At 36.5% G+C, this 144,179-nt stretch overlaps 1 protein-coding gene across 1 annotated transcript; it reads left to right on the plus strand.

Annotated features, from left to right (window-relative positions):
* The first annotated feature begins 5,196 nt into the window (after positions 1–5,196).
* Positions 5,197–119,736, plus strand: LOC148954140 (uncharacterized). The gene is made up of 2 exons (XM_089086933.1): positions 5,197–5,338; positions 116,310–119,736. Exons 1-2 carry the CDS (start codon positions 5,282–5,284, stop codon positions 117,519–117,521), a joined length of 1,269 nt encoding a protein of 422 aa, XP_088943059.1. The 5' UTR covers positions 5,197–5,281; the 3' UTR covers positions 117,522–119,736.
* The last annotated feature ends 24,443 nt before the right edge of the window (positions 119,737–144,179 follow it).

The following is a 144,179-nucleotide window of genomic DNA, read 5'->3' on the forward strand; positions in this document are numbered from 1 at the left end:
TAGTTGCCCTCCAATTTTTTGGTCACTTGAAAAGGGCACTAGAACTTTTAATTGCCATTCGAATGAACCCTCTCGTTACAGTCTAGGACCACTGGGTTGATACGATCACCCCTGGAAAAAAATGAACACGCATCCGTTATCTTTCTTCTGGCGAAAACTAGAAAATTCCACATTTTTGCAGATAGGAGCTTGAAACCTCTACAGTATGGTTCTCCAATACGCTGAATCTGATGGTGTGATATTCATTAGGATTCTATGACTTTTGGGGGATGTTTCCACATTTTTTTTGAAAATGAGGCACATTTTCTCAGGCTCGTAGCTTTTGATGGGTAAGACCAAACCTGATGAAACCTACATATTTAAAATCAGCAGAAAACTCCAATTCTTTTGATGTATCTATTGGTATCAAAATTCCTTTTTTTAGAGTTTCGGTCACTATTGAGCTGGATCGCTCCTTACTTACAGTTTGTTACCACAAACTGTTGGAAAAGTTCAATTGTCATTGTTTCGGATATCGTATGTCACAAAAGAAAAAGGAAAAAGTGGAAAATTGTTTTTAAGACGCATATTTATTGCTTTACTAAAATTGCCTTTTGACATACCAAAGGCGCAGGGGGCTAAGTCTCTCTCCCAAAAGGTCTTGTGTTGAAAGTTGTATCCTACATAACACGGAAAGCCTCGTATTTTGATCGTTTTATATGTTTATTTTGAATTTTTTAAAATGATAAAAAAACACATTTGAGGAGCTACTACGACTCAAAAGACTTTTATTTTATAGATTTGTTTAAAATTAGTAGGTCTCTCTTCCAAAAGAAATACTGAAATTCAAGATTAATATTTTTAAGAGATCTAGAAATCTATGCTAGAAATCTATTCTGTCTATCTCGTGAGAAAAAAAAACAAATGTTTCGTTAATTGAAAATTACCATCATTACCATCATCATCATAATTGAAGATCACCATTTCGATGACTATACTTTAGAGCCTTAATTAAAAAAAAAAAAAATCATGTGAATGACGTAGGAGATGGGCGCATCTACTAATAGTATTGCAATAACGTAATGAATCGTATAAAAGATATTTTATAAAGACAATGTTTTTGATTAGCATAAAAGGTACTTATGCATTATAGCGACCCCTCTCAAGATTTGAAGTTAGGTTAATCTTAATGAAATATACCTAAATATGATGAAAATATAATACTTTAGTAAAAAAATAATAACAAACTTCAAAAAAAATTAATTAAATACCTAACCAAAATATCAACTCTATATATTTAATATTTAATGAAAATATACCTATATAGTAGTTTATCTCACTGCGTCTAAGCTAATTGTCTCCTCGAGTAGGAGATGTGCCTGGACCCCTTCGAGAACTACCAGATACCAAGGACAAAAATATATCAAGTTAATGAAATTTAAGCTCCCTTCAGGTGAACGCAAGTATAGTTTTGAATAACAAAATTTAAATATCACGAAGGGGCATCAGAATTTTAGAACTGCCTAAGTTGGGCATAGCCCGACATTGGTTGGGAAACACTGATCTATGCCTACGAATGAAATTCAAGGCACAGTTTTCTGTCAAATCTTAAAGGGAGATAACCAGAATGTATTCTTCTTTCTAATGAAAATTTGTGAGGTAGACTAGATATCCTTAATCAATTTGAACTTCATAGTGTGCTTTGAAAGTTGAACTATCATAAAAAGTTAATGAATCGTGTTTTAGTTTCTAAACTGTATTTTTGAAGGCAAGAGAGATTTTCTGGCTTAACCCATTGCCAGAGTCGTAACTCAGAGGGGGGGAAAGGGGGTCACCTCCCTTTGCAGCAAATTTTCCATGTTTTTCCATTTCCTAATAGCTGTAAAAAAAATACTATGAATTAGAGTACGTGTTCAATATGGATACAACTTGATAAACTAAAATAAGACTCCATTATTCGTCAACGCTGCGTGGAATTTTCAACTTTATACTGTTAGCTTTTCCTGAGGTACTGCAGATCCACCTTTTTGACAACATGCATGCACATTGTGTCTTTTGATCTGATTGAATTTACCGTCCTCCTCAACATTCCCTGAAAGTATCAACTTAATACCTTTAGCCGTTCTTGCAATTTCGTAGATGTGCCCTTTTAGCAACGTAGATGCATATAATGTTTCCTGATTAGTCCAACTTCCTCCTCAACATGCCCCGAAAGTTTCACCCTAACATCCTCAGCTGCTCTTGAGCAAGTGCAGATACGCCCGTTTGACAGCCTGGATGCAAATACTGTCTTTTGACTGATAGTTCAACATCCCTCTCAGCATTTCTTGAAAGTTTACCGCTATTATTAACTTTTTTGAACACCCAGGATCAAACATATCCCAACTTCCCAAGAACAAAACCTATACCTAAACAACGGTCAACGTGTATAATTTGCAGTCTTTGCTTAAGAGGTTGTGAGGACTTAGGGCATCCCAGGAAGCTTTCTGAAACTTTAGTTATTGAAACTTTCAATAATTTCAACCAAAATGGCCATCAAAAGATTTTGATTGGATGTCTGCGAGGGTTGAGGAGGAGACCAGGCAGCGATAAGGGTAAATGAGTTGGCTGGTCACCCTTCAAACGCTCTCGACTCTTATAAGGGACACTAGAACTTCCAACTTTCAATTAAATGACCCACTATCAAAGGCTTTATGATGATAACTCCTTTCATATGAAATGGCATGTGGAAAGGTAAAAATACGGCATTGGACTTTACAGTCCCTACCGATGGTGCTGATCTCCGTTTCTTGGCCCTTCAGCCAGGAAGTGCAACGGGGAGTTGGGGGCCAACCATACTGTGCTTTCGCACCCTTCCTGTTTACCTTCCCGCAGATTTCTCCAGGTACCCACTTAAAGCTGGGTCGACTCTGGCTGAGCTTACACAGTCACGCCAGTGACCCCCGTTCCTGTCCAATGTGGAAAATACTATAATATCACAAATAACATGCGTAAACAATGAATTCTATAGCTTTAAGACCTTCCCCTAGGGCTGGGGGGGGGTAAATTTATATCCAAAGGCATAGTTATTGGGCCTTTCAACTATGATGAACAAAATGGCTGTTTCGAAATTTTGATTGGACGATTTTGGGAAAAAAGGGCCGGGCGAGGGGCCTAGTTGTTTCCAGTGTTTTTGATCACTTAAAAAATGCACTAGAAATTTTAATTTCCGTTCGAATGAGCCCTCTCACGATGTTCTAGGACCAATGGGTCGATACGATCACCCCTGGGAAAAATAAAATAATAAACACGCATCCGTGATCTTTCTTCTGGCAAAAAAAGGACGAAATTCCACATTTTGTTCAGATATTAGCCTTACACCTCTACAATAGGGTCTTCTGATATGCTGAATCTGACGGTGTGATTTTCATTAATATTTATTAATTTTAGGGGGTGTTTCCATCTTTTTCCGAAAATCAGGAAAATTTCCTCAGGCTTGTAGTCTTTAATTGGTAAGGCTAAACTTAATAAAACTTATATATTTTAGATCAGTATAATAAGCCAATCCTTTTTTTGTATCTATTGGTATCAAAATACCGTTTTTTAGAGTTTCGGTTAGTATTGAGTCGGGTCGCTCCTTAGTTACAATTCGTTACCACGAACTGTTTGACAGTGCTCTTGTTCTGTCAATGATTTTGTCATTGAGTTTACTATTAATTTTATTAAATATTGACGTTATTATTACTGTTAAATGTTATTATAATTGTTATTGTTATGCTTTTGAGTAGTATTTATTACTGGTTATTATTAATTAATGAGTATTTATTTATTAGTGTATTGAAGTAATAACCTATTCAATTGTTGATACATTTGAATCAAAATTCTCCTCTCCAGTAATAAGCTGCACTGAAAAATTAATTTCCGACATCTTCGGCAGATCCCACTAGATATTACTCTTAATCGTTTACTTAAATAGCCAGGGAGTATCCAGAGGGAGTAACTCGGTTTGACCCACCAAATTTTCCAAATTTTCGGTTTGACCCCAAAAATTTTCGCCCGACTCGTACAAAAGTAACAAAAATATATGTGATCGAATTTTTGCTGTACGAACAACAAAAATGTTGTTGTTTGTTGTGTGTTTTTGTGTACGAATTATGTGATCGAAAATATTAGTGCTTCTAACTGGTTAATATCGATATCCTCCAAAGGTTTTACACCTCTGCTTATCATTTGCACTTTTGAGTCGTACCTCAGCAGATGTGATCCCTCAAATGTTGTATGTCTCGTTAACATTACTCTCTGTTTGCAATTAACACATTTGGTTTACCTGTATGTGGGATAAAATAATACGTCATCCATTTTACAACAGACAATATTCTTTTTTTTCTTCTGTACATAAACTGCTTTCATCCAGGTTCAAACAAATATCTGGTTCATCAAACTTAAATCTGATGAAGGAAGCACATTTGCTTCGGTTCAAGTTTCCAAGTTCAATATGGGTTTTAATTTCAAAAACAAAGATGTAAAAATACATTTTCTTATGCATTGATGCAAATTTGGGCCCTTAGATAATATATACACTAAACACAGCATGGTCTTCTTTCTTCTCAAACTTCCATCCAGAACCCCCATCAAATATCAATAAATTTAATCTGACCCTTCCTCCACTCGTACCCCCTTGAAGCATCAAACAAAATATAAATAATAAGAATATTATCAAAAATACTCCAAGCAAAATAATAAAATAAATAGATCTAAAAAACAAAAATTTTATCCTCTAGAAACTTTTAACTCTCTTTTTAAAGGAGCTGAGAAACCCAAAGGATTTCTGCTCTTTCGGAAGTGCATGCCACTCCCTAGCATAGGCAGTTCTGTGATGAAAATCTGACCTAGCTGTCAAACCTATCTGCTGAGGCATTAATAGCTTATAGCATTAGTGTTTTTGTATGAGTCACTATACCAGTGGACTTAATTTTTTTTATTGATTTTACTTTCTGGATGCTGCCAAATTAAGGTTCAGACGGTTCCTAATAAATGCTTGCTGCAATTGGTCTGTGTCCTCCTGCCCAGGAAAGAAGCGAGTTTACCAAAGGTCTTTGCCATAAAATCTGCTTTGTTTTTCGTTAATTAGTGGCTGAAAATATCCTCATTTTTCATATTTTTTCCAATGTTTTTGTTCTTCATTTCCTTTTTTTAATTAATTCCTGTATTGAATCTAATGACTTAGTTAACTTTCAGTGGTGAAGATACTCCCATTGACATAGAAGAACTAAAGCGAAACAGATCCAGATCCAAAACTAACATTCATCCTGTAGACTATGTTATGGAAACAACGTATGTGCCCCCTAGTGCCTATGCCAAAGAAGCGCAAAATTTGACGGTTAGCTTTCTATTTATTTCTTTTATTTTTCTACTCTCGAACGTTTCATAATTGTCTTTTGTTTAGTATTGAATACTTCCTGAAATACAAGCCTAGAATTGGGCTGTTGAGAAGGAAACATGTTAAGAAAGGAATTCCTACTTCATAATATGCACACCAATTGTAGTTATAGCATTTTGACTGTGATTCCACAATATTTACCCCCCTCCCCTTCGTAATGCGCAAATACGAGCACATACGAGCAAATACTCGTATATAGCACAAACTATATATTTTCCACTTGTTTTCCATTTGTTTATCCTGTCAGCATTTATTCAATTTAGAGGTACACCCGTGTAGTCAAAACGTGAGTGACGCATTGCAAAATACGTGGGAAATATATAATTTGGGCAATAGATTTGAACATTAGAGGGGATATATGGGTAAAGTGCCATGGGACTGCAGTCAAAAAGTGTTAACTACAATTTTCCTGCATATTATGAAGTAAGAATAGCTTTCTTAACATGTTTCCTTCTCAACAACCCCAATTCTAGGCTTATACCCTTTATATAGTTAACTAACTATATGGTATCCCTATAGGCTACTTATGATAACTCCTTAGTCCTGCTTAGAGACTTATATATTGTGATTTTAACCTCAATTAGGAAGCAATAGCTTCAGAAATCCCTAATTACTAGCTTAACTGGAAATTAATACAATAAATACAATAAAACCCTGTGTGTTTTGATTTGGGTTTAAATATTGCAAAATTAGCTTCAGATTTTCCATCAACAAGCTCAGCCCTTGAATGTAACTTTAATGAAAATCAAACACCACTTGTAAATCAGCAGATTTTGGATTTACATACTGCAGCGTTAGCTTTGGATTTGTCAAGCTCGACATTTGTCAATCAACAAGCTCATAAATCATTGAATCTAACTTTTGTGGAAATCAAACAGCATTTGTGAATCAACAACCTGAAACTTAAAATGTATTCCACATGTTTGCTATAAGAGGTTCATGCGGAAAAAATTAGTATTTTCTAATGATTAATATTTAATCGGTCAGAACCATTTCCTAGATAGTCCCTGAATAATCATGAGTCGAGTTATGGAATTAAGATGACTATATTGAAACTCAGGTAATATTAAAAGTTTCTAATATGCCTGTAGTTGATGTGTTATAAGCCTCTTGATCCTTCAGGCATAGCCTTAGGCATTTTGCCAAATCTGGAAACGAATTCTTTTTTTCAGTGCTTGTTTTTGGGAGTTAATAATGTTATTGGGAAATACTGTCATGAAGCATATTAACCCGCTTAAGATTCTTAAGGGTAATTGCGGAAAACACAGCAGTAGTTGTATAGTATTTAGACACTATGTAAACACACTTCCATCTGAGCATACCAGATTAGATTTTAGTTTTTGTGTTCACCTGAAACCAATTGTTTTACTGCCTGTCCAATACCAAATGAGCTTGAAGTTTTTTTGATAACCACTTTGACCTGTTGGCTATTGCTGCTTCGGCAATCTTTAGCGAGTCTTTCTCCTACATCTGACCTTGTCCTCAAAACCCTCCATATGGCTCAGATTCCTCCTTCCAGATATTTTTCTTTTGTTTTCCTTGTTTTTAGCTTCAGGAGGCAACGGATTTATGGACCGGGAAATCAAGAAGCTTAAGTCGACGCCTTCTTCCCTTGCTTACACAAATTTATATAACCAATGTGTGCAACATCAGAGGCAACGCTATAGCGTTGCCTATAGTAGCTGCAATGTTTTATTATTTTTTCAGAGGTACTTCGTATGGAAGGGTTGGTTATATAAATTTCGGAGGGGCCTCATTCGATTAAGAATTTCAAGTTCTAGAGCCTTTTTAAGAGTCAAAGGGTATTGGAGGGCAACTCGCCTGCACACCTTTTCCTCCAAATGCATCTAATCAAATTTTTGAGATAGCCATTTTGTTATAAATTATTCAAAGATCAGATATCGAAAACTCTAAGGTCAACACAACCCCCCTCCCCATACCTGGGGGCAGGCATTGTAAATTATACCCTGGGGGCATATATTGTTGTTAAGGAAGGGGTATTCGTATAGACTTTAAAGGGAACTCATTTGATTGAAAATGGAAAGTTCTAGTTCACTTTTAAGAGTCAAAAGAGATCGAAGGGCAACAAGACCACCCCCCCCCCATGCATTTTCCCCCCAAGCGCATCCGATCAAAATTTTGAGATCTTTATTTTGTAAAAAATAGTTCATTTATTGCATAACGAAAACTCTGGGGTTGACGCAACCCCCCAGAGCCCGGGGGTAGGTGATATATTTTATGCCCCGAGGGCATATGAGGTTTCTATGGAAAGGGGCTGTCGTAAAAACTTCAAAGGAGCTCACCGTATTGGAAATTGAAAGTTCTAGTTCCTTTTTTAGAAGTCAAAAGTGATAATAGGATGTCTATCCTACCCCCACCCACCCTCTTTTCCCCAAATACAACAGATCCAAATTTTGAGATAACCTTTTTGTTTGAAGTAGTCCAACAACCAGATAAAAACAATTTCGGGATCAACATAACCCTAAGAGTCCAGGGGAGGGGCTGAGACTTATTCCCCTGGGGTATATGATATTTTTACGGAAGAGGTGGTCGTATAAGCTTCGGAGGGAACTCAATGATTAGAAACTAAAAGTTCTAGTTCCCTTTTTAAGAGTCAAAAGAAAATGGGGGACAACTAGCCCCCTCGCCCTTTTTTCCTCAAATCCATCCGATTAAATTTCTTAGATAGCTATTTTGTTAAAATAAGTTTTTAAAAATCCGGCTTTGACACAACCCCCAAAAGCCCGGGCAAAAGTGTTGTAAATTATGCCCTAGGGGCATATAAGTTTTATATGCGAGAGTTTTTTTTTTAAAATAGTTCAAAGATCAAATAAGCCCAACCCCACCCCTACTAAAACAAAACTTATTAACGATATCTAATTCTAAAAATTGTGGAAGCGGACCCCTGTCCCTTCATGGCCCGATCCACCTCCCTCCTCTGAAAAGCTTATCAATGGTAAATTATGGGAGCTGACCCCAGGTCCTCCCTCCATGGCCTGACCCCCCCCCCCCCAAAAAAAAAAACAACTTATTAACGAGATTTTATTCCAAAAAATCATGGTAGCTGACCCCTGGTCCTCTCTCCATGGCCCAACGCCCTCCAAAAAACAGTTTATCAACGATATTTTATTTCCGAAATCATGGGAGCTGACCCCTGAACTTCCATCCATGTCCTCACCCCCCCCCCCAAAAAAAAAAGAAACAACTTATTAACGAAATTCTATTCGAAAAGTTGTGGGAACTCACCCCTGACCCTCCATGGCCCGACACTACCCCCTCCCCCCCAAAAAAAAACTAAAAATCTTATTAACGATATTTTATTCCAAAAATTATGGAAGCTGAACCCTTGCCCCCCAAGGCCTGCCCCCTCCCCGCTGAACGATAAATCATGTGAACTCCAACCATTTGTCCTACCTCCATTCCCCCCCCCCCCAACTTAAAAAAATATGAATGATATTTTGTTCCAAAAATCATGGGAATTCACTTTAATTTTATTAGCTCTTTCCAAGATTTCAAGACACTTATAGGTTGTTCTATTTTACTACAAACAAGAGTTTGGCTACTGTCCGTTTCCCTAACGGTAAAAGCATAAAGTCTATTGCGTATTCGGCGTATTACTAAAACGAATTATATTGCAAATATTTCCTTTTGTACTTGTTACAAAATTCAATGAAAATTGTAGTGAAATAACATCTTCAGCTGATGAGCTTTAAGTATGATTGCTTGTTTGTTTGCTATGATTGTTTATTTGATTTATGTTCGTATTGGGATTGATTTATGCTTCAATAGCAAAATATTTTTCTTTGTTTTAAGCTTGATTTGCATATTCAATTTAAGCTTTACTCGTTTTTTATTTAATTATTTATATTATTACCTGTTGTATATTTTTTTGCTATGAGTTTTTATTTAATTTCTGTTCGTTTTGGGTTTCATTTAGTCTTTAATAGTATGTTCTGGTCGTTTTAAGCTTGAGTTATTGGGGGTTTCTATTTCTTCTGATGTTAAGTTTAATTTAGATTTCTTTGAAAAACTTCTCTATCGAAAGTTTTTTTTTTAATTAATGCACGTAAGTAACACTTTTGGTGAAGAATTTTGTGCGTGCAGTTATAGATTTTTGTTACAAGTCCATGAGATTTTTATTATAGGTTTATAACCTGTCTGCGCTTATAGATTGGGTGAATCAGCTGAGGCTCTAGGTGGACGGTCCCTATTAGGCTTAGGTCACTTGTTCGCCTGCAAGTCCAGGCGACTTAACGTTGATGCGTCAATCCTAAGACTTGGTCAACCTGCCTCAGACTCTAAGTGGGAGTACCTCTCTAAAAGCTAACAGAAAAGTAATTGTCCAATAAGAGAGTCATAGTTACTCTTGCTTTTACCCAAACAGTAGGAAAGCTATAGGTCTCCCCGTTCGCCTGCAAGTCCAGGGGACTTGTCGGTCATGTGTTAATTCTAAAACTCGGTGACCCGGCTGAAACTTTAAGCGGGCGGGCCTATTAGGCGTAGGTTACATATTCAACTGTCAGTCCAGGCAAATTCAGTTCTCCCTTTTGCATGCAAGTCCAGTGGACATTGTCCGTCATGTGTAAACCGAAAAATCTCGGTCATTCTCATTGCAATTCCAGTGGAGTTTCCCAGTAGGCAAAGCTTATGTAATAAGAACAATCTCAGTTGCCCAATCGCCTTCAAATTCAGGTGGCCATGGTCAATCATAAATCTTTGAAAAAGTTTTATTTGCGGTTTTCAGTTGATAGTCTGAGTGAGAGGCAAAGCTGGCATAATCCTTTTTCAGAATTATATAAGGATGACGTCATTTCACTTGTTGATTGATAGCCTATCGTCCATCTATCTTAGAGCAAAACTAAAGTAGATAGGCGTGTTATGAGGGTAATTCAAATAGTCTATGAGTTCTAAGAGCCATTTGAAGGCATTTTGAGACATCAAATAAAATTTTTTTTAAAGATTTATGACTGACCATATCCACAATAAGGTTCGGCCCTGTTTCTGTTTTCATTTCTGTTTCTGTTTTTTCTAACCTGTTTCTGTTTCTGCTTTTGAAAAAAATAGAACAGAACAGAAAACAGATACAGGTCATATGTTTTTGTCGGATGTGTTTCTGATTCTGTCCTGTTTTCTTCTTAACCTTTTTTTCCGTTTCTGTTTTTTTTTTTGCCTGTTTTCTATTTTTATCATTTTACAGAGCGCTTGCGTTTTCACTATTGTCTATCGGATAATGGCTTTTGCACTAATATCTGGCGGCGAAAAGTCTGAGTGTCTGTATAACAGAAGAAGAAAATGAAAAGAAAAGAAACATTCAAGGGTGGTCTTGAATAACAAGGAACAAGCGATCCAGAGAGGCAAAAGGTTGAGCGTAAGCTCGAATTTGTAGTATTGTGAATAAGTTCGTCTGGTCAGAAAATGTTAGCCATCCCAGGTCTGAAGTGAGCTGAACCTTAAACAGTTCTTTGTATATTCATAAAACAAACATTCATAGTAAGCTGCTAGACCACTCTCCCCCAAAAATATGTGTTCTTCTGAGTGATTGATGCTGGAGCACGTATCTATGTGACGACAAAAGATCGATGTATTTAGGTGCTTTATATTTTTTTGCAATTTTAGCACTCTTTTTTGCATTTTTCTACCAAAAAGTCTTGATTAAAACACAAAATCAACTTCTACTAAACATAAAAGCCGTTCCAAAAATAGACCTTCTATCTTCCCTTTTCACCTGCTCCTTCATCAATGGCTCAGAAACACTTCGGTAATGTTGATAAAATAAAGGTGAAAGTATCTTGTTTCTCCATTGCCAACACAAGGAGAAAAAAAATATAGTGAGGTATCCCGAAGTTGCTGTTTGTCATACAGAAAAGGATTCGCTTTCTGAAAATGAGAAGTTGGAAGAGCAGCACAAGATCCAAAGAAGTTCCGGTAATATTTCAAGTAAAGGGACTTGCGATATTTACTCTATGATGCTGCGCAACCATTCTAATCAAGTGAAGTTGACAAAGCAGTGTGTAAGAGCAGTACTTTTACACAAAATTCTTCTGTCTGTGTTTGACAACGGTGGTATGAGTGGACTTGTTAAAACTTTCACTGGTGGTCTTCACTCTCCATCTGCTCGTACAACCAAGAGACAGATCTTTCAAGCAAAGAAAAAGAAACCTATGTATATGAAAGCAGATATGAGAGAGGCCAAAAAGTCTCATTGACCTTTACAGGAGAAGACTACATGTCAGTAACTCAAGAAAATAAGTGGATAATGAGCCTTTCAAAGTTGCATAATACACTTCAAGCGCTTGAAAGTTAGACAAAAAGCTGAAAATATACTCGCAGCTATCAAAGTAGCCCTGAAAAAACGTTCAATCGAAGATGACATATTTCCTGTAGTATCCGACTCTGGTTCAAATATTGTTAAAGCCCACTACCATGAGGGGGATTCAAAGGTCTTCATGCTTTGGTCATTGCCTTCACCTTTGTGTAACAAATGCTCTTAAGGTCTGGGGAGAAATTACCGCAGAGAAAGAAGTTGAATACGAATCTGATGACAATGATGACTCTAGTAGAGAACAAAAGATTGATGCAGCAGAATATGAACTAGCCCATGTCATTGATGAAGCTATTGATAACACCGAATCTGAAATGAATGATCCTGACGAGTCGAATGAAGAAAATGTGTCTGACGATTGGGCAGAAATTACGTCTGATTCTGGAGGCCGAAGTAGAGACATAGGGCCGTGTCAATAAATGCTGCACTGCAGAAGTTGCGTGAAACCATGAATTTACTAAAAATCAAATGTCCATCATGACATATTTGAAAGTTCGCTGGGACAAAACACAAACATTGACTAGTACCTCCTTCCAAAGAAAGTTCACCTTCAGCAATTTTATGACCTTAATGTTCGAGATATTAAGATCAGAGAACTGGAACTGTCCGAGCAGGAATTGTTTATTCTTCAGAGCCCATATAGTTGTTTGTACTCTTCTGAAGAGGCAACTAAAAATTCCAGTAGATCCACAAAAACGACATCGATCAAAGCGTACATGCTGGTGAAGAGGCTGGTAAGATTCAGCGATGTGAGATCAATGAACCAGCTCGATAATTCTCTTAAGGATAAGCTCTTATTCCACTCAAATAAGTACGTCGTTCACAACCCTAAATTCAAATTGGAGCTTTACCAGCATATAGCGTTTTTGGATCCATTTGCCTATGAATAACTTTGGTGGAAAGATTGGTGGCCAGACAGTCACTCACTAGCTTATTTAGTAGTTCATATGAGCTCGCTCCCTTAGGTGAGAATTGAAATATGAAAGAACCAGAGAATCTGAGTGAAGTTGATTACTACTTTTCTCTGTTTTAAATAAACAAGGCTAAACCCCTCTATCCAAAGACAAGATACTACAGCAGGTTGGAATACAGAATCCCTTAGTTTTGAGAAAAAGCCCGAAGCATCTCTAAAATGGCGTTCGATCGAAATAAAAATACACCATTGAAATCGCCATGGTCAAACACACCTAACCGGAGGATTACAGTCCCCCACCCTAAAAATTTCGGTCACATCTGCAATGACCGACTTAGTAGCAGCAGTGTAAGAAATTTTGCTTACAATGGAACCATTTTGGGAGAATTTGATGTGAAACATTCAAAATTCTATTATCTGCTAATAGCTTACTACTACTACTACTACTACTGAAAACTCACTGTACCATCAAGCCATTTGAATTCAACGCAGCTAAGTTTTTTAATGAAAATATTTAAAGTGTTTAAGGTATTGTATGAATGGCTTGCAAAAAAAAAACACGAAGATACAATTACTACTAACAACTCACTGCACCATCAAGCAGCGTGAGACCTAATCTGCTACGTTTTATCAAGAAAATATCTGAGATTGTTTCAAGTATTGTATGAGTGGTTTACAAAAACAAAAACACGAAAATACTATTAATACAATGTAAGAGATTTTATAAGAGCTAGCAATGTAAGAGCTAGCAATGTAAGAGATTGTTGCTGATAATGGAACTCTTATTGGAGAATTTGATATGCAAATTTCAAAAACCCTATAATTTTCTAATACTACTACTACTACTAACGACTCATTGTACCATCAAGCCATCTGAGGTCAACATAGCTACGTTTTATCATGATAATATCTAGAATGCTTAAGGTATTGTATGAATTGTTTGCAACAACAACAAAAAAAAAAAAAATGAAAATACAGCTACTGCTAGAAAGTCACTGCACCAGGGCTGCGGTTTTTATGCACTATTATGTTTTATTTTCTGATGTCGTGAGTTTACTTACAGTGAATTTGTCAGCATTTATGTAGGCAATCCTTGAATGAATGACTTCACAGTGGAAGATACCCTTTCCTGCCCGTATAATATTTATATCAGTGCCCTAAGGATAAATTGTTTTAATAATGTTTGTAAATTTGTTTCTTAATAAACCTATATGTACAATAAAAGTCTTTGACTTCATCTTTTAGATCTCTTATTCTACGTGTAGGTGGCCATCGACAACGACTAGTGACGATAGGTCATTGGGGCATCCAACATTAAAAAAAAATTATACGTGGTATGATCTAAGAATAAAATTCGGTTCATCTCTAACAGACTTTGCTTAAAACCCTTTTTACCTATTTCAGACTCTAGTTTATCCCCTTTGTTAACCCGTAAGTAGTGTCTATGTCTCTAAAAATTCCTGTTTACATGTCTCAGACGATTAGAAACAGTCAGTTTCAATTCCAAGGGACAAATCTCTGACTTTTGGGAATAAAATTAGTTCGCTCGTTCAAGACTTTGGAAGAAAAAGGTCCTGTTCACCTATTTCAGACTAAAGTACAAGCCACCTGTGAGCTCGGTAGTAGGGACTTATGTCTCTGAAAATTCCTGTTCATGCCTCTCTGACCATTAAAAAAAAGTCTGTTTCAATTCAAATTGACATGTTTGTGGCTTTTGGAAACAAGCTCAGTTCGCTCGTTTATAACTTTAGAGATAAAGACCTGTTCACCTTCTGAAACTCTAGTACATCCCACCACCCCTGTGTGCTTGGTAGTAGTGCTTATGTCACTGAAACTTCTTGATCTTACATCTCTGACCATTAGAAAAGGCTGTTTCAATTTGGCTAATTTCAATTTGTTTAACTCCTTAACGAATCTAAAATGTGAATCTAAGACGTAATAAGGAACAAATATTTATTCCTATAAAACAAAAACATTCTTACAAGAGCCATCAGTAAGGATATTTGACGATAAATTGATAAATTGGGGTTCTTCCAGAACGATAGTGAAGCTTTCTATACTCTATTTCTTTTATACGAGTCTTCTCTGCCGTATCTCAAACAATGTGAAGAATTCCTACAAGGGGACTCGGCTTTTCTTGATCTTTTATTTTGCTCTTTGTGAACTTTTTCTAGTAAAATGTAGCTTCTTTTCCAAGAGCTTCGTTGAGTTTTTGAGCTTTCTTTGGGTGGTAAGGATGTCCTTTATTTCATTAGTTTCTTACTTGGCCAATCTAAAGATGTGTTTCTCTTTATTCTTGTTAATATCATTTTGTTTACGTTTTGCTGTGTCGTATGTACTTGATCACGATCGGGCATGTCACTTGGCATCCACTGCGTGAAGAACCTAACCTTTTCTTCGGGAGGGTGATAAGCCCCTTCAAATCTGGGGCATTTAAACTCTTCTAAACTGAAAAGTGGAATTCTGGGATCACCCTTTTGAATTAAAAGTTTATCCGTAGACACATTATCCTTTACATATAGCTCTTCAACTCCGATGAGATTGCATATTTCTATGAATTCTTTCCTGAACAGTACTCAGTTTCTTACCACTTTTATTATATGGCGTAATCACTCGGTCATAAAATTCCAGTCGGTTCGTATGTCGTAATGTATTACTTTACAAGCTTTTATCATTGTAAAAAATATTATACTTCACTTTCCAGTGATAACTGTCAATTTCTTCATGTTCCACAGTCAATAATAAAAGTATACATTCAAATATAATTCCACAAGACGATGATTTCAAGCCAAAATATTCAGCCTCGTATAGTTCAATCATCTTGAAAGCTATCGATGTAGCATCTACAATAAAAAATAAAATATAACGTAACCGAATTGTTCAGCAATGTATGGCACCACGGGCCTAGAAAGAACATATTATTTTATAATATTACTCAAAAATATAATCAGATACTATCTAAAACCATGCTTTGGTAGTCTTATTTTAAATTTATGGCGAAAGGAACGTGTGCCGCTAGAGGCCTAGAAAGAAAATATGAGGAAATCTCAGCATAGGTTTCTTCGTAAGGTTCCATGGCCAAAAAGAAGCCAACGAAAAAGAAATAATACCAACGAATAAATGAAAAAATTACGGAATTAAGTCACATGTATTGTGCCCAAATGAAATTGAATTGAATAACTCATCTCCGTTACTCCACTCCCCTTCCTGTCTAATGATGTGTAACCCCTTTGCTCTAAGAGTGATTTAAACTTTAAGAGGGTAGGCCCTCCTTAGGTGGGGAGGGATGGGGCTTACATGATATTAAAAATCATGATTATAATAAAAAAGACGCCTGTTTAACAATCTGTATTTACCATTAAAAAAACACTCTCCACCCCAGTCATTTAACGTATATATAGGACATTTTTTTTTTTATTCATTATCGCGTGAACTAAAATACTTGAAATCTATCAAAGCTGAATTTTATTTCGCCAAAAACCATCGTTTTACTAATACAGGAAGTATGAAAGAAACCCTTTTCTTCAATTATAAGGTTTTGACAGTTCGCGCTATTCACGGTAATTTAGGCTTAACCCAAATGCCTCTTGATTCATTTGGTGGACCTGACAATGCAGCAATGTAATTTCTATGGTAAGATGTATTTGACATGTTGAAATGTAATTATTTTACTCCCCATGTAAATGTGAAATGAAACGGGCGGAAGGGGTTTTTGCTGTTGTTTTCCTATACGAAATTCTATCGGCTTCAATTTAAGTATACTCACCTTTTTGGGGGGAAGGGAAACCCCCATTCCTTAATGTACTTAGAAATTAAATTCTTACCTAATGGTATGCTCGGACCACTTTTTTTAAATTCTTCTTTCATTTTTCAGCTTTATAACTCTCTATGCTTCTATGCACATTTTATACCCTGAGTAACAAAGGAACTACTCGGTCCACTATCCGGTAAGAGAATCAGCAAACTCTTGGGTAAGGCATGTAACGGGAAAACCTTTGTTGCTGGGTTAAAAAGGCTTCTTGAACTAAAATATGTCTTGCGTATGCCCTAGCAAAGCAAGTCTTGCGTAAGTCCTACTAAGACAAATGACGTTGACTCAAAACTCAAAACTCATTGTTGTCGGATTATAAAGGCTCTTGTCAAAACACGCTGAAAATTTCCTCCGGATAAATCTCCCGGAACATCTCCACCTGCAAAATTGAGTTGAGAAAGAGAAAGTAAGACAAAGAAAAAATTCGTAAAGGAACTCTGTCAAATCCTTTTAGTGAAATTTTTTCCCTTGAAAGATCACCACCGGAAAATTCTGTCCACACGTAAAATTAACCCCATGAATACACTCCAAGTACACCTCCTCCCCCAAAACAATATCTGTGAACCTCCCAATAATGAGTACTATACGTACACAATGGGCAAATTTTATAACTTAAAGACCCATCCCAAGGAGCTTGGCGGGTCATGTTTCTCCAAAGGTATAGTTTTTGAACATTCCAGCTATTCTGAGAAAAATGGCTATCCCAAACTTTTATTTGGACGATTTTGGGAAAAAGGAGCGTGGAAGGAGGGCTAGTTACCCTCCAATCTTTTTGGTCACTTAAAAAGACACTAGAGATTTTAATTTCTGTCCAAATGAGCCCTCACCTGATGTTAGAGAACCAGGGGTTCGATGTGATTACGCCTAGGGGAAAAATAATTCAAAGGCAAGGCTAATGGCGATCCCTATAGTAAAGGCCATACGGCTCCTATGTTTTATTATTTATTTATCTGTTTATTTATTATGGTTTTCCCCAGGGGCACTTCATATGGAAGGGGTGGTCGTATAAACTTCAAAAGAAGGCTCAAGGGGGATTGCAAATAGAGAGTTCTAGTGCCCTTTTTAAGAGTCAAAATGATCGGAGGGAAACTAGCCATCCACGCCCTTTTCCCCCAAAATACATCCAATAAAAATTTTTGAGGTAGCCATTTTGTTAAAAGTAGTTCAAAGATCATATAACAAACACTCCGGTATCGACACAACCCTCCAGGCCGCAAGGGCGGGCGTTGCAAGTTATGCCCTGGGGGAAAATATGGTTCTTACAGAAGGGATGCTTGTATAAACTTCAGAGAGGACTCATTTGATTGGAAATTAAAAGTTTTAGTTCACTATTTCACAGTAAAAAAAGATCGAAGGGCAAATAACCCCCCCCTCCCAAGCCCTTTTATCTCCAAATCCATTAGCTAAAAATTTTGAGATAGACATTTTGTTAAAATTACTTCAAAGGTCAGATAACAAATCTCCGATGTCGACGCAACCGCCCAGGGCCAGGGAGCAGGCGTTGTAAGTTATGCCCTGGGGGCATATATGGTTCTTATGAAAGGGATACTCGTATAAACTTCAGAGAGGGCTCATGTGATTGGACATTGACAGTTCTAGCTCACTTTTTAAGGGTCAAAAGTGATTGGAGGGCAGCTAGAATTCCCCACGTCTTTTTTTCCCCAAATACATTTGATAAAATTCTAAGGTAGCCATTTTGTTAAAAATAGTTTAAAGATCAAATAACTGAAATTCCTGGGTTGACACAACCCCCCAGGGCCAAGGGGCAGGCTTTTTAAGTTATACCCTCGGGGTAAATATGGTTCTTATAGTGGGAGATGCTCATATAAACCTCAGAGAGGGCTGATTTAATTGGAAATAAAAAGTTCTAGTTCACTTTTCAGAGTTTTATTTTTTTTCTCATTGGCACTTCATATGGAAGGGGTCGTCGTATAAACTTCAAAGGAGGTTCAAGGGGGATTGCAAATAGAAAGTTCTAATGCCCTCTTTAAGGGTCAAAAGAGATCGGAGGGCAACAAGCCCCCCTCCCCTAGGGCCCAACCCCTTAGGGCCCAGGGGAAGGCATTGTAAGTTATGCCCTTGGGTATATAAGGTTCCTATGAAAAGAATGCTCGTATAAACTTAAGAGAGGGCTCATTTGATCGGAAATTGAAAGTTCTAGTTCACTTTTTAAGAGTCAAAAGTGATCAGAGGGTAGTTATCCCCCCGCCCTTTTTTCCTCAAATACATCAAATAAAAATTTTAAGATAGACATTTTTATAAAATAGGCCAAGTCAGAAAACAAAACTCCGATGTCGACACAGCCTTCAGGACCCGGGGGCAGGTGTTGTAAGTTATGCCCTTGGGGCATATATGGCTCTTATGGAAGGGAGGCTCGTATAAACGTCAGAGACGTCTCATTTGATTGGAAATTGAAAGTTGTAGTTCACTTCTTAAGAATCAAAAATGATCGGAGGGCAGCTAGCCCCCTCCTCCCAACGCCCTTTTTCCACCAAGTTTTGTTAAAAATAGTTCAAGAGTCATATAACAAAATTCCCAGTGTCAACCCAACTCCCCAGCGCCCGGGAGCAGGCGTTGTAAGTTATGCCCTGGGACATGAATGGTTCTTATGGAACCAATGCTTGTATATACTTCAGAGAAAGCTAATTTGTTTGGAAAGTTAAAGTTCTTGTTCACTTTTAAGAGTCAAAAGAAATCGGAGGGCAACTAGCCCCCCCCCCCCCGTTTTTCACCAAACGCATCAGATAAAATTTTTGATATAGCTATTTTGTTAAAAATTGTTTAAAGGTCAGATAACAAAACTCTGGTGTCGAAATCCCCCCAGGGCCCGAGGGCAGTCGCTGTAAGCTATGTCCGGGGGCCCATATGGCTCTTATGGAAGGGGTACTCGTATAAACTTCAGAGAGGGCTTATTTGATTGAAAATTGAAATTTCTAGCTCATCTTTTGAAGAATCAAAAGGAAAAAAGGTTAACAGCCCTCCTCACGTAAAAAAAACAAAACGCCAAAAACACCGGTGTCGAACCACACCCCCCCCTCAGGGCCCTGGGCAGGCCTTGTCAGTTATGACCTGGGGGTATATATGGTTTTTATGGAAGGGATACTCGTATAAACTTCAGAGAGGGCTTAAGGAGTGGAAACTTAAAGCTCTAGTTCACTTTTTAAGATTTAAAGTGATCAGAACTTAACTAGCTCCACCCCTTCCACTCCTTTCTTACTCTAGGCCCATCCAATGAAAATTTTGAGATGACCATTTTGTGAAAATCGTTCAAACGTCAGATAACAAAAAATCCAGTATCGACACAGCCCCCCAGGGCCTTGGGGTTGGCCTTGTGAATTACGTCCTGGGGGCAATTATGGTTCTTATAGAAGGGATGCGCGTATAAACTTCAGAGAGGGCTCATTTGATTGGAAACTGAAAGTTCTAGTTCACTTTTTCATAGTCAAAAGAAATTAGAGGTGAACTAGCCCCATCTCCCTCCACGCCTCCTCCCCCCTCCCAAACCCATCCGATAAAAATGTTGAGATGACTATTTTGCTACAAATAGTTATGATTACGGTAAGATGTATCATCAGATATTAAAACTCCGGGGTCGACACAACCCCCCAGGGCCCAAATACAGGCGTTGTAAGTAGTGGCCTGGGGGCATATAGGGCTCTTATAGAAGGGATACTCGTATAAACTTCAGAGAGGGCTATTTTGATTGAAAATTGAAAGTTCTAGTTTACTTTTAAAAGGTCAAAAGAGATCGGATGGCAATTAGCCACCCCCCCATCCCCTACGCTCTTTCCCCCCAAATTCTTCCGATAAACATTTTGAGATAGCCATTTTGTTAAAAATAGTTCAAACATCAGAAAATAAAAGAAAAATGAATGAAAGTTCTAGTTCACTTTTAAAGAGTCAAAAGAGATCGGATGGCAATTAGCCCCGCCCCCCCACCGCCTACGCCCTTTTCTCCCAAACTTTTTCGATACAAATTTTGAAATAGCCATTTTGTTAAAAATAGTTCTAACATCAGATAATAAAAACTTCAAGGTTGACAAAAACCCCCAGAGCCCAGGGGCAAGTGTTTTAAGTTATGCCACGGAACATATAAGGTTCTTATATAAGGAGAGGTCGTATAAACTTCAGAAGTGGCTCATTTGATTTGAAATTGAAAGTTCTAGTTACCTTTTTATGAGTCAAAAGGTATCAGAGGGTATCTATCCCTCCCCCCAACACGCATACACATCCTTTTTTCCCAAATGCATCCGATTAAAATTTTGAAGATTGCTAGTTTGTTAGAAGTAGTGCAACGATCAGATAACAAAATCTTTGGGGTCAACATACCCCACCTAGAGCCTGGAGGAAGGGCTGCAGCTTATGCTGTCAACTCAACTCCCTAGGGCCCAAGGGGAGTCGTTGTAAGCAATGCCCTGGGGGCACATATGGTTTTTATGGAAGGGATACTTGTATAAACTTCAGAGAGGGCTCATTTAATTGGAAATTGAAATTTTCTAGTTAACATTTTTAAGAATCAAAAGAAATCCAAGGGCAACAGGAGTTCTGTTGCCCCCATGCCTTTTTCCCCAAACCCATCCGATAAAAATTCTGAGATAGTCAATTTTTAAAAAAATAGTTCATGTATCAGAAACCAAAACTCCGGTGTCAAACACCCCCCCCCCCAAGGCCCTGGGCAGGCGTTCTAAGTTATGTCCTGGGGGCGTACATGGTTTTTATGCAAGAGATGCTCGTATAAACTTCAGAGAGGGCTTTATTGATTGGAAATTTAAAATTCTAGTTCACTTTTTAAGATTCAAAACTGATTGGAGGACAACTAGCTCCACACCCTCCGCTCCTTTTTTCCTCCAGACCCATCCAATAAATATTTTGAGATGACCATTTTGTAAAAAATCGTTCAAAGATCAGATAACAAAAAATCTGGTGTCGACACAACCCCTCAGGGCCCGGGGGTAGGCGTTGTAAATTATGTCCTGGGGGCATATAAAGTTCTTATAGAAGGGATGAGCGTATAAACTTCAGAGAGGATTCATTTGATTGGAAATTGAAAGTTCTAGTTCACTTTTTCATAGTCAAAAGAGATCAGAGGCAAACTAGCCCTCCTCCCTCCACGAGCCCGGAGGAAGGGCTGTAACTTATGCTGCGGGGCATATAAGGTTTTAATGGCAGAGGTGGTCGTGTAAACTTTGGATGGGACTCAAATGACACACCCCATAGCATAAAATCCGACCCCCACATATCCTCACTTTTGCAGCGCAAATGGGAGGATAGCTCTATACAGCCTACTGCTTGTGACTGGTTATTTCTTATGTAAAGTTAATAATGTAATTAATTTTTACTCTGTCACCAAGTTGTAGACAAAAGAAAACTTAAGGTCATAAAGGCAATAAGGTTTTGGTGTTTTATTGTTTTTTCTTAGTTGTTCCGTAAGATTAGTGAAACAGCGCCACCACGGGAAGTTTGTGCACAGCCAGTATCGTCCACCCCTTAGTATTACCCCCGCCCCCCCCTCCTGTGCCTTTTTCCTCAAATGCATCATCAAAAATTTTATCAAAATTTTGAAATAGGGATTTTGTTCAAAATTCAAATTACTATAGCTTAGGGGCTGAGAAGTCCTCCATAGCCCCCTGGGCAAGGATTGTAACTTATCTAAGTTGCCTATTATTAGAATATAAGATTTTTTTGGAAGGGGTGGTCGTATAAACTTTGGAGGGGGCTCATTTGATCGGAAATTGAAACTTATAGTTTTTTTAAGAGTCAAAAGTGATCAATGGCCAATTAGCCCACGCCCCACTTTTTCATTGGGCATCCTTTCAAAATTACGAGATTGCCATTTTGTTCAAAAAACTTCAAAAGTCTAACAACTATGCTTCCGGGGTTGAACCCCCCGCCCCAACCTGGGGGAAATGGCTTTGAGTTACGGAACTTGCTTATTGTTACTTTGACCCTTTGTATACTTCAGTGGTTGGTTTTAGTGATTTATGTGGCAACTTTGATTTACGTTGCAAAGGCTGTAAGTTATGCAAGCTGCTTATTGTTACTTTGATACCTTGTTTACTTTCATGCTTTCTTTATTTTGTTATTTTTCACTTTAATATTGTTACTTTGATACTAGTTTTGATACTTTGATGAACGTTTGATGTTGAAAAATGCTTGATTTTGAAATAAGGAATTTTTGAAAACTTGAAACTTTTTGCAATCAAAAACGAACAAAAATTAATTAAAAAAACTTACCAAAAAAGAAGTTTTTTAAGAAAGAGTAATGGTCATTTTAAACTTAATACCTGTTAAAATTCAAATTCGAAACGAGCAGAAATATTATCAAAGAATAAATGAAACTCAAAACGAACAGAAATTAAATAAAAAATCATAGCAAAGAAAAACATACAACAAACAACAATATAAATGAATAAATAAATCATAAAGCGAGTAATTCTTAAAATGAATATGCAAATCAATCTTAAAACTAAACAAAATATTTTGATATTGAAGTATATATGAAACCCAAAAACGAACAGAAATTAAATAAACAATCAATGCAAACAAACATACAATAGATACTAATACAAATAAATAAATGAATCTAAAAACGAGTGAAAATTAAACTGAATGTGCAAAATTAAGCTTGAAACAAACAAAAATTACTACAAACAAGAGCTTGGGTATCGCTTCCTTCTCTCACTGTAAAAGTCTAAAGCCTACTGCGTCATTGGCGCGTTACTGAAAACGATTTATATTACAAACATTTTCTTTTGTACATAATATTGAAAATAAACATTAAAATTCCAGTAAAATTTTGAACTGATGAGCTTTCAGCAATTAATATCATTAAACATCAAATACCCAGTTTAATTTATTAGTTCCTTCTAAGATTGTTCAAGAAGAAGATAGTTTCACTACAACCATGAGTTTGAATACTGCCATCTTCATTAATTTTAAAAACCTAAAGCCTACTGTGTCAATGGCGCTTCACTGAAAACTAGTTATATTACAAATATTTTCTTTTCCAGTTCTTACAGCATTGAAAATCAACATAAAATTACAGGGAAATAAAATCTTGAACTGATGGATGTTTCAGCAATTAATATCATTATATATCAAATATTCAATTTGATTTTGTCTATACTTTTCAAAACTCTTCAAGACACATATAGCTTTCAGTAAAGCGCCAATGACGCAGCAGGTTTTATATTTTCACAGTGAGAGAAGGAGGAGATACCCAAGCTCTTGTTTGTCGGGATTTTTGTTCGTTTCAAGCTTGATTTGCATATTAAATTTAACTTTCAATCGTTTTAAGATTTATTTATTAATTTATTTTAGTATCTATTGTATGTTGTTTGCATTAATTGTTTATTTTTTTTTGTTTTAAGCTTGATTTGCATATTCAACTTAAGCATTACTCGCTTTAAGGTTTATTTAGAATCAGCATAATTAGTGAATTCTTTGACAAATGAAACTCAGAGAGGAAAGAAAATAACAAAATGAAAAATAAAATAAAAAAAGGTGAAAAAACGAGTGAATTCTTTGATATATTGATTGACTTCAAAATTCCGTTTTTTTTATAATCTAGGTTACTATTGAGCCATCTCACTTCTTACAGCTCAAACTTATAGTTCGTTACCACGAAGTGTTTGAAATAGAACTTGAAGAACAGTAAAACATAGGCCTATACCTTATTCATCAATGCTCCACAGTGGATACAATCATATGCACACATCCTCCACATCTTAAATAACTACTAACTTAAGTTTAAATTTCTCGATCTAGTAGTTGGTAAAACTACTGCTAGTATCCACAGTTTTCACAGGTTTTTCCCATAAATTTCTATGTTCTTCACTAACTTCCTTTTTTATGTGTTTTTCTGACTTTCACCTCTCCCTGAAGTATATTCCTGCACATATGGGGAAAGAAGGGCTCCGAAACATTCTTTGATCAACCTCTCTTTTCAATAATCCAACTAAGGGGCACTTAAACGCCAGTCTATTGCATTCATAGGTTGTTTTAATTGAATTCGAATGTAAAACTTCTAATAATCATATTTAAATCTAATTTATTGTTAATTATTAGTATATTATTACCAAACAATAATTCAGTTGATTAGCTAATAAGTCGTTGGTGGGATCTTTTTTGTGATATCAATTCTATGCTCAAAAATATTGAGTATTTCAAATTGCAATGTAAACTTTATATACATCAAGATGGTTAAGGTAGTCTGATGTAGTCTGGCCTACAGAACTAACACGGTATGGAGATCCAAATTAAAGACGTAGCTGGGTTTTCAGCGCCCAGTGATAATTTCTTGAATCGTAGTATTTTTTAGCGTTGTGAATTTTTAGATTTCAAACAAAATGTAACCTTTGACAACATTCTGGCATTGATTAGGCTGTACCCAAATTCTTCAATCCCAAAGTGTATACTACTACTACTACAATACTGCCAATAACGCACCACAGCATCAAGCCGTCTGAGGCTAACACAGCTGTGCAAGCTCCTCCTCCATCCCAATCTCTTCAAAGCCTCCATCTTTACAACCCTCCAAGGAAGTCTTCATTTCCCTTATTTCTTTCCTTACAACATCCTCCCATCACAAATTAGGACGAGAGACTTTTCGTCTGGTCCTAGACGGTTGGCCAAAACGGACAATACTTAGAAATCTGTCATCCTTCATCCTCAGAACGTGTCCTTGCCATCTTAACTTTTCTCTCATTATAACCCTAGAAAGAAGATTGAACCATACGTTTTGTACTGCTTACTGTTTGAAATATGGTAAGACAATTGGGTATCCAAATCGATCGGTAGGCAATTTCTTTGAAAAAATCTAGTAAATCTTCCTCCATTCTTCGGAACGTCCATGCTCCAGGACCATATTTATGACCCCCTGTACCATGGCCCTGTACCTTTTCTCATACCTGGCTATTGGCCACGCTCTATCCATTACAAATGTGTATAACATCACTAAATGTCTCTTTTATATGACCCCCATGACCCCCTGTACCATGGCCCTGTACCTTTTCTCATACATAGCTATTGGCCACGCTCTATCCATTACAAATGTGTATAACATCACTAAATGTCTCTTTTATATGACCCCCTGTACCATGGCCCTGTACCTTTTCTCATACATGGCTATTGGCCACGCTCTATCCATTACAAATTTGTATAACATCACTAAATGTCTCTTTTATATTTTTTTATTTTGTGTTCAAACAGTTCGTGGTGTAAACGAACTGTAAGTAAGGAGCGACCCGGCTCAATGGTAACCGAAACTCTAAAAAACGGAATTTTGATAACAATAGATACATCAAAAGAATCATATTTTTATGCTGATTTCAAATATATAAGTTTCATCAAGTTTAATCTTATTCATCAATAGTTACGCACCTGAGAAAATTTGCCTGATCTTCAAAAAAAGGAGGAAAGACCCCCTAAAAGCTATAGAACCTTAATGAAAATCACACCATCAGATTCAGCGTATCAGAGAACCCTAATGTAGAAGTTTCTAGCTCCTATCTGCAAAAATGTGAAATTTTCCATTTTTGCCAGAAGAAAGATCACGGATGCGTGTTTATTTGTTTTTTTCTTTTACCCAGGGGTGATCGTATTGACCCAGTGGTCCTAGAATATCGTGGGGGGGCTCATTGGAACGGAAATTAAAATTTCTAGTGCCCTTTTTAAGTGACAAAAAAATGGGGGGCAACTAGGCCCCTTCCCACGCTCATTTTTTTCTCAAAGTCACCTAATTAAAATTTTGAGATAGCCATTTTGTTCAGCATAGTCAAAAATCTAATAAATATGTCTTTTAGGATGACTTAATCCCCCACAGTTCCCAGGGGAAGGGCTGCAAGTTATGAACTTTGCCCATTGCATACACATTGTATTGGTTATTGGGAAGTATACAGACGTTTTCAGGAATGATTTGTTTCTGGTAGGAGGGGGATGGAGGAGCGGGCTACTCGGGAGAATCTTTCCGTGGAGGATGTTTCTTTGGGGTAAGGGATATTTCTATGAAGGGGCGCCGGATTTCCAAGCATTATATAAAACACGATCAGAAATTAAATTTTAAAAAAACAAGTTTTTTCAACTGAAAGTAAGAATCAACATTAGAACTTAAAAGAACAGAAATTATTACGTATGTGAGGGGGTTCGCCCCCAAGTCAATACCTCGCTCTTTAAGCTACAGTTTTTTTTTTAATGCTTTCAAAAGAGCTATCTATTATAATTAAACGGGCTTTGTGATTCAGGGGTTTGTGAATTTTTAACTTTTAACGTAAAGAGCGTGGTATTGACTAAGGGGAGAACCCCATCATATACGTAATAACATATACGTAATAAAAAAAGAATAATAAAAAAAACAAGCAATACGGCTCAATAGTAATCGAAACTTTTAAAAACGGAATTTTGATGTCAATAAATGTATCAAAGGAATGGGCTTATAATGCTGATTCTAAATATATAAATTTTATTAAGTTTTAGTATTACTCATCAAAGGCTATGAGCCTGAGAAAATTTTACCTGATTTTTTAAAGAGGGGGGAAACATCCCCTACAAGTGAAAGAATTTTAATGAAAATCACACCGTCAGATTCAGCGTATCAGAAAACCCTATTACATAGGTTTCAAGCTCATATCTGCAAATATCTACAACTTTGTATTTTTTGCCAGAAGAAAAATATACGAATATAGAAGTTCGCTACGTAAGTTAATTTGTAAATTACGTCAGAACCAAATTTAGAGACAGCCATTTAGCAAAAGAAAAGTAAAATTTTTATGCAAATTTTGTTTACTTAGTCAATGACGGTGAGCCAAAATACTAGCTGCATTAACTAAAAAACGATCAGAAATTAAATAAAAACAACAAGTTTTTTAAACTGAAAGTAAGGAGCGACACCGTCAGTAAGGAGTTTTTTATTGTTTTAAAAAATAAAGTTGTGAGACAGAGTCAAACTTTAGCGTAAAGAGCGAGGCGTTGAGGAGGCGACAGCCCCTTTCATATACGGAATAATTTTTGTTCGTTTTAAGATTTAATGTCGCTCCTTACTTTCAGTTTAAAAAACTTGTTTTTTTTATTTAATTTACAATAAAAGCGGTAGTCAGTTTCTATGCAGCTTCGTAGCTTCAAACTGCATTGCTCGATCCTCGTTTTTCGTAAATGACCGTGCTTTCATTTTGAATTGTGTGATATGTATGATTCTCCAAATCTCAATTTTACTTGGAAAATTTCTTTCATAAATGGGGTCACATTTATAATGAAAATCCAATTTCTACTGTCGGAGTAACAAAACGGATATTTATGTCTTAGAATCAAGAGAAATGAACAATACTGTAACAAAAATATTTTATCAGGAGGTTTCCGAGGTAATATTATTGGAGTTTGAAACTAATGGTATTCAGAAGACAGAAAAAGTGTATCCTAAAGAGGAATTACTCCCTTGGAAACAAGGAGCAGCTTATTTAATTATGGGTAGATCAATTTTGGTAAATTTTTAGTTTGTTTTTATTACTTCGCAAAGTTTAATTTTGAACAAATTACTCAATGCACCTTTTCATACTATTACAAAGTTTTATAATAATCACCGTCGAAAATATTATTTTGCGACTATAAGGGGACCGATGAAGCGAAGCCTTTTTTTCTTTTTTTGGCTGGAAGAGCAAAGATAAAAATAAATTTGCAAATTCTGAATCCATAACATTACATAGTCATATATTTTACAGTCTTACATTTATTTACACATATTTAACTGAATATATTTTATACGATTTGCTTCAGTATTATTTCTACATCGGAAGGATAAACATCTACATCTTATTTTAACAAAAAAGTCAAGATGAAATATTCCAAGAAGACATGTGTTCATGAAAAAGTTGTAGTTCCAAGGAATGTAGAAAAAGAGAAATATTTCAATTATTAAACAAGTGCTAAATGAGGATCGTATTGGAAAAGTATGCTCACGCTGTCATGACAGTAAGGAATTAAATTTTTTTGGATTACCAAGAAAACTCAAATGCTATAAAGGTGGAGGTGCGAGAGTAACATCCCCAGAGAAGTTGGTGTTGAAAGAGAACGCAAACATAAAACTTTTATTTGATGACGAAGTCCAATTTCTAGCTGATGGTAACACACTACCCATTGATATATCTTATCACCATAAAAATAAGAGGTAAAAAAAGACATGTGAATCCCCGCAACGTCATGTTATCTTGTCTAGGTGACGAAACTGTTACCTATGTAAAATAATATAGAGACAGAGATTTGCGAGTAAAATAAAATGGGCACTAACAGGCATTATAGGCAAGGGAATTAAAGATGAAATGATGAAAAACAGGCCCAATGCAGACGTTACCAGCACCAATGAAATTTTACCCACGGACACATCCATGAACCATGAATCAATCTATGAAAAAGGATTAAGTTTGTTACTAGCAAAGAAAAATTCGTGTTAGTCTATAAACGGTAGTGACACTGTCACGATTAAAAATGAATAAAGTCGAGAGACAGAAAATTATAGAAAATCTTGTTACTTTGGAAAATTGGTTATTTTTAGATGATAATTTTCAAAGATTGTCAGTGCAGAAGAGAATCGTCACTAAGAGAATGATTGACGATATAATGAAAAATGTGTTTTCGTCTTTGGATTATTGTCTGAGACTTATGTGTCTTGGCCCCAAGGCATTGTGGGCCACGACACATTGTGGCCCCGTGGCCACAAAACAAAATGACATTGCGTATCTTTTTTGAGTTTACCCAGAGTTTCAGTTACTTCTATCATTTCTCTAGTGATCCAATAAGTGATCAGCATAAGCAACTAGTCATAGCAAAGAACATTCATTTTATTGATCGTGATTCAGTTTCTTTTTGGAAGCGAGACAATCAACATCGAAAGAATGTTTAAACATGTCATTTATATTTGTATATCTTAAGCAGCTGGCCATCCTGTGAGAATTGTACTATTGTTGATGACTATAATGAAAAGTATAGATTATGCAATCCATGTAATTTGCATAGAGGATAAGCTGTGCAAAATAAAGACCGTAATTCCAGCTTTGAATATATTTCTTACTCTCGCATTACAGGTTTCCTATGATCCAATTGTCACTATGGTAAATGCGATCAATGTGAATACACTTACCCTGGCATGATTCCAAAAAAAAACTAAACGTGATTTCAGCTTATTTTTAAGAGACTGGTACCGTCATGGTTTTAAATTGCTTTGGAAAGAAGAACCCTGTATACGCTTCAATTACTGGAATATTAAAAGAATCTGGCCACTTCGATTATAAACCTACTGACTTTTTTGGCTGTTGCAAAAAATGATTCTTCATATGAGAATTTGTTCGTGCGACATTGCTTCCAATAAGCAAATTGAAACATGTGAACTTTATAACATGAATCCAAATAGTATTATTGACTTTACAAGGAGACAGAATAACATTGAAGTAACATTTTATTGTAGAAAATGTGACCCTGACTTTGTTTCTAAAGATGAGCACAAGTTGAATCCTGACGAGCTACCGCCACTTATCTTTAACGAGGGTTTCCTATATGCGGAAGAAGAAATCTAAAGGACACTGAGTTTTGTACATACAAGTTTTATTAACAAACAAATTCATAAACATTTTTTCAACATTTCACTCTTATGGCACTAAAATTTATATTATATAGGTAGGAAACTAGATTTTCAACCAGAAAGTCATCCAATTAAGTATTGTCACCATAAATGCTGGGAAATTCACTGTAATTATATCCGCGACATCGAAAAATAAAATATAATAGAGCATGAAAATCAAAGCTTTTGGTTAATAAATCTTGTACTCGCTTCCGATTTTGAAAAATAAAATATTTTCCACTTTGCTCAAGAAAGTTTTTAAAAAGAGGCGTGTAGAATGAACACGTTAGGCCAGAAGCATGACTAAATTCAAAATATTCTTCGCTGTTTGAAAGATGCATAGCAAATACCCCATCTTTACAGTTGATGGGCTACTATTAACAATGATAAGGGTATTGTCAACACTTTGAATATGATCCAGGGAATCCGAGATTATGCTATAGGATTTGTATTTGGACATGTAGGGATCCAAATTGAATACACTGATTATTTGATTTGTCTTCATTGTACTCAAGTCTAATAGAACACTGCCATCAAGGGTAATTTCCTACTAAGTTTCAAATTGATTTATTGAGATTAAAGCTACACTATCTTCTAATGGTTCGGCAAAGGTACACTCTAAACACACTGTGCCCGTTTGGACAATAGTCATATATTGAGTGAGTACCGGACAAATCAGACTTTCAGTTTTTGAATTGCATATAACTTGCATAATTTGAAAAAATGTTGCTTGTGCTAACCAGTGTTCCATTTATGTAGACACTGATTTGTCTAAACAAATGGTATAATGCAAAATTTTCATAGGATAACACCTCGGCTGCAATTGGCTTTTCATTGTCAGATCTTTATATAATTAATAATAAAAAAGCTTTTTACACAAAATAAGTTTCAAAAAAATTAAAGAACTCCATCAAACCAAAAATGAACAAAAATAGAATCAAATAATCTACCAAGCATACAACTACCACAAATCAGTATCAATTAATAAATGGAACCCAAAACAAACAGAAATTAAAATAATTCAAACTCAAAACGAGCAGAAATTAATCTGAGTGGGATTCTGAACCCTATGCTTTCTAAAAGCCAGTATATAATTTGTACCTTACTGAAAAAACTTAAATGAATTTACTGAAAAAAATGTGCATTGTCAGTTTATTATACATATGCTGATATTTATTCCTTAAAAGCTTAATTAATTTTTGATTTCTTAAAGTTTTAAGAGTGAAAACCTTTAAAAGAAGTAGAAATTATATTCTGGCTTTTAGAAAGCATAGGGTTTAGAATCCCACTCAGAGTAATTTCTGCTCGTTTAATTTCTGTTTGTTTTGGTTTCGTTTGTTTATTGATACTGATTTGCGGTAATTGTATGCTTGTTAGATTATTTGATTCTATTTTTGTTCATTTTTGGTTTTATTGAGTTTTTTACTTTTTTTTATATCCTTATTTTGTACAAAAATTTTCTTGATTAATTTCTGTTGGTTTTATATTGACATAGTATTTTTCAGGGAGAAAGACTGGGCCTCTTCTGAAGTCAAACAATCATGCCTTCCATAAAAACCTTAAATACCCCCTGAACATAACTTACAACCCTTTCCCCTAATCTCTCGGGTTTGTTTCAACCCCAAAAGCCTTAATATATGATATTTAGACAATTTTGAATAGAAGGGCTATCTCCAAATTTCTATTAGACGCATTTCGGGACAATACGCTGTGTTTGTAGAGGGGAGAGGGTAGCTGCCCTCTGATCACTTTGACTCTTAAAAAGAGCACTAGAGCGTCTGATTACCAATCCAATGAGCCCCTTCGAAGTTTATATAACCACACTTTCTATAAGAAACCCTATATGTCTCCAGGGCAAAACTTATAACTCTTGCCCTAAGGGCTGGGTGGAATATGTTATCCTCAAAGACATAATTTCCAGACATTTCTAATAGGCTTAACAAAATGGCTGTGTCAAATTTTGATTGGAAGTATTTGCGAAATTGATAGGCGCGGAGGGGGATATTTGCCCTCTGATCACTTTCGACTAATAAAAAAGGTACTAGTCCTCTCAGTTTCCAATCGAATGAGCCCTTTTCTAAGCTTCTACAAAAAAAACTTTCTATAAAAACATTATATGCCCCAAGGGCATAACTTACAACCCTTGTCCTGAGCGCTATGGGGGGAGGGTTATCATCCTTAAATAAATAATTTCCAGACCTTTTAACTACATTGAACAAAATGGCCGTATCAAAATGTTGATCAGAAATGTTTGGGGTAATGATGGGTGTGGGGGGGGGGATTCTCCCTCCCATAAATTTCGACTATTAAAAATGGCAATAGCCCTTTCAATTTCCAATAGAAAGAGCCTTTTTGAAGTTTTTACAACAACACTTTCTATAAGACATTATGTCCCCCAAGGTAAAACTTCCAACCTTAGCCCTTAGGGCTGTGGGTGGTTGTCATACCCAAACGCATAGGTTCTGGACCCTTCAACTACGTTTAACAAAATGACTATACAAAAATGTTGATCGGAAGTGTTTGGGGAAATGATCAGCATGGGGGTAATTTGCCCTCTGGTCGCTTTTGACTATCAATAAGGGCACTAACCCTCTCAATTCACAATTGAATGAGTACTTTTGAAGTTTCTACGACAACGCTGGCAAATACCTAATTTTCAGAACTTTCAACTACAATGAACAAAATGTCTATGTCAAAATTTTGATTGGATGTGTTTGGGGAAATGGTGGGTTTGAGAGGGGCACTAGTTGACCTCCAATCACTTTAGACTATTAACTAGGGCATTGGCCCTTTCAATTTCCAATCGAATGAGCCCTTCTTGAAGTTTCTACGACAACGCTTTCTACAAAACCTTGTATGCCCCCAGGGCATAACTTACAACCCTTGCGCTGAGGGCTGAGGGGGGAGTGTCATCTGCAAACACATATTTTCAAGGCTTTTCAACTACGTTGACCAAAATGGTTATCTCAAAATATTTATTGAATATTTTTGGGGAAATGGTGGGCGTGGGAGGGGTGTAGTTTTCCCCCAACCACTTTTGACTATTAAAAAGGACACTATCTCTTTGAAGTTTCAAAGTTTTCGAATTTTCTATTAAAACGCTCCCTATGAAAACCTTATGTGCCCCAAGGGCATAACTTATAACCCTTGCCCTGAGGGGTGTGGGGGAAGGGGGGGGGGGTTATCATCCTCAAAGACATAATATCCAGAACCTTCAACTATGTTGAAACAAATGGCTATCTCAAAATTGAGAGGGGGTTAATTGCCCTTCAATCAGTTTCGAATAGCCTATTAAAAACGGCACTAGTCCTTTCAATTTACAATTATGTGAGCCTTTTTTGAAGTTTCTACAACAATATTATCCATAAAAAAAAACCATATATGCCCCCAGGACATAACTTACAACCCTTGCCTTGAGGGTTCTGAGAGGGTTATCATCCTCAAAGACCTAATGTCCAGAACTTTTAACTACGTTGAACAAATAGATTTCTCAAAATTCTGATTGCTTTTGTTTGGGGAAATGGTGGGCGTAAGAGGGGGTTTAGTTGCCCTCCTATTACTTTCAACTATTAAAAAGGGCACTAGCCCGTTTTTACGACAAGGATTTCTACAAAAACCTTATATGCCCACAGGACATAACTTACAACCCTTGCCCTGAGGGGTTTGGGGGGTTTGTCATCCTCAAGGACATAATTTCCAGAACTTTCAACTACACTGTACAAAATACCTGTCTCAAAGTTTTGATTGGATGTGTTTGGGGAAAAGGTGGGTGTGAGAGGGGGGTTAGTTGCCCTGCAATCATTTTCGACAATTAAAAAGGGCACTAACCCATTTAATTTCCAATAAAATGATCTCTTTTTGAAGTTTATACGGCAAATCTTTCTATAAAAACTTTATATGCCCCCAGGACATAACTTATAAACGTTGCCTTGAGGGCTATGGGGGAGTGTCCTCCTCAAAAACATAAATTTTATCTGAAAATCAACTACGCTTAGTTTCTTAGTTAGTTTCTCTCCAACCACTTTCGACTATTAAAAAGAGCACTAGCCTTTTCAATTTCCAGTCAAATGAGCTTTTGTTGAAGTTTCTACAACAACGGTTTCTATAAAACCATATATGCCCCCAGGTCATAACTTACAACCCTTGCCCTGAGGGCTCTAAGGGAGTTATCATCCTCGAAGCCCTAATTTCCAAAACTTTCAACTACGTTGAACAAAATGAACATTTCAAAATTTGGATTGCATGTGTCTGGGGAATGGTGGATTTAGAAGGGGTTTTAGTTGCCCACCAATCACCTTTGACTATTAAAAAGGGCACTAGCAATTTCAATTTCCAAACAAATGAGCCCTTTTTGAAGTTTCTACGATAACGCCTTCTATAAAAAATTTATATGCTCCATGGGCATAACTTACAACCCTTGACCCGAGGGCTGTGGGGAGGGGATTTCATCCTCAAAAATCTAGTTTCCAGAGCTTTCAACTGCGTGAACAAAATGGCTATCTCAAAATTTTGATTGGATTTATTCGGGGGAAAGGTGGGCGTGAAAGGGGTTTTGTTTCCCTTGAATCGCTTTCGACTATTAAAAAGGGCACAAGCCCTTTGAATTTCTAATCGAATGAGCCGTTTTTGCAGTTTCTACGACAACGCTTTCTACAAAAATGTTATATGCCCCCAAGGTAAAACTTATAACCCTTTCCCTGAGGTCAGTGGGGGAGTTTCCTCCTCAAAAACATAAGTTCTATGTGGAAATAAGCTACGCTGAACAAAATGGTGCTCTCAAAATTTTGATTGGATGTGTTTAGGGAAAGGTGGGCGTGGAAGGGGTGTTAGTTGCCTTCCAATCACTTTCGACTATAAGAAAGGGCATTAGCCATTCTAATCTCCAATCAAATGAGTCCTTTTCGAAGTTTCTATGACAACTCCTTCGATACGACGTGCCCTGGTCTGGAAAAAAATAAATAAATAATACATTAGACCAACATCGTTCTTTACTTAGGTGCGGTTGCTCTGCCTATGATGACATGTGAATCTATAAATGTGGAAGTAAAATCTACGAAATAATCTTCACTGGAATAAATTTGAAAATGTACGGTTTAAGAGAGCGGTTGTTTCGGATAAAACTGGTCATAGTACCCATGTTTTACACTCACATCAACTTTTTCCGCATGGAAAATAATTAGAGATAAGTAGACTGAAGGTCGATATTCTTTATATGCTAGATATGCCATTTCTAGTATTAGAAATCCATTTTCGATCTAACAAGCTTTACTTCTGGTTTCTTTTTCTTCTTTGACAAGAGCGATGTTTTACGCTTCCAGACTAAGTTGAGACTGATTAGTGATGATATGTTTCTCGCCCTTTTTAAACCTCTTCTGCTTTGTCGTGATTTCGATCACTCACCGAGGAATCACGCACTGGACCTTAGATTTTGTTAAACACTTTCTTTAAAATCCTTCCTAGACCCCCGATCATATAGTATAGAGGACGCAAAATGTGCGACAACCGATGCAATATGTTTTTTGGCCAGGGGTAGTGCAGAACGAATGAATTTAGCCAACCAATTGCCAATACCGAAGCCGGATAGTGACGAAGACCGCTATAATAGTCCATTCCATCACCCGATTTTTGTTGTCCAAGAGTACCAACCTAGCAATCCATATCAGGACAAACAAAATTATTTTTTTATTAGTCATCTCACTGAATTAATAGAAAATGACATGTAATCACAGCCAAATTTTTTTTATTGCTAGAGGAATGCCCAAGTCACTTCTTAATGTTAACTTATAGAGCTCCAAATACGGAGTGTTGACTGGAATATATTGAATATAATTTATATTGTAGTGATGAATCAGTTCGTGATTGGTTATTTTTTCAAGATTACGTAGAAGGAGGTCATTGGTGTTATCCACTCTCCATGTCTCAACAAAACGTGCGTAAAGAAATAAAAAATTGTCATATGAGAAGCCAGGTGCATATTCTGCATAGATAACATGATCGTTGCCACTGAAAATGTTTGCTTTAATAATATGATATTTAAACCGAGCAACTTATGTAAATCCTCATTGAGGAAATTATGTAATTCGCTAATGAATTGGTAATATAAATTCTACTCTGTTCTGTTGAATAGTTGAATGTGAAACCCCCACTTTTTTCTTTCGCAATTTTTGTTGATAACTCAGCTCGTGCATATTGTTTTAATCATCATAGGGGTATGATGGTAAAGGGATAACCAGCAGAGTCATAATTTTCCACCAAACCCTCGTCAGAGAAGTCAAAAGGTCTTACTTTAATCTCAAATGTACGATCCGTTTTCAGGATATCATATGTATTTTAAAGAATACAATCAACAAGAGCAATTTCACACCTTCCCTCAAATTTGACGGTGAGGGAGATTTTTATCCAAAAATAGCTTTTATTCAAGTCATTATAGAATGGGTCAGAGACTACGGTCATGAATGTAACATAAAAATCTTTAGACATTGTCAATGTATTCAGTGGTGATCCAGGAGTTAAAATTAGAGTTATATCCTAGCCAATGAACAAGCAATTGTCTCTTACCCTTGCAAGTACGAGTATATAATATCTTTAAAATTTGATTCATTCCATTGATTTTGAATATTTGTAAGTCATACTCGTAAAAACCAACAGGAATCTTGTCATCTTTCATATCACTTAGACGATACGTTACAGGGTTTAGTGTCTAAGACTTTTAGACTTTTTAAAAAGTTCAGGGGACCACAAGTAATTCCCCTTTAAAAAAATTATTTGTCTATTTGATTAAAATTCTATTTAAATTTTCTTTAAATTGATTTTTAAAGAAAAAATAAATTAAAAATTCAAATTTAAATTTTCTCTTCACAATCTTTTCATTGAAACATTATATAAGAAAAATGTCAAGTGTATGTGCAGAACTTCAAGAGATCTATGATCGGACAGCAATAAATGAGGACGTTAATTATAAATCAGCATGATTTTATTTAAATCTTGAGTAAAAGCAGCAGTATTTTCCAATGTGCAATATCTCGAGATTAAAAGTCGAGTTGTACTTCTCAATCGTTTAGCCAATACCGCTTTAATTGGACTATGACTATGATAGAGTATTCTATTATATTTCAATAAAACTTTTTTTTACTTGTGGATTAACAAATTCACTACCCTGATCCGTTTGAATTTTTCTATAAGATTCTTGTTCAAAGATAGATTCGAGGGCTCTACAAACCTTATCGCCTCGCTTTAAATGCAATGGAACGCCATATGCATAGCGACTAAAAGCATGGATTGCAAGTAAAATATACTTGTATGGACTATTGTAACGTCTTTGATTCTCATCTAGAGTTGAAATATCTGCTTGTAATATATGCTATGGGAAAAATGCTTAGTTTTCTATAATGATTACCGCGAACTCTATGTTTTTGATGAAGAGTGTAGCTGGTTCATTCTTTAAACACTCTGTCGTGAACTTCTATTCAACTCCGGCGACTCAGGTAAGTTTTGTGGGGGAGCCTAAACTTCCCGCTTCACCAGTATTTTCATAAACATGTTTAAAAAATTGATCCATTTTAAGCCTAAACGTGGTGCAAAGCGTCCGCTTCTCTTTTGCATTCTAACTGTGGTGGAAAGACGCCATCATTTGATACTCTTTAGATCATCCCCCTTACATTGCGTGCTTTCCAAAAACGATTTAAATATATCTTTTGATATTTCTCCATATTATCATAATCGTCTTAAAATGGGTTTATTCCCAATAAGACTTTTGGGAAAATTTGATGACTTTAAAAGTTTATAAAACTGACTATCAAATGATTCAAGTCTTTTACGATTCGTAACTATATCATATATCAAATCATTTAAATTGTAACTTTTGCCATGTATTATAATTGCATTCGTTTTGTCATCAATTTGTACATGCTCGTTTTCTTCTAGATACGTCTAGAGTCTTTTACTTTGCTCACGATACAATTGAGGCATTCGGTTGACAAAATTTGTTGAAACTTTATTTAAATCTTCGTCTTTCTGTTTGGGCGGTGGTGGTGCTGAGGCTGATGAATCTTGAGGTTGATCAATGACATTTACTTTGAGTGGTGTTTCATGGTAGGGCTTAAGTTTGTCAACATGTCAAAGGGCATTTTGAAGCAAAGTTTATTTTTCATCATCGGCGATTGTCTCATTGTTAATAAATTTGTCAAGGTTATCTACAAAGTGCTATTTTGGTTAAGGAGTGAGTTCTATTGGCGTCAATTTGTAAGGTTTAGCCAACTAGAGAATAGTGTTTACATGTCCCGGGATCATCAGCAGTAACAATGAAAAGAAACTACCACCCGCTTGAACAAGCCGTTTCCTTTTAAAATCTTTTCCTTTCTTTTTGCATGCTAGGGCAAGTACATGTGAACGATGTTGCTTTGTCTGTTGCCCAACTACTTCTGGCAGTTGAACGTTGCTTTAAGTTAAATTTAAACAAAGCTCAGATAGGGGATTAATGAATTCATTGTTGATGCCATTTTCGAATATACCTTTCCTATGTCGCGGTTTTAAATTACTTAGGACAGAAAATAAATGTCTTTTTTTATGTAAATTCTTCAGCGTCATGATGGCAACTAATGACCTTTTAACTATTCACGAGTATATATACGGTAACATTGTCAAAAATATCCGTGACTAAATCACTCTTCAGGCGTGTTTTGATTGAGATCCAATAGAATTTAATCATAATGTTTATTAGTAGTTTGATTGTAATCCAAAAATAAAATTTTCGGTTCAACGTGATATATTTGCTTGTTTAAAGTTATAAGAGAACTTGAATCACGAACAACCCTATAGATGGTACAGTAAGTATAATTCAAAGCAAGTCTTCTCATGCAATTACTCTGATGAAAGAGATTATGGAGAACAATGGTTACTCAAATTTTTTCATTATGTCGATGGGCCGTGAATAATTGTAACATCTCCTTCAATAAATTCTGCTAAATCATCAATAATCAACCACAAGTTTGATTCAATAACATGAGATATGTCAAGTCCCCGTATGAAGTTTATGTTTTGAGCAATAGTCTTTATTTTATCATAGGACTGTTGCTACACACTATGGGTCTAATAGATATTCTTAAGGTTTTTTAAAAACATTTGATCACGATTTTGAATTATTTTTGTTAAAACGGTTTTTTTGCCAGACATTGAAGGTCCTCAAAGAAATGATCTGAATGTTTTTTTAATTGAATCATACTTCTCTCGCTGTCACAATACAACTAACCGAAACTAACCTCGATCTGTTGAATAAATACTCCAAATAGAATGCACGGTTTCTTTCATACATAGATAAATCCACTATAAATTTCCTAAGAAATATTTGGAAAAAAATAACATAAAATAGACAATGAAATATATTTACTTGGACATTAAGACACTAGGACAATTAAAATGTACTTAGGAAATGATCTCTTTCGGAGGGACGGATGCGACCGGATCCCCCGGAGGACGCGGCAGAAACTGTTGTGACCATAAGGTGCGGTGACCGCCGCAGGGTTGATGGTAAATTCACAGTTTAATATTAAGATTTTTTAAAACATCGATTCCTCTTTGCGCAAAAAAAATAAACAAAAAAGACTATAAAAATACACTGCTGAGCTGGAGACTGATCAAACTCTCTCCCACCAACTAATGAGCCTCCTATAGACCGAGACGCCTTCTTTACTCTACATATACGTCTCGATCTGAAGTAAGGTAATGGCCGTGTGGTAGTACTCTCGCACAGATTTTGTCCGATATGGCCGACATGGCATTTTTTTCGACTCGAATTGTATAGTTTTCAAATTTTTAAGAGCGAATGGTCACGAAACTTGCTTTTGGAACTAAATTATTTTCTACACAGTTCCTATAAACACTCATATCGAATTTTCATTTACATAGTGTGATGGCACCCAATTGCAGTTTTTTTATATCCTTTAGTGTGTTTGCACACAGTACACCTTCGGACCTGCAAGCACACCTTTGGATATCATGTCGTTCCCTGTGTCGGATACTAAAAATAACAACTTATTTGGGGCCTGGAACTTTCAGGCAAATTAGCTCGTCCCATTTGGTTTACTCCATTCAACAGCTAATGTTTGTACCATTTTCAAAATGGTCTAATAGATCACCTGTTTTAACTTTTAAAAATAATGAATCCGTGTCCCTATAAAACACTAGAACTTGTCCCTCTCTTGAAATAATCCTTTTATTGGCCTTATATTTTGCAACAGAATAATTATAGTAATTTCCAGTTTTTTTATTTTTCCTCAGTTACTCTGGTATTCTCACTGAAGTAACTCTATAATAGTATCTTTTCCCTACGTGGATCAGTTTGCACCAAATTGTACATATATATATATATTTTTTTGTGGTGGTTTTATTGTTTTTTTTAGTTTTAGCTGTTTTTTTTATCTTGTTCCTCTTCTGTTTCTTTCGTGCTGAAGACGCCTTATTTAGATACAGGCGAAATATCCTCGTTGTTTTGCATTGGTCGTTTCTTTTCTCTCCACTGGCCACAATCTCGTTTGTTATTTTTTTTTTCACTGAGATTTTTCTCTTTGTTGGTTTTTTGCCCTCTATAATAGTAAAAAGTGATTGAAGGGAAACCAACCCCCCCCCCATGCCCATCATTTCCGCAAACACTTCCAGTCAAAATTTTACGATAATTACTTTGTTTGTCGTAGTCTAAAAGTCCAGAAATTATGTCTTCGAGGATGAGAACCCTCAACACAGTTTTCAGGGCAAAGGTTTTAAGGTATGCCCCGAGGGCATTTAAGGTGTTTATGGAAACAATGGTCATATAAACTTCGGAGTAGATAATAAAAATTCGGAGGGGAATCACTGGATTGAAAATCGGAATTTGAAGATCCATTTTTAAGAGTAAAATTTATTGGAGGGCAGCTATACCTTAACCCCACGTCATATTTTCCCCAAATGTATCCGATAGAAATTTTAATATAGCCATTTATTCAAAAATAGTCCAAAGATCTTATAACACGGCCTTTGGGGTTGACAGAACTTTCCAGAATATGGGGGTGAGGGTTTTAAGTTATGCCCTGGGGGGATGTAAGGTTATCATGAAGATTTGGTCTTGTGAATTAAAGAGGAGGCTCGTTTGATTGGAAACGCATTGCTCTAGTTTCATTTTAAGAGTCAAGCGTGATGGAGAGCAAATAGCCCCCCTCCCTGATATCCTCTTTTCCCCAAACACATTCAATCGAAATTGTGAGATAGCAATTTGGTAGCCAATAGTCCAAAGAGCATAAAACAATGTCTTCAGTAATCAAATATAAAGAATTATTTAGGTGGACGTTGAACTAAATCAAAACAAAATATGAGCATGTGGACTTTCAGAAAGGTGACTAAGCAATATATTAAGAACAACTTATATTATTAAGTTAGATCTTTAACAGTAGGTTGTGCGGGATTTTGAACTAGCCAGAAGGAACTATGTGTATGCTTTTAGTGCTACAACTACAGTTAATGCAACTAATGACGCTAAGAGTATTAAGGTGAAACTTCTAGGAAGTGTTAAGGCGTTCCAATTAAACGAAAAAACCGTATACATGCAGGTTTCCAAAAAAGGATATAAGCAATATCAAAGGCAGCACCACTCTATAACAGCTAGAAATATCATTGAAACATTTAAAGAAGCTAATTCGATTCAAAAATAAAATTTCTACGGTCCATTCTAAGAGTCCATTCTTGAAGAGCTGTATGCCATCTATAGCATATTCAATGCTATTGTGTCTGAGTTTGCATCTTTGCTGGTAACTTGAATAAGTTTCTGTATTATTTTGAGATCTTTCCCTATTATAGTTTACCCTCTAAAGATAGATATTTTTGTCAAGTAGTGTTTGTATAACCTTCTCCAATTATTAGAATAAGCCCTTTTCCCTGGGTATTTTCACTAGCGTTATCTTTTTTCTCTGGTAGATTGGCTCGCCATCTAAAGAATCAATAGCGCCTAAATTCTATAGCGCCATTTTTGATTCCTTATTGTTAAGAAGCGTACTGGGAACTAGCAGAAGAGGGGAAGGAACCTTTCGCAAGCGACGTATTGTACCCGCCGGTATTAAGTTACCCGTAAATTACGGGGGCCAGTTGAGGGGGTCCTTACACTTCCTTTGTTCCTAGGTTCCTTCATTCAGCATTTATTCACCATTCGGTGCTGATGGCGTGGACCGCTGGAATGCTCGTCTATTGTCCTGTTCTGAATTTTGTCCAAAACAGTATCGAAAAAGGCTTTTCTGCAGATATTATGAAGAAATATATGTCTGAATTTTTCACGCTTGCCCAGGTTTCTGAAGCAAGGAGGCAAATCTTCCAGTTTTGCCATCCTGGTGAAATTCAGCCTAAGAGAGTGGGTACAAATGCGTTTATTAATAGTGTCTGGGCGCCCATGCCTATGGTAGTTATTTATGATATGCGTTAATTGAGGGTTTAATTTATCCGAAAACGGGATACTCCCCCCTATGTAATTATCGCAATATCGGATGTTCGGTAGAAAATAAGCCTTTACTTAATGGAAGCTATCATTAACGGTTTAACCCATCGTACCTATTTATGTCTTTTTTTTACCATCCTGCTAGTATACGCTTGAAAGTGGTTTAATAGGAGACGTGAATTTTGCGAGAAAACAAGATTAATGTATCATTGTGTGAACCGTGCAATAGCAGCAGGGGAGGGGGTTGTTAGGTGTTTATCCAATATAAAGAGTTATAATAGCTCAAATTTGGTTATGCGCACCTTATTTTTGGCGGGGATAGGGGGTAGAGAAAAAGCTTACCTGTAGGTATGTTTGAGATTAGAAAATCTTGATTTGTCACGTTCTAAATCTTATGCAAGACTGATGACTCAGGGTTGCCACCACAACCAAATAAAAATCACCAGTTTTCACCAAGAGAATCACCAGAAATCATCAGATTTTCACCGAAAAAATCACCTATGCCTTCCCAAGGCCAAAACATAATTTGCACTTTACTGAAAAATATAAATGTTTTTACTTTTATAACTTTAATAAATCAAATAATATTAACATTTCGATTAATAAATATCAGTATACGATATTAAAATGACAATGCACATTCATTTGCATTTATTCAGTAAAGCGCAAATTATGTTCTGGCCTTGGGAAGGCATTGGGGTCTTGGCCAGACTTGTGTTAATTTCTGCTCGTTTTGAGTGTGACTCGGTTATTTATTGTAATTTTTGTTCGTTTTGGGTTTCATTTATTTATCGATGCTGATTAGTAGTAGTTTCACGCTTGGTAGATTATTTGATTTTATTTTTGCTCATTTTTTGTTTAATGGAGTTCTTTACTTTTCTTTGAAAAACTTATTTTTTGGAAAAAGTTTTTTTAATTAATTTCTGTTAGTTTTATATTGACATAGTCTTTTCCGGGAAAAAGAAAGTACCACTTTTAATCTTTTCGTTTCTTAAGACTTTATAGTTTGGCCTTCTATTTGTATGCTGGAGAAAAATTTTCCACAATTTTTAACAAAAAACACCCTTTTAAAAATCTGGACATAAATAGTAGTGTTTAGTTTAGTTTCATACCTCCTCTAGTTGGCCTGAAATGGAAAACTTGATACCATTCGCAAAAAAACATCTGTTTACTTTCTTTGATAGCTTGGATACACTTAGGATATTTTGATTTGGTTAAATTTTAAGAGCAAAAGTAGCCCCGAAAGTTTGAGCATAATACCCTCAGTAATTCTTGGGATACTGCTGTGATGCCTTATTGGGAATTAGCATTATCACAGTGCATTTTTCTTTAATCTTAAGGCAACGTTTAGTCATCATGAGCAAATGGGAGGGCGGACGTGGGAAGGTGGGAGTGGAAGCGGGATTTGTTGCTCTCCAATCACTTTCGACTATTAAAAAGGGCATCAGCCCTTTCCATTTTCAATCGAATGAGCCCTTTTCGAAGTTCTCACGACAACTCCTTCGATACGAAGTGCCCTGGTCTAAACAACAACAACAACAAAAAAATATCACTAATCACTTTCGTCTATTAAAAAGGATACTAGCCCTTTGAATTTCAAATTGAATGAGCCTTTTTTCAAGTTTCTACGACAAAGATTTCAATAAAAACCTTATACGCCCCCAGGGCATAACTTATAACCCTTGCCCTGAGGATTGAGGGGGAATGTCCTCCTCAAAAACATATTTTTTTTTGTCTGGAAATCAAATACGCTGAACAAAATGGCTATCTCAAAATTTTATTGGATGTGTTTGGGGGAATGATGGGCGTGGGGGGGCTAGTTGCCCTCCAATCATTTTCGACTATTAGAAAGGGCACTAGCCCTTTGAATTTCCAATCGATTGAGCCCCTTTTGAAGTTTATACGAGAACGACATCTATAAAAAACTTATATGCCCCCAGAGCATAACTTAAAACCCTTGCCCTGAGGGCTGTGTCCTCCTCAAAAACATATTTTCTATCTGGAAATCAACTACGCCAAACAAAATTGTTATCTTAAAATTTTGATCAGATGTGTTACGGGGAATGATGGGCGTGGGGGGGGCTTAGCTGCCCTCCAATCACTTTCGACTATTAAAAAGGGCACTAGCCCTTTGAATATCTAATCGATTGAGCCCCTTTTGAAGTTTCTACGACAACGTCTTCTATAAAAACCTTATATACCCCCAGGGCATAACTTAAAACTATTGCCCTGAGGGTTGTGGGGGAGTGTCCTCCTCAAAGATATAATTTCTATCTGGAAATCAACTATGCTAAACAAAATTGTTATCTCAAAATTTTTATTGGATGTACTAGGAGGAATGATGGGCGTGGGGGGCCTAATTGCCGTCCAATCACTTTCGACTTTAAAAAGGGCACTAGCCCTTTGAATTTCCAATCGAATGAGCCTGTTTTTGAGTTTCTACGACAATGCCTTCTATAAAACCTTATATGCCCCCAGGGCATAACTTAAAACCCTTGCCCTGACGGTTGTGGGGGAGTGTCCTCCCCAAAAACATATTTTCTATCTGGAAATCAACTAGCCTACACTGAACAAAATGGCTATCTCAAAATGTTGATTGGATGTGTTTGGGGGAATGATGGGCGTGGGGGTGGGGCTAGATGCCCTCCAATCACTTTCGCCTATTAAAAAGGGCACTAGCAACTCCAATTTTCAATTGAATGAGCTCTTTTCGAAGTTTCGACGACAGCTCATTCGATACGAAGTGCCCGGGTATGGAGAAAAAAAAACACATTGTGCCCACAACGTTCTATACTTAGGCAGCGCTAACGCGCTGCCTATGATTTGCAGGTACAGGGTTGTCGCAAAATATTTTTTCAAAGGGAATATACACTTTAAACGGGCTTGCCTTGGCAATGTGAAAGAAAGTAAAGCTAGTATTGCTCTTCATTGCTACAGATCAAGCAGTCATAACAAGTGTTCTCGCAATAGGCACACGCTAGGGGAAAGGTCTTAGGAACCCTAACTGCCCCATATTACTTTCAGTGGAAAAACATTTCAACAAATACAAATTTTCTTTAAATGTGTTAAAGAAACTAAATATATTTGTCTCTTATTTACTGGAATCATATAGGGAAGAGGAGAGGGAAGGGGGTTGAACCCCTTCCTCCCCAGTCCACGAAAATTTTTCCGATCCCATAAAAACGCAACAAAAACGTATACAAGCAAATTGCTGATGCGTCTTAAGTTTTTTTCGTACCCTCCAACCCCCCCCCCCCAAAAAAAAAAATATATTCTGGGTATAGCCTTAAATGGAATCTAATAAAATTAGATGACGAGTTCATCTCCCTTTCAAAATAAGAAAACTGTTTGACGGTACTTCTGGCCTCTCGGATTTCCCAAACCAAATTATATCTAGTGCCAGGAATAGAATCCTAGCTTGTATTTGGAACCATAGGCAACAGTCTCAAATTTCCCAGAAGCCAACCGTAGTTTCAAATGTTATTAAACCTCCCCAAAATTTCCATAATTGCTGCGCAATGGTCTAAAACACGAAAACCTCCAACTTCTTCCTACTATCCCTACATGTCCTTGAGCTGTTAAGCATCTCTCCAGTTCCTTGATATTTACCCTAGTTCGATTAAAAGAAAACTAATGTACAAGTCAATGAAAAACTCTTAAATATCTAGAGCCAGGTTCCATTATATAAAGTGTATTCTGACAGTTTCCCTATTTGAATAGAAGAAAATTGTCTTTAGAAGTTAATTAAATAGAGAGTCTTTTTCTTGGCTCCTTTGAATATTGGCAAACAGCCAAAGAAAGCAATTCAATTTATTCTTTGATAACGACATTTCTTGAGATTAAAGGTTATTCTAAAGCTTTTATTGAGCTCTTGATACTTTGTAGTGTAAAGAAATTTGTTTACTTAAAGACTGAATACGAATCAGTAAGATATATATTCAAGATTATTTGGGAGCTTTAGAATTTTGTGATTAGCGATCAGGGTGCCAATGGCATAAAAATCAGACAAAAAATTAAAATAAAAACTAAACCAATGAACCAAATCCGCCTTATTTCCGTAATAGGGGCATATTTCCTAAGTTTGGAATGAACAGTGTTTTTAGTAAAGTTACCATAGTGAGCAGTAGAATGTCAGAAATTAACAATATAGGTCAATTGCCACCTTTCCATGATCTTGAATCTGTGCTTTTTTCGTAAATTTCCATTTCTCTCTCTCTTTGTGCTCCACTGTTTGCACTATTGTATTAGTGGGTTAGAAATAAATTGTTATTAAAATGCATGGGAATAGACGGAAACCTAAAATAGCAGTCTTCATTTTCTTACATTTTGCGGAAATCAGTAAATTTTCAAAAGAGCTCCAGTTTTTTCTTTTGGGAAAAGCAACTATTAAATCCGTCTCTTATTTGATTTTAAAATAGAAAGTAACTTTGATACTTGTGCATTGTAACTAAACCAGTGCTATAGACTGTACAAGGTAACCAGACACAAAAGTAGACAAACGGGTATTTGCTAGATAAATTGATGGCAAAGCGTGTTTTTTGATTTATTTTACAATATTTAAACGATTGTTTTTTGGGGTTGGAGGGGAGGAAGGTACCTAGGTTAGGTTAAGTTACGTATTTAATATATGATATGCTTACACACACACCCTCCCTAATATGCAAAAATATAGCTCAAATTTGTTTCTAAACTATTATGTATTATCCTATTTTATTTTGTATCATTAGCATTAACCAAACTTGACTTCTTTCGTGCATAGCGCTGGTTTAGTTATAATGTACAAGTACCGTAACTTTAAAAACTGATATATTTTACATAGAAAAAGAATATTCTGCTACTACTATTACTACTACTACTAATTTGCTGCATCACCAAGCCGCCTGAGGCAAACATAGCTACGCCCGCTTCTCATCTATCTAAATCTATTCAAAGTCTCCTTCTTTACACTGCCCCAAGGAGTTCCTATTTACCCTAAATCTTTTCTTATGACATCCTCCCAAGCAATTTGGGGGCAACCTGCTTTTCGTTTGGTGATAGACGGCTGCCTGACAAAAACAATCTTGGGTAATCTATACTTCTTCATCCACAGAACGTGTCCTAGCCATCTCAAACTTTCTCTTATTATAGCTCTGGAAAGCGTGTTCTTCTTACAGGTTACTGTTTGAGATGCGGTTAGTCAATCGGGTACCCAGAACAATTCGTAGGCAAATTCTCTGAAACACTTCTAGAAAATTCTCTTCCGTTTTTCGGAGCGCCAACGCGTCAGAACTTTACCTGACCATTGTCATCACTGTAGCTTCAAATATTCTAATCTTGCTAATCTTCACTAACTGATCTCTCACTTCATAATCACAATGTTTAAAAAACTCATTGACCGCATTATCAGCACCTTATGCCTTATTATTTTCTAATCCTGTTAGAACTCTCACTAATTTTTCATCACAATATAAGTCTTCCTTAAATTATATCCTGGTTTAATATTTTCTTAAAATGTCCTGCCCATCTCTTTTTAACTCTTTCCTTATCACTAATTGTAGTCCTAACAAAGCAAGAGAGATTCTTGTTGAAACAACACTAGAATTAAGTACAGAAAGGAATTACTAAGAAGAAAAATTAATTTCTGGTTATAGTGACAAATCATTGGGCGTGGTAACAATGAATTTAAATTACTTAATAATTTTTCTTTGAAGTTAGATGCCCTATAATTGACAACCTTAGAAATTTTAGTCTGGTTTAGCTGCTTGTGTGTTTCTTGTTTCTATCTGATACTATTTTCCAAAATAAATGTTCATTTTATTTTAACTAATTAAAAAAAAAATTCCAAACATGTTCTTTTCAAAAATAAGTAAAGTACTATTCTGATACAAAATGAACAAAAACAGTTCAAGTCAATATAGCCGACCCTCGACTATAACACATCGGTATAAATAAATGGACTGTAATCCAATATGAACAGCAGTACAAATAAATAACTAATCCAAGGTCAAAAAGGGGAAAAACCGTAATGAGTAGGGTTCTAAACCCCATGCTTTCTAAAAGCCAAAATATAACTTTTCCTTTACTGAAAAAAATTTAAATGAATTTACAGAAAAAAATGTGCATTGTCAGTTAAATTTAACATATGCTGATATTTATTCCTTAAAATCATAATTAATTTTTGATTTCTTAAAGTTATAAAAGTGAAAACATTTAAAATATATTTTTTCAGTAAAGTAAAAATTATTTGCCCTCTGATCACTTTCGACTAATAAAAAAGGCACTAGTCCTCTCAATTTCCAATCGAATGAACCCTTTTTGAAGCTTCTACAACAAAACTTTCTATAAAAACCTTACATGCCCTAAGGGCATAACTTACGATCCTTGTCCTGAGGGCTATGGAGGTACGGTTGTCATCCTCAAAGACATAATTTCCAGATCTTTCAACTACGTTGAACAAAATGGCCATATCAAAATGATGACCGAAAATGCTTGGGGAAATGATGGAAATGGGGCGTGGGTAATTCTCCCTTCGATTACTTTCGACTATTAGAAAGGACAATAGCCCTCTCTATTTCCAATCCAATGACCCTTTTTGAAGCTTTTACCACACTGCTTTGTATAAAAACATCACATGCCCACAGGGCATAACTTACAATCTTATACCTGAGGCCTGTGGGGGGGGGGGCGTTGTTATACTCAAAACATACTTTCTGGGCCCTTAAACTACGTTCAACAAAGTGGCTATATCAAAATGTTGATCGGAAATGTTTTGAGAAATGATGGGTGGGGAAGCAATCGCCCTCCGGTCGCTTTTGACTATTAATAAAGGCACTAGCCATCTCAATTCCCAATTGAATGAGCCGTTTTTGAAGTTTCTGAAGTTCTCACGGCCCTTTTTGAAGGGTTGTGGGGGGTTGTTGATGTAATACTCAAAAACATAATTTCCGGACCCTTCAACTACGTTCAACAAAATGGCTATTTCAAAATGTTGATAGGAAGTATTTGGGGAAATGATGGGCATGGGGGGGGTATTCGGCATCCAATCCCTTTTGATTTAATAAGGGCACTAGACCTCTCAATTCCCAATTGAATGAGCCCTTTTTGAAGTTTCAACACTTTCTATAAAAACCTTATATGCCCCCAGGGCACAACCCTTGCCCTGGGGGGTGTGGGGGGTTTTTTCATCCTCAAAGAAATATTTTCTGGACCTTTGAACCACGTTGAACAAAATGGATATCTCAAAAATTTTGATCGAATGCGTTCGGGAAAATGGTGGGTGTGAGAGGGGGCTAGTTGTCCTCCAATCACTTTCGACAAATAAAAAGGGAACTAGCCCTTTTAATTTCCAACCGAATGAGCCCTTTTTGAAGTCTCTACGAAAACACTTTCTGTAAAAACCTAATATGCCCCCTGGGCATAACTTACAGCCCTTGCCCTGAGGGTCATGGTGGGAGGGGGGGGGGGGTTATCCTCAAAGACCTAATTTCCAGAATCTTTAACTACGTTGAACAAAATAGTTATCTCAAAATTTTTATTGGATGTTTTTGGGGAAATGGTGGGCGTGAGATGGGGTTTGTTGCCCTTCAATCACTTTCGACTATTTAAAAGAGCACTAGCTCTCTCAATTTCCAGTCAAATGAGCCTTTTTTTAAGTTTCTACAACACCCCTCTCTGTAAAAATCTTATATGCTCCCAGGGCATAATTGACAACCCTTAACCTGAGGGCTGTGGGGGGGGGTCGTCAACCTTAAAGACCTAATATCTTTAACTCTCAACTACGTTGAAAAAATGGCTATCTAAAAATTTTGATTGGATGTGTTTGGAAAGTGGTGGGTGCGAGAGGGGGGTTTGTTGCCGTTCAATCACTTTCGACTATTAAAAAGGGCACTAGCCCTTTCAATTTCCAATCGAATGAGCCCTTTTTGAAGTTTCTACAACAACGCTTTCTACCTTATATGCTCCCAGGGCATAATTTACAACCCTTACCCTGAGGGTTTTGGGGGGAGCTCGTCATCCTTAAAGACCTAATTTCTTTAACTCTCAACTAATTGGAAAAAATAACTCTCTAAAACTTTGATTGGATGTATTTGGGAAATGGTGGGTTCGAGAGGGGGGTTAGTTACCCTCCAATCACTTTCTACTATTAAAAAGGGCACTAGCCCTTTCAATTTCCAATCGAATGAGCCCTTTTTGAAGTTTCTACGACAACGCTTTCTATAAAAATCTTATATGCGCCAAGGTCATAACTTACAATCCTTGCCCTGAAGGGTTTGTGTGTGTGGGGGGGGGGGGGGGTTATCATCCTCAAAGACTTAATTTCCAAAACTTCCATCTGCATTCAACAAAATGGATATCTCAAAATTTTGATTGCATGTGTTTGGGGAAATGGTGGGTTTAAGAGGGGGGTTAGTTGCCCTCCAATTACTTTCGACTCTTAAAAGGGCACTAGCCCTTTCAGTTTCCAATTGAACAAGCCCTTTTTGAAGTTTCTACAACAACGCTTTCTATAAAAACCTTATACGCCCCAAGGGCATAACTTACAACCCTTGCCCTGAGGGGTGTGGGGGTTTTGTCATCCTCAAAGACATAATTTCCAGAACTTTCCACTATGTTGAACAAAATGTTTGTCTCAAAATTATGATCGGATATTTTTGATAAAATAGTGGGTGTGAGAGGGGGGCTAGCTGGCCTCCAATCCCTTTTGACTATTAAAAAGGGCATTAGTCCTTTCAATTTCGGATTTAATGAGCCCTTTTTGAAGTTTCTACGACAACGCTTTCTTTAAAGGCCTTTCCCCCAGGGCGTAACTTACAACCCTTTCCCTTAGAGCTATGGGGGGAGTGTCCTCCTCGAAAACATAATATCCAGATATTTAAACTACGTTGAACAAAATGGACAGAACTTTATTTCTGGATATAATTTCCAGAACTTTCCACTATGTTGAACAAAATGGCTGTCTCAAAATTATGATCGGATGTGTTTGATAAAATAGTGGGTGTGAGAGGGGGGTTAGCTGCCCTCCAATCACTTTCGAGCATTAAAAAGGGCACTAGCCGTTTCAATTTCCAATTGAATGAGCCCTTTTTGAAATTTATGCGATAACGCTCTCTATAAAAATACTTTATATGCCCCCAGGGCATAACTTACAGCCCTTGTCCAGAGGGCTCTGAGTTCGGGTTATCATCCTTAAAGACGTAATTTCCAAAACTTCCATCTGCATTGAACAAAATGGATATTTCAAAATTTTGATTGCATGTGTTTCGGGAAATGGTGGGCGTGACAGGGGGTTAGTTGCCCTCCAATCCCCTTGTACTATTAAAAAGGGCACTAGCTATTTCAATTTCCAATTGAATGAGTCCTTTTTGAAGTTTCTACGACAACGCTTTCTATAAAAAGCTTATATACCCCAAGGCCATAACTTACAACTGTTGCCCTTTGGGGTGTGTGTGGGGCGGGGGGGGGCATCATCCTCAAAGACTTAATTTCCAAAACTTTCAACTGCTTTGAACAAAAAGAATACCTCAAAATTTTGATTGCATGTATTTGGGGAAATGATGGGCGTAAGAGGGGGTTAGTTGCCCTCCAATCACTTTCGACTATTAAAAAGGGCACTAGCTATTTGAATTACCAATTGAATGAGCCCTTTTTCAAGCTTTTATGACAACGCTTTCTATAAAAACCTTATATGCCCCAGGGCATAATTATTTGCCCCATATGCACCAGGTTAAGTTTTACCCCATGGCATAACTTAAAACCCTCGCCCTGAGGGATGTGGGGGGTTTGTCATCATCAATGCCCTATTTTCCAGAACTTACAACTACGTTGAACAAAATGGATATCTCAAAATTTTGATTGGATATGTTTTTGGGAAATGGTGGGCGTGAGAAAGGGTTTAGTTGCCTTCCAATCACTTTCGATTACTAAAAAGGGCACTTACTTACTTACTTACTTAGGTCCCGGCCATCCTCGTGGGACGTTTTGGGGCCACTCCTCTTGCTAGCTCATGCGTAAGGGCTCGGTACATTGCTCTATCTGGTGCGATACGTGATAACTGGGCTATCTTTACGTTGTCGAAGTGGAAGTTCTCCATCCATCGTTTTCGTGGTCTGCCTCGTGGGCGAAGGCCATGGAGGGATCCTTCAAGGGCAATTTTCGGAAGGTGGCTCGGATCCATTCGCTTGACGTGGCCGAACCAGCGCAATTGTTGCTTCTTAATTTTATTGAGAATGATTTCAGTAGACTGGAGCCTTTGACGTACTTCCACATTTGTGATTCGGTCAGTGTATTTGATTCTAGAAATGCGACGGAGGCATCTCACCTCAAAAGCTAGAAGTTTTATTTCGTCTTCGGTTTTCAGAGTCCATGTTTCACATCCATAAATAACTATGGGGATTACTAAACTGTTGAATAGGCGCATTTTGAGTTTGTTGGATAGGTGGTTACTATTCCAGAGGTTGGCTAGTCTTCGGAAGCTAGAGCTAGCAAGTGCAAGTCGACTTTTCACGTCAGAGCTATGGCAATTATCTGAGGAGAGTAGGCTACCAAGGTACAGGAAGTGATCAACCTTTTCAACCTGTCTCCCGCCTATGGTGATAATGGGCGGGTTGTCTAGTTCACGTCTCGTAGTTACCATGCCTTTGGTCTTGCTGGCATTGATCTCCATCCCAAACGGCTTTGTGGTATCGTAGAGTTTATCAGCTTGTGCCTGCAGTTCTTGTGTAGAGTTGCCTAGCTCATCAATATCATCAGCGTAGGCAAGATTCTCTATCAACACCCCTCCTATAGTTGCGCCAAATTCAGACTGCATCATCGACAGAACGGCATTCAGAAAAAGGTTGAAGAGATGTGGTGATAAGATGCAACCCTGGAGTACTCCTGACGAAGTTGTAAACTCTTCTGACAACCCATCAACGGTTATTACTTAGCCTCGGAACTGGTCGTACAGACTCTTGATTATTTGGACTATCTCATAAGGGATGCCGCAGTGAAGGAGGATATGCCATAGTCCTTCGCGTCATATCAGGTCAAATGCCTGACGGAAATCAACGAATAGTTGGTAGAGTTCTTGGTTGAATTCGATGTGTCGTTCCATGAGTTGCCGAACGACAAATATCTGATCAATTGTTGATCTTCCAGGGCGGAAGCCGGCCTGATATTCTCCAATGGCAAAGGCAGTTGTTGCTTGAATGTGACGGAGTAGAACTTTTGTCAGGACACGTGACTGATGGCTCGTGAGGCTGATCGGACGGTAGTTTCCGCACTCTTTCTTTGACCCCTTTTTGTGAATGGGTACAATGGCAGCCTTGCACCACTGACGGGGTACGTGGCCGGTTTCCCACACCACAGACACAATGGCATGGTACAGATCAGTTACATCATCTGATCCGACGTTAATGAGTTCAGCGGTGACTCCGTCTGGGCCAGGGGCTTTTCCTTGTTTGAGCGTCTTGATTGCTTACTCGGTTTCTGACTTAAGTGGGGGTGGTGGTCTGAGTTCTTGGTCGGGTATGGGGAAGCGGGTTAGTATTTTAGGATCCGCAGCTACTGGGGAATTCAGTTTATCGTTAAAGTATTCTTTCCATCTTTCAAGTTTCATCTTTGAATCGTAGATCTCATTTCGGTCTTTGTCCAGGATCACTGATGTCTGCGGCTCTTTTTTCCGGCTTAACTCGCGTACCATTCTGAAAACTGCTCCGCTATTCCCCTTCTTGGACAGTACTTCGCAGTCTTCGCATTTCTTCCGCAGGTGGTTGAATAGTGCTTTTCTGATCCCTCACTCTACTCGTCTCTCAAGAAGCTTGTAAGTACCTCAACTGTGACGGTCAGATTTTTTGCGAAGAATTCGTTTGTCCCCACATAGCGCAATGATCTCATCTGTGAACCATTGTTGTTCATTTGGAGTTTTTATTCCAAGTATGTCATTCACTGTCTCCATAAGAGCTGATGTAGCCTGTTCGGTTAGGGAGTCTATCTCAGTAGCAGTTGTACAGGGCGACTGAATGCTCTGGATCTCTCTGAATATTTCAGATAGAGTGGAAGTGTAAGTCTGATTTTTTGCGGGACCCCGCAGCAGATCCAGCCGGAATCGTGGGATTTTTGTTGCTTTTTGCAATTTTCTCATTCTTAGCTTGAACTTTGACATCAGGAGAGTGTGGTCAGAGTCGAAGTCTGCTCCAGATAATGCTACTGTGTCTAGTACGGAAGACTTCCAGCACTTCAATATCAGGATATAATCAATCATGTTCTCGGTTTTACCGTCTAGGGATCTCCAGGTCACTTTACGTCGATGGCGGTGTTTGAACATTGTGTTCGTTAAGAATAATTCGTTTTCTCGGCAGAAGTCGAGCAATCGCTCCCCTCTCGCATTGAGTTTTCCGTGACCAAAAGTCCCCATTATATCGGATCGACCGGTATTATCCAGTCGATTAAAGGGCACTAGCCCTTTGAAATTCCAATTTAATTAGCCCTTTTTGAAGTTTCTACGACAACGCTTTCAATAAAAACCTTATATACCCCCAGGGCAAAAATTACAATCTTTGCCCTGAGGACTGTGGGGGGAATGCCTCCTCAAAGACATAATTTCTAGATCTCTCAATTACGTTGAACAAAATGGTTAGCTCAAATTTTTTTTTGTATGTGTTTGGGGAAATGGTGGGTGTGGAAGGGATGTTAGTTGCCTTCCAATCACTTTCGACTGTTAAAAAGGGCACAAGCCATTCCAATTTCCAATCGAATGAGCCCTTTTCGAAGTTTCTACGACAACTCCTTCGATACGAAGAGCCCTGGTCTAAGACCAAAAAAAATGAAATATATATATATATATATTGTGCCACCATCTTTCTTTACTCAGGCAGCGGTATTACGCTGCCTATGATAGTATTATACTTAATGATAACTTATTAGAAACTCACTAGATAGAAGTCCACGGGAGTAAGCAAGAGACGCTTTTATGTTATTAGATTGGCCCAAGGGCACCAAGAAAAATAAAACAGGCAGTCTTACTCGAAAATGTGAGCCAAAAAAGGGTCAAAAACTTTTTCTGACGAAAAGGCTTGAAACTTACATCTGTAAGCTCATGGACCAAGGGGACTGCAATCTAGTAAAGTCATATCGCGTTTCTAGTTAGCTTTATGATGTAATTCTTTCCTTTCAACACAATTTTTTAAGAAAGGAAGTTAAAACAGAAAAAAAACACTACCGTATTTTTCAGAGATTCAATTGTTATTACTACTATTGCTACTTCTACTACTACTACTGCTTCTGCAACAGCTACTACAACTAATAACAGCTCACTGGAACACCAAGTTGCCCGAGGCCATTGTATCTGCACGTGCTCCTCCCAATCTATTTAAAGCTTCCCTTAATTAGAGGTATTCCATTTTAGTCCTAAACAGGTCGGAAAGGGTGTTATTTTTTGCCAGTAATTTGGTTTCAGGAGGATGAGCGATGCTACAAATTTGAACTGCTAATAGTAGCTCTTGGGTTCAACTCCCACCAACGGATCATGTTTTCTAGCAATCTCCTTTAGTCTGCTATGGTAGTATATAGCTTAAGCATTCATTCATTTGAAGTTCCTGGAAGCCAACACGTGAATCAGTCACAGCACAACGAACCTAAATTAAAATTAAATAAAAAAACAAGTTTTTTTTAACTGAAAGTAAGGAGCAACATTTAAACTTAAAACGGACAGAAATTATTACGTATATGAGTGGATCCACCCCCTTGTCAATACCTCGCTCTTTAAGCTAAAGTTCAAATTTTGCTCCTATTATTTAAGAATGACCTCTGAATCACAAAGGCCGTTTAATTAGAATAAAAAGTTCTTTTGAAATTACTAAAAATACTTTAGCGTAAAGAGGGAGGTATTGACGAGGGGGCGAACTTCCTCATATTTCGTAATCATTTCTGTTCGTTTTCAGTTTTAATGGTGCTCCTTATTTTCATTTGAATTTTTTTTTTGTTTAATTTCTGATCGCTTTTTAAAATAATGCTGGGAAAACTGGTACCCCTTTCATGGAAATTTCTCCTCTCCCATGGAAATATCCTCCTGCGTAACCCCCTCCCTACTAACCCTCCCACCCCCACCAGAAGAAATCCCCCTGAAAACGTCTGTAAACTTCCTAACAACCAATACTACATGTAAATAATGAGTAAATTTCATAACTTGCGGCCCTTCCCCCGGGGATTGCGGGGGATTAAGTCGCCCTAAGAGACATAGTTATAAGATTTTTTATTATACTGAACAAAATGGCTATCTCAAAATTTTGATCCCGTGACTTTCGAAAACAATGAGCGTGGGAGGGGACCTAGTTGCCCTCCAATTTTTTGGTCACTTAAAAAGGGCACTAGAACTTTTAATTTCCGTTTGAATGAGCCCTCTCGCGCTATTCTAGGACCACTGGATCGATACAATCACCTCTGGAAAAAAAAATTAAATAAACACGCATCCGTGACCTATCTTCTGGCAAAAAAATACAAAATTCCAGATTTTTGCAGATAGGAGCTTGAAACCTCTGCAGTAGGGTTTTCTGATACGTTGAATTTGACGGTGAGATTTTTATTAAAATTCTATTACTTTTAGTTTCGGTGTCTTCCCTTTTTTGAAAATAAGGCAAATTTTCTCAGGCTCGTAACTTTTGATGGGTAAGACCAAACTTGATGAAACTTACATTTTAAAATCAGTATAAAAATCCGATTCTTTTCATATATCTACTGGTATCAAGATTGTTGTCCGTTTTTTAGAGTTTCGGTTACTTTTGAGCCGGGTTGCTCCTTACTTACAGTTTGTTACCACGAACTGTTTGATAGTTGATTTTGATATTGCGACAAGCCTGTGGCTTTCTCCTGTATTGCATAAAAATGAAATAAATAAGTCGACTCATAGTAGTTTTTTTTCCTTTTTTAAATGAGTAGTATTTAGAACATTTTGGAGTACCAATTAATCCATGCAGCTTATAATGAAACCCTGAGGCATAACCATTGCTGTCAAATGTTTATGTGACGACAATTTTAATCTGCGACCAAATATTTTGGTCTTATGTAAGTTAATAATCGGATGAAATAAATTCATTCTGTATCTACTCTTTGTAAGAAGTCAGAAAATGTAATTTAAAGTTGGACCTCATTCTCCCCCCCCCCTTCTCCTATTTATAATCAGCTGTTATGGTTGCAGCGGCAGCTGCAACCTAGTAAAGAGCGAACCACAGCCCATAGTAATCAAAAGTTGAAAAACGTGTTTTTTTTTAAACTGTCGAGCGAGAAAAAATTGCCATTTGACACTAAATCAGGAATGGTAACTCTTGTTTCGATTATTCTTAGAAATAAAAAATTGTTGCGAAAAGAAATTTATAATGATTTCGAAAAAGAGTCCGGAACCCCTTGTAAATCCCGTCAAATGGAAATAAAAAGTTTACTAGTGTAATCAGCTTGGTCCAAAACCTTTTTAAGGATAATTACAGTCCCCCACCTTGAACACGAAGGAAAATGACTTTTTTGCATGGGTAGCACTGATCTGTCTCCCTTTTTTCTTTTTCTTTTTTCTAGAAGGGCTAGGGGGTGGCCAGAGCATCATAGAGAGGTATTTAATAGCTCATTCAAAAGGGAATTAAATTTTTAAGTGCCCTTTTTAAGTGACCAAAAATATTAGAGGGCCAATAGCCCCCCCGCCCTACAGGCCCCCTCCCCCCCAACATACAAAAATTTTGAGATAGCCATTTTGTTTAACATAGTTCAAAGGTCCAATATATATGGTTTTTATGATGATATGGCCCTCCATAGTCCCTGGGGAAGGGCTGTATGGGGTATCGGGTGTATCGATATCGCGCGTATCGGGATCGTGCGTATTGGTATCGCATGTATCGTATCGGGAATATCGTTATCCGCTGTTCTTTTTGTAGTCATTTTCTAGGCTCATTTTTTAGAGCATGTCCCGTCAAGGTATTATGGTTGCAGCGGTAGCTGCAACCTAGCAAAGAGCGAACCACAGCCCATAGTAGCCAAAAGTTAAAAAGCACGTTTTGAAAAAAACTGCCTCGTGAAAAAAAATTCCCATTTGACACTGACTCAGGAGCATTAACTATTATTTCGGTTCGTCTTAAAAGTAAAAGTTTATTGCGAAAAGAAATTTATGGTGATTTTGAAAAAAAGCCTCAAACCCCTCAAAAATGGCGTCAGATCAAAATGACAAGCGTACCATTGGAATCAACATGGTGAAAACCTTGTACAGGGAAGTTACAGCCCCCCTCCCTGAACAACAAGGAAAATCACTTTTTAGCATCGGTAGCGCTGATCTGTCTCCCGTTTTTTTGTTGTTGTTGTTTTTAATTTTTTTTTCAACAGGTCTAGTGGGCTACCAGAAGATCATAAAGAGATTCTTGATGGCTCATTCAAAATCTATTTTTCATATCTACGTGCTTTAAAGTATAAAGAAATATATTTTTACTTTGAAATAAGTTGAGCTTTCTTGTCTGCAAAATGAACACCCAGAAATTTATGTACAAAAATTATCTTTTAACTTTTAAAATTGTTTTTTTAAATACATTTTTTGTTAGTTTCTGTAAAGTAAAAGTTTATTGAAAAAAGAAATTTATGGCAAGTAAGCCCCTCAAAAATGGCGTCAAATAAAAATAAAAAGTGTAACATTGGAATCAGCAAGGTCGAAAACCTTGTAAGGGGAAATTACAGTCTCCCTCCTTGAACAAAAAGGACACTTTTTTCATCAGTCCCACTGATCTATCTCCCGTTTTTTTTCTATTTTTTCAACAGGCCTATCGTGCTACCAAAACATCATCGAGAGATGCTTAATCGCTCATTTTAAACCTATTACTCATATCTACGTGCTTTTTATCAAGTTTACAGTTCAAAAGTGCCATATAGCACTAAAAACAGCACTTTTGGTATCACTTCTTAATTGGAAGAGTTTGGAAGCATAAAACGGTACCATTGCAATAATCATGGTCCAAAGCCCCTAACTGGAGGTTTATTATACCCCTCACGGGTACACCCCCTCCAGACCCTCTTAATAAGTTTCATGGATTGCCTACTCATCTTAAAAGTAAAAGATTATTGCGAAAAAAAACTAACTAAAACTTTTCAACTAAAAATCCACCAAAAACTAAGCTTGAATGATCAACAGTTTTGAATTGAACCTTTAAACTTCACTCTGCGATGAAACCCGTGTGCTAGTTCTAACGGCGGTAATTGAGGGGAAAGGACGTTCTTGCCCCCTTAGTTTTTTGCTTCTGCCTAGGTTTAAAAAACAACTTTTTGGGTCATTTCATTGGAAAAGATACTTTTGTCATTAAAAAAAATGGGGGAAATAACCGAAAGTGTACTTTCTGGGAATGTGCTATCAAATCAAATTTATAAAAAGCGATTAGGTATAAATATGAGCTGTTAAATGATCCCTTAAACAGCTCTCTTTTGTTACAGTAGCCTTCTAGCTTCTGCTAGTCAGTAGGTGATTTACAAAGCCCTGTCTCTGTCTTCATTATGGGTTTTTGAGGGGAAGTTAGCTAAGCAAAAACTGGTTTTTGTTCATTGAAAAACAAACATTCCTGAAAAACATGTATTGTTTTGTGAAGTATGGATGATGATCGTCATGTTATAGACTGAAAATTTTTTGTAGCTGTCAAGGTTGTTTTCAGTATTCTCAATAGGTGTCTTATCTCCCCTAGATAGGTGATAATTAAAAACTACATTAAAATATGTTTTTAACTGAAACTTAGGAGTGCCATTAAAACTTAAAACGAACATACATTATTCCGTATAAATAAAAAAGATCATGGCAACGTTGTTTCTACATAAGATTTAAATCAAAAAACGAACAAAGATTAATTTAAAAAAACATAGTTTTTCCGAGGGAAGTAAAGAGCGAAGTTGAAACTTAAAACGAACAAAAATTATTACTTCACAGCCTATCTAACATATATCAATAAAACTAGTACAAATAAACCAACTAATTATGTTTCCCTATGCTTTTAGGATTATACAAAACTAGCACTTTACTGAAAACACAAAAGTCAAGTATAAAAAACAGGATTATTTATTTAAGAGTCAAAAGTGAGTATGTAGCTTGACAACACTAAGCGAATCTATAAAGCTTTCCATAGTCTTACACCAGTTGTGACATTGGTAACTTTCAGTATACAATTAAATTATCTTAAAAACATAAGCGTAAAACTAAATATTTTTTAATAACCGTAAAGTAATTGAACAGCACACATGAATATTGGATTGACTCATCAAGCAGCATTTTGCTCTCACCAGCTATAATACCAATAGTGGGTAATACACAGTCTTAAATTGTAAGAGATATGCTTTACTATCACTTGAAATGGAGATCAAATAAGACATAATATGAACTCTGGAAATCCGATTATTTCTCTCTATACAAGAGTGAATTTCAAGCTATGATACAAATTCTAAAGCTAGTCTATAGTCCTAATACTATCAAGATGGTATTGTACAAACTAATCCATGACAGTCTGTCTTTTTCAGAACCAAAACGAGAGCCAGTCATTGAACTGAGCCATTGTGCAGAAGTGATACCAAATTAAACGTAAGAAAAATAAAGTTTAATCCTAAAATGGATTGTTGCTTTATCTTAAAAGGAATTGATCCTAAAATGAATTGAAAATATTTTGATTTTATAAAAAGTGACCATAATTGGTTTGCCTATACTGTACCAAAACTCCTATATTATTTTGCGTTTTCAGTAAAGCGCTAGTTTTGTATAATCCTAAAATCATAGGGATGCATATTTCGTTGGTTTATTTGTACTATTTTTATTAATATATGTTAAATAGACTGTGAAGTACTAATTTTTTCATTTTAAGTTTCAACTTCGTTCTTTACTTCCCTCGCAAAAACTTTGTTTTTTAAAATGAATTAGAAAAAAAAGACAAAGAACTTATCCCAGGTTAATGTACTCACTTCAATAGGCTTGTGTTTGCGTGCTCCATCTACTACGATCTGAACTGTCTTATCTAAGGCCTTTTTTTCTGATTTTTCTTCTTTTTTTCTTAATTAGTGCTGAGTTCCCAGGGATTAAAAAGAGGTCATGTGAGAATAAAAATAAAAAAAATACTCCGCAATAATGCTGATTGCTTACATATCATCAAAATTCAGTTACAAAGAAATAAGGCGACGATTCCTTGCACTAATTAAATTAAGAAGCTAAGTTTTTTTTGAATAAAATAGGAGTGACATTAAAACTCAAAACCAACAGAAATAATCTTATATGTAAAAGGGTTGTGCCTTCGTCATAAACATGGGAACTTTAAATTTCATTCAAATAAAGTTCGTCTCAAACTCTTAGAACAGCTGGCTTAATATAGTAACCTTTGATAAAAAAAAAAAAAAAAATATTAAACCACAAACCTGTGATACCAAATTCAAAATTTCAGATTTTCGTAACTAGGGGCTTGAAAACCCCGGAATGGAATTCTTGGGCCTCACCGATACAATTTTTATCAAGATTGGATCATGTTGGGGAAGCAGGGATTATCTCCCTTTTCCCAAAGCATTCAAATTTACTTTAGTTGATAAGCTTTCATACATACGCTTAAACAAAATAGATTTTAAGCGTTTAAAATCAGCATAGCTGAATAATCTTTCGCTCTAAATAATGTTTCCAAAATTCAGTCTTTTAGGGTTTTGATTAGTATTTACATGGTTCACTCTTTACAAAAAGTAATTTTACTACTAAAAGTCTGATAGAAGATATTAATATTATTATCAAAGTCATTGCTTTTCCGATCAGAGAAAAAGAAGTGTTTTTAGGGTTTTGGTTAGTACTTACATAGGTCGCTCTATACTTAAAGTTTTTTTTTACCACTAAATATTCGATAGAAGATATAAATATTGTTATAAAAGTCATCACTTTTCTGATCAGAGAAAAAGCAGTGTAATGATAGCTAAAAGCGTCTGAAAAGTAAGCTCTTAATTTTCTGACGAGCTTAACAACCCGTTTTTTTTGTAAAGAAAATATGATCTCAAAAATTACATTTTAAAAACTAGCCTTAATGTTTTGATTAGATAAGCTCTTTCTGGAGACATCCTAGATTTTAAGAGTCTAGCACTCCTTTAAAGCCATAATCCGGCTTTATTTGCAGCCTCTGTATTCAAGTAAATGTTTCCGGATCGAAACCAGATCAAGTGACCAGCACTGCTGAGTATTTACGCTTCTGATACTGTGTTGTGCATCGTCCAATACTTGTCAAGTATTGTTAAAATAAAATCGATTTATGTTGCTAATTTTGCTATTTTGTTAAAGTCGTTGGTGATGAAGATGGTACCTTACAATTAAGATCCTATAAGATTAAGGGGTTAGTGATTGCGTTTCCTATTCCTTTTTTGTAACTTGCTACAATGTTTGATTAAACACTAAAGAAAGTAATGTCCAAGAAGGCATTGTTTATTCTAGCATATCACATTTACTTAATTTGATGTTTCTATGACTTTCAGTGTCAACTAATCTTTTAGTTGATAATTTTACATGCTATACGGTAATTTTTTCATGCTTAACGTCATAATGATAAGATTGAGTTTTTGTCAGGTATTGCACTCGGTAACAGGCCCTTAGATGAAGTTAAAGAAATAAATGAAGTATTGCCTTAGAAACTGTCCAAGGGCATTCATAAAATTTTAAAGGAGAGATAATATATCAAGTAGTCCATTACATGAAAAGTTTTTCAAATCCTCTCACTAAAACCAGCGTATTTGATCAAGCAAAGCATTAATAAATTAAATGAGGGTGAACCGAGAAAGACTAAATAAGACAGAGAACTGACCTTGGTAACAAATATTAATATTTTGTTAAAATGCTTATATTTTTAGATATTTGTATTTATCTTAATATATTCACGAAAATTTAATATGTGAAGATTCAAATTCAGTTTGGCGTTTAATTAAAAAAAAAAAACAAAAAAAAAAAAAAAAAAAAAAAAAAAACTCACAAATAACGAAATACTTAAAGTAGCAAGGACATTGAAATGAAAACATTTTTCACCTCCTGGACCTATCTTAGGTCAATTCAAACCTTAAAATCGTAATTTTCTAAGATTTTCTTTTGATGGTTTCAAAAATATGAAGTATGTCTGGCAGTACTACAATTTGGTCGTTTTAGCCACACTTTGTGAAAATAACTAAACTAAATTAATAAGTTAAATTTAACAACGATTTTCGTCTGTAGAATTCAAACGTTCATTATTTACACCCTTTTAAGCTGTTTGGTGGCACATGGTTTTAGCTCATTTTTGTCTTGATCTTTCACACAGTATTTTGTTTATTTTCGCTCGATGTTGACCAAAACTGCATATAAGAAGGTACTTTTAGTACTTATTTGAGGTTGTGTGAGATTCTGCTTAACCAATTCCAACAATTCGATTTGGTTTCACTGTCCTTGGTCGTTGACAAATTTCGTTGTGCATTAGTCCAGGTTTGGGCCTATGATAATAACATATTCTAAATACATCGCAGTCTTCTCTGTTCTCCAGCCTCCGGTTCAAAGTACCGTTTAATAACCGCCTAAATTTAATAAAAAAACCTCTCCTCCTCACGTCCCTTAACAAAAAATAATACTGATGCTAATAGCTACAAAAGTATAAATAATAATATAAAAAACCACAAAGAAATATTGATTAACATCCTTTGGATACTGCTTAACTTTCTTATTGAAGGGCCTTGAGACCAATATGGTTAGCCATATTTTTAGGGGTAAATTCTGACCTTGGAATTTTACCCTAAATAATAGCTAACTACTTAACTTAAGAAACGCTTAATGGAAAGAAATATAGAAATATAGAAGTAAATCCAAGATTATAATATTTATGAGCCAAGATGATAATAAATGGATCTAGGGAAAATTAGCCTACAGGGGCTTATTCCAGCTTCGATCGCATCCCTTGAAAACAAGTGAATGTTTTTATTGATTATTGCAATTTTTTTACTTTGATCGTTTAGGTTTTAATGGAAATTTTGTTTGATATGCCATTATTCCTACTATTTGCAGTGTTGTCAAAAAGGTGCTAAGAGACACGTTCTTAAAAAAAAAATAGAATATTGACTGAATATTTACCATAAAATTATAGGAAGATGTATTACAAATCAAAAAGTTGGTGGTAACAAACTGTAAGTATGGAGCAACCCGGCTCAATAGTAACGGACACTCTAAAAACAATAATTTTGGTACCAATAGATATATCAAAAGAATTGGATTTTTAAGCAGATTTCAAATAAATGGTTTTTATTAAGTTTATTATTACCCAAAGGTTACGAGCCTGAGGAAATTTTCCTGATTTTCGAAAAAGGGGGGAAACAGCCCCCAAAAGCCAAGTGATCTCAATGAAAATCACACAATCAGATTCAGCCTATCAGAGGACCCTACTTTATAGGTTTCAAGCTCCTCTCTGTAAAAATGTGGAATTTTGTATTTTTTTGCCAGAAGAAAGATCACGGATGCGTTTTTATTTGTTGTTTTCTTTTCCTAGGGACGGTACTATTGACCCGGTGGTCCTAGAATATCGAGAGAGGGTTCAGTCGTACCGGAATTAAAAGCTCGAGTGTCCTTCTTAAGTGACCAAAAAATTGGACGGCAGCTAGATCCCCTCTCCCGCCCTTTTTTTCCTCAAAATCATCCGATCAAAATTTTGAGATAGCTATTTCGTTCATCATAGTTGAAAGGCCGAATAACTATGCCTTTGGGTATAAAATGAGACCACCACAGCCCCAGGGGAAAGGTCTTTAAGTTATAAAAATTTGCCCATTGTTTGCGCATAGTATTTGTTATTGGGATGTAGGCATATATTTTTTGCTGGGGGGCATATTTTCAGCTGGGGTTTTTCCACGGGGGAACTTTCCATGGTGAGGGAAGTTTCTAGGGAGTGAACTTGTCATGGGAAATTATACTCTAGGGGAATGTGCCAGAATTCTTATACAAAATTCGTTTTATATGTCTTGCTTTCTCTTTTCCGTCCCAATTTTACGTTTGGAGTGGTTAAGAGTAATTATTTAGGGTAAATTTTCGAATTTTCAAAAGGATGATTTCATGAGGAAGGGGTTTCTCGGTGGAGGTGGGGCCAGATTTTCTGGCATTAGTTAAAAATTGGTCAGAAATTAAATTAAAAAAAACAAGTTTTTCAACTTAAAGTAAGGAGCAACATTAAAACTGAAAACGAACAGAAATTATTACGTATATGAAGGGGACTGCCCTCATCAACACCTCGCTCTTTACTCTAAGGTTTCTATTTTGTCCCAATTTTTTAATAATGGCTCCTGAAACACAAGGGCCAATAATTAGTTAAAACAATAACAATTAATTAGAACAATTAGACGCTCGTTGTAAGTTTTAATTTTGCTCCTTACTTTCAGTTCAAATATTTTTATTTTATTTAATCTACTCAAGGAGACAGTGGACAAATAAACATTTAAGGTAAGTTCAAACCGGCTAGTATAACAGTCACCAGGAGTTGAGAACAGCCAGGGAGTAACAATACAGTATATAATGATGGGTAGTTTAAACCATTATATATATATATATATATATATATATATATATATATATATATATATATATATATATATATATATATATATATATATATATATATATATATATATATATATATATATATATATATATATATATATATATATATGTATATGTATATATATATATATATATATATATATATATATATATATATATATATATATATATATATATATATATATATATATATATATATATATATATATATATATATATATATATATATATATATATATATATATATATATATATATATATATATATATATATATATATATATATATATATATATATATATATATATATATATATATATATATATATATATATATATATATATATATATATATATATATATATATATATATATATATATATATATATATATATATATATATATATATATATATATATATATATATATATATATATATATATATATATATATATATATATATATATATATATATATGTATATATGAAATGTCAATGTATAAGTTTTAATAAAAAAAACCAAAAAAACTATGAAGCCAATTTCGAAGCCAGGCCCCAGCCTGGCTAAGCGGCAGGCTTATATCTATTCATTCTCATTATTACTTATCTTCTAACCGCGTGTCAATATGCCAGTTAAGAAAAATAAAACTATGTACCCGATTTGAAGTCGAGCCCCGGCATTCGGCATGTGGCAATTGAATGAATTCCTGGATAGCTAGCTTTGAAACGCGTGATTTAGCGGCGATGGTTGCAGCTACCCATTTCACTTATCCTGCATTAATACAAGGAAGGTCACATATCCTAAAAGGAAAATGGTAAGATTAGAAACACCGATAAAAATGGTCTCCCACTCTTTAACAACAGTTGTTTGGCCCAGAAAAACATTATAGTTACTTTTTCTTAAGGCTGTATTTTAATACTTGTGTTTTCCGCAGTGATTCCAGGCTCATTTAAAATGTATTCTTAGAAAAAAACCTGACAAAGTGCCAATAGCAAAAGATACAGGGCTCTCCTCAACTATCCTAAAGTATTCTAAATTCCTTTCTCAAGTGGTGGGTTGTGATCCTGGCCTGCAGAGGTTGGTGGAGCATGACGGTCCCAAGTCCGTAAAACGAGGAGGGTTGGGCGATGGGCTTGCTACCATCCCCGTAAAATTCCAAATTGCAGAAGAAACATCGATGATAGCCTCGGATACCTAACTACACACACCCTTTGGCGAAATCCTCAGCCCACCCATGGACACGATTTATGATATCAAAAACTAGTATAAAATTTGAATTTTGGAATCTAAGGACACTAAACCAGCTGACAAAACCTAAAAAATCTCTCAGAGAAATAAAAAAGTACCAGTTATATCCCCTTGCTCCAAGTGAAGTCAGGTGAATTGGATCTCGAAATGAACAACAAGGAGAGGGTTACTCTCCTATTTACAACGGAAATGGATCCTGACACCAGGCTCGAGTTGGTATAATGCTGTAAGACCAGGCCGGTAAAGCACTAATTGAATGGAAGCCAGTCAGTGACTGATACTTACTCGAACGATTTGTAACCATTCATTCGAAAATCCCCGTTATGTGCATACTATGCTTCTACGACTGATGCTGACGATACTGAGGAGGAGTTATTCTACCAAGTTCTTTAGTCATTGACATCAGAATTCCCGTCACATAACCTTCTCTGTGTGGTTGGGGACTTCCATACAAAGATCACAGTACAACGTGACTGCTATCCGCGAGTATAAAGGAAACAGGGCCTTAGTAAAATGAACGAAAACGGAGTTCTTCTGGTATATTATACTCTGAGTAATGATCTTAGTGCTTGGAAAAGCTCAGTTCGAACATAAAACCATCCACAAACAGTCACGGATCTCACCATACGAGCAGGACGAAGAATCAAATAGATTATTTCTTAATTTCAAAGATATTGTGGGAAAGTCTTCTTGATGTACTGGACTTCAAAGAGGCAAATTCCCATTCAAATCAAATTCTAATGTTAGAACTACTGAAAGTCGGACTGAAGGTGCCCAAAAACACGAAGTCGATTTTGCGAATTTTTATGGCGCGGACGTATTAAATGACCAAGGTACCGGTCTAAAATTTTGTATAGAGTGGAAGAACCCATTCACTCCATTTGAAATAGAAAACGACGCAGACAGCCTAGAAACAGCATCGCAAAAAATGAAGAAAACATACAATCTAGTTGATAGGGATGTGCTCGGGTACAAGAAGAAACCGAAGGAAAGATGGATATCACAAGAAACTTGAAAACTAATCGACGAGTGCAATGACTTGAGACTGCACATTTTATCTGCTAGTGGCGACAGAATTTCGGTCTTTACAAATGTCCTATATAGAATGAAGGACAAAGAAATCAAGAAGTCGGTATAAGCTGACACGTGGAAGTTGTAGAAGAGAAGACTAGAGTATCAGAGGAAGCAGCTGGAAAGGAGACTCCAAAGCAGTTTACAGGATCACAACTGAAATGATGGGAAAGCTTCCCAGCAGATTTAGCCAAGTCAAGGATGAGAACGGAAATTTTCTCACCAAAACTGCGAAAATTGACGAAAGATGGGTATCCCACTTCGAAAATGTTTCAAATAGATCGAGACAAATTGACTGAGAAGGAGTCCCTTCTACGCTCTTTCTTAAGCTTAAGTTTAGCATAAATCCTCCAGTATCTACAGAAGTACTTATTTCAGTACAAAAACTGAAGGATGGAAGATCAATTGATGAAAATCACATTACATTAGACCTGATCAAAGCATCAATGAGAATATGTCTGTTAGTGTATATAACACTGATTGCAATAGTCAGTTCGAAAAGATCCCTGGTGACTGGACCAAAGGGATAATTTGTTAAGACACTTAAGAAAGGTAATTCTCTTATCTGCGATAATTGGCGATGCATAAACCTAATATCACCACCAGGTAAGGTTGTAGTACTTTTAATACTCAAACGACCGAAAAAGCACTTTATCCGTATCTGAGAGAAGAGGAACATGGCTTTCGGAAAGGATTATCTTGTTCAGATCTCCAACTCACGGTTAGGGTTCTGATAGAAGAATTAAATGAGTGATCTAAAATAATATACATGCTCTTCATCGACTTTGAAAAAGCATTCGATTCTGTGGACCGTGACAAGTTCTGGGAAATTTTAAAGTATCATAGAGTCCGAAAGTAAATAGCATGCTTCATCATAGCCTTTAAAGAAAATACAGTGTTTTGCATAAAGACAGAGAACGGAACAACTAGCTACTTCAAAATTATTTCAGGAGTACGACAGAGATGCATTTTATCACCCTTTTTATTTATAATTTTAATGGATTATGTCTTAAGACAAGCGGCTGGCTTTGTAATAACTGTCGTAAATAAAATCCTCTCGGACCTTGACTTTGCGGATATTGTGGAACTTCTGGAAGTAACAAAGCGGTGACTCCATGAGCTTCTTAGTAAAGTGAGCATTAAAGCGGAGAAAGGGGGTCTAAATACCAACATAGACAAGGCTAAAACGATGGCAAAAAGAGGCTCGCCAGTCAAGTTCCTGCACAAAAATCGGGCAGTCGAACAGATTCATAAATTGAAGTGCCCTGGAAGTTTGATCAATTACACAGAAGAGCCTCCAAATGAGTTTAAGAGGAGACTCGGAATGACCAACGCTTCTTACAACAAACTTAAGCCCTCAAGGAAATCTAAGAGGTGAACGCTAGCACTAAAGCTACGCCTTCTGAATAACAATGTTTTGTTCGTGCTATTTTATATCAGTAAGTGCTGGTCACCAGATGTTAGAATATAGAAAAGACTCACAACATTCAAAATTGTGTGCTTGAGATACGCACTGAATATCGGTTGGTGTCAAAGATTCAGTAACACTGAGGTCTGCAGAAGAACTGGCCAGTCGCTTATTACTGAAGTGATTAAGAAAAAGAGATGGAGCTATCTTGGCCACGTCCTTCGGATGGAGGACTCAAGAATCCCGAACCAGGTTCAACATTGGCAGCCGTGTGGGCGTCGACAGAGGAGAAGACCGAGAAACACGCTCAGACGCACATACGATCGTGATCTACACAGTGCTCACACATCACTACAACCCCAGTGGGAGGATGTACTTGCCGCAGCGCCAATGCGTAACGTTTACCGAGGCTTCGTCGATGCCCTACGCGCCCCAGATGGCTCAGGAGGACCTAAGTTCTAAGTAAGTTAGTAGTGTGTGGAAATCACCTAAGTGTTTCTTTCTCTGTTATCTCACTGAGTGGATTAGTAGTTATCTAAAGAACCACTTTAGATATTGTTTCAAGCACTAACTCCCACCATTACCCTAGACAAAATTGAGCCCAAATGCCTTGAACATTGCCAGCTTGATTTGGCATAATAATCTAAATTTCAAAAGACATGATTGTCAACATTATTATCCAAAAGCATAATTAAGAATAAGGAGACACGGAAAAAAAAAATTCCAAGTAAATCAATTATAAGATGCTGCAATAATTCACCTGATTTAGTGGTCTGCGATATAAACCAAATACGATTTTGCAAGGCTCCAAACTTGTTAGTAATCCTAATAACCAATTATTCCTGCTTCAAACACCATTTCGCGCAAGCGAAATGGCATAAAAAGTGATAGGAGCTCGCGGAAACACAGGGTATCTGTAACCTATCATAAATTAACAAGTCTATGGGCCAGTTTTCCAATTATTCCTTTTTCGCTTGTTTCACCTCTATTAATTTATTGTTGCTCTGTTTGATCATGAACCTTTTTTCACTGAGTGGATCTGGAGTACATCTTTCATATAATTGACCACTTCAGACCGTATCTCTTGTACAGGCTGTTACAATTGTCCTTGGAGTATCTCTAAGGAGACTATTCAATTTATCTTCATCACTTCTTTTAAGGGCCTGTTGCGTAGCACATTATTGGAAAACACTGAATATACTATTTGAAATCAGAAAAAGAACAAAAATTTCATAGTTGTCAAATCGTCACCAAAACGAATAGCTCGGGAACAAGAGAAAATGACAAATCTAATTAGCCTCTTTAACACCCTACCCGCGCGATTACTATCATTTTATTTGAAAGGTAGGCATGCAGCGTATTGTTTGAATTAAATAAAATAAAGTTTTGTTTGAACTGAAAGTAAGCAGTGACATTAAAACTTAAAACGAACAGGAATTATTCCGTATATGAAAGGGACTGTCCCAATGCCTCACTCTGTACGTTGAAGTCTAACTCTTTGTTACAACTCTATTTCTTAAAACAATAAAAACTTTAGCGTAAAGAGTGAGGCGTTGAGGAGGGGGCAAACCCTTTCATATACTGAATAATTTTTGTTCTTTTTATGTTTTAATGTCGCTCCTTACCTTCAGCTAAAAATATTGTTTGTTTTTTTATTTAATTTCTGAACGTTTTTCAACTAATGCAGGTTGGACTTGGCTCACCGTACATGAAAAATTAAAACAAAATTTAGATATTAATTTTGGCAAATTTAATCTGTATATAAAGGGTTGCCCCCTCCTCAATGCCTTGCTCTTTACACTAAAGCTGTTAGAACTTTTAAAAAAGTTCCCTATTCTAATTAAATGGACCCTGTTTTTCAAGTAGACGCTCTTAAAAAATTGGAACAAACAGTCAAAGTTTAGCATAAAGAGCAAGCTATTGAGGAGTAGGTAACCCTCCATATAAAGAATAATTTCTGGCCGTTTTTCAAATAACACCAGTAAATCTGGCTCACCCTCTATGAAATATACCCCTCTCCATCACGGAAAACTCCTCCGTAGAAATTTCATCCAGCGTAAAGTTCGTACCCCGCGTCAACTTCCCTCCAGACAGTTCTATCCTCGCTGAGAATCCCCCCTTCCTCTAAAATTGTTTACGGACAATTCAACCTGAAAAATTCTCCTTAGCGTTCTTTCATTTGAATAAGACTTTAATCTCTAATTGGTTTCTCGATCACTCCAGAAATACCTCCTTCCGTGGAAATTATTTCCCAGGAAAACATGCGGAAAAAAGCCCCTGGGTAATTCCCCGGAACATCTCCAAATGAAAAATTTAGCACAGAGAATGTAAGACAATTAAAAAGAATTTCGTAGAGTAATTCTGTCAAATCCCACCAGTGTAACATTTCCCCTGAAAAACTCATCCCCCAGAAAATTTCCCTCCTTAAGGAAGATTCTCCCTATAGAAATCCACCTCAAGAACAGCCCACCCACCAACCTCCCCCCCCCCAAAAAAAAACAATGTCTATGTGCTTCCCCCCAAAAAAATACTATACGTAAACAATGGGTGAATTGCATAACTTACAGGCCTCTCTCCACGGACTGGAGGGGGACCATTTTACACCTAAAGACACAATTATTTGATCTTGCAACTATACTGAACCAAATGGTCATCTCAAAATTTTGATCAGATAATTTTTGGGAAAAAAATTGGGATGGGAGGGGGGCCCAGTTGCCCTCCAACCTATTTGGTCACTTAAAAAGGACATTATAACTTTTAGTTTCCGTTCGAGAGCACCATCTCCCGATTTTCTAGGACCATTATGTCAATACAATCACCCCTGAAAAAAAAACACACTTCCGTGATCAGTCTTCTGACAAAAATAGCAGAATTCCACATTTTTGCAGACAGGAGCTTAAAAATTCTACAATGGATTTCTCTGGTTCGCTGAATCTAACGGTGGGATTTTAATTAAGATTCCTTTAATTTTAGGGGCGTTTCCCCCCTATTTCAAAAATAGGCAAATTTTCTCAGGCTCGTAACCTTTGATGGGTAACACTAAACTTGATGAATCTTACATATTTGGAAAAACCATAATAAGCTTATTCTTTTGATGTATTTATTGATATTGAAATTCCATTTTCTAGAGTTTCGGTTAGCCTACTGTTGAGCCGAGTCCCTCCTCACTTACACTTCGTTACTACGAACTTTTTGACTGGAATAATATAAGAAATTTCATATCTTTATCATTGGGCTCAAAATTGGGCTTGAGGACCTTTCAACACAACCGACTTTTCAGTAGATTAATTAAAAAAAATTTTTTCACAAAATAAGTTTTTCAAAGAAAAGTAAAGAACTCCATTAAACAAAAAAAGAGCAAAAATAAAATCAAATAATCTACCAAGCGTGAAACTACCACAAATCAGTATCGATAAATAAACAAAACCCAAAACGAACAGAAATTACAATAAATAACCGAGTCAAACTCAAAACGAGGAAAAAATTAACATAAGTTGGGCGCAAAACCCCTATGCCTTCCCAAATCCAGAACAAAATTTGCACTTTATTGAAAAAAAATATAAATGTTTTTACTTTTATAACTTTAATAAATCAAATAATATTAAAATTTTGATTACTAAATATCAGTATATGTATATTAAACTGACAACACACATTCATTTGTATTTTTTCAGTAAAGTGCAAATTAAGTGCCGTGGTCTAAACAAAAACAACAACAAAAAATAATACATTATACCCACATCGATCTTTACTATAAAAATGTCAAGCCTTCCAATCACTTTCGACTATTAAAAAGGGCACTAGGCCTTTCGATTTCCAATCGAAAGAGCCCTTATGGAAACGAAAACACTTTCTATTAAACACCTTATATGCTCCCAGGGCATAAATTACGACCCTTACCCTAAGGTCTGTTATGGTGGTTGTCATCCTCTAAGACCGAATTTCCAGAACTTTCAACTACGTTAAGTAAAATGACTATCTCAAAATTTTGATTGGATGTGTTTGGGGAAATGGTGGGCGTGAGAGGGACGGTAGTCGCTGTCCAATCACTTTCAACTATTAAAAATGGCCCTAGTCCTTTCAATTTCCAATCAAATGAGCCCTTTTGAAGTTTCTACGACAAAAATTTCAATAAAAATCTTATATGCCCCCAGAGCATAACTTACATTTTGTCATCCTTAAATACGTAATTTCCAGAACTTTCAACTACGTTGAACAAAATGGCTATCTCTAAACTTTGATTGAATATTTTTGGGGAAACGATGGGCGCAAGAGGGGGGTTAATTACTCTCCACTCACTTTCGACTATTAAAAAGGGCAATTTTAATTTCCAATCAAATGAGCCCTTTTCGAAATTTCTATAACAACTTTCTATATAAATTTTATATGTCCCCAGGGCATAGCTTACAACCCTTGCCCTTGGGGCTGTGGGGTGGGGGGGTTGTCTTCTTTAAACACCTAATTTCCAAAACTTTCAACTGCTTTGAGTAAAATGACTATCCAAAATATTTATTGTACTCCTTTGCAGAAAATAAGGTCGTGAGAGGGGGGTTAGTTGTCCTCAAATCACTGTCGACTATTAAATAGGGTACTAGCCCTTTGAATTTCCAATCGAATGGGCCCTTTTTAAAGTTTCTACGACAAAGATTTCAATAAAAACAATATATGCCCCCAGGGCATAAATTATAACCCTTGCCCTGAAGACTGGTGGGAGTGTCCTGCTCAAAGGTCTAATTTCCTTAACTTTCAACTGCATGGACCAAAATGGCTATCTCAAATTTTTTACTGGATGTGTTTGGGGAAATGGTGGGCGTGAGAGGGGCGTTAGTTGCTTTCCAATCACTTTCGACTATTAAAAATGGCACTAGCCATTTCAATTTCCTATCAAAAGAGCCCTTTTTGAAGTTTCTATGACAACACGTTATATAACAACCTTATATCCCCCCTGTGCATAATCTACAACCCTTACCCTGAGGGCTGGGGGGGGGGGGGGTCATTCTCAAAGACGTAATTTCCAGAACTTAAAACTACGTTGAATAAAATGGCTATCTCAAAATTTTGATTAGATGTGCTTGGGGAAAAGGTGGGCGTGAGAGGGGGGTTAGTTGCTCTTTAATCACTTTAGACTATTAAAGAGGGTACTAGCCCTTTGAATTTCCAATCGAATGAACCTTTTTTGAAGTTTCTACGACAACGCCTTCTATAAAAAAAAACTTATATGCCCCCAGGGCATAACTTTTAACCCTTGCCCTAAGGGCTGTGGGGGACTGTCCTCAAAAACATAATTTCTATCTGGAAATCAACTAAGCTGAACAAAATGGCTATCTCAAAACTTTGATTGGATGTATTTCGGGAAATGGTGGGCGTGGAAGGGGTATTAGTCGCCTTCCAATCACTTTTGACTATTGAAAACGGCACAAGCCACTCCAATTTCCAATTGAACGAACCCTTTTTTAAGTTTCTACAACAACTTCTTCGATACGAAGTGCCCTTCTCTAAAGGAAAAAATTAATAAATTATACATTGTGCCAACATCGTTCTTATATGCCCCCGTGGCATAACTTAAAACCCTTGCCCTGAGGGTTGTGGGGGAGTGTCCTCCTCTTTTCTTAGTCCCCGTTTCTTGTCTCGTTCTCGAGTGTCCCCGTTCTTTACTTAGGCAGCGAGATCGCGCTGCCTATTATTTATACAACAACTTTCTATATAAACCTTAAATGCCCCCAGGGCATAACTTTACAACATTGAAGGCTCTGAGAGGGTTATCGTCATGAAAGACCTAATTTCCAGAAAGTTCAACTACGTTGAACAAAATAGATATCTCAAAATTTTAATTGGATGTGTTTGGGAAAATGGTGGGCGTGAGAGGGGCGTTAGTCACTATTCAATATCTTTCAACTATTAAAAAAGGCACTAGCCCTTTCAATTTCCGATTGAATGAGCCCTTTTGAAGTTTCTAAAGTTTCTACGACAACGTTTTCAATAACAACTTTATATGCCCCCTGGGCATAACTTACAACCCTTGCCCTGGGGGCTGTGGGGGGGGTTGTCTTCCTTAAAGACCTAATTTCCGAAACTTTAAACTACGTTGAATGAAATGGTTATCTAAAATATTGATTGGATGTGTTTGGGGAAAAGATGAGCTTGAGAGGGGGTTCAGTTGCCCTAAAATCACTTTCGACTATTAAAAAGGGCACTAGACCTTTGAATTTCCAATCGAATGAGCCCTTTTTCCAGTTTCTACGACAAATATTTCAATAAAAACCTTATATGCCCCCAGGGAATAACTTATAACCCTTGCCCTGAAGACTGTGGGGGGAGTGTCCTGCTCAAAGGTATAATTTCCTGAACTTTCAACTGCGTGGAACAAAATGGCTATCTCAAAATCTATTTCGGATGTGATTGGGGAAATGGTGGGAGTGAAAGGAGTGTTAGTTGCTTTCCAATCACTTTCGACTATTAAAAAGGGCACTAGCCATTTAAATTTCCTATCGAATGAGCCCTTTTTGAAGTTTCTACGACAACACGTTTTATAAAAACCTTATATCCCCCCAGGGCATAACTTACAACCCTTGCCCTGAGGACTGTGGGGAGGTTGTCATCCTCAAACACCTAATTTCCAGAACTCAAGAGTACTGTGAGCAAAATGGTTATCTCAAAGTTTTGATTGGATCTATTTGGGGAAAAGGTGGGCGGGAGAGGCGGGTTAGTTGCCCTTCAATCACTTTCAACTATTAAAGAAGGCACTAGCCCTTTGAATTTCCAATCGAATGAACCTTTTTTGAAGTTTCTACGACAACGCCTTCTATAAAAAAACCTTATATGCCCCCAGGGCATAACTTTTAACCCTTGCCCTAAGGGCTGTGGGGGACTGTCCTCAAAAAATAATTTCTATCTGGAAATCAACTACGCTGAACAAAATGGCTATCTCAAAACTTTGATTAGATGTATTTCGGGAAGTGGTGGGCGTGGAAGGGGTGTTAGTCGCCTTCCAATCACTTTTGACTATTAAAAACGGCACAAGCCACTCCAATTTCCAATTGAACGAACCCTTTTCGAAGTTTCTACAACAACTTCTTCGATACGAAGTGCCCTGCTCTAAAGGAAAAAATAAATAAATTATACATTGTGCCAACATCGTTCTTATATGCCCCCGTGGCATAACTTAAAACCCTTTCCCTGAGGGTTGTGGGGGAGTGTCCTCCTCTTTTCTTAGTCCCCATTTCTTATCTCGTTCTCGAGTGTCCCCGTTCTTTACTTAGGCAGCTAGATGGCGCTGCCTATTATTTATACAACAACTTTCTATATAAACCTTATATGCCCCCAGGGCATAACTTTACAACACTGAGGGCTCTGAGGGGGTTTTCATCCTAAAAAAACTAATTTCCAGAACGTTCAACTACGTTGAACAAAATTGATATCTCAAAATTTTGATTGGATGTGTTTGGCAAAATGGTGGGCGTGAAAGGGGCGTTAGTCACTATCCAATCACTTTCAACTATTAAAAAAGGCACTAGCTCTTTCAATATCCGATTGAATGAGCCCTTTTGAAGTTTCTAAAGTTTCTACGACAACGTTTTCAATAACAACTTTATATGCCCCCTGGGCATGACTTACAACCCTTGCCCTGAGGGCTGTGGGGGGAGGGGTTGTTATCCTTAAAGACCTAATTTCCAAAACTTTCAAATACGATGAATAAAATGGCTATCTATGTATTTTGATTGGATGTGTTTGGGGAAAAGGTGGGCGTTAGAGGGGGATTAGTTGTCCTCAAATCACTTTCAACTATTAAAAAGGGCACTAGCCCTTTGAATTTCAAATCGAATGATCCCCTTTTCAAGCTTCTACGACAAAGACTTCAATAGAAACCTTATATGCCCCCAGGGAATAACTTATAATCCTTGCCCTGAGGGTTGTGGGGGAGTGTCCTCCTCAAAAATATATTTTCTATGTGGAAATCAATCGCTTTTTTGAAGTTTCTACGTCAACGCCTTCTTTAAAACCCTTGCCCTGAGGGTTGTGGGGGAGTGTCCTCCTCAAAAATATATTTTCTATGTGGAAATCAACTACGCTGAAAAAAATGGCTATCTCAAAATTGTGATTGGGTGTGATTGGGGGAATGATGGGCATGGGGGTGGGCTATTTGCCCTCCAAACACTTTTGACTATTAAAAAGGGCAATAGCCATTGGAATTTCCAATCGAATGAGCCCTTTTTGAAGTTTCAACGACAACGCTTTCTATAAAAACCTTATATGCCCCCAGGGCATAACTTAAAACCCTTGCCCTGAGGGTTGTGGGGGAGTGTCCTCCTCGAAAGCATAATTTATATCTGGATTTCAACTACGCTGAACAAAATGGCTATCTCAAAATTTTGATTGGATGTGTTTGGGGGAATGGTGGGCGTCTGGGGGAGGGGGCTAGATGCCCTCCAATCCCTTTCGACTATTAAAAAGGGCACTAGCCCTTTGAATTTCCAATCGAATGAGTCTGTTTTGAAGTTTCTACGACAATGCTTCTCATAAAAACCTTATACACTCTAAGGGAACAAAGTACAAACTTTGCCCGGAGAGTTGCGGTGGAGTGTCCTCCTCAAAAATACATTTTCTATTTGGAAAACAACTACGCTGATCAAAATGGCTATCTTAAAATTTTGATTGGATGTGTTTTGGCGGAATGATGGGCGTGGGGGGGGGGCTAGTTGCCCTCAAATCACTTTCGACTGTTAAAAAGGGCACTAGAATTCTCAATTTCCTATCGAATGATTCCCTTTTGAAGTTTCTACGATGACCCCTTCCATATGAAGTGCCCTGCTCTAAAGTAAAAAATAATAAATAGTGCATTGTGCCAGCATCGTTCTTATATGCCCTCAGGGCATAACTAAAAATCCTTGCCCCGAGGGTTGGGGGTGGGAGTGTCCTCCTCAAAAAAATATTTTCTATCTGGAAATCGACTACGCTGAACAAAATGGTTATCTCAAAATTTTGATTTGGATGTGTTTGGGGGAATGATGGGTGTGGGGGGGGGCTAGTTGCCCTCCAATCACTTTCGACTATTAAAAAGGGCACTAGTCACTCCAATTTTGAATCGAATGAGCCCTTTTCGAAGTTTCTACGACAACTCCTTCGATACGAAGTGCCCGGGTGGAGAAAAAAAACACATTGTACCCACATCGTTCTTTACTAAGGCAGCACGGTCGCGCTGCCTATGAAACATTGTTAGAATTTTTATCCTCGACCAGATTTAATTCATTTGGCAAGTACTTTGTGAACCACGGGACGTAAGATTGGTGATTTCCTAAGTTAAGGATCAATTTTGGGTCCCCATCCAGACTCAAGTGTAATTACTCTGTTTGGTAGACTGCTCTTCAAATTTGTCTTCGAATACACATTAAAGTAATTTATTTAGATTTTGCCTTTTGTAACCTGGTTAGGGACCAAAAAATCGTTACAAGATGGAACATTTACCACACAAATTAAACACTGAAAGTTACGTCACTTAAGCAATGGATATCTCTTTGGCTCCATTGACTCCAGCGTCAGAATCGCTTCGGTCCTCCATCTGTGTTTCCCCTGACTTCGACCTGGCCAGGCATAGGTCACCATCTTTCAGGTCCCATCATGTGTGCTCTAGGTGCGTCGCACCTAGATATAGGTGCGTAACCTTTGTATCATTCTGTCTATACTATACGATATAGAGTATAAGATTGATGATTTTCATCAATCTTATTCCCCTTCTCTGACCTCTACTCAAAAATAATCTGACCGCTTTAAACTTAAGGGAAAAGGACCATGCTCCGAAGGGACAGACGGGATGGATCTTCAGGGGCGTATGCAACTACAAAGTTGGATCTAACATGAAACCGCGTATTTTGAGACCGTCTTTAAAAACACTTCATCATCTTTTTTTTAGGTTTCCCTTAACATGTACTAATTTGAAAGTTGTGAGGGGCTGGTAGCTACAGCGTTTAACCAATGATGGAGAAACAAAACCCTGTTCACAAAAGTTTTGCCCCACAATAATTTTGTCGTTGAAGCCTGTAAAAGGTTGTGCAATGCTTCAGCTCACATTACATAGAATAATCCATGGGTCCACGTTATGGGGACATAAGTTATGCCTATTGAAATTCGTGTATGATTTTGGTTGGAAAAAGATGTTACGTGCCTATATTTCTACTAAAAGTCAAGTGTTCGGGGGGAGGGGATACATTGGCCATTTTAATCCTCTAAGCATGCAGATTGAAAATACTTGCCTGATTCCAGTTCAAGAAAGGTGCTACTTATCTAGCTTTTGGGGTAAAAAACTTTCAGGGAGAGGAGAGGAAGGTCATTGTAAGCCCTACAATTAGGGTCAAATCATGGGCGTAGGAAAGGAGGACATGCGAGGGCAACTGCCCCCCTCCCTAGAATTTCAAATTTACGCTAGATATTAACGAAAACTTTTCGTTAAAATTAATTTTGCAATAATCCTCACAAAGACTCAATGGCGTCTAAAAGAGGGAGGAAATATACATACTATTTAAAGATCAACTCAAAAACTAGAAATAAAAATATCGGAATAAAATCGATTTGTTTTCTGCTACCAGCTGATATAACCAAAATTTTCTTTTATTTTTTTTGGTCCTCAAATAAGAAACCCTTAGGGTGGTCTTTTAAAATTTCAAGCTGGATATAATATGAGGCTTTTCAGAAAAAAAATATTGGCCCTTATTTTGGACATATTTTTGGGTAAACCAATGTTTCAGAGATAGAAATGTGTTTGCCCTCTCATCCCCTCCACCCAAACAAAAGTGTAAAGTCCCCTTGCTCCCTCTATAAATAAGCCAAAACATTTTTGCCTCTCTACTTCCTTCCTTCAAGTCCAAATTTCAGTTCCAATTGGCCTCTGCAACACATCCTGAAAATTTGATTTCGATCCTACAAGCTGCTCTTGACATATTGCAAATATAGTATTTTGAGACCATGGGTACCTGTAGTGTCTTTCGACTACCCCTTTGCCTTCCTCCAAGTCAAAACTGAAGGTCCAATTAGGCTCCAAGCACCTCCTGAAAGTTTCAGCTCGATCTATCAAACCGTTCCTGAGGTGTTGTAGGTACGCTATTTTGACAGCCTGACGAAACGTAGTACCTTCAGATTTTCCTTGCTAATTTTCCATGAATAGTCCCATAGGGGCTTATAGTATAAAAAACATCTAGGTGGATAGGATACCAAAAGATTTCCCTTCCTACCCCCTATACAAAACGTTAAGCAGCCCCCTCCCCCAAGAAACCACCTGAAAGCTTCAACTCTATCCCCAAAGCCGTTCGGGAGATTTTGGATATAACATATTTATGAAATACGGATACATATACCGTCTTTTGATTTACTCAGGTATGCAACTCAATTAAGGGCATACCTTGGCAGCTTCTTTTTCTAGTATCAGAGCTATTGATATGTTATTTTGTACAATCCTGCGGATTTCACGCTTCATTGTGAAACGACGTTTTTGCTATCATTAGAAAACTGAGACAAAGCTGTATCTATCTGGATTAATAAAATTTACTTTTTCCTTTTCTTAGTTTGAAACACGACTCGAAATTGATTAAAGATCATTGAAAAAAGCTTATGGAGTACATAAAAGTATAAAGCAGTAAAGTAGTAACGAGTAATATATTGTATGAGTAGTATATTAATTCAGGGTCAAATACATGGGCATAGGGAAGGAAGGCAGAGGAGGGCAGCTGCGCCCATCCCCTAGAAATTCAAATGTGCACTAGATATTAACGAGAACTTTTGGTTTGTTGGAATTTTTCTGTTGGATGTTCACCGTAGGTGGTTGAAAAAGCTTGAAATAAGAAGGAAATTTCCAAATATCGTTTCCGATGTTTATATCTACGCTTCGATATTCAATGTTGATTGTTGTTCCGATATAGCCTACAGATAGAAGATTGGCCCACAGTCGGCAGGTTTTGAATTTTTTTTTAATTCCCCTGGAATTGATTCAAGTGATAAGAAGCTGATGAGTATGCCAAAGTAAAGGTAACTCATTCAATACCATCCTTGAAAAAGGCAATTAGAAATACTCCACTACTTTTCCAACTGGATGCATCTCCATCCAAGCAGTCAAGAATGTCGAATCTGGGCCACCCCGGTACTGGTTCGGCCGTCTCTGGCTTACATTCGGGCACCTCACAAAAGAAACAGAAAAGTGGCCAGGGGAAAATTAAAACTTGTTTTTGGGCTATAGAATTAAGAAAGAATATGGTCAGTATGAAAATCCACTAAATGAATTTCTGTAAGGCATATAAAAAACTGAAGAGTTTTATTTTCTAATTATAAACTGATTGATCAACACTTAATGCAAGCCGTTCCGCTAATCTTGGTGTTCCATCTGTCAGTGGCTTCTGTCTTAAAGACACTATTCATCTCGTCAGTTAGCGCAAAGTCTCTTGATCCAGTCTCCTTCAGAAAGTGGACCTTAAGTCCCTCAGTTGGTACTTTTTTAATAATGATAAAATAGTGACCAGGATTCTCTTTCTGGCTCTACAGCTCAATCAGAATGTAATCACCGGCCTTGACTTTCTCAGTGTCAAATTGGAAGTTGCTGGTAGGGGGCTCGTCTTCAACGTCCACACTGAAGTCTGATGAGTTGTCGTATATAAGCTTATCTACGTCAAAATTGTCACAGCAACTACAACTCTTGTTAGGATAAACATGCCTTTTGTTTTTTGCCTTTTTACTTTTCACCTCTCGGGCAGTCATAAAAATTGTGCCTTCCTGGTTTTAATAGGGCTTAAGGCATCCCATAACTATCCTTTCTAGAGGTTTTAGTTTGTGAGTAGTGTAGGGAGGGCAGTTAAGTACAGTACCATCATTTTTAGCAACATAAAGCAATTCAATTGTTTATCAGCTGATCTGGTCGTCTGTTTTCAAAAATTCAGTAAGTGTTTGGCGCGTTTAACTTGATTAACAAAATGCTGCAAGTAAAGCAAAAAATGTGAAGCTGTCATCCAGCTAGAAATATTTTCTGAGTTGATCATGATGGTTCCTGGTAAAGCTCCATTGATTAAAATTTCGGAAACTATTTTCCTGGGGAAAGAAGAAGAGGAAATACTGAGTTCCCAATGCATTAACACCAGCACAAATCGTGGTCAACTGACCTCTTTCTGCTGACGTGATCTCCCTACTTACTTCTCACCTCGTTGTGCAATGATCTTACCAGGCTTGTGGATGTTTTCAAGCCCGATTTTTCAACATTAAAAATGTCTTGTGGTCGTAACATTTGTTTATCTAGACCTCGCTCCAGGTTGTTAAAGAAAACTCCTACACTGTGACCGTTTAAAGCAGTTGTCTGTCATTAGCTTGTGCCTTGTGACGTTCTTGTGACGTTCTTGACGATCCTTAAAACTACGGTACCAATCTTTACCTTCAATTCCTCCACTGTCTCAACTACATTTGCATTTCCAGTATTCTGGTACTTTTATACTCTTAGTAGTGGCATAATTGTATGCCAATTAACCAGGGGAGTACAATTTCTAGAAGCAAATTGATTCTAGGGGATTAGAGTCGAAATGCGTGTCAGCTATCGTTTTCAAGTAAGTTTTTAATCCCTTTTCTTGTTCTTCTGTAAATATTTATCATGTGCTGTAACAGGATGTAAAGAAACTCAGGTCCAAAATTTTTAGAGGGATATTTAGCTTCTCAACTTTTTTCATGTAGTTTTGCAGCGTTCCTCTAGGGACACCCATGATGTTTCCAGAGAATCCGACTGACATTTCGTCGACTAAGACAGGAAAAACTTCTGTTTTCTTTTGTTATGCCCTCCCCCCCCCCATTAAAGAATCGGCTGCCCACCTCTAGACAAGATGCTACATGGGTCCCATGGGTCCTATCCACTTTGGTTCTCAAATCATGCCAACCGAAAATTCTAACGGGAATCTGGCCCAAACATGGCGCGATATACGAATCTTTATGCAAAATATTGAAAATGGAAAGGTTGGGGGTTTGGGGGTAAAAGAGACTCTAAATGATACTAGCTCTCAATGATTCCACGCCCTTAATGATATGGATAGAAAATTGTTTGTGGTTCCACTTCAAAGAAAGTGTAGTATTCCTACCTTTCTGTAAAAGACGGTGGCGGCAGAGTACCAACAGCCAACTCTATGCTTCCAGTAATACTGATGGAAAATTATTGTATACAAGTCCGGTTGACAAAATATGCCATTTGCCTGCCTTTAAAAGAATCGGCAGTAGAGCGGGAAAGGAGCGGGAGGATGGAGTCGACTATCATCCTTCAATAATTCAGAATGAAAAGACTGATACGATTCTGGTTAAAACAATGTATAACATGCTAACCGTATTGCTGAAAATTTGCAGTGGAAGGACCAGAGGGGTAATGGAGGGGCTAATGGCCCACTTTGGTTCTTTAATTATTCAGATTGTAAATTTATACGTGTGAACCAGATAAAAACCTGGTGTTGAAATACGATGTTGACCATTTTGAAAAAAATTAGCCATGGGAGGAAAAGGAGGTGGTTTGAGGGGTCACAGCCCCATTTTATGCCTCAATAATGTGGATTGAAAATACTTCCGTGAATAGCCAGGAACTGATAGTTTTCTTACGGTTGTTGGAGGAAGGAAAAACAAAAATCCAATTTCCCCTTCTTTTTAAGATTGCTCTTTTTACCGCTTATTCTAAGTATCCAAGAGCTTAGGTGTATGAAACTCTTGCTTGCCGTTTCCTAAGGATGCCCCTGAAAAAAAAACACACTATCAATCTTTATTAAACTAATTTCAAACGTAATAACAATACACCCTCAGAATTTATTTCATAATACTGTTATTCCAGCAACGATAATTGTTTTAAACTTGTATCCAGCTAACTTACCTTTTCCTAAGTTTCCAGCAATTATTTCAATGGATTTATGCCGCGATGTTTGTATGTTGCAATTTATTTTGGGATTTCGAGTCTTTCAAAGGGAAATTTCAAAACTTTCAAAAATGAAAACTTTTGTTTCTAATGAACCTTAATGTAAAAAAAATTAATCATTTGAGTGGAAAATCTACTAGAAAAGTAACTTCAAGACAGATGTTATTCATTGAATGGTCTTTTAATCTTTTTTTTTCTAAACTTCTAGCTGAAAATAACACTTCACAGAAAGACCATTTCTAGCCTAAGAATTGAAATTTTTTAGGATCGACTTCTTGAAAATAAGTCGGAAAAAGCTCGAAGGGGTCGTAGGTAATCCATCACTTAACAAAATAGAAACTATATCAAACAGTTTGTGGTAACGAACTGTAAACAATGAGCGATACGGCTCAATAGTAACCGAAACTCTAAAAAGTGGAATTTTGATACCGCTAGACATATGAAAAGAATTGGCTTAATGTGCTGATTCCAAATATGTAATTTTCATTAAGTATAGTGTTACCCATCAAAGGCTACGAGACTGGCAGAATTTGCCTGATTTTCATAAAAGGGGGAAACCCCTAAAAATCAAAGAATCTTATTAAAAATTACACCATAAGATTCTGCGTATCAGAGAACCCTACTGTTAGTACAGGCAAACTAGAGTTTGACCCAGAACAAATTGCAACATAAATGATTTTTACGCCCTGTTGTAGAGAATAAAAAGTTGAACAACATACCCAAAGTTGCACATTCTACGTTGACGCAAGACTAGTGTTTGTTTTTTTTTTTTGCTCTTCTTGTCAATTTTTTCGGTTTTTTTTTTTTTTAAATTAACGGTCGGTAAATGTTGGTTTTTCTGTATATGAAGTACCATCCCGATGTAAAGTGAAGAGCTGAACCCCAAAATGAAAGCAATATTAATATACAATGTACCAGAAAAAATTTCATAATCATCAAAATGTGATTTTACTCAATATATTACTTTTTCATTTTCATTTGCCATGTTGCTTTAAGCACTTATTGTCACCAACTCGTCGATTTTTGGTAAAAAGAAATTGCAACAGAAATCATTTTTACTTCATGTTGTAGAGCAAAAAAATCTGAACAACATATCCAAAGTTGCACATTCTAAGTCGACTCAAAACTAGGTTTTTTTGCGTGTCGCGTCAGTTTTCTCACTTTCCTAACAAAAAAAAAATTAAGTTGCGGTAATTGTTCGTTTTTCTTGAACTGAATTATCATTCCGATGTAAAAAGATGAGATGAGAGGGAAAATGGAGTCAAATCTGATGTACGGTATAAAAAAAAAGTTTCATAATGATCAATATGAGATTTTTACGCTTCTCGTCGTTGTGACCCCCATTTTTTTTATCAGACCATCATTCGCTGGCTAATTTGTCGGTTCTGAGATCTAATAATTAGTTAGCCTGAATCTAATCGTCGCTGGCTCCATCATCTGATGGATCGGCCTAAAAAAAAGGTGATTGCAAGATGTTTACTAAAACATTAAAAATATTAGAAAAGGGAAATCATCTATGAAACTAGATTTCCGCGGCCGGCATTTAAAATCCCTTTTAAAATAAACTATTATCAACACACTTACTAGTCTTCACAACTGATAAAATTATTGGATCAACTTCATGAACATTTGAAAGACAGAATCAAACTCCGACTACTATTCACAGCTTTTTCTTTTGATTTAGATATCTAAGCTTCGACGTTCTCCTCATCGTTATAGCTTTCAATTCTTGGAGAGTTGGAACATGCTGTTCCTTTGCACGTTTTGCACGCTGATGTGCAAGCTAAGCTGTTTTTAAAGCAGCTATTATTCGTTGAGCTACATTCCAGTTGACAGGAGCACTTCACGATTTTCAGAAACAGACGAGGGGCTGGTGGGACTTCAGAGGTCAATGGATACAAGAATTCAATTTTATTTTTTAACCCTATTTCTCAGCTTTAAGTTCAGAATCAGGATATCCACTCCATACCTGAACTTGGTAGCCGCAAGAAAAGTTGGTGGTAACTGTTCTGGGTGAACGAACGTGCTAGCAGTAGTCACCTTCTTTTTAAAAACTTCCCTGCGGAGTTCATTCAGATTTTCCCCTTTTGATGAGCCATATATCATGAGCAGAGTGTCTTTTACAGCAGCCCTTACTTCATCCTTCGAAGCTGACTTCAGCATGAAAACTGCAGCAGATGTATGAAAATCGACATCTGCCATTAGTTTCTTCAGAGCAAGGCCTTTTCCCATACTGTGGATCCGTGAAGGATCCGTGAAGTAGAGTCACAGCCTAAGATGACGTGAGCAAATAAAATAATATGGCATTTCTCTTGGCCTAGCTTCTCCTTCAATTTCTGAATATCCCATATTCGGGGAGCTTCGCTCAGCTTTGGCTCAGGTGCGAAGCATAGTTTCTTGCTTGATAGGTTACCATGATAACATAATAGAACCAAAAGATCAGTATCATCTCCAATGATGGCAGTGTCGTAATACTGGGAAGAATCAACAGCAGTTTCCACAATTGAGACATCTGCATCACCTGATGCCTGGCCTACGACGAAGCCCTTTGATCGTAGATAAACAGCCAATGCGCGGATAAGATTTCGGAGTATCGTTCGTTTTTGGCCCATAGAATTCTGTGCAGAAGAGCTCTACCTTCAATGATATATAGAATGACTTTGGGAAGGGGATTATATCACTTCTCAAGATTGCAAGCCTGTGCTATAGCCTTGGCAAATTCTGACTTGTTCGGAGACCGGAGGATGCGAGAACTGTTAAAAAGTGATGCCGAGTAGGAACACAGTTCGCGTTGAAAGTACTCAGATTCCGTGAAATTGATCCTCTTTGCTAGCGAAATGAACATCTGAAAAAGGAGAGTGGGGTCCAGTCTTTGGCAATATCCACCTGGATTCTGCTTTGTAGTAATTTAAACTGCCTGTTCTTTTCGTCGAAACACAAAATAAGCGACCAGCTTTCCAGACATGGAGTCAATGATTTTTAGGCCTAAATCTGTAGCAAAATCAACGTTGGCAGATTCGTAGGCTGTCATAACGTTGATTATGTTTCTTAGTTATAGATCCGATAACGATCTGGGTGTCTTTACAGTCTCTTAGTTGCCTCGGCTTTTATGTTTCCTTATGTTGTTCACTAGTTCCATAGAAAACCTGTGACATACCCTCCATCAGAAGATTTAATACAGAGCAGACTGGTCGAGACAAAACCCATAAATATTTTTGAACCTCTGTCATACCACTTCCATCGGTAAGACCGCCAGACGTCTTGAGACCATGCATGAGCTCTTGCTCAATGAAAAGATCCGTAGAAAGCCCAGCCCAGAATCTATCAGAACGTCTGATCACATTCATCCCATTCTGGAAGGCTTGATAAACGGTAAAGTGAAACTTGATAAAAATTTGCAGTACAACTTTTTAAGCTTGTTAGGTGGCGGATATATTGATGACTTTTTTGTATCTATAGATGGCAAAATATCAATCACGGATATTAACGTGACTTAATAAACGATAAATTGCGGTAATTTTCAATTGTGACTTTTCAGCTTACGGTTTTATCCGGGAAATCACTTTGACAAAGCGTGGGACGAAACTTTCATATAAGTTGTTGCATACGAAGGTAATGAAAGTGGTGTAGCTGCCTTCTGTGCGTTAACTGGTCTCTAAACGAGCCAACCATAATTTATTAGCTCACTTATTTTTTTATTTTTTTACCAACAATCGACGAATTGGTGGACAATAAGTGCTAAAAAAAAACATAACAAATGAAAATAAAAAAGTACATATTGATGAATATGAAACGGGTTTTCTAGTAGACACTACATCAGGTTAAGTTTGATTTTTGGGCTCAACTCATCATTTTTTATCAGAATAGTTGTCTTCTGATTGTATTGTGAAAAAGAGGTCACAACGATGTGAAGGAAAAAATCAAATATTGCTGGTTATAAGCTTTTTCTGGTACACTGTACATCAAAATTGCTTTCATTTTCGGGTTCAGATCTTCATTTTACATCAGGACGGTACTTCATATGCAAAAACATGTAAATTCACCGACAGTTATTTTTTTTTTTTTTTTGAAAAAAGTGAAAACATTGACACGAAAAGCAAAAAAAAACTAGTTTTGCGTCAACCTAGAATGTGCAACTTTGGATTTGTTGTTGAGCTCCTTTTTTATCTACAACTCGGTATAAATATCATTTCTGTTCCAATTTGTTTGGGGTCGGCCCGTATTTTTGGCTAGTTTACCTGTACTATGTAGAAGTTTCAACCTATGTAGAAGCATCATCAAAAATGTTGTATTGTGTGTTTACTGCCAGAAGAAAGATCACGGATGCGTGTTTATATGCTTTTTCTTTTTCCCAAGGGTGATCGTATCAACCCAGTGGTCCTAGAATATCGAGAAAACGCTCATTTGAATGGAAATTAAAACTTACAGTGCCTTTTTTAAGTCACCAAAATGATTGGAGGTCAACTAGGCCTCCTCCTATGCCAATTGTTTCCAAAATCTTCTGATCAAAACTTTTATATATTCAAAGGCCTAATAGCTTTGCTTTTGGAGATAACATGATCCCCTACAGCCCCTGGGGGAAGGGTCTTTAATTTATAAACTTTGCCCATTGTTTACGTATAGTATAAATTAATGCGAAGTATGAATACATTTTTGGGTGGGGGAGGTGAATTTTCTGTTAGTGGACATTCCACAGGGAAAATTTCCCATCGGGAGGGAATTTTCCAGGGGGGTGAACTTTTCAGGAGAAATTATGCACTTGGAGAATTTGCCAGAATTCCTACAGGAAATTCTTTTTATATGTCTTGCTTTCTCTTTGTCGTCTCAATTTTACGCCTAGATAAGAGATGTTAAGGAAAATTGTCCGGGTAAATTTTTACCGGGATTAAATTGTTTAGAGAATATTTTCCTGTGGAGGGGAATTTTTCTGTGTGTGTGGAGCCAGATTTCCTGGCGTTATTTAAAAAAGATCAGAAATTCAATTTTAAATAACAAGTTTGTTTTAACTGAAAGTAAAAACCAACATTGAAAATTAAAACGAACAGAACTTATTACATATATAAGGGGAGTGGCTCCCTCCTCAACATCTCGCTCTTTAAGCTAAATTTTGAATTTTTTCCCAATTATTTAAGAACGACTCTTGAAACACAAGGGCTGTTTAATTAGAACAATAAGAAGCTTTTCTAAAAATGCTAAAAAAAAAACTTTAGCGTGAAGAGCGAGGTGCTGAGGAGGGGGCAACCCTCTCATATATGAATACATAATAATTTTTGATCATTTTAAGTATTTATGTTGCTCCTTACTTTCAGTTGAAACGACATGTTTTTTTTCTATTTAATACCTTAACGAAGATGAGAGATCTACTTCTCATACTTTACACACTGCTTCGAAAATTACTAATAATTATCTTAAATGTTTTCTATCTCAATTTTTCCACGTTTTTGAATGATATGAAATCAAAAAGAAAAGAATAGACGTCTTTTTTGCCGACAATTCCAAATATACCAAATACAAACTACAAACATTATCAATGTTAGTTTCAAAATTTTCATTTAGGCACCAATTTCTTGTACGTTTCAATTAAATAGAGTCAAAAGGAAAATTATTGACAACAAAAGTGTCATTTTAAAATAGTAAAATCGAATGAAAACAATTTTAAACTCTTAATTTTTACTTTAACAAGGTTAAACTCTTTATTTACTATGGTTTGCAGTGTATCTGCCACGTCGGGCGAGTTCTTCAGTATGATTGTCCCTTTTTCTGGTGCGACAAGCTTGTTTGTCCTTTTTGCTTTTTAGAAGAACTTCATCTAATCACAAAATAGGTGTGGCCTCCAACTCTTTGGTCACTCGTTGTTTTGACCCAAGGGAGCAATCTGCAGAGACGAACTGGCGTGTCAACTGCTTCCCTGATGAAAAAAAACAGGTCATTAGAGAAAAAATTGGCAAGCCTTAATGCCAGACAGGGAGCCGTAGGTTAGTTTTGATAGTTGTGAGAGACGTAGGATCTGGGACTGTTTTTAAAGTTTGAGCCATTAAGAAAAGACAAGTTAGGATTATCTTCTAGTTCAAAATTGACCTTAAGAATGGAGCACAGAAAATTCAATTTTTCTAAGACTCGAGCTTTCTATTTACAGAAAACAAAACAACAGTATGTTCTTCTCTCATCAAGGCACGCTTCTTCTCTGAAAAACGAGTTATAATCCCTGAGTTTGAATCATTTTACAAGTGCGTTCTAGAGATGGTATAGTCCTTAAGCTGAACTATCTTCGCAGTATCTTATTCTTCAATATTTATCCCGTTAGACTGATTTCGGCCGTTATGGGTAAAGGTCGTATTAGGCCGTATTTTCACAATGCGAATATAGATACCTTAAAACCTTAGTCTCCGCTTTGCAGTATTCCTATCCAGGATGAGAAAAGGTTTTCTACCTTGAATCCCTCAAATAGTGGACAAGCTTGAAGAAAAATTTAAGGGGACATGACATTAAGGGGAATTGACACCTTAAAATCATTTTGAGAGTCTCAGTGTCAGCTGACCATCTCGAAGATAAAGAGCCCATTAGAAAAATCTCCTATGGGACTAGCCACAATCAAGAGCTATTGAAAATATAGGGTTTGATAATGACATTTTCTTCCAAAGACAATGCAATTTTACATCCTCTGTGTCAGCAAGGTTTTCAATCAAAGCGGTTAGTACCACAGAGAACTCTCAAAGCTTCCAAATGGGTCAAATAATATTTCTAAAGTTATTTTTAGGTGTTTTCTAGCAGGCATGCTAGAACATTTTTAGGAACTGCCGTTTCCTGAACCTTAAAGGAAAGTCCTGCTAGTAGATTGTGTCTTCTGAATTTATTATCAGCCTGTTCCTTGGCACATTTCCAAGGCACTTTTAAGTATTGGTGAACTGTATCAAGGCTAAGCACTTTTGAGGATCAGTTAACTGTATGAAGGCCAGGCATTTTTGAGTATCGGTGAACTGTATCAAGTCCAGACACTCTTGAATGTTATTGTACTCTCTAGCCTTGAGAGCTAGTAGTACAATGAATTCTTACACAATCGATGTCTTAGGCCTTGAGCGTGGACGTAAAATACTTGATGGAGACACCGTAAATTGGGTCATTGACCTACATAAAGACAGGTAGCAAAAGGTTTCTCATTTGCATAATTCATACCAGGGAAAGAATATCAAGATAAATCCAAACCTGTCAGAATCTGATCATTCCTTACAGAACAATCCTTAGAAATCAAGTAGTGATGGATTTATAAATCCAAATGACAATAATATGAATACATTTTTTTATTTGGATTGAATGAAACCGATAAAGTGTTGAAATTGTAATCGCTTACCAACTAAAGGTAAATCTAAGGTAATGCTGACTCCCATACCACATTATATATTTGTCAGAATATGATTAGCAAATATTCATCCTTCACAAGTCAATTGATTCAAGAATATAAAAGCGATTAGGATCAACCTAATTTCACTTCTTGGCAGTGGTCGCTATAATACACAACTACCAAGTAAGGAGTGCAACTAATATAGAATATTCTTTAGTATTGGAGTATACATAAAGTAAAATCTAATAAAGTCGTATACATTTTAAGAAATCATACGACAACCCTTAGTCATCCAAGCCCCAACCTCCAAGGGCTCCATTACCCCTCCCTTAACTTTTTAGTCCCTCCTCATTTTTTACATAGATCTTCTTTATTTTTTCCCATGTCTTAAAATAACATCAAATATACTTCTAGCAAAAACACCGGTGTTATTTTAAAAGCACGAGATGAGAATAACCCCCCTCCATTCTCCCCCAAGTTTTTTTCCCTCCCCCTTCATTTTCTTTTTTTGACATAGATATTTTTTCATGTTTTTTCCATGTCTTAGAGTAACATCAAAAATACTTCTAGCAAAAAAAACACCTGTGATATTTTACAGTACAAGATGAGGATGATATAATAATTTCCATCGTGATTTTTTCTTTTAGAAAAATAATGTTTTTAGTGACGTTTTTTGGCTTTTTTTTTATCAAAGTCTTGCAACATATTATGAGTATCCTCTCTTCTATTACCTAAGTCTTGCAATCTATTAACAAAATCATGCATGGTATTATCAAAATCTTGCCAAGTGTTTCCAAATCTTGTGTGGGAAATCTAAATCTTGTCTGACATTATCAAACACCTTAGATTACGTTATTAATATCTTACACGATATTACCAAATGGTGATAGGTATTACAAAATCTTGTCTTGCATTATCAATGTCTTGCAATATATTTTGAGTATCATCTACGGTATTACCTCGGTCTTGCAAGTTATTAACAAAATCATGCATGGTATTGTCAAAATCTTGCCAAGTGTTTCCAAATCTTGTGTGCTATAATCAAAATCTTGTCTGAAATTATCAAACACTTTGCATTGCCCTATTAATGTCTTACAAGATCTTACCAAATCTTGCTAGGTATTACAAAATCTTGTCGTGCATTATGAAAGTCTTGCAAGATATTAAGAGTATCCTCTCTAGTATTACCTATGTCTGGCAAGCTACTAACAAAATGATGCATGGTATTATCAAAATATTGTCATGCGTTTCCAAATCTTATGTAATATAATCAAAATCTTGTCTGAAATTATCAAATACCTTACATTGCAGTATTAATGCCTTACATGATATTACCAAATCTTGCTAGATATTAAAAAATCTGGTCTTGAATTATGAAAGTCTTGCAAGCTATTATGAGTATCCTCTCTGGTATTACCTCAGTCTTGCAAGTTATTAACAAAATCATGCATGGTATTATCAAAATCTTTAGTATCCTCTCTGGTATTACCCAAGTCTTGCAAGTTATTAACAAAATGATGCATGGTATTATCAAAGTCTTGTCATGCGTTTTCAAATCTTGTGTGATATAATCAAAAACATGTCTGAAACTATCAAACAATTCACATTGCAGTATTAATGTTTTATATACTATTACCAAATCTTGCTAGGTACTACAAAATCTTGTGTTGTATTATCAAAGTATTGCAAGATATTACGAGTATCCTCTGTGGTATTACCTAAGTCAGGCAAATTATTAACAAAGCCATGCATGGTATTATCAAAATCTTGTCAAGTGTTTCCAAATCCTCTTTAATATAATCAAGATCTTGTCTGAAATTAATCAAAAAAGCTTTTTGCACAAAATGAGTTTTTTTTAAAAGTAAAGAACTCCATTAAACCGAAAATGAACAAAAGCAGAATAAAATAATCTTCCAAGTATACAACTACCACAAATCAGTATCAATAAATAAATTAAACCCAAAACAAACAGGAATTAAAATATGTCAAACTCAAAACGAGAAGAAATTAATCTGAGTAGTGTTCTGAACCCTATGCTTATTGAAATAGAATATAATTTGAACCTTACTGAAAAAAACTCAAATGAATTTACTGAAAAAATGTGCATTGTCAGTTTAATATACATATGCTGATATTTATTCCTTAAAATCTTAATTAATTTTTGATTTCTTAAAGTTATAAAAGTAAAAACATTTAAAAGAATTTTTTCAGTAAAGTACAAATTATATTCTGGCTTTTAGAAAGCATAGGGCTTAGAACCCTACTCGGATTAATTTCTGCTCGTTTTGAGTTTAACTTATTTTAATTTCTGTTTGTTTTGGGTTTAATTTATTTATTGATACTGATTTGTGGTAGTTGTATGCTTGGTAGATTATTTGTTTCTATTTTTGTTCATTTTTGGTTTAATGGAGTTCATTATTTTTTTTGAAAAGCTTATTTGTGCAAAGAGTTTTTTTGATTACTTTCTGTTCGTTTTATATTGACATAGTATTTTTAGGAAGGAAGACTGAGCCTCTTCTGAATCTAAACAACCACCCCTTCCATGAAACCTTTAATAACCCCTGGGCATAACTTGCAATCCTTGCCCCTAATCTTTGGGGCAACCCCAAAAGCATTGTTATATGATATTTAGACTATTTTGAATAGAATGGCTATCGAAAAATTTCTATTAGACGCATTGCGGGACAATATGACGTGTGTGTAGGGGGGAGAGGATAGCTGCCCTCTGATCAGTTTGACTCTTAAAAAGGGCCCTAGAGCATCTGATTACAAATCCAATGAGCCCCCTTTGAAGTTTATATGACTACACTTTTTGTAAAAACCCTATTTGTCCCCAGGGACAAACTTACAACCCTTGTCCTGAGGGCTGGGGAGATTTCTTATCCTTAAAGACATAATTTCAAGACCTTTCTGATAGGCTTAAAAAATGGCTTATAAAAATTTTTATCGGAAGTGTTTGAAGTAATGATGGTCGTTGAGAGAGACATTTGGCCTCTGATCACTTTCGACTAATAAAAAAGGCACTAGTCCTCTCATTTCTCATCAAATGAGCCTTTTTTGAAGCTTCTATGTCAAAAATTTCTATAAAAACCTTAAATAGCCCAAGGGCATAAATCACGATCCTTGTCCTGAAGGCTATGGGGGAAGGGCTGTCATCCTCAAAGACTTAATTTCCAGATCGTTCAACTACGTTGAACAAAATGACCATATCAAAATGTTGATCGGAAATGTTTAGGGAAATGGTGGGCGTGGGCGGGGGATTCTCCCTCTGATTACTTTCGACTGTTAAGAAGGGCAATAGCCCTATCAATTTCCCATCTAAAGAGCCATTTTTTATTTTTTTCTGACAACACTTTCTACATGACATTATATGCTTCCAGGGCATAACTTACAGCTTTAGCCGTGAGGGCTGTGGAGGGTTTCCATACTCAAAAACATAATTTTCGGACGCTTCAACTACGTTCAGCAAAATTGCTATATCAAAACGTTAATCGGAAGTGTTTGGGGAAATGATGGGTATGGGGGGGGGGCATTCGCTTTCCGATCGCTTTTGACTATTAATAAGGGCACTATCCCTCTCAATTCTCAAAGATAAAAATCTTTTATGCACCCTGGGAATAGCTTACAACCCTTGTCCTGGGGATTACGGGGGGTATTTATCCTCAAAGACCTAATTTCCAAAACTTGAAACCGCTTTAAACAAAATGGACATCTCAAAATTTTGATTGAATGTGTTTGGGGAAATGGTGGGTGTGAGAGGGGAGTTAGTTGCCCTTCAAACATTTTTTACTATTAAAAAGAGTATTAGCTATTTCAATTTCCAATAAAATTAGACCTTTTTGAAGTTTCTACAACAACGTTTTCTATAAAAATCATATATGCCCCCAGGGCATAACTTACAACCCTCACCCTGGGGGCTGGGGGGGGGGGGTGTAATCTTCAAAGACCTAATTTCAAAAATTTTCAACTACGGTGAAAAAATGGCTATCTCAAAATATTGATTGGATGTGTCTAAGGAAATGGTGGATGTGACAGGGGGGGTTAGTTGCCCTCGAATCACTTTCAACTATTTAAAACGGCACTATCCCTTTGAATTTCCAATCGAATGAACCCTTTTTCAAGTTTCTACGACAAAGCTTTCAATTAAAACCTTATATGCCCCCAAAATATAACTTACAACCTTAGCCCTGACGGCTCTGGAGGGGAGTGTCATCCTCAAAGACCTAATTTCCAGAACTTTCAACTACGTGGAACAAAATGGTTATCTGAAAATTTTGTTTCGATGTGTTTGGGGAAATGGTGAGCGTCAGAAGGGGGTTAGTTAACCTTCAATCACTTTCGAAAATCAAAAAGGCAATAGCCCGCTCAATTTTCAATTGAATGAACCCCTTTTGAAGTTTCTACGACAACTCTATCATTAAAAACCTTATATGCCCCCAGGGAATAACTTATAACCTTTGCTCTGGGGACTCTCAGGGGTTTGTCATCCTTAATTTCCAGAACTTTCAAATACGTTGAATAAAATGGCTATCTCAAAACTTTGATTGAATGTATTTGGGGAAATGGTGGGCGTGAGAGGGGAGTTAGTTGCTCTCCATTCTCTTTTGACTATCAAAAAGGGCACTAGCCATTTTAATTTTCCAATCGAAAGAGCCTTTTTTGAAGTTTCTACGACAAAACTTTCTATAAAAACCATATATGTTCCTAGGGCATAACTAACAACCCTCGCCCTGAGGATTTCGAGGGGGGGTTGTCATCGTTAAAGACCTAATTTCCAAAACTTTCAACTAAGTTAAACATAATGGCTATCTAAAAATTTTTATTGGATGTGTTTGGGGAAAAGGTGGGCGTGAGAGGGGGAATAGTTTCCCTTCAATAACTTTCGACTACCAAAAAGAGTACTAACCGTTTGAATTTCCAATCGAATGAGCCCTTTTTGAAGTTTCTACGACAAAGCTTTCAATAAAAACCTTTTATGTCCCCAAGGTATAACATATAACCCTTGCCCAAAAGACTGTGGGGGGGGGGGGATCTCCTGCTCAAGGATATAATTTCCAGAACTTTAAACTACATTGAACAAAATGGCTATATCAAAACTTTTATTGGATGTGTTGGGGAAATGGTGGGCGTGGAAGGGGTGTTAGGTTCCTTCCAATCACTTTCGACTATTAAAAAGGGCACTAGCCATTTCAATTTCCAATCAAATAAGCCCTTTTTGAACTTTCTACGACAATATTTTCTATGACAACCTTATATGCCCTAAAGGCATAACTCATAACCCTTGTCCTGAGGGCTGTGGGGGGTTGTCATCTCAAAGACCTAATTTTCAGACCTTTCAACTACGTTGAACAAATTGGCTTTTCAAAATTTTAATTGGATGTGTTTGGGGAAAAGGTGGGCATTAGAGGGGGGTTAGATGCCCTCCAATCACTTTTGACTATTAAAAAGAGCAACAGCCCTTTAAATTTCAACTTGAATGAGCCCTTTTTAAGTTTCTACGACAACGCTTTCTATAAAAATCTTATTTGCCCCCAGGGTATACGTAACTCGTAACTTACAACCCTCTCCCTGAGGGTTGTCCTGCCCAAAAACATAATTTCTATGTGGAAATCAACTACGCTGAACAAAATGGCTATCTCAAAATTTTGATTGGATGTGTTTGGGGAAATAGTGGGCGTGGAAAAGGTGTTAGTTGCCTTCCAATCACTTACGACTATTAAAAAGAGCACAAACCACTCCAATTTTCAATCAAATGAGCCCTTTTCGAAGTTTCTACGACAGCTCTTTCGATATGACGTGCCCTGGTCTAAAACCAAAAAAAAAAATTATACACTGTGCTAACATCGTTCTTTACTTCGGCAGCGCTATTGCGCTGCGTATGATTATCAAACACCTTACATTACAGTATTAATGTATTACATAATATTACCATATTATGCTCGGTGTAACAAGATCTTGTCTTGCATTATAAAATTCTTGCAAGATATTTTGAGTATCCTTTATGGTATTACCTAGGTCTTGCAAGTTGTTATTAACAAGATCACTCCTGGTATTATTAAAACTTGCCAACTGTTTCCAAATCATGTATGGGATAATCAAAATCTTGTCAGAAATCATCTAACACCTTGAATTGCAGTAATAATGTCTTACATGATATTTCCAAATCTTGCTAGGTATTACAAGATCTTGTCTTCCTTTATCAAAGTCTTGCAAGATATTATTCCAGCATCAACTCCTTGAACAAATGGACATGTTTCAAAGTTTTTCCTGCTTTCCATCTATTTCAGACTCTAGTAAACCACTGGTTAGCCTGGTAGTACTGTCTGTGTTGGACTGAATTTTGATAAATTCCCCCTTAATATGTCATTAACTCTAAAAGGAATCAGGTTCATCGCTCTCTCTCTTAGACTTTGGTAAAAACCTTATCCAATTATTTCAGACTCTAGTACACTACATGTGAACCTGGTAGTAGTGCCTGTGTCTGAAAATTCCTGTTCTTGAATCTCTAACTTTTGAAAGCGTCTCAAAGTTAAAACAAAAACGTCACGAAGAAAAAAACTTCTTGGAGTTACAAACAACGTCTCGAATTAAAAAAAACGTCTCAAAATTAAAACCGAACGTCACGGAGAATAAAAACGTCTCCAAGTAAAAAAAAACATCTCGAAGTTACAACAAGATGTCTCGAAGTTATGAAGAAATAGAAACAAAAAAAACATCTCGAATTAAAAAACGTCTCGAAGAAAATCAAAAAATGCGACAAAGAAAAAATAACGTCTCGAAGTTAAAAAAACGTGTCAAAGAAAAAAATGTCTCCAAGTAAAAATACGTCTTGAAGTAAAAAAAAACATCTCAAAGCTACAGAAAAACGTCAGGAATAAATAAAAATGTCTCATGGGAAAACAATCTTGAAGAAAAAACGTCTCGAAACTAAAATAAAAACGTCTCAGATTTAAAAAAAACTTCTTGAAGTTAAAACACGACACAAAGCAAAAAAAATCTCGAAGTTAAAAAAAAATGTCATGAAGAACTTTATTTCTAATGAGCTCAATAATACCAATAACAAAACACATATTGAACGTGTGACTGAAAACATGCTAAAAGTTGTTTATGGCCCGGAAACATCATAAGTGTCACGTCAAGAGAAAACACGAATGTCTTCTCCCCACAATGTATTCTATAGATTTTACGACTCCTCCCTGCAATAAATGCAGATGGTTTTACGAGTCCTTCCCCTAGCAATAAGAAAAAGAAACCAGCTGAGTAACTATTGAGTCAATGAACTCTTGCACAATAGATTTCTCTGGCTTTGAATGTTAGCTGCAAAATGACTTAATGAAGTCATACACAATCAATTTCTTTGGCATTGAGTGTGGATATAAAAACTTGATGGAGAGTTAATATCACAGTTCCCATAGACTTGTTTTTTTACGTCTAATATCCGTTTCTTTTAACTGTTTTATCTCTTATAGTGTTTTAACTGTTTTAACTTTCATAATAGCGGCGAAAAATTATAATTGGGCTAAAAAACAAACAACTTCGTTAAGCTCTCAAGACAGATTGTCATGAATATTAGTAGTACACCCATTATGGATACGAGAGTTCCGCCCTACCTAAATTTTTCGTGAACATTCTAGAAATGAACATATGCACTAAAATGAATAATATGACTGGGTCTATATCTCCGGCCCCCCTAATCCACCAAAATTTTGTAGCCCAAGCCTTGTTGTGATTATTAGTAGGATATGTATTATGAGGGTGACATGGTCCATAGCCCCATTTAAAATATTTTTTCCTGGTTGTTAACAAGAAATAGATATATGCGGTATCGTACTAAATATGACCGGGCCCTATACGCTCCCCCAACCTTTCCCCCCTCTTTTTTGTGCTTTTTTAACTGGTTTTTATAACTTACTTTCATTTATTTTTTTTTACATAGAAATTCTTTCAACTTGTTTTATGTTTCAAAATGGTATAAAATATACTTAAAACAAAAAAAAGATTTAATACTTTTCGAAATACTAAATAATTATGTTATAGATATATTCATCGCAATTTTGCCTTAGAAAAGTAATGTTTGTAGTAGCAAATTTCTTTTCTTTGAAGCTATTTTTTTGGACATGGAAATTATTCAACTTTTATTTTTCTTGTTTTAATCTGTGTAACTGTACCAATGGTACTCTATGGCTGCTCATCGACACTACACGACTGTCCCAGTGGTACTCTCTGGCTCGTTATCCATACTACCTAGTTTCTTTGTATGAATTAAGTCAGCATTTTTCTTACATTGGAAGGATAAACACTTGCATCATTTTTTTTGGTAAGAGTGAAGATGAAATATTCGAGAAAAGTGTTTGCACTTAATAAAATCATCGTTGCGCTTAATGCTGACAAGGAGAAATATTTGAACTATGAAACAAGCATGAATAGGGATCTTATTGGAAATGTATGTGTGCGTTTTCATGACAGTGAGGAGCTGAAGTTGTTTGGAATACCCAAGAATTTCCATAGTGCAAATGGTGGATATGCAAGGGTATCATTTCCAGAGAAGTTAGTGCTGAAAGAGAATACAAACATAAAAACAATTGTCGATAATGAGGGACAACTTCTTTCTACTGTTAGTGATAACACGTAACCTTTTGATAGATTCTATCATCAACTTTCTGGTATTAGCATTCTAAAGAAGACAAGAAGAAGACAGGCATACTGGTGCACTAACGTCATTAACCTTATCTTGTCTATGTGCCAAAACTGTTACCTGTGTAAAATAATGTAATAATAGACAGTGAAATCATAGGCAAAATAAAAAGGCGTTGGCAAACAATATTACTAAGGATGAATTGATGGAAAATAAAGCGCAAGTTAACATTATTACTACCATTCATCATATACCAACAGATATAGTCAATGAACCCAATAATACCAAAGACGAAACGCATATTGAACCTAAAGGTGACGCCACAGTAAAAATTACGTATGACTCAAAATTGATTAAGATTATTTTACTGATTATGAATTAAGAGAGAGTAGTTACACTATCAACAGAAAACATGATGAATTATTTTATCGAACAGATTCAAAATGTCCAAAGCTGTTCAACGATATTAATAATGTATAATAATATATGTAACATATTTTATGACGATATTCTACGTATCGTTGTTTCAATAAAAATATTTTATGCACTACTTTGTTATGTTTCCAGTATTTTAGAGTGCGATAGCAAGTCATTAGTTTAGTTTTAGTTTAGATTTTTAATTTACATTTTTATTTTAGAGTTTTAGCTTAGTTTTACTTTAGTTTTAGTTATGAGTTTTAGTTTTAGTTTAGTTTTAGTTTAGTTTTAGTTTGGAGTTTTAGCTTAGAGTTTTTGTTTAGTTTTAGTTTTGATCTTAGTATAGTTTTAGTTTAGATTTTTAGTTCAGATTTTTGTTCAGAGTTTTAGTTCAGAATTTTAGTTTATAGTTTAATTTTAGATTTTTAGTTTAGATTTTCAAATGGTTTACTAGAGCCTTAAATAGATGAGATGGATTTTTACCATAGTATGAGACAGATGAATCGAATTCTTTTTAGACATTTAAAAGTGTGGATGGCGACAGGTTTTCACTACCTCAAGCGCGGCCATCATTTCAGCTCTTGTTATAGATGGTAGCAAAACCGCTCAGACACACAGGTACAGTGAGAGAGAGCAGCAAAAAATTTAGGTTCCTTTAGGTGGTGCGCCATACTAAGTGAATCTAAATGAACATATATTTTTTGCTTGTCTCTCTCACTATGCCTGTGTGTCTAAGCACGTGTGCTACCATCTATTGCTAGAGCTGAAAAGATGGCAGCACTTAAGGTAGTGAAAACTTGGCACCATCTATACTTTTAAACGTCTAAAAAAAAATTTTATTCATCTCTCTCAGAGTATGCTAAAACCTAATTCACCTACTTCAGACTCTAGTAAACCACTTGAGAATCTAAATTAAAAATCTAAACTAAACCTCTAAACTAAAAATCTAAACTAAAAATCTAAACCAAAATTCTAATCTAAATCTCTACACTAAAACTCTAAACCAAAAATCTAAACTAAAAACTTAAACTCAAACCCTAAAGTAAAACTATAATAAAAATCAAAACTAAAACTAAACTAAAACTCTAAACCAAAACTCTAAGCTAAAAGCTAAACTAAAACTCTAAACCAAAACTAAACTAAAACTAAACTACAACTCTAAACTAAAACTCCCAACTAAAAACTCTAAACTAAAAATCTAAACTAAAACTAAGTAATGACTTGCTATCGCATCCTAAAATATTGGAAATATAACAAAGTAATGAATAAAATATTTTATTGAAGCAACGACATGTAGAATATAAACATAAAAATATGTTATATACAGTATTATACATTATTAATATAATTGAACAACTGTGGACATTTTGAATCTGTTCCATAGAATAATTTATCATGTTCTCTCTTGATAGTGTAGCTACTGTCTGTTCTTAGTTCGTAATCAGTAGAATAATCATCAATCTAATTTTTGAGTAGTACACAATTTTTACTGTGGTGTCGTCTTCAGGTTCAATATGCGTTTCGTCAATGGTACTATCGGGTTCACTGAGTATATCTGTTGGTATATGATCAATGGTAGTAATAATGTTCACTTGCGAATTATTTTTCATCAATTCATCTTTATATTCATTAGTGATATTGTCTACTAATGCCCTCTTTATTTTGCCTGTGATTTCACTGTTTATTATCACATTATTTTTACACAGGTAACAGTTTTGGCACGTAGACAAGATAATGGTTAATGACATTAATGCAGCAGTATGCCTGTCTTCTTTAGTATACTAATACTGAAAAGATGACCATAGGATCTATCAACTAATAATGTGTTACCACTAACAGTAACACGAAACTGTCCTCTATCATCGACGATTATTTTTATTTTTGCATTCACTTTGAGCAATAACTTCTCTGGAAATTATAGTCTTGTAAATCCACCATTTGCACAATGGAAATTCTTGGGTATTCCGCAGGAATGTATTATTTTTTCATGTGTACACTTTCTTAGAACGTTTCATCTTCACTTCACTTTTACAAAAAAATAGGATTCAAGAGTTTATCCTTCCAATGTACGAAAAATACTGATTTAATACATCCAATAAACTAGGTAGTGTTTATAACCAACCATATAATACCACTGGGAAAGCCACGTAGTGTCGATGAGCAGTCATAGAGTAGCATTGGTACAGACATATAAATAAAAACAATAGAAAATAAAAATTGAATAATTTCCAAGTAAAAAAAAATCAATCCAAAAAACAAGAAAAGTACTACTACAAACATTATTTTTATAATAATAAAATTCACCACTAACACATATATATCAGCCTCATTTCGTATTTCTCAAAATAAAATTTGAATAATTTCAAAGTTAAAAAAAATTCAATCCAAAAAAAAGAAAATTGCTGTTACAGACATTGTTTTTCTAATATTAAAAATCACGATTAACATATCTATATTATCCTCATTTCGCGATTTGAAATTATTAAATGTTATTTTTGTTTTAAGTATATTTAAATACCATTTTGAGACGTAAGAAGAAGTTGAAAAATTTCTATTTAAAAAGATAAATGAAAAGAAAATTAAAAAGACAAGTTAAAAAAATAAATACAAAAAAGGGAGAGGGGTGAAAAGATCGGGGGGGGGGGGCAATCACATTCATTACGATACCGTGTCTATCCATTTATTGTTCAAAATCAGAAAAAAATATTTTTAATATTTTTAATATAGTTATAGTTATATTTATAATATAGTCAAGTTTTTTATGTCCACACTCAAGTTCAAAAAATCGATTATGTAAGAGTTCATTAAATAATCCGCAACTAGCATTCAAGGCCAGAAAAATCGGTTGTGCAAGAGTTCAATGACACCAATAGTTACACAGCTGGTTTATTTTACTATGACTAGGGGGAGGACTCGTAAAATCATCTGAATTCATTGTGAGGAGGATTCATAAGAACCATAGAATTCATTGCGGGGAGGATTCATCGTGTTTTCCCTTGACATGACACTTATGCCGTTTCCGGGTCATATACAACTTTTAGTATGATTTCAGTCACAAATTAAATATGTGTTTTGTCGTTGGTATAATTGAGCTCACTAGAAATAAAGTTCTTCGCGACATTTTTTAACTTCGAGATGTTTTTTTCTTTGTGACATTTTTTTTAACTTCGAGATGTTTTATAATTCCGAGACGTTTTTGTTTTAACTCCGAGACGTTTTTTCTTCGAGATATTTTTTACGGCTAGACGTTTTTCGTTCTTCGTGACGTTTTTTTAAATTTCAGATTTCTTTTTTTACTTTGACACATTTTTATTTGCGACATTTTTTAACTTGGAGATGCTGTTTTTTCTTTGTGACATTTTATTATTTTCTTCGAGACGTTTTTTACTTCGAGACGTTTTTTATGATGTTTTTAACTTCGAAACGTCTTGTTTTAACGTCGAGCGTTTTTTCTTCGAGACGTATTTATTTCTTCCTGATGCTTTGTTTTAACTTTGAGACTTTTTTTACTTCAAGACGTTTTTGAACTTCGAGACATTTTTTTTCTTCGTGACGTTTTTATTTTTACTTTGAGACGTTTTCAAAAGTTAGAGATGCAAGAGCAGGATTTTTAAGACACAGATACTACTACCAGGTTCACAAGTAGTATACTACTGAAACAGGAGGATAAGGTTTTCATCAAATTGTAAGAGAGTGAGAAGAATTGGATTTATATGGAGTCAGAGACATATCAAGGGGTAATTTATCAAAATTTAGTCTGACACAGACACTACTGCCAGGCTCACCAGTGATGTACTAGAGTCTGCAATAGATGGAACATAGGGGACACTTTGAAACATGTCCTTTTGTTTAAGGAGTTGATGTGGGAATAACACTTAGCAAGACTTTAATAATGCAAGAAAATATTTTGTAATATCCAGCAAGACTTGGTAATATCATGTAAGACATTAATACTGCAATGCAAGGTGTTTGATAATTTCAGACAAGATTTTGATTATCCCACACATGATTTGGAAACACTTGACAAGATTTTAATAATACCAGGCATGATTTTGTTAATAAATTGCAAGGCTTAGGTACCATAGAGGTTACTCAAAATATCGTGCAAGACTTTGATAAAACAAGACAAGATTTTGTAACCACTAACATGATATGGTAATATCATGTTATACATTAATATTGTAATGTAAGGTCTTTGATAATTTCAGACAAGATTTTGATTATATCATACAAGATTTGGAAACACTTGACAAGATTTTGATAATATCATGCATGATTTTGTTAATAATTTGCATGACTTAGGTAATACCAGAGAGGAAAATCATAATATCTTGCAAGTCTTTGATAATACAAGACAAGATTTTGTAATACCTAGCAAGATTTGATAACATCATGGAGGAAATTAATACTGCAATGCAAGATATTTGAAAATTTCAGACAGGATTTTGATTATACCACACAAGATTTGGAAACACTTGGCAAGATTTTGATAATATCATGCATTATATTGTTAATAACTTGCAAGACTTGGGTAATGCTGTAGAGGATACTCAAAATATCTTGCAAGACTTTATAATGCAAGACGAGATTTTGCAATACCTATCAAGATTTGGTAATATCATGTAAGACATTAATGCCGCGATGATTATTTCAGAAAAGATTTGGTTTATACCACACAATATTTGGAAACACTTGGCAAGATTTTGATAGTATCATGCATGATTTTGCTAATAACTTGCAAGACTTAGGTAATAGCAGAGAGGATACTCATAATATCTTGCAAGACTTATATTAAAAACAAAAACGTTGCTACAATCACTATATTTCTAAAAGAAAATCACGACTGACATATTTATATCATCCTCGTCTTGTGCTTTTAATATATCACAGGTGTTTTTTTCTAGAAGTATATTTGATATTATTTTAAAACGTAGAAAAAAAGTTGTAAAAATATCTATGCAAAAAAAATAAAAAAGGAAGGGTTAGAACTTTGGAGGAGGGGGGGGGGCTGTAGAGGGGGTCATCCACATCTTGAACATTTAAAATATCACAGGTGGTTGTTTCGCTAGAAGTGTATTTGATATTTTTTAAGACATGGGAAAAAAATTTAAAAAAAAATATTTCAAAAAAGGGGGAGGGCTTAAAGGTTTGAGTATGGGGTATTCGAGCCCTTGGAGGTTAGGACATGGTCACTAAGGGCTGTCGCATCATTACCTAAAATGTATACGATCTTATTAGTTTCTACTTTGTTCATACTCCAATACTAAACAACATTCTATTGTAGCTGCACTTCGCACTTGGTACTTGTGTATTATAGCGACCACAGCCAAGAAGTGAAGTTGATTCTATTCGCTTTTCTATACTTGAATCAATTGACTTGTGAAGAATGAATATATGCTAATCATATTCTGGCAAATATATAGAGTTGCATGGGAGTCAGCCTTCCCTCAGATTTACCCTTAGTTGGCAAGGAATTAAAATTTCAACCCTTTACCGGTTTCATTCAATCCAAATCTAAAAATTTATTCATATTACAGTCATTTGGATTTATAAGTCCATCTTTACTTGATTTCAAAGGTATTTTCTGTAAGGATTGATCATATTCTGACAAGTTTGAATTTATCTTGATAATCTTTTCCAGGTATGATTTATGCAAATGAGATATCTTTTGCTACCTGTCTTTATGTAGGTCAATGACCCAAATTATTGTGTCTCCCTCAAGTATTTTAAAGCCAAACTGAAGGCCAAAGAAATCTATTGTGTAAGAATTAATTGCAAAACTAGCTCTCAAGGCTAGAGAGTAAATTGACATTCAAGAGTGTCTGGCCTTGACCCAGTTCACCGATCCTCAAAAGTGCCTGGCCTTGATAAAGCTCACTGATCCTCAAAAGTGCCTGGCCTTGATACAGTTCACCGACTCTCAATAGAGCCTTAAAAAGGTGCCGAGGAACCGGCCAAGAGCAAATCCAGAAGACACAATCTACACCTGCTCCGTTTAATCGAAAAAACAAAATTCAACTTGTCTAGTGGTGTAAGTTTCATTAAAACTGAATTTCTCTATCTCCAGCGTAAGACGTAAGTATTTCAGCGGCTTTCTTTAAGATTTGCAGGAAATTGGGTTTTGTCTTTAAATTTTTTGTCGTTTATTCGAACCTGTTATCCAAGCCCTAAAATTTACGGAAAGACCGCCAGACCAACTTTAAATAGTTCAGCCACATAAATTACAAAAGTTTATAATGAACGAAATAGGGCAATCCCTTAAGAAATAGCAGAGATAAAAGGTCTTTTCCTCCATCAAACCAGATTATAAAGTAATAATTTAACTACATTGCTCATCTGGCAATCTAGATCAAAATATTAGTGGGTCCGCCAACATTGGGGATAACAATCTAATAATCTAGGGCTTTGAATTCTAACATTTTTTGGTGGAAAGTATATTTGTTTTGTATTGCGAATTTTGCCAGAGGGTTCAATACTGGTTTTATAAAATTTGTTGTTATACAGTTTAGAATTTGACAGTCTAGATTTATAAACCGCTTTTAAAAACTTTTTCGTTCCACTGATAGTTCTGAATCACGATTCAAAAATCTTTTTTTTTATAGAAAATTTCTACAACCAGCCCATTTTTGGGCAGTGCTAGCTACCGAAACACTTCTTCCTGTTATTACTTTTACATAGGAAGCAGTGGCGTCATTTCGAAGAGGGGTAGAGGGACAGTTGCCCCCCCCCCCCCAATAATTTGGATAAAAATTATTATTTAGCCCTTACCCCTTGACTCTCCAGAGGAAGACCCCTATTGCCCCCCCCCCATAAAAGGTTGGAGCTACACTTACCAATAATTACCGGGAAACGAAGCTAAACGAAAACTACACTTTCAATGACAAAAAATATGAACTTATAGACCTTAAAATACCTTAAAATCTCAGATACCTTAAAATCTTGCAAGAGACCAGCTGCTCTTTACTAGTACTTTTACTAAAAATCCCATTAGTTCTTTTTGTGTTCGTGTGTTTAGGTGCTTTAAGTACAGTAAGTTCACAAGTCAATATTTAATCATTCATTCTTCATCCAGATATATTTTTTAGTCAAATTTTTCTGTTGGAGTAACCGGGTGGTTCTTTTAATTTACTTCTTTTTATATTTCATATCCAAATTTTAATCTTCTTCTTTTGGCACTGAGATCTCGGCCAAAAAGTTTGCATTAATAACTGTTTTCATTTTCTGATAATTTCTCCTCGCTCATTTGCTTTTCACCTTTTCCTAATACCTATTCTTGACGAACACGGCAACCAAACATGCCGATATACAAGATATACAATTCAAAGATGGAATCCGATCTAAATAGAAAAAGTACTTTGAGAACAAACTAAATTCCACCATACACCCTGACCCAGCTGCGCTATCCAGTTTCCACGTAATCGCTACCATAACCAAGCCCTTCCCCCTCGCTCTGAAATCGAAGCAGCCATCAGAGGTCTGAAGACCAACAAAACTTCTGGTCCTAATGGAATACAGTGTGAGCTTCTGAGAGTTAATTGTGAATCCCTCCTTGATCTTTATCATAAAATCACCAAAGCGGCCTAGAAACTAGGTCATTTCCCCGCACCAAGGGGTTAAGCCACGATAGTCCCTCTCCGTAAGAAAGGCCAAAACCTGTTTCTGACAACTACCAATCAATTAGTCTGACTGGGCATGCTGCTAAAATAATGACAAAGGTCAAACTAGGGAGCATCCGAGCAATAAGCTCAGAAGTCATCCGAGAATACCAAGTGGGTTGTAAACCAAATAGGTCAATGGTAGTAGTATCCCTTACACAGATACAAGCGAGGCCCTAAACCGATATCTGAGAATTTCATGGTATGTTTCCGTGAATTTCAAGAATGATGCGTTATCTGGTATTGCGGAAACATTCATGTTGTCGGTGAACAATACAATACGTCCTGTGACAGCCCTCACATCTGGTCTTTCATATTCCGGGTGAAAAAATTTTCTTAGCTCGCTTTCATGAGAAAAATAATTTAATTTTTGATTTTTCTTAATCATGCCGGAAATCCCCACTCTCTTCGGTAAAGTTTTCCCGCAAATAGCCCCTCCACCGCTCCTTCGTAGAAAGTTGCTCGCGCAGAGAGTTCCATCTGGAAAATATTTCCAGTGGGAAATTCCCCTATGTAGAAATTATCTCGTGAAAACCCCTTCCCCCTACTGAAAGATACTCTAGATAATTCCAGCCCGGTAAAAATCTCTTGCAAACGAATCCCTTTAACATCCCCGCATTTAAAATTAAGTCGGCAATGAAACAGTAAGACAAATACAAGTAATTTCGTATACAACTTCTGGAACATTCTCCGAGTAAAAAATTCCTTCTGGAGGGTTAAACCATCGAAAAATCCCCCCCCACGTAAAGTTCTCCCTGTGGAAAATCGCCACGGTGGGAATTCCCCCCGCCCAAAAAAGGTGTTGGTATACTTCCCAATAACAAATTCTATACGTTAGTAACGGGTAAAAGATCTTAAGCCGAACTGGCCAGCCATGGCAAAAAACTGACAAAGAGAAAAATCTCGGTGAAAAAAAACATACAGGCAAAATATCCGCGTTATTTTACATTCGTCGTTTCTTTTCTCTCCACTGGCCGCAGTCTCGTCTGCTGTTTTTCGTTTTTTTTTTTTTTTTCACTGAGATTTTTCTCTTTGTTGGTTTTTTGTTAGTAATGGGCAAACTTCATGATTTAAAGACCTTTCTCCAGGGGCTGGGGGGGGTTCACGTTATCCCCAAAGGCTTAGTTACTGGGCTGCTCAACTATCCTGAACAAAATGGCTACCTTAAAATTTTGATTGGTCGATTTTGAGAAAAAGGGGGGATTTGAGGGGGGCTAGTTGCCCTACAGTATTTTTGATCGCTTAAAAAGGGCACTAGAGCTTGAAAAATTCTTTTCCCGATATTCTAGGACTATTTATTCGATACAGTCACCACTGGGGAGAAAAATAATAAATAAACATGCATCCGTGATCTTCCTTCTAGCAAAAAATACAAAATTCCACATTTGTACAGATGGGAGCTTGAAACTTCTACTATAGTGTTCCCGGATACGTTGAATTGGATGTTTTGATTATCATTAAGATCCATTGGCTTTTAAGGGGTACCCCCCCCCCCCGTTTTCAAAAAACAAACTAATTTTCTAAGGCCCGTAGCTTTTGATGCGTTAAACTAAACTTAATGAATCGCACATATTTGGAATCAGCATAATAAGCCAAATCTCTTGGTACATATATTGATATCAAAATTTCGGTTTTGAGTTTCAGTTATTATGGAGCCGTTTCGCTCCTTACTTACAGTTTGTTACCACGAACTGTTTGAAAAATATAGTTTTCTTGTAACAATGTTTAGGCACAAACACCCTTCGTTCTTTTTATTGGCTAAATGTTTCTCACATAAGAACCAATCAAGTTTCAAAACGACGGAATTAAATTTCTCTCCATAAATTGCCTTTCCTTTTCAGCTCAGCATTAGTTAACCCACGTTTAAAAGGTTGAGTTATTTTCCTCTCCAGAAATAAGAAATAATGTGTGAGTGACCAGCAAAAATACATCACAAAAATAAATCGATGGGATTAAACCACAATTTTCAACACGGAAGTAGAGGACAGTAATTTCTTTTTTTCTGTGGTAAAAGTTTTTGAAGTACTACTAAACTTTTCTCTTTAATATTTGTTTTCTTTATCACGTGGCTTAGAATGTTTATTTAATCCTCATAAATCCTGGTTAAGTTGAGGCGGAAACACAACATGATAGAAGAAAAAGTTGTCACAAAAGGTGTTAAACGTGTTCACACAAAAATTGTTAAAGCTTATGTTTCCTGTGAAAGCTTTTGGCATGTTATTTTTCTGCAGTTTTAACTTACAGTGTTCAAACAGTTTGTGGTAATTAATTCTAAGTAAGAAGCGATTAGGCCTAAAATTAACCAAAACTCTCGAAAGCAGAATTTCGATAACAATAGATAAATCCAAAGAAATGACTTTATGCTGATATCAAATGTATAGAATTCTTTAAGTTTAAAGTTACCCAGACATACAAAGCTACGAACCTGAGAAAATTTACCTGCTTTTAAAAAAGGGGGAACACTCCCGAAAAGTCAAGGAATCTTAATGAAACTTGCACCGTCAGATTCAGCGCATAAGAGAACCCTGCTGTAGCATGCACTATATGGTAAATGCTTGTATTTACATGCACTGGAATTATTGGGGAGTAAAAAAACATTTAAAACTTAGAATAATTGTCTCATATTTGCGTACTTGACCCACACTCGTTCCAAGAGACGTACTACCCAGTGGGCTAATATGCTACAATCTATATGGTCCCAGGCAAGAGGTGTCTCGGAAAATTCAGGCTAGAAGATTTTCATGGTAAAATAAACAGTAAAAACAAAAATGGAAGCGATACTAAACCTTTTGAGTTTTACCCTTAGTATTACCTTTCGAAGTTTCTAAAGGGGATTATAGTAAAATACCATTATTGAACAGTGTAGGCCTATTAGTTTTTTAATTTTTTATTTCTTGGAAAAACGAAATTCTTACTATAAGCAAAACCACGAATCTGAATATCCAGAAAAACTTTTATTTTATACTATATTTTATATTCTTGCATTGCAAAATTGTATTTTTACCAAGAATTTCGAAAACCACAAAATAGTTTATCAATTTGGTCCCTTACTTAAGATCCAAAGTTGTAGCTTAAAATTCAAACTTCTATATTCTCAATATATAACTCAATTTAAAATAATAATTTTATATTTGTATGGATACAGAACGGTCTTAATCTGACCTGAATCCTCCACGACAGGCCTGAAAAATAAATCTCTAAAAGCTGTATCTAGCAAGACGTGTTTTACTGAAATCGTCTACTAAGAACACTATATTTTTCCTATTTTGTAAGAAATTTCAAGATTAGATCTAAGTAGGGTTTGGGTCTCAGCCAAATACTCTCGTACAAATACTCTCGGCCGGTCTTATCGAATAATCCACCTACCAAAAACAAACCGATGCGATAGGTGTTTACAGCTTAGAGGGGCAACAGAAGGACCACTGTATTAAATAAACTTACTATTCTAACATTATTCTCACAAAATGTTTTAAAAGCCTATTTTCATTAACTTGTGAAATTATGAAAATTTTAGATGCGCCAGCAATGACAGATATTTTTGTTTGCAAAAATAATATAGGTGCTTCGGCACCAGGGTAGCTCTTAAGTATAATTAAAATTGGGCTAATTATGCGCGTTAGTTGTCCAATATTTAAGGTCGCTTAAAATGAGCACTGAAACTTCCAATTTTCGTTCGAATGAGACTTCTCTCAATTTTCTACGACATTTGATTCGATACAATCACTCTTAGGAAAAAAATACAAAAAAAAAAACAAATCAACATGCATCCGAAATTTTTATTCTTGCAAAATATTCAATTTTCCAAGTTTTCGTACATCTCTTGCCTCTTTTTTCTAATGAAATTTGAATTCCTCCACAACAAAAACAACAAAGCATACAAGAAAATAAATTTCTAGAGAATTTAAATTCTTCAGTATTCTGATTATGTCTATGAGCATGCTTTAGTATTTTCCATGTTCCTTTTGGTAACTATTTGCTGTTCATATTAACTTAGAGAGGCTTAAAACAACACAGGATGAGACTATGGATGCGTTCCATGAGACTTGAAAATATTTCCTCTATATGACATATCTTATGCTCATGCAAATACATGTAAAACGCACAATAAAGTTTAAGATGAGAGAGTAATTTTTTTCACTAAAACTTGTTTTTAATCTAAAAAATGTTAATAGTTTCAGCTTTCTAAAAATGGATAGAAAAAACTGTGCATACAGCTATATTCCGTAATCAAATTCATTTATTTTTCATTTTTGAATTTATGCATGAATTGAGAAAAATATTGCTGATTGTGGTAAATTATTTTGAATTTAAGTATTGAAATTTTTTCTTGATTGTGATATCTCAAAGGACTTCGTTTTAATAGTTAACTATTGCAGTGATTTTTCCATATTATCTGGTCTATGACACAGCTTTCAATGTGACCTAAGTTTTGCTCCTGCAAGTCTATGTAAACATGCTATAAAAGTCAAAAGAGAATATTTTATTTTCTAACTTAAAACTTCTTTTTAGCTTATTTTAGGATTCAAAAATGGCCATAAGACCTACATATACAGCTTATAATTCGTAACAGAAGTAAAAAATATATATTTCAATTTTATATTTATGTATGAAATAAGAAGAATATCGAGTATTTTAGTAAATTGTTCTGAATTAAATGTTTGACTGGGAGATTTCCTTTTCATACTTGTGATATTTAGGTGGATTCAAGGCATTTCGTTATAACAATTAACGAGTATGTTCCAATAATTTTTTTATCAACTGATTTATTTGATTGGACATATAGTTTGTAAGTATCTGTAATTCAGTGGCGTATACTGGATGGGCAAAGGAGGGTCTGTGACTCCCTAAATCTGCCCATCTAGATTTTGAATATACTTTTTTAGGGGTATTTTGTATTCAAAATGCTTTTTTGGGTGGGTACTTTTCTTGAAAATGCCATTTTGGTATTTCCATTAAGAAAAAATGAACAGAACGACAAATTCAAACTTGAAATTATAAAAATACATTTTCCACCACCCCCCCTGATTCTTGTGGATTGAGCTAATGCTCAAATTCTAGAGAAAATCCATTTATTTGTATATGTTTATACAGCAAAGGTATAAAAATCGACTAACAAGCCCAGTTAGTTTAGATGGTTAACCATCATACTCCCAATTTTGGGGTCACGAGTTTGAACCCAATGAAGACCTTTTTATTCATGGGGTAAAAATTAAAATAATGGGAATATACGCTATTTTGAATTTATATTATTGGGGTAGAATTTATATTAGTGCGAGAAAATTCATACTACACTATTTGCCGTTTGCAAATAGATACAAAATGCAATTACAAGGAATATGGGTACTGCTTCCTTTGGTAATTTTGTTTTACGGCTGGCGTATCAAGTTGAAACTTTTAGGGAAATTTTTCTGAGGAATGGGCATGGTAAATTCAAATTCTGTGTTATGAGGAGGGCAAAATCATTTTCTCGATCCTCATAAAAGGCTATATATTTGGATTTTTTTTATACCTATTGTCAGACGCACTTCACTTCTAGTTCGGCTAATAAATTTATGAGGTAAACATGTCAATATTTATGCTATGTCAAGCCGTCATTTTGAAACATTACTATGAATAAACTTTAACAATAGTTATTATATAATTTCTCTTCCAATAGCTGGTAAGACAATAGATCCGGAAATTATCTCTTAAATTTCAAAGAACGTGAGGTTCTCTCTTAGGCGAGGTATGTAATGTGGATCAATAGTTTTTCATTAGAAGTTCATTGGATAAAGGGTGATAATGTCTCAAGTATAAATATTGGAATAACAGTTTAAATTAATTTACAAAATTGAAGTGCCAATTATGGGCGTCAGTTTTTATTTCAAAAAAGAGTGGGGGCTTTTTAAATTTACTCTGATATTGATATCTGATTACATAATATCTGATATCTGACATTGATATATGCAAAATCAAATGCTTATGGATTCTTCAAAAGCGTGTCGAGCTCTTGTATGGGTTTTATATCATTAAGCAGCAGTTGGTGACTCTGGCATCGAAGCTGGCACCCTGAAGCTAGCCCCCAAGAGTATGAATTGAAAGAGAAAGATCACTACTGCCGAATTAATTCCGAATTAACATCCTGATGATCTTGAGAATAATCGTCCAACTTCTGTACGTCTAATTTTTACGTGTTGCCGTGTAAATCTAAACAGGCAAGTTTCAATCGGCCTAGTGTTTGGGCAGCAAGTATTTTGAAAATAAAGAAATGTAACGTTTTAACATAAAAAAATATGTATTATTTTAGGAAAAGGGAGAAATATACTTAAAAACGTGTGCGGTCTTGATGAAAACTCCATCACTAAATTCTTCGTTACTGAGAATGCTAGAGTGAAGGTTTCAAGCCAAAATACACAAAAGTACAAAGTTTCGTATTCTTCCTGAGAAGGATTGCCACGGACGTATGGGTCTTTTTTTTCTTTTTCTTCAACATGATTGGTCATGTTGAGCCAATTGTCATAGATTATCAGAAGAGTACTTATTCTGAATCGGATTTAATGTCCTAGTGCCGTCTTAAGAACTGAAAGAGGTTGTGTTTCAGCGAAAATGCCATTTTCTTTCAATTTGTGCCAAAGAATAATGTTGTGTCAAAAATAGTATCAAATAAAATAGTAATATAAAATACAAAAACACAAGTATCTAAGAAGATCAGTTGTATTAAATACATCAAAATTCTATATGAATAGACTGTCAGTTTTAGGGGCCATACTACGACATGGTTGCGTTTTCACAGACGCGGTTGCGTTTTCGTAATATATGTATACGAGTGTTATAAATAATAATTTGTAAGCTTCAGTTCGATTTTGCTGAGGCTTATAGTATTACATGATTTATTTACACTATTTATATGTATATATATATATGTATATATATATATATATATATATATATATATATATATATATATATATATATATATATATATATATATATATATATTAATCCAAGAAATGGGGTGTTATAAAGGTATAATATGGAATTCCTTACTTCCAAACGCGACTATACAGTTTTGGTAGTAGTGGGTACCAAATAGACCAAAAAGACCAATATGAGTAAAACCTCAGCAATTATTAAGCTAAAAACATATGGCACAGAGCAGCTTAAGAAGGGGTGGATTTTTTGAAGGCGTAGTTGTCTTTGAAATTCAGCAGATCGTTAATGTTTGAGTTTTTATGATCGAAAAGTGTTTTTCAGATTTAACTAATCAGTTTTAACTATTTATTTTCACGGTTTAACGTGGCAATGTAGCAACAGTGACGAAAATGTGGTATTTGCCCAAAAAACTTCCTAACTTTCACACAACCATTAAATCTTAGAGACACGCAGTTCTCTTGTATGGTTAGACCTAATGTGGGTCAAGGAAGTTAAAAAAAAGTATGTCCAAGGTACTTAAAGAATTTAAAATCCAACATTCAAATTCTAGCAATTTATTTGAAAGAAAACTTAATGCGGTTACTCACTGTCGTTCCCAATGTAAAATTTTGCAAAATATAATTATTTAATAGTGTGGCAAAGGCAAATTATTTGAATTATTTTAGAAGTAATGCTAATGACTATTATTTTTTTTTCTAGGGCAGAGGTAGATTACGTAACGGCGTTCAAAGAATTCGAGCTTATCTTTCATCAATAGGGCAATTTTTTCAACGAACATTTGACAGTGATAGTGACTGTCCTGGATCATTGACACCAGGGTCTGTCGAAACACCATTTCCATCAAGTGTGTCGCGTTGTACAAGTTTAAACTTACCGCGCAGTCACGACACACCCACACAATCTGACGGGAAAAGAAATTGGGATAAAAACCAACTTTTTCGTATAAGCGTTGAAGACAACAATTTTAAAGAACCACAAAATGCATCGCTGTCTCGTAGTCAGTCAAACGAGTCAGTGTTTACTATTGTTATAAAATTCCCGGATGAGGAATCAAATCGCCCATCAATAAAGATGCTTCCAGACATATCAAGACGGAGCCAAAGTCAACCTTCTCTTGCTGCTTCATCTACCAAAGGAAATATCACTTCCCATCTTTCCTTAGATAGAAATACTTTAGAAAGCGGAAAAAAGAGTGGTTTATTCCCAACCTTTTCTACAAATTCCTGGAATAGTAAACCTAAACCACCTTTAAGGCAAACAATATCAAGCATATCAGGGAGTATACCCATAAAACCAACGTCTCTCCCAATATGTCCACCAACTAATGTTTACTTCAGTCCTTGGGTACCACGAAGCTGTATGCCTGTCGCCCCCTCACCCCTTATGATGCCTAAGAACTCCAGAAACAAGCCATTAGTGCCCATTCTTAAACAAAGCAGTGACTCTACCAGTGAAAATTCGTTACCAATAAATGTCAAAATAGTACCTAAGCAGATGGCATTACAAAACTGCTCAGATAAAACATCATTGAATAATATTAGACGAGCCACTCCAATCATTGTCCAAAACCATCATAAGAAGAACAAGAAGAACAAGAAAAAAAATCAGGAGAAAAAACAGGATAGAAAAGCAGCTAAAACTCTATCTGCTATTCTTCTCGCATTTATAATAACGTGGACTCCCTATAATATTCTTGTACTTATTAGATCATTCTTCCACTGTGAAAATACGAAGTGCTTTTCCAATGAAATATGGGATTTTTCTTATTATTTATGCTACATTAATAGTACCATAAATCCAGTGTGCTATGCTTTATGTAACGCTTCTTTCCGCCGAACTTACGTCCGGATTCTATCTTGTAAATGGCACCTGAGAATTAAAACGGCCGTCCAGAGGGGTATTTACAACTAATCATTATTTTGTGCAAGAGACAGGACCAAGTCTAAGATTCCAATTTACTTCTGGAACTGATTTTGTTATTCTCTGGCACAAAAGCTTGAGCGTTTCCTTATTTGGTCGTTAGCTTTGGAATAGAAGATATAGTACCGTTCTTAGTTTTTGTTGCAATCAAAGAAGATTTGACATCACTGGAAAATAATGTAAAAAAAAAATCCATCTTTACCTCTAAAATTTCATTATAATAAGAACTAATGATCAATAACCGAATGAACAGCGGTTCATTGACTTTAATTGATACAGCTTCTACAGCATGAATTCAACAGTCAAAGCCGAATTAAGTCAGTGTGGGACATCTAGACTAATAAATTTGGGAGCTCCCATTGAATAGAACCCCTTGCGGTGCATGGTTGGGTGACAGCCCTGCTACATAGCCCTGCAAAAAGACTCCGATACTGAAACGTCAATTTGACACCCCATGGGCCATGGGCTGTAGGCTAATTCCTCTCCCCTGGGGAATTACCTCCAGTGTCAACTCTCTGGGTAAAATTCCCTCGCAGACAATTTATCCTAGACAATTTCCCCAGGAAAATTCCCCCGAGGGCAATTTCCTTTTACGAGCACTCCCTTCCATGGACAAGTCCCTCCCAAACTACGGACAATGACGCCCTATAAAATTCCCCAACATGTAAAATTGAGGAGCCAAAGGAAATTAATATATATATAAAGAATGAAGAATAAAAGGGATTCTCAAATATTCTACCTAAAAATACAGGCAGAATGGACGTATGGAATAAAATATTCTATAGAATTGATTTCATATTTTATTTATTTTAGCTGTTTTTCGTAATTTTGAGGGTTGAGTTATCAGGTAAGATAAAGGTTAGATAAAAATAATTTGGGAACTTAAAATTAGTGGCAACTGTAGAAAGGTTGCCGTATGATGGATGTGCACATAGGTACAAGCTGGAATAAGAAATATTAGCTATTACTTTCTTTGGACTTAGTTTGGCACCAATATGTATAGTACATGATCTCAGTTCCCCCATTGCGGTGAAAAACACGTCCAATAGGCGTACATCAGAAGTTTTTCCTGTTAAGGAAGTATTTTAGTTTAATTTAAATAATATAGAGTCGAACTCCATGTTAGAACCAAGCAAATATTCAATGAACAGAATTCATTATTTCAAATAAGCAAGAAAATTATTTGCTTATTTCAAATCCCAATAAGAGAGAATTAAAATAAATAAAAATATCAGTATCAGTAGCCTACTATTAGATATACTGCACCATGAATTCTACCTATATCTTGGAATATAGGTAAAATATTCCAAATCCCTGCTCGCTTAAAAGTAATATGTTAAGTTTCAATTTGTTTTTGTTTGTCATATTTTCCCTTGACTCCTCAATTTTACATCAGGGGGCTAACTGTCTGCGAAGAGAAATTTTACAGGGGGCGGGATTATCTGGACACTGTGCTGTTAATGCTTTTGAAGGATCGTTATCCTTCAGAAGGAGCTTTGCCTCCTTCTACTCTTACTTGGCAAGACAACAAGATACGCTCGTAGACACGGGATACGCCTGTATTTTTCCAAAAAGGGGTAGGTTTAGAACAAATTTGTTTTGTTTTTCTGTCAGAGGAGCATTATAATTTCCTGAATGTTACATTTCACACTTTTTTTTAATTTTTAGTGTTATAATGGGAATAGGGCTGACACCTTGCCTTCTCCATTGAGTATTCTTGCTTCAGGATCGTAATTACATGAGAAATAGCTTCAAATGTCACAGGAGACTGTTCTACCAAATCTATCTGTTGAATCCTTAATCTTAGGCGGCGTAGAACCTTTTGAGGAAATGTGGTAAATGAAAAATAGCCGATTGGGCATTTTTTAAATGCCCGTTGCCATAAATCATGCAATGAAATTATAAGTAAGCTACCAAGTATTTTAAACCTTAAATGTTTTTAGGATATTTAGCATATTAGTAAACAAAATTATACCCAGAACAAAGTTTTGCTAAAAATGATTTTCTCGTGAGATGGATGGCTTCTGTATTACTAAATACAATTAGCTATCATTTTTTTTTTATGAAGAAAAAAGTAGATACAACAAGTTTCAAGGCAAAATAGTATTTTTGATTGCAATAGTTTGGTGTGATTTTTCTTCTAAAAAATATATATATTTTTTATTCGACTCAAGAGCTTTTATGTCTTAATGATAATTCCAAGTCTTTTTTTATGCTTGAATTTTTTAGATAGAAATAAACTTTTTTTATTGGTATTTTTTTACGTTAGTGGTATTTGGAAGTAGAATTTGTGCTTGTAATTGTTTGGAAGATTTTGATGAATACAAGACAGAATGTACGAAAGTGTTTGAAGATGTTGATTTCTTTGAAAAAAATACTTAGAAAAATAGGAAAAAGACAGAATTTCTGTTTTTTCTTTATTTTTACCAAGCAAAGTGTTTGAAGGTCATAGTACTAAATTATGTATCCATCAGGATTGGATTTTATGGTAATAATTAATAAGTGTCACACTTTTTCATACTAAATCACTAAATCTTTAAGTTAAAAGAAAAATTGGAATTTTCTTCTACGAATAAAAAAATAACAATAAAAGTCCATAGGACATTACAAAAAGATAAACTTTAAAAATGAAACCTAAATAGCCCTTTTTTTAGAAAGAGCCTCTTGCGTCTTAATTAAGGGCCTTCTTTAATTTTATATTTAAATCAATTTGGTCTAACGAAAATTTAAACTATCCTTCCATGAATAAGAAATATAGATGAAAGTGCATAGGACAATATAAAAGACAAACCTTAAAAATACCAAAAGGATTTTTTTTTAACCAAAGACTTCTTGCAGCATAAGTAAGATCATTTTCAATATTAAATTTAAATCATTTGAACCTGGAACAATCTGAATTTGTTTGCAAAAATAGAAAAAATCACAACTTCTGGGCTTTGTATATTTTCTTTAGTTTTACCAAACAAGTTGTTTGAAGGTCAAATATGTGAGCTGTGTATTAATCAGAATTAGATTTGATCGTCTTGCTCGTATTAATAATTGTCACATTCTGTCATACTAAATATTACTAAATTTTTAATTTAAAAAAATTTTTAATTTTCTTCTATGAATAAAAAAAATAGATGAAAGTCAATAGATAAGACTATATAAAAAGGCAAACCTTAAAAAGCCATTTTTAAGCAAGGACCACTTGTTGCTTGAGTAAGGACCTCTTATATTTTGTTTTTCAAGGTTTGCCAGGTTTTCAAGGTTGTCAAGGGTTGTCCAGATTATAGGAAAATCTTCGATTACTCTGACCAATAATATCCGATCATAAAACTACTGGGGGTGAACAAGTTATGATTTGATCTTTAAGTTCAGCGTAAAAGGTTAAGTTTGAATCACACATTTACTTCTTGACCATAAAAAAAAGAAATAACAAAAAATAGTTCCAGTAGCTAAAAAGAAAACACACATTTTCAATTAAGCCTTTTTTAACAAATTGAAGCAGCACAGTAAGGGAAGAAACCAGTGTGATATTAACCAATCTAGATATATAAGTGGTAAGTGTCTGTAACCCTAAGCCAATCACTAGTCACCGGCTCTTAAAAAAATCACATGCTGTTATGCGACAGGTATCTGAATCCTGGAGCCAAGCGAGTATTTCTCATTATAGAGATTGCATACAATTAGTATATTTGACTGAAGATTTACTCTTTTTTATTCACAGTTCGAAAGGTGTATACTATTTTTGTCTCATGGCGGGGAGACAAAATAGTGTCTAATTTATTAGACACTTAAAATAATTTTTATTTTTTAGTGTTTAATTTAGTCATATAAATCCTCTAGTTGATCTGATAAATCAAAGTTAATACCATTCCCAAAAAATTATATCTATGCTCTTTCACAGCCTGAATACAATTACACTCTTTTGATTTAGTAAAACTTTAAGAGCAGAAGTAGTAATAGAAGAAGCCCCGAAAACTTGAACTTAATACCCTCAGTCGTTCTTGCTATATCGCTGAGATGTCTTATTGGCAACCAGCATACACACAGTGTGTTTTGATTTAATTTTAAAGCAATGTTTATTTTTTAAGTATAATTTTTTTATACAAATTACATAATTGTGGGGGGTTGACTTACCGAATAACCCTAGTAGTACTAGTAATAATACGGAAAAATGCCCGAACCAGGAACAAATTGATAAAGTAATGCTTTCTTCACCATCCCAACCAGAAAACAGTGCTGAACAACATATCCAAAATCTCCATCTCTAACTCGTTGCGAAATTTTTTTTTTTTTCGCTATTTTTGTTACATTAATTTTTACTTTTCATGGAAAAATGAAGTGTTACGAAATGAGTGGTTGATATGTCTATCTGTATCAGAATTGAGAGCTGAAACCGTTTCTGACTTTAGTTTTTCTTATAAACGTTAAATAAAATTTGAAAATCCATTTTTAGTAAAAGAAATAGCAAAATTTCGCTATTTTTGACAAAAAAAAACTAAGTGATAACCATGGTATCTTTTTTTGTGTGTGTTTTTTTTGTCCGTTAATGCAGATCACGATATGTGCATGATTAACGGAAAGGGCAGTTTCCACGGTATGGCAATTCTAGCATCTATCACTCCCCCTCTGAAAAACAGAGTGGCACTAATCCCGAGAGGGAGTGTTTCTCTAGACGCCGTGACGCTCAAAGGTCGAGTCCCTATTTACCCTTTTCGGACAAGTGAAGCGGTGCTTTCTCAGATTCTGTACGAAAAAATATCACAGACCATTGTGAATGATCCATTCGCATTCCTTGACCAGCTCTGGTTGTCATCGTGGTTTTCCAAGAGCCCAAGTTAGGTTTTTCACCTAACTGGAATGGTTTTATGCAATCGGTTTTGTCGCACTCGCTGGACGAAGATGCACAAACCCCTTGCGACAAGGCAAGTATTATTTTTTGCCCATGATCGATCTGCCTTCTAGCAATGAGTCATGCCTATACTCAACCCTGTGCTTCATTGCTTGTCAGGGGAGGAAATACGGATTTACGCCAGTCGTCATATTCGATCAGCCACTTTGGTGGAAGGCAATGAAGATTGTCAAGTCCGACATGTCAAATGAGCTGGACAACGTTACCATCAAACTCGGAGGCTTTCACTTGATGATGAGCTTCGTCGGATGCATAGGGCACCTGATGCAAGACAGTGGGCTCAAAGAAATCTTGGAAATAGTATACGCATCAGCAACAGTACCACATATACTCTCTGGGAAAGTGATTTCTAGAGTTATTAGTGCTCACATTCTCGTGAGCTCGGCTCTCTACGCTCATCTTTGGACAAGATGCGGCAACTTTGAATACTTTTGGCTTTGAGAAACTCTTCAACGACACCCTTGAGGGAAAAATATCTCCCAGAGACCTAGACGAAGCACCAGAGCTGGGACTACTGGAAAGTATTATCAAACAGAAGATTGAAGACCTACGAGATCACCGAACAGCAAAGCTCTGGCTGCAGCATCTTGACATGGTTGAAAAGCTTCTCAAGCTTATACGTGCCGAAAGACTGGGGCTATGGGACCTGCATTTGCAGGTTGCAGCAGAAATGCTTCCCTAATTAGCTGCATCTGGGCACAACCTTTACGTGAAATCTGTCTGGTTGTACATCCAAGAGATGACTAAACTTCCCAGTCGTCACCCAAATATGTTTCAGATGTTCAGTGAGCAAGGACACACGATTAGAAGGTCAGATTGGCGCTGGGCCGGCCTCTCAGCAGACTTAGTTGTTGAACAAGAGTACATGCAAAGCCTAAAGACATCGGGAGGACTCACTGGTGGTGGTGGCATGAATGAAGAACAGAGAGCGATTTGAGTCCTATCGAGGCCGGCATGTCTTGAGGTAAACCTGTTGATGCAGAACCTGAAGAATATCGGCTACTCTACAAGCGAGCAGCATCGTGCAGCGTACATCGGGAGGACTCACTGGTGGTGGTGGCATGACTGAAGAACAGAGAGCGATTTGAGTCCTATCGAGGCCGGTGTGTCTTGAGGTTAACCTGTTGATGCAGAACCTGACGAATATCGGCTACTCTACAAGCGAGCAGTATCGTGACTTGAGCCTGGACAGACAAAACCGTGACTGTGAAGATATCGCGAAGTTGGTAGATTTCTTCGAAGTGTTATCCCAATTCAAAGGCAATGTACAACTGAGAAACGTTGCAAATGGAGTAACTTCATCTCCAGGCTTGAATGTTGACGAAACCGAATCAGCTGGGAAGAAAATCTTAGACAAGATGTCAGAAAAGACCTTGAAGGAACACGTCTTTAAAAAGAAAGACCAAGTGACTCTGATGACGATAAATAAGTCGGGCTCTTCTGAGGTGGCGCACATCGACCGGGCTCTACTTTTTCAGAGGTTCATTATCGTTGTCTAGTCTCAAGGAAGATTATTTCAAGTTTGAGCTCTGTACCATTCCTCCTGCTCTTTTGGAAAGAAACGGGTTCATGCGAAAGGCCAACAAGCCCGAGCTAGCAAAAGCAGTCTATCAGTCATGTGGGTTGATGCTCAGTCCCCAAGACCGGTGGGAATTACCAGCTTCGTCTTAGACGGGGGCGCACTTCTAATCGAATCCCGTGGAAGGTCGCTTCCTTATACTCGTACAAGGCTATCATGTCTTCGTACATTCATTACGTCAAAAAAAAATATCCCCGTGCAGTTGTCGTCTTCGACGGCGGTCCGTCAATCAAAGATGCAACCCATTTGCGTCAAGCTGGATCTGTCGGCCGCGAAGTGTTATTTATCAAAGACATGAATTTTTGCATGAAGAAAGAGGAGTTTCTTTCATGCAAGGAGAACAAATCGCATTTTCTGAAGATTTTTGGAAATGCTCTGGTAGCCAGCGGTTGGGATGTATACCACTCTGAAGGAGATGCTGATCTGGACTTATTGAAGAAGGCTACGGAAACTGTACTCCATAGCGACACCATTGTGGTTGCTGATGACACGGATGTTCTCGTCCTCCTCATCAGTCATGTAGACACGAGTTCAAATCGAGTTTACTTCTCGCTGGAAGCGAAATTCGGAAGTGAATACTCAGCTTGGGATGTTTGTCAGATAGAAGACAAGCTAGGATCAGAATTTTTCCAGCTGATGCCATTCGGTCACGCCATTCTGGGTGCGACACAACATCGCACCTTTATGGCATCAGAAAAGGAAAAGCTCTTCAGCTATTGTAATCAAGCTCGAGTTTCAGAGACGCCAATACCCTGTTTACCAAACAATCTGCATCTAATGATGAGATAGCTGCGGCTGGGGAGAAAGCTTTGCTGATACTCTACAACTGCCAGGATCTGCCAAGTCTTGACACTGCCAGGAACCAAGTTTTCCGGAGGAAAATCGATGCTGCCACCTCATTCATACACCCACAAGAGCTGCCTCCGACTATGATGGCAGCGAAGTATCATTCGCTCCGAGTCTACAGCCAGGTTCAGATTGGGCTAGGGAACACGGTTGATCCCCTAAACTGGGGATAGAATCTTCAAGGCAACGAAGTTTTAGAGCCAAAAATGACGGATCTCCCCGCTGCTCCTCCTCATCTTCTAAAGACAGTGAAGTGTTCTTGCCGAGCTGATGGTTGCGACATTGAGAGATGCTCCTGCAAGAAAAAATGGCCTGGAATGCATCATAGCTTGTAGAGTATGTAGAGGAGTTTCGTGCAACAACGCAAGATGTCAAGAAGATGAATTTTCTGAGGATTAGCTTTAAGCCTGTAATTTAATTTTTCCATGTGATTTTTGTTCCTTTGATCAATCAGATGTGCATTTTCTTACATTTTATTACAAACAATTTTTATCATATCGTTTTTTATAGTGATGAACGTGAATGGATTTTGATCTCAAATGCCTGCGAAGAGCAAGGTTTTTGGGAAGGGTGGGGAGGATGGTTATTAAAAAGATCTTAAAGTATCTCAGAAACCCTAGTTTGTCAACTCAAAACTGATCTAGAAACTTCTATCGAACGATTGTTTTTTTTTTTACCTTAAACGTTAAAATTTGTTCATTTTTGTTCAAAAACAGAGTATTTCTGAATTATTTTTTGATATTTCGGAGAAAATAACATCAGATATCGTGTCAGCTTTTAAATCTGATACAGAAAGACATATCAAATACCAGTTTCGCGTGATATTCATTTTTTTCCAAAAAAATAAAAAAATAATAAACAAAAACGGCGAAAAAAACAAATTTCGCAACGAGTTAGAGATGGCGATTTTGGATGTGTTCAGAAACTTTTTCTGGTCTGAAAGGTGAAGAAAGCATTACTTTATCAATTTGTTCCTGGTCAAACCTTATTATTCCTGTACTATAGAGACATAGTTATTAGACCATTCAGCAATGCTGAACAAAATGGCTGTTTTAAAATTTTGCTTGGAAGTGCCTGTAAAATTATGAGCTAAAGAGTTTTGACTCTTAAGAGGGCACTATAACTTTTAGTTTTGAATCAAATTAGCTCCTTTAAAATATCAATGATATTACTGGCTATGATAAAGCATCGTTTCTTATGTCCTTATATGCCCTATAGTGCTTATATGCCCTTTCAATACCTGCATGCAAATAGGTTTTTCGTTAATTGGAACTCCTCCTAAACTTTCCCTAAAAGTTTCAACTTAACGCAATTAGTATCGTTAGTTACAGTAACCGTAGAAGCAGCATTAACTGAATAGACACAGTGTCTTCTGGCTAGATCAAAATCAAAATAATTCTGTTGTACGGATGACAACCTGCCATCCGTATGGATGTTGTCAAAAGGGCATATCAGCAATATTTTAGAAATAGTTTCGTGTGTAAAATTAAATCTTACAACGCTTGTTGTGGGGGAAGTTGAAAAAATCAAAAGACAATATTTGCATCCTGCCGTAATCCATATATGCAGAAAACAGTTTTATTAACTATTCGGCACAACATATAAAAATTCACATCTATTCACTTGCAACGCCGGTATCTAACTAACTATTTCATTCAATGAAGTGAAATTCACCACCCAGGTTTACATCTGGTTTCAGAGTTCAAGGTTATTCGTTAAACTTACAGAATATATAATAATTTTACAAGTGAGTTTAGACAAAATCACCACACATCCTAATTCTTCTACTCCTACAACTACTGCTACTATTACTATTACTGCTACTACCAGTGTCGTTACTATCCAAAATGTTTGGGGGGAGGGGGGATCTCGAGATTTTACTGATTGGGTGGTCATTTTTACCGACTATTTTTTTGTCGATAATAAGCATAATGTCCGTTTCGAATACAATATGTAAAATCACTGCACAAGTCGGTAAAACCGCTGCATATACCAACGGAAATTTAGATTTCGGTACAAATCATGTCACTATTTTAATGTTGTTTCTTTAACAAAATGGAAAATTTTTGGCACCATCCATAAAATCATGGTAGGAGTCTGTAAAACTGCTGCGTTTGCCGATCAAGGTCAAAGTTTCTGTAGATGACATGTCAGTATTCTCGTGGTCTTTATTGAACTGAACAAAGAATTTAACGGCGTCGGGAAAATCGTGGAGCTTCGACTTATTTTTTTCTACCGAGTGACCAAAACATTGTGGAAACGTCCCCCTCTCCGCCATACGTGACGGCCCTGGCTACTACTATTACTGCTACTAAGGCCTACTGCTATTACTATGTTTACTGGTGCTACTATTACAACTAATAAACCTAGGGATATTGAGGCGGGAATTTCGGGCAATATCGTAACGGTATTGAAATAAATCGAAATACGCCCATATAGGTTGTCAAGAGGACGTATTAGCAATGCTTCAGGACCGGCTGATGGTATTAAGTTAAAAATTTCATTGTGTGTTGAAGGAAATGTTGAGAAAAAACGTGCTATTTGTATACTGCTACTAATGCTACTACTGCAACTACAACTATTGCTACGCATAATTATTGAACCTTTGAAAAATGCTGAAAAAATTGATGTCTCAAAACTTTGTTTGGATATTTATTATGGGAAATGAGGAGCCTGTGGGAGGGAGGTTTCTCTCAAATCACTATGACTCTTAAAAAGGGCCATAAAACTTCCCAATGAAAATCAAATGAGACCCATGTGAATTCAATACGACCACCCATCCCATAAATACCTTATATGCCCCCAGGGCATAACTTAAAGACCTTGCCCCAGGGCTCTGGGAGGGGGAGGGGGGCTGTGCCACCCCTGGAAGCATTGTTATATGTTCTTTGGACTATTTTAAACAGAATTGCTATCGCAAAATTTCAATCAGATGCATTTGGTGAAAAGAGGGGTTGCTGGGTGGAGGGGTGCTACTTGACCTCAATTACTATTGATTCTGAAAAGAGAACTAGAACTTCCAATTTCAACCAAATGAGCCACCTCTAAAGCTTATACAACTATTCCTCCCACAAGAACCTTAAATACGCCAGGGTATAACTTACAACCTTCGCCTTCAGGCTCTGGTGGTTTATATCAACCTCAAAAGCCTTGCTATATGATATTTGGACTATTTTGAATAAAAAGACTGTCTCAAAATATCTATCGGATATATCTCAGGAAAACACGACGTGTTTGTGTGTGTGGGGGGGGGGAGGGTAGCTGCGCTCTAATCACTTTGACTCTCAAAAAGGGTACTAGAACTTATGATTACCAATCCAATGAGTCCTCTCCAAAGCATATGGAACCACCCTTTTTTTATAAGAACCTTATATGCCCCAAGGGCAAAACTTACAACCATTCCCTGAGATCTGTAGGGGGGGGCCTAACAGACATAATTTCCGAAACCTTCAACTACGATGAATAAAATTGTTATCTCCAAATTTTTATTGGAGGTGCTAAGGCAAATTCTGAGCATGGAGGGGGGGACTGTTTGCTCTCAATTCACTTTGACTCTTAAAAAGGGCACTATAACTTCCAATTTCAAATCAAATAAGCCCCATATGATGTTTATAGGATCGCCCATTGAAGAAAAACCTTATATGCCTTCATAATATAACTTACATCCCTATCCCCAGGGTGCTGGAGGGTTGTGTCATCCCTAGAGACTTTATTATATGTTCTTTGGATTATTTTGAAAAAAATTTCTAACTCATGATTTTCAATAAGATGTGTTTTGTTAGAGAAGGGGTCCTGAAAGAGGGTTCCAGAAGGGGTTTCATAAAAACCTTAAATACCCCATGGACATAACTTAAAACCCTTGCCTCTAATCTCTGGGGTTTGTTTCAACAAGCCTTGTTATATGATATTTAGACTATTTTGAATAGAATGCCTATCTCAAAATTTCTTTTAGATGTAGTTCAGGACAATACGGCGTGTGTTTGTGCGGAGGAGGGGGGGCTAGCTGCTCTCCGATCATTTTTAATCTTAAAAAAGCACTAGAGCGTCTGCTTACCAATCCAATGAGCCCCCTCCGAAGTTTATATGACCACGCTTTCTAGAAAAACCTTATATGCCCCAAGAGCACAATTTACAACCCCTGTCCTGAGGGCTGGGGGATTTGTTATCATCAAATTCATAGTTTCCTTTTCAAAAACAGACCTTTAAAATACATTGAACAAAATAGTTATCTCAAAATTTTGATTGGAAGTGTATGGGAAAATCATGGGCGTAGGGGGGGGTCATTTTCCCTCTCATCGCTTTAGAATATTAAAAGGGCGCTAATTCTTTCAATTTCCAATCGAATGAGCCCATTTTGAAGTTTTTACGACAATACTTTCTATAAAAAACCTTATATGCCACCTGGGCATAACTTACAACTCTTACCCTGAGGGCTGAGGGGGGGGGGGTTCATCCTCAAAGACCTAATTTCAAGAAATTTCAACTACGTTGAACAAAATGGCTATCTCAAAATTTTGATCGTATGTGTTTGGGGAAAGGGTGTCATTTGCTCTCCTATCATTTTCGACTATTAAAAAGGGCACTAGCTCATTCAGTTTCCAATCGAAAGAGCCCTTTTTAAGGTTTCTACGACAACGCTTTCCATAAAAACCTTATGAGCCCCCCGGGCATAACTTACAACCCTTGCCCTGAGGGCTTCGGAGGGAAGGGGTTGTCACCCTCAAAGACCTAATTTCCAGAACGTTCAACTACGTTGAACAAAATGGCTATCTCAAAATTTCGACTCGATGTGTTTGGGGAAATGTTGGGCGTGATAGGGGAATTAATTGCCCTCCAATCACTTTTGACTATTAAAACTCGCACTAGCCCTTTCAGTTTGCAATCGAATGAGCCCTTTTAAAAGTTTCTACGACAACGCTTTCTACAAAAACCTTATCTGCCCCAAGGACATAATTTACAACCCTTGCCCCGAGGGCTGGGGAATTTGTTACCATCAAATACACAATTCCTAGACCTTTCAAATATGTTGAACAAAATGGATATCTCAAAATTTGATTGGAAGTATATGGGGAAATGATGGGCGTGGGTGGCGGTCATTTACCCTCTCGTCATTTTCAATGAATAAAAAAGGCACTAGTCCTCTCAATTTTTAATCGAATGAGCTCTTTGTGAAGCTTCTACGACAAAACTTTCTATAAAAACCTTATATGCCCCAAGGAATAACTTACGATCCCTTGTCCTGAGGGACTATGGGGGGGGGTTGTCATCCTCAAAGACATAATTTTAAGACCCTTCAACTACTTTGGCTATAGTAGAGGTGACCCTATAACTCCGACGAGAACACCCTGCTGCCACCTATAACTTTTTTTTACATAGTTCATGGATGGTTATGTGTGTTGGTCGATTTATTATATGGTTTTATGGATTTTGTCAGTGAGAATGAAAAAACAGGAACTTTGTCACATGTATGTCTGTTTTTCATGGATGGTTATGTGTGTTGATCGATTTATTTGATGGTTTTATGGTTTTTGTCAGTGAGAATTTGAAAAACAGGAATTTTGTCACATTTATGGATGGTTTTATGGATTTTGTCAGTGAGAATGGAAAAACAAGAACTTTGTCACTCCCTTCTTGTTGTTGTTCGATGCAGATGTTATGAGTTTCCGGGAAACAGTATTTGTTATTGTTGTTCGAGCCAAATGTTATGAGTTTCCAAGGTAACAGTTAGATCACGTGTTTCCTTCTCAGCCAATCAGAGGGCTTTGTTTACATAACAATTCGACCTTGAGATTTCGTATATAACGGGCATGCAATGTGATTCAATTATCAGAAAGTATTGTGACACAATGGATAGAACAATTAACATAATTGATGAGCTTGAGGCCTTGGCAACTACAATTTACCATGTAAGTGCATTTTTATTTTCAAATGAATTTTCCTTGGACATCCTCCAGTATATTCAGCTAAAACGTAAATATATTCCTTTACCCCCAACCCCCTCCCCCCCAAACCATACAATCTTTATACTCAATGGAAAACGTAAATAAATTCTTTTACCCTAACCCCCCCCACCATTGTTTTACAATCAAATTCTTGCAAAAAGAAATAATTATCCTTTCGTTAAATTCCTTCCTTCTATATTTACAGCTAAAGCGATCACTGACTTCTGTCAATTTTTAATGAAAATGCCGCTCTGTTTTGACACAAGACTCCAATGTGAGGCCTATAATTAGCTATCACCCTTTCTGGTTTACAAACGCGGTCAACGGAACTATTCTTCCGTCAAATTAAAACAATAATTAAGCTAGGCTTACACAACCTGTATGGAAGTAGAGAAACAAGTTATTTTCGAATTAGGGTCTAACAATATCCCATCCCCCTCCCCCATTGTCTTACAATCCCAAATTCTCACAAAAAGACATACCATTTCGATCAATTCCTTCCCTCTATATTTCCAGCTAAATCCCCCCCCCACTCTAATACAAACATCACTTTGCAATGAAAACGAAAATATATTATTTTAAAATCTAAACCTAACCACCGCAAAAAGAAATACCTTTTCCTTAAATTTACTATTGTTATTAACCCGCTATGTTTTGACATAAGCTCTCCGCACAAGCATATAATTACTTTGTCACCCTTTTCCGGTGTGTTCACGGTATCGGTCTAGCCAAAGGGTTTGTTTTGGTTGTCAAAATAAAACAGTTTTAAGCAATAATTAAGCTAGGCATATGCAAACTGTATAGAATTATATAAATGCATTCTAAACAAAATAAGTTACAACATTATATTTAGGACTTTATGGAGCCGGGGAGAGGGGGAAATAAATCGCTTATGACAGATTAGTTGTAAGTAACGTATGTAAAAGGGGGGGGGCAATGCCTTCAATACTAACAGCTTCGCTGTCAAGTAAAAACAACCTCTTTCGACACATTAACAGGAAGGGGGATTTAGTGTGCAGACATTTGCACAAATTTAAGTGAAAAAAAATTTTTCAATATATGCATTGCGTCTCTAGGCATGCTTTTATTTTTTTCAATCTTTAACTAAATTTTACTTTATATTAACGTGCGTTAATACGGTATTTTTGTTGGGGGAGTGGGTTAGCACTTTTAATAGTGACAAAATAGAAAATTTAATTGCTTCTTACCTTAATTGCTTCTTCGTAATTTAGTTTTTTTAGCCATAAATTTTTAATAAAATTTACTAAGATATTCCTTTCGATTTAATAAAACGAAAGATTAACTCAATGTGAGGTTAGACTTTGGGTGGGTTAATTTTAATAAATCTAGGGGGGAGAGAATTTGGGTTTTTTGCTTTACTAAAATTAGATAAATACTTTTCTAATCAAAATTATGGTTAATAACTTTCTTTCTTTAAAAAGGGAGAAATTATTTTAATACTAATTTTTTTTCTCTTCTTTAAGGCAAATTATGAGGAATTTGCGGCCCCTACATCGATGAGACCTATGACTGGTGCAAATAGCGAAGAATGCTCCTCGCCGCCACCCGCTAAGAAAGCAAGGGCTAATAATGCGCCCCCTGCGAAGGCTACTGTCATGCAATATGGTCGCTGGACAAAACCCTCTAGCTCCACGCTACTTGACCCAATGCAACCTCTCAGAAAACCAAAGAGAGAGTGGGCAAATAGCTAAAATGCCGAAGCCCCACCTACGCAAGCTTTTTCAAGGGTCTCAGAAGCTGTCCCGACTGCACAGCCATATGATATTGCTGGCCCAGCTACGAATGAAATTAACGTCACCGGTCCCTCCACCCTCCAACATACGTTACCTGGTCCTCTAAGAGCTGCCCCATCAACACTAGGTCAGGAGGTTACCCTCCAACACGCACTACCTGGTCCTTTGGGCACCCAAGCCCAGATGGATTATGCGCATGTAAGCATTTTTTTCCTACCTCTCTATTTCTTCCAACGTTTTTTTCTTTTTCAATCTCAATATAAGCATATCGCTGCGAGATATTAACCCCTATTACATATCTAAATGTAATTTTTTACAATGAAACCACTCTTTTCTCTGTTGCTATCGCTTCACATATACTTTAGATACCATTGAAACTCAAAATGCTATTCCATTCACAATTGAATATTATCTTGCTTTAATCTTTGGCTTAAAGCTCCGCACAAGCATATAAATAGATGTTTCATCCCCTTTTCATGTTCTATCATTAGTGAGGGTTAGACCGCCAAGTCTAGGCTTTTCAATTCTTTTACGTAATTCTATTGTTTGGCCAAGAAAATTAGCTGTGAATTGTTTGCAAAATTAGGAAATTGGAATTCTATGTAAGGGCGAAACAAGTTATACCCCCAAAAATAATAATTGCTGAAAAGTGGGGAGCCTAGTTGCCCTCGAATCTTTTTGGTCACTTAAAAAGCGCACTAGAACTTTTAATTTCCATACATATAGTTTTAAGAGAGATTATTCCTTTTGTCACATATTGACGTTCTAATTTACACTGAATATTTCTATCGTGCCAAAGATTTTAGTGAAGGGGAAAGCGAGTTAACGGTTCTCGACATTTTGAAGTTCAAACTCGTTCATCTAACCTCCATAATTAAACTCATGTGTTTACTGAACCTGTATGGGATTAGAAATATTTCAACTTTTGAAGAGCATTATGAGAAGGGGGGACCGGGAAGAGCTGTGAGGGGTACTTCATGAAGTGCCGCGGGCCCGAGACGTACCGCCGGGATGCACCGCGGAGCCGGAAAGCACCGCAGGGATACGTTACAGGGATGTGCCGCCGGAAAGTACCACAGAGATGCGGCGCCGCGAAAAAAAAAAAATTCTATGTCATATCTTAGATTGTCGTTAAGTTGAATTAACTAAATGCTTTTAAGCAATAATAATTTTAACAGTAGGGATGATTTGAAAATAAGCTATTTTTCATTTATAGGTCGGTGCATTGGTCCCATATTCACCGTCCAGCGAAGAAGGGGAAGAAGAGGCAATGGAGTTTCAAGACAACGAAACATGGGACGATATCATTGAAGTACCTTTTAATATCGACGAGTATTTAGATGATTTTTTTGATGTAGAAGCTAGCACAGTTGAGCTGGTAGACTTGAGCCCGAACACTTTACAGCTTTTAAAGGATTTCACAGGGAACCCTGCTCCTCCAGCCTCCGATACCCTAACGTGTCCACTTCAAACAAGTGAAGTGGAACAGAGTCCAAATATTGTTGAACAACTTGGGGGAGGGGGTACATCTTTTCCCGATTTTCTTTTGTCCAATACAATATTAAATAATATAGTTGTTTTCACTGCAACGTTTAGGGATCCTTTTAATATACGTATAGGGGAAAATTTCGTTTTTGATCTTGTAGAAATAGTGCATGCATTTGTATAAAAAATTTGGGCCCGACGGGAGACCAAAATTTAATTGTGGGGGGGGGGGGTAGGGATTAAATTCAGGTGTATAGGGTTTTAATGGTTTTCTATTTGAATTATGGGAAAAGTGTGGTTAACTAAAATTATAAAATTTCCGAGATGCGCGTAATTTATCCAAATTTAGAAAATTTTGAAGGAGTTTTTGGCGAGTGGGTAGGACAAATTATTGCGCATCTCGAGAACTATAACGAAAACGGGAGTGGGTCTGTAGATTTATTTATTGAAAATTCAAGCGTAAATATATGTAAATTTAAGAAAGATTTTGTTTGAAGAGGGGGGGCAGGGTCTGAGAGGTCAGTAGTTTTAAAATATAATCCACATCTAGTAGGCTGTAAAGGTGTCCAGAAGATTCGTTTTGAAACAGATCAAAAGTGTTTCAAGTATGCTTTCATCATATCAGCATTTCAGCCTCTAGCAGATGACGCTACTAAAACTAATTTAGATCACTGGGCTGTACATGGGAAGGACGGGTCCCATTTCCCAGTTGTAGATTTTTCTTGTCTAGAGGGAAAATACCCAGTAACGCTACGATCCATTGCTATTTTTGAAAGGGCTAATGCTCATTTAAATATTGGCGTTACTGTGGTACAATACGAAACAGAATTTGAAGATGGGACTCGTTCTAAAAAGAAGGGGGTGGTTTTCCCCGTAAGGGGCCCGTCAGTTGATTTGGTTAAACACTGGGTTTGGTTGTTATACTCGCCGCCTAGTGAACCGAATGCACTCGGTCAATTTAACCCTATCACTGACATGAGTAGAGGTCTGGGGGAGGGTACACGTAGGGGGGAGCGTTTCTACTGTCCAACATGCCTGTCTCGATTTTGGACTGAACTAAAGCTCCGAAATCATATGAGACATTGTAGATGGCATAGTTAGCAGACAGTGGAAACATTTTCAGGGGATAGGGCCATTTTACGCTTTAAAAATTTCCAAAATACCCTTTTCCAATGCAACAAAATATCTTTAGACTGTGAGGCGAAGCTGATGGAGGTGAACGACCCCCGATTTATAAAGCGTGTCAAAGGACACAAGGTCATTGTAATGTCTTACGTACATGTACAAAGAGATAGTTCTAACACCCCATGGTTGTTAGAAATAACGGAGATATTAGTTGAGAATGATTGCATCGTTAAAATACTGTCTCAACGGAGCGTCATGGCTAATGGTGCTATTTCTCGTTTGAGAAATACACATTATCCATGGGTGTTGTCTGCAGTGGATCTTCTCGAGATTAAAAATAAAAAAATATGTTGGTTTTGTATGGGGGTTTTTTTAGAGGAGTATAAGGGTAATAAAGGCAAACTAGGGGGGAGGGGGAAAGTCAGAGACCATGACCATTTGTGGCAGGAAATATCATCTGGGGTAGTAATTATAGGGGGGTAGCGCATCAATCGTGTAGTTTAAATGTTAACCAGCAGTTTTTTATTCCAGTTTTTATCCATATTTCTAATTATGACTTAAAATTTATTTTACCGGCACTGGCACGAATGCACAGGGAGGGAGGGGGAGTAGACAGTCCATGGGTGAATAATTCATTTATCTATAACATTATTCCCAAATCGGCCGAGAAGTTATTGCTTCTCGAACTGAAATGGCAGTTAGTGGATAATGGGCGTACGTGCTGGAATAAAATTAGGTTTTTAGATTCTTTTAGTTTTTTCCCCAAATCCATAAGTCAACTAATTCAAATGCAGAAAAGCGACAATTTTGATAGTTTTGCCTTGCTTAAATAGCACTTTTCAGACAGTGAAATATATGACCTATTGACCAGCAAAGGAGTATTCGCATACGATTATTACTGCTCTGGCGCTCGCTTAAGCGAGGTGAAACTACCTCCAATTGAAGCTTTTCACAATTCACTGACCAACAGTGAATGCACAGTCGAGGATTATGAGTTTGCCAAGAAGGTGTGGGACAAGGGGGATTGTAAAAATGGGTGGGATTATTGTAGACTGTACTTGGCCAGTGACGTTCTAACTCTGTTGGATATAGTCTGTAAGAATACAGACCAGATCAATTCAGAGTTCGGGTTAGATATAGGATATTATTTTTCTACACCTCATTCAGTAATGGATTCAATTTTAAGAATTAGCAGGAAGGAAATACGCCTAATCACACATGTATATCAACACCATTGTGTAGAGAGATCAATGCGGGGAGGGTATGTTTTAAATTGGTACTATATCTTATCAACCGATCCTAGTAGACCAAGCACCGGTGTAAAGTCAAATGCAGTGTTCTTGGACATGAACTCGTTGTACCCCTCGGCAATGTCCCACTACTCTTTGCCGTGTGGGAACTATCAATGGCTTGAGAATCCTTGTGAGTTCCCCGACATTAACACCGTCGAGGACAACGGACCGCAAGGATGGTTCTTTGAAATTGACGGTCACATTCCGCTGGCCCTTCACGACTCAGTCAAAGATTTTGTTTTTCCCTGTATCAATCGACCAGTGACCAGGGACTCGCTGAGCCCCTACAATCGGTCTTTGGTTGAGCATATGGGGATGCATTGGACCCCCTCTAAACAGAAACTGATTGCTGATTTGGACCCTAAAGAGAATCTCGCTGTTCAACATGTAATTTTGTACTAGAAGGTGAGCAACGGTTTGAAGGTTACCAAAATATCTAGGGTCCTGCAATTTCATCGGAAATTTTATTTGGAGACATTGATTGATACCGTTGTTGATCAGAGTTTACGGGGGCATTACATGGTATGGACGGAATTGTGCTAGCTCATTCCCAATTCAGCGTTTGGCACAATGGGTGAAAGCCTGCGTACCAGATCCCGCTGTGACGTCGTGACTGACCCTCTAGAGTGTGCACGAATTATTGCCGACCCTAATTTTACATCATTCATGAGCAGAGGGATCAGCATGGCTCTGCTGCATAGAAAATAACGAACCCCGGCACTGAACAAGAATAGAGCAGGATGCAGTTAAGTATAGGAAATTTCAAAGAAATACCTGTGGTTCTTATTCTACAATATGTGCAAGGGGCACTGCCCCCGAGAGGGGAGGTTCAAGTTTACCATGGGGATACAGATTCTCTGCTGTTAAAGGTAAATGGGACTGAAGATTTATTGGGTGATTTGCAAAATGGGGTGCACATCAGCTCGCAGATGGATTTCAACAACTGGAATCCATCCCTCTATCCCAAGTTGGTGAAACGTCAAGCCCCCAACCAAATTTTAAAATTAAAATCAGAGACGGGGAGTGATTTGATATCTAGGGGGGGTGTTCCTGGGTCCCAAAGTTTATTGCGTGGAACACACATAGTGGGGATGAAAAGAAGACATGTAAAGGGGTGCCTACACATTTTGTAAAAAGCAATTTTAACATGAGCGTGTACAGAAACTGTGTAGAAAGTAACCTAGTGCCAAGAGCACAAGTGCTTGCAATTCGCTCTCTACAGTATAGAAATTATACTGTGAGAGTGGAAAAAATGCAATGTCGTGTATATCTGACAAGGTGTATGTGCTCAAGATTGGTGGACTGTCCTATCTCGTGGCCAATACCGTATTTCAGATCGATTTGAATGCGTAAAATATTGCAATCAACTTGGTCTGGATAAACTAATCTAACCAAGTAACCAACACCACTCAATCTTTCACAAATTAACCTATCAAGCTAATCTAACCCAAGCACTAACCCCCACCACTAATCCATCCACTAACCCGTAGCAGTGACGACAACTATTGTTTTTCCATCGTGGCTCCCGGGGGGGGGGGTGGCCCGTCCCTCGGCTGGCGCCCGGGGGTGGGGGGCCCTACCTTTAAATTCACTGTAATGTTCAATTGTGCTAGTTCCAAGTGTATTTTATTGTACAAAAAGTGTTGTAGATGGACAAAAGTGTTTAAAGACAAAAAGTGTTGATGTACAGAAAAGTGTTGTACAAAGTGTTAATGTACAAAAGTGTTGTACAGAAAAGTGTTTAAAGCCAATAAGTGTTATCATTGTTCATGTTGAACAAATAGAGTTTTCATGTTGACCAAGTGTCACGTTGAACAAATATTTGTCGTAATAAATGTTACAATGAAATATTGTTTCTGTTGAACAGATATGTCGAAAGGGAAACTACTATTTAGTCATTAGGCACGCATGATTTATAGTCATGCTTGGTCCGACCGCTTCCAACAACATGCGCAAGTTTAAAACGCCTGTCAAATTGTTTTTTTGTAGAAGGTCACTGTTGGTGCAAACGACACTGATAACTAGAATAATTAGTTATTGCGATCAAATGCGTATGAAGAAAACGAAAAAAATCTACTATTGCTGCAGCCTCTGTCAAGATCCTTACGATCATATAAAAGATATCGCTAACTCTGGAACATTACAGATCAAACTGGGACTCGATGGTTTAAATATCATCGAATCGAGCTCGTGGTTAATCATTGATGATTCGGCTGAATCCATTGAACAGTTCTCACAGGAAATGCTGTAACTGTTCACTGTCCGATCTCATCATGAACACATTTCCATAACCCTAGTTCTACACAATCTGTTTCATCAGAGCAAATGTATGCGAACCCTTGCTTTGAATTGCACTATCTATATTATCTATCGAGTCGTTCGTGATTCTAGCTCACTCTTAACTCTCAACAAGAAGACATACCACGGCGCCCAAAACTTTCGGGTGTAATAATACGAACAAGTAACTAGCATGCGCATTTGCTAGTTTTTATTTGATATCAATATAAGAATACCCGAGTATAATCGCACAGTCAGTAATATTTTTGACAATGACAATAATATATATCTCCCGGAGAATACTAGAAAGGATTATTAGTTACCATTATGACACTGAAGAAACTACATGAACAACGCCATTTATTTTCCGTTTTAAGCACTTCGAAACCCTTGCGTAGGAAGGCTATACTCAAACATGGTGTCGACAATGATTTCATTAATCTAATATCTGAACTTTGTTTAAATTTAACTGAGGGCAATGTTCAACTGCCAGAAGGTGTTAGACAACAGACAAAGCAACATCGTTCCACTGTACGTGCCTTGGCTTGTAAAAAAAAGGGAAAACATTTCAAAACGAAACGGCTCCTTCTGGCGGGCGGTAGCTTTTTCATACTTTTACTGCCAATATTTGCAGGACTTGTAAACAGTTTTCTCTAGATGGTAAACACCTATAAATTGACACCATTAGAACTTATCCTCTCCCCCGTCGAACATTTTGAAGACAATCTAAACAAATTCATTAATGATGAGAATATTGCCGATGATAAAAAACTGCTTTTACTTCAAGATGCATTGCGACGTATGAACAAACATAAACTATATCGTGAGAGACCCGCCGCCGATCCCTCTAAACATGGAACATCTCAAGATTCTGCACAATCAAAGGAGAGGAATTGAATTCGATTGTATTGAAAATTGGAAACCTATTGCCACTGTCCTATGGAGAACAGAGTAAAAGAGTATTATCGTATCTCGTGTTTGAAACTGGTGATCAAGTTCAAGTCGACAGCACAGGGAAACGAATTATAATTCAAGGAAAAAGTTATAATCTCGTTGATGTAATTTGTGATATGGTGACGAATCGTAAAGGACTTTTATCCTTTGAGGATAATCTCTACACGTTTCTAAGTGTATCAAACTTTCCAAAAAGTCTTATTGTCAATAAGCAAATTCGTAAGAAACTAAGAGAATATAGTCCTCCAACAACACCTTTTAAAAAAGAAGAAGATTCAATATTTGAAGATACTAGCACTACTGATTTTACAACACCTGTGGCTGCTAGTCAAAAGAAAAGACGAATTGATTCACCCTCCAGTGTGCAAAAGGGGAGTGGACATTACACTACGTGTTTACGTTCAAAATGGATGAAGTTCTGAAAGGTATTTATGAAAATATTGGTGAAGCGGGAAGTTTAAGTTCACCCAAAACACTTTCTAGAGCTGTCTCCGACACCACATTGAAAAAAGCAAAAGAGTATCTAGAAAATGAACCGAGTTACACACTACATCGGAATCATAGACTTCGCAGTAAACAATATTGTCAAACTAAAGCCTTTTTCCCTCTGCATATAATGGAAACGGACCTTGTAACTTTATACGCAATTCGACAATGTCATAATGCGCCCTAGAAGTACATTCTGGTGGTGATCACTATATTTAGCTATTCTGCCCATATAATTCCACTGCGGTCAAACAGTGCTTTTGAAGTCTCTCACGGCATTGAATGTATTCTTGAGCAGGATTCGTATAGAAAAGTTCAATCAGATCGTGGTAGTGAATTTGTTAACCCTCATTTGCAAAAGGTTCGTTTGAAATATAATACAACACTCTATCATAGTCACAGTCCAATAAAGGCTGGATTAGCCGAAAGATTAATAAGAACGATTCGTTCATTAATTTCAAGATATTGCACCTTGAAAAAATCATCTGCTTTTATTCAAGATTTAGATAAAATCACGCAGATATACAACCACCGACCCCTTTGATCTCTGTCCAACTCTCGCCCTCGGGATGCTCACTACAATGAAAATACATTTAATGCTTTTCTAAAGAAATACTCTAATGGTAATGAGAAGAAAAAGAAGAAGAAATTCAATGTTGGTGATACTGTTCGAATTAATAGAACTACCAATATTTTTGAAAAGGGGAATTATTTATGGAGCACCGAACTTTTTAAAGTGTCCAAAATCCTAGACACCATACCCATAACTTATCGGCTGTGATATAATATGGATGACGAGATTATCGGCGGTTTTTATGACTATGAGCTGCAAAAAATTAGAAACACTAGCGAAATTTATCAAATTGAAAAGATATTAAAGAGACGTACTCGTAGGGGCAAGAAACTGTTATTTGTTCGTTGGCTAAGATACAACTCGGATTTTGATTCTTGTGTCAGTGCTGAAGATATTAACAATGCTCAATGATTTCTATGTGACTTTCATGTCCAATATTTCTGATCCTCTTTACAATGATTTGAATAGAACAAGTGATTTTTGGACAAAACTCTCCCTCACCATCAAATTCTATGCAAAGTATGAAGTGGCTCTTGTCGAATGTATTCTCAAAAATACCTATGACATCCTGAAAAAAGATCGTGAATATGAAATAAAAATCAGACTATATGATTGGCCGACATCTCCAGGTGATCAAGAACAAATTCAAAAAATCAATTGGATGGATTATCCATACATTGAATTACCCTACGAGGAACTCACCTGTATGAATGATTTATGTACTTCTATTAATAAAAGAATTTCTGCTCTTAAAAAAGGAGCTTTTCATTTCAACTATTCAATAGAGGAGGTTTGTATCTAATTTAGTCACCCATTGCTAATGAGACTATTATTCTCAATGACAACCTAATCGAGGTTCTTGACCTTAAACTCAATTTAATTAGCAGTAAAAGGGTCGGGCGCATTAGTTTCATTTTCTCTCACTACCCGCCTGCATTCTACACGTACACTTTCACATTTCTCTACACATCGTTTGTGAAAACATCTCGTGTTGGTAATTCAAATATCCCCCTCCTACGTGTTCTTGAACGAAAAACCAATCGAGAACATATTCACCACTACAATATAAGGCATCTTCAGTACATTCCCGTAAACACTTCCTATTTGGAACTCAGTCAGTTAACACTAAGAACTAAATTAGGTGATCCAATAGCACTTTCAAAAGGTTTAACTGTGATTACATGTCAGTTTCATCCCATCGTTCAACAGTAAGATGTCTAATAGAAAATTGGTATTCACTTGTCCTGATCTTGACTGCTATGTTAATACTCTTGGTCCAAGACAACAGGGCAATGGAATGGACTATTACAAGGGTCGCTCGTCAATGTCTGGCTAAGGTCTTAGCAGCTGGTTTGCTAAGCTGTTTCGCTCTTCCCTACCACTGGCTAAAAAATCTCTTGTACTGGCTGTGAAAGATTTTGCATCCTCTACACTATACGATTGGGGCTCTGGCAAGTATTTAAAAAAAAGTGCTACGGAAAATCTTAGGTCTAGCGCACGAACCCTTGGCGAGAAACAGATCGGTAAAGGCTCAACAAGGTCAAGAAACAACACATCACTCATCAATCTCTACCCAGGTCAGAAACGAAATACATCTCCCTTGTCAAAGAAAAGAAGGAAAAGGCCGACACATAGTGTAACCAGAAGGCCCAGGAAGAAAATTGTTAGATCGAAACTTGATTTCTTCTCTTAAGATGTCCTACCTACCACATAAGGATTCTCAACCTTCAATCACCTCCTCATTGAATCTATTCAACGTTAAATATGTTGATGTTAGTGTCAAGCATGGATACTATGAACAATTCTATCCACTACAACCCCTCTCCGATAATATCCACTTTCAAATTTATTCCAATGAAGACTACTTCATAGATTTATCGTCCAAATTTATAGATTTACAAATGAAAGTTCGGAAATCCGATAATACAATGCCAGTTCGGGCCGATGGAATATCCTATGAAAATTGTATACTACATAATTTATTTCGTCAAATTAGCGTCTACATCAACTGCACGCTGGTGAGCACAAGCAACAATCTCTCTATCTATGCAGGCTATATGCAATTCATGCTGATGACGCCCAAGTCATACAAGGAATTGAGAGGCGCCTCCAATGGATATAAATATATTACTAATACTGATAGTACAGATGCACTTAAAAATGCCACAACTAGTGAATTACATATAGTTGGAAAAATATATCATGAAATATTTAATATAACCCAATGGCTGCCACCCAATGTTAAAGTTGATATAAAATTGACGCTTGCACCGTCTAAGTTCATATTGAGAAAGGAATTTGCCGCCAATATCGATGTAAGTCTGTCCCTCTCCTCAACAATAGTTCATGTACGCAATCAGCAGGTTATGAGTTCTGTTGCATTGGCTGTAGAAAAACTCAGAGCTAATGGAAAAAACATTAAACTACTTGTTCCTCATACAATCACCAATCAACGTCATATTGCAATGGGGTCACGCACCTTCACCGATTCATCCTTTATCAATGGTGAAATCCCCTCGAAATTGGCCTTGGCATTTGTAAAGAGTGTCAGTGCAATAGGATCATGGGCTGAATGTCCACATAAATTCGAACTGTTTGGACTTTCATCTCTTGTGTGCAAAGTAAATGGTATTCCTCTATATAATCTATCTTTTGATAAATCCTATAGAACATTGTATGAGTTGACCGTGCAAACCCTAGATCATGACTCGCAACTATTTGAAAATGGTATAACCGAAGATATGTTTGCTAAAACACATGATGTCTTTGTATCGGATTTGTCTGGTGCACAAGATATGAGTATAGTACGTACGGGAACTTTGCGCTTAGAGTGTACAATTGGCAACCCATTGGCTGAGAGTCTTGCACTAATCTCACTAAATCAATATGAAACCTATTGGGAAATCACTCCCGAAGGTAGTGTTCTACTAGACTTGGCGCCATGAACACCAGTCAAATAATCAGTGTATTTAATATGGACCCCTACATGTCCCAGTACAAATCCTATTGTCTACCCTCAGACTATCTAGGAAAAATTCGAAGTGTGAACAATACCTTAATTATTTTTAATAGCAGTCCGTTGTCTATGCAGACGGGTCATTGGCTGTGCATCTATCAAACAATGAAGAATATCGAATTTTTTTATCCTCTTGGTCTACCCTATACATTCTACACACCTCAAATCAGCAAATATATTGAGGGAAGTAGGAAAACTATCATTCAAAATCAGAAGAGGGTTCAGGATCTAACGACTAAGAGCTGTGGCTTCCATGCACTACTATATTTTGTTTTCCGATTTCGTGGTTATACTTACAAGCAGTTTCTCTACATCGATGTTGACAATCCACGTCTGAATGACTTACTAGCGAAAAATATACTTAAAAGTGTATTTAATATTGATTTCAGTGCCCTAAGAGTAAAGTGCTTAGAAATTGTTTG

Source organism: Artemia sp. Qi Xiang Cuo, chromosome 3, assembly GCF_049724085.1.
Source record: "Artemia sp. Qi Xiang Cuo chromosome 3, ASM4972408v1, whole genome shotgun sequence".
Lineage (NCBI taxonomy): Eukaryota > Metazoa > Arthropoda > Branchiopoda > Anostraca > Artemiidae > Artemia > Artemia sp. Qi Xiang Cuo.

Bases quoted from the DNA above. Each gene is read 5' to 3' on its own strand.
- LOC148954140 (XM_089086933.1), top strand. From the start codon at position 5,282: ATGGAAACAACGTATGTGCCCCCTAGTGCCTATGCCAAAGAAGCGCAA. The intron at 5,339-116,309 runs GTTAGCTTTCTA...TTTTTTTTCTAG, and splicing joins AAGAAGCGCAAAATTTGACG to GGCAGAGGTAGATTACGTAA.